This window comes from Anabrus simplex, chromosome X (assembly GCF_040414725.1).
Source record: "Anabrus simplex isolate iqAnaSimp1 chromosome X, ASM4041472v1, whole genome shotgun sequence".
In the NCBI taxonomy this organism is placed as follows: domain Eukaryota; kingdom Metazoa; phylum Arthropoda; class Insecta; order Orthoptera; family Tettigoniidae; genus Anabrus; species Anabrus simplex.
This window is the reverse complement of record NC_090279.1, coordinates 32,547,417-32,691,595: the sequence shown is the minus strand read 5'-3', so window position 1 is coordinate 32,691,595 and position 144,179 is coordinate 32,547,417. Positions and strand designations below refer to the sequence as shown.

Sequence of the window (144,179 nt, the reverse complement as noted above, 5' to 3'; positions counted from 1 at the left end):
ATTTTTAATTTTGATTAACGACTTGCCGAATAATCTTCGTCATGCCAGTTGTTTGCTGTTAGCTGACGATGTAAAACTATTTAAAGTCATACATCACAAGAAGGATGAGGATGAGCTACAGCAGGACATTGATCGTGTTGTACAATGGTGCGATATGAATCATATGTCTCTTAATGTAAAGAAATGTAAATCAGTGACTTTTACCAGGAAAAAGAAAGGTACAATTGCGTCGTACTATATAAAAGATACCAAACTAGAAACAGTTTCGGCAATAAGAAACTTGGGAGTAATATTTGATGAAAAATTAACATCCAACGCCCATATTAAAAAAATAACGAACGATGCCAACCGTATGCTCGGGTTTATAATAAGGAGTTCTAAATTATTTACTCAATCATCGATTGTTGATCAGTTATTTACTAGCCTTGTTAGGAGTAAATTAGAATATGCATCTGTAATTTGGGACCCGTGTTCTAACGAACAAATACATACTCTTGGAGTTGTTCAAAACTATTTTTGCTGTATCTGTATTATAAAACAAATAAGACATTTTGCCCTTTTGATACATCAACACGGTATTTAAGAAGTAACTTTAACCTCACGTCGTTGCGCAACAGAAGAATCATTATTTCTCTAAAAACGTTAAACAAAATCGTAAGAAATAAATTTAATTCCATAGGACAGCTCAATTTTATCTCCTTTCATGTTCCACGAGCTGGAGCTCGCATGAACACAGTATTTCAAGTTCCAAGATCTAGAACATCTCATCACTTGAACTCGCCATTTATTAAAATGCTACGATTTTACAACACATTATTTGCTGCAGGAATAGATTTATTTTCGGAATCACACACTGTCATTAATACACATTTAAAGGCCTGTGTTTCTAATTTATAAATTCAAACTCCTTTTCTATATAATAGGTGATCTTTAACTTATTTATTAATATAGTCACTTACTACTTTATTTATATTCTTGTTTCAATTCCTGTATTTTTATAGTATAGAAATAATCATTGTTGTACTCTGGATTGTCATTTTCTCTGTGTATGCGTTTTCCATTCATTCTTCTTCCTCGTCTTTATTATCTTCAGCATTATTATTATGTATTTATCTTTACTTACATGTATGCATTATAAGTACTGTTGTGTGAAGAAGGTACTGTATTGGGCTTACTGCCTGTGTACTTTTAAAGAGACAAATCAATAAATAATAATAATAATAATAATAATAATAATAATAATAATAATAATAATAATAATAATAATAATAATAATAATTATTATTATTATTATACCGGGCGGTACGCCTCTAAGCCGCAATATTAAAACTTTCGCCAATAGAGTACTTCTCTACCGGAGAAACTCTGAACTTTAACAACTGAATTAATTAAACAGTTCCTCAGAAGATGCTACTGTGTGTATTTCGATTTGTTTTTGTTCTTTTGGTGGATCAAAAGTGTGGACATTCCCTCATAGATGTCACTGCCTAAAAATCTAGGATCATGCACCCTGGTGCGAAGGAATGAACTTTCTCCCAGAAATTTTGTATTCAAAAGTTTTTGCCTTTACTAAATTTTGTTCTTTCATTTGTGGGTTGGCATTATTAAGCTTTCTTTCCGCCAGTTTCGAATTTAGCCAAACAGTAATTTCTGTAATTAATTTTCCTCCAATCATAGCTTTCTTCTACGAATTTCCATGTGTAACTCTTAGCTACCCAATAAAGTTGAGTGAGTGTGTTTTTATTATTCATGAAAGGTCTCGAATATTCCACGAGGGTTTAAAACTGCTGATTTTCTCGGCTCTTCGCCACTCGAACAACATCTAGCTCAGTGTGTGAATATGTAGCAGGGGGCGGGAAGCGCCCTTTCTTATGGCAGCAGTTCTTCACAAAGGTAATGGTGGTTTAACATCTTTATTTCTTGCCAGCTCAGCAGTTTATCTCTCGGGGCAGGTCCGAAAACTTTAATATGGAAACTATCCTTTGAAACTTGTAAATCTTTCCGGTCTTTTCATATGACTTTAAATGTAAATCGGGAATAGAGCGGGCCTTACCCTCTCGAGCTCCCCTTCATCTTGAATTTGAGGTGACTACGTTTTTCTAACCGTTCTTCTATTCCTTCTTAATGTGTTAAATTTATTCTGTATACGTGTCACCTCCATAGTATGGGAATAGCCCCTGCTTATCGGCCTAGCGCCACTTAGGTTTTAATAATCTTCATGTAGGAGTGCAAGGTTACGCCTCCACTCATCTTGGTATTGTGGGGCCATTTAATTAATCTGTTCTTTTCCACGAAGGCCCAGTAGATTGGGTACGAGATACCCCTGTTTAGATTTGTAAGTTGTACCTTGATGGCAGTGAATTCTGAAGTCTAGGTAATGCCTTTAATAGGCTTGAAAAATTGAGAGCGGGTTAGCTCTTTTCTCTTGTGGTAAACGTGCCTCAGAGAGGCTTGAGATTTAAAGGTGGGAGCAAACGCTCCATTGTATTGAGGGAATTTCTGCCCTTTGGTAAGATGTCGATTGTGAGCTGAGTACTCAGGAATTGTAAAAATGAGGGCTTGTGGCCCAGATTGTCATAGTCTATCTAAATCTTGGCTTTCTTGATCTTGTACCTGATTTAACTTGTTGTTATTTGTTGTTCGTTCAAAGTCTATATCAATCTGTTAAGTTTGGCTGTTCTGAAAATATAACCTTTATTTAAATTTTAATTCATCTTTCGAACTTGTAGTTAGGCCCATTCCAGCCCGCACCTTCTTTTAACCTCTTATGATCCACCAAAATCTCGGAACAAGTAGCAGAGCGTGGTTGAATGGGTCTCCTTTTATCCCCTTTTGACGGCTAAACATTGCTTTTGTTTTGAGCTCTAACAATTTTCTCCGTCGATGGAATTTTTCTTCTTATTTTCTAAATTCGCCAATCTTTTGTCATCATGTCCGGCCCTCGCGATGTCCTCCATCCTGGCTATTTGCGTAAGGAAAATTTATTTATGAATTAACAATTAGAAATGTTCAATCAGGAGGCACGGTTGCGGCCGATACCACTAAACATAAAGATTCTCTTGATTTGCCGATTAGTATCCCCACCTTGGGGGAGAAAGATATGACGACGCTCTCTCCACGATCACTGATAATGCTACTGAGCTAGCATCTGTAGTTAGTTTCTTTGAAGGAGGGGATCCATCGCCTAATCATCTCAAACGTGTACAAGCTAGATTGTACCATTTTCCAATAGAGTTAGTGATCTATTGTCTCTTAAGTTGAGTGACATTCAAGGGAAAGAGGCTAGTGCTCTTCTCGAATAATAATAATAATAATAATAATAATAATAATAATAAATTCGCAATAAGACCTATCTGTGTCGGTGCGACGTAAAGCCCCTAGCTAATAATAATAATAATAATAATAATAATAATAATAATAATAATAATAATAATAATAATAATTGCACCGGTTGGTACACCTTTACGCCGCACATTTGCATTTTCCGCCTTAAAGTACTCCTCTACAAGAGAAACTCTGAACTTTAACAACTTTATCAACTCATAAGTTTGCTCAGAAGATGTCACTACCGTAAATTTTGTGATTACGAAGTTGTCAGTACTGTGTGGAGTTCAACTTGTTTTGTTTTCTATTGATCAAAAAGTGTGGACAGTCTCTGATAGATGTCTCTTCAAAAAACTATGTACCCTGGTGCTAAGTGGAAGAACTCTATTTGAAGAAATTTTGTATTCATAAGTTTGTTCTTTACTAAATTTCGTTCTTTCATTTGTGGGTTGGCAATATAAATCTTTTCTTTCAGCCAGTTTTGAACTTAGCCAATCCAGAATTTCTGTAATTAATTTTTGACCAATCGTGTCTTTCTTCTTCGGTTTGGATATGTAACTGTAACCTACCCAATAAACGCCTGTGGGTGTGTCTTAATTATTCATGAAAGGTCTCGAATCTTCCCCGAGAGTTTAAAACTGCTGATTTTCCTGTCTCTGGGCCACTCGAACAACATCTAGCCTAGTGTACAGAAATGTAGCAGGGGGCGGGTAGCGCCTCTTCCTTCGGGCAGCAGCTCTTCACAAAGGTAATGGCCGTTTAACATCTTTATTTTCTTGCTAGCTCACCAGTTTAACCCTCGGGAAGGTCCGAAACCTTTTTATTATGTAACCAATCTCCTAAACATGTAAAGTTTTGTAAATCTTCATATATCTTTAACTGAAAATCGGGGATAGAGAGTGCTTTACCCTCTCGAGGTCCCCTTCATTTTGAATTCGAGGTGACTACGTTTTCGTAACAGTTCTTGTACTCTTCCGTAATGTATTAAATTTATTGTGTATACGAGTCACCTCCATAGTTTGGGAATAGCCCCTGCTTCATCGGCCTAGTGCCTCTTAGGTTTTAAGAAGTTTCGTGTAGGAGTGCAAATTTACGCCTCCATTCAGTTTTGCATTTTGGGAAAATTACTTAACCTATTCTTTCTCGACGAAGGCCCAATAGTTTGGGTAAAAGATAACCCTGTTTTATTGTAAGATGTGCCTTGATGGCAATCATGTGTAAAAGTCTGGTATTACCTTTATAAGCTTGAAAAATTGAGAGCGGTTTAGCTCTTTATTTGTGGTAAAAGTGCCTCAGAGAGTCTTGATATTCGAAGGTGGGAGCAAGTGCTCCATGTTATTAGGGGTTTTCTGCCCTTTGGTATATATGTGTTTGGGAGCTGAGAGCTCAGAAAATGTAAAATGATGGCTTTAAGCCTAAGTTCTGTTATACCAACAAATCTTGCCATTTCTAGACTTAATTTGTTACTGGAAATTCTATATCAAAACTGTTAAGTTTGGCTGTTTTGAAAATACAACCTTTAATGAAATTTTAATTCATTTCTCTTCTTTGTAGTTAGACCCACTCCAGCCCGCACCTTCTTTCACCTCTGCATTCCATGGTTAACCCCGTAACAATAATAATACAGATATCTCCTTGTAACGGGATTTGAACCGTTACAATAGCGATAAGTACCATTATGAGGGGCCGCTGACTTGGATATTTGACCCCTATCGATTACAAATCTCATCGATTCAGTATCGTGCTATAGAAGCAGTCCCTTTGTCAGTAATACTATTGTTCTACGCCAGATTCTGTGCATGTGAGGCACGGTGGGTCGGTTCCACTGATCGTCTTAAATTCATATCCATCCACCCATCCACCCATCCATCCATCCATCCATCCATCCATCCATCCATCCATCCATCCATCCATCCATCGATCCATCCATCCATCAGTAGTATAACTGGACAGTTCTACCGCCTCCTCCCGCGGGAAATTTGAATTCTGGCGGGAAATTTGAATTTTGGCGGTAGATTTGAATTTGTAAACAAAGCCACGTGCTTTTTGACAGCTGTCATCGACAAGAACGCATCGCTAACCTCACTGCTGCCATCTTGACGGGCCTAAACCTCTGTAGTACCAACTTAACCTAACTAGCGCGAGCTAAACAAAGCCACGTGTTTTTTGACAGCCACGTGCTTTTTGACAGCTGTCATCGACAACAAGGCATCGCTAACCTCAGTACCGCCATCTTGACGGGCCTAAACCTCTGTAGTACCAACTTAACCTAACTAGCGCGAGGTAAACAAAGCCACGTGTTTCTTGACAGCCACGTGCTTTTTGACAGACAACAACGCATCGCTAACCTCAGTACTGCCATCTTGACGGGCCTAAACCTCAGTAGTACCAACTTAAACTAACTAGCGCGTGGTAAACAAAGCCACGTGCTTTTTGACAGCTGTCATCCGCCATCTTTAAACCACAGAGCACTGTGCTGCCCTCTTTATCGTAGTAGATGTAAAATTCGTCACCTGTCATCGGCAGTGCTGCCATCTTGCCGGGCCTAAACCTTAGTGCTACCAACTTAACCTCACCAGCGTGAGATAAACAAATCCACGTGCAGCTGTCATCCGCCATCTTTAATCCATAGAGCACAGTGCTGCCCTCTTTAGCTACTTACCTTTGAAATGTGGTACGTCACAGCTGTCATCCGCCATCTTGCATCGCAAACCTCAGTGCTGCACTCTTTAGTTTGAAATGTGGTGGCGGCAAATTCCACGTGCTCTTGTTTGGAAACAAAGCCACGTGCAGCTGTCGTCCGCCATCTTTAATCCAGAGAGCACAGTGCTGCCCTATTTAGCTACTTACCTTCGAAATGTGGTACATCACAGCTGTCATCCGCCATCTTGCATCGCAAACCTCAGTGCTGCACTCTTTAGCTAGATACCTTTGAAATGTAGTGGCGGCAAATTCTACGTGCTCTTGTTTGGAAACAAAGCCACGTGCAGCTGTCAACCACCATCTTTAATCCAGAGAGCACCGTGCTGCCCTCTTTAGCTACTTACCTTTGAAATGTGGTACGTCACAGCTGTCATCCGCCATCTTGCATCGCAAACCTCAGTGCTGCACTCTTTAGCTAGATACCTTTGAAATGTAGTGGCGGCAATTTGAAAAATTCTTTATGCTCCTGTTTGGAAACAAAGCCACGTGCAGCTATCATCCGCCATCTTTAATCTAGAGAGCACCGTGCTGCCCTCTATGTGGTGGTGGTAAATTCTACACGCTTTGCAAACCCATGTGCTTTTCTGAGAGCTGACAACCGCCAGAGAGCACCGTGCTGCCCTCTTTGTGCCGGTGACAAATTCCACATGCTTTTGACAGCTGCCATCCGCCATCTTGCATCACAAACCTCAGTGCTGTACTCTTTAGCTAGATACCTTTGAAATGTGGTGGCGGCAAATTCCACGTGCTCTTGTTTAGTAAACAAAGCCACGTGCTTTTTTGACAGCTGTCGTCCGCCATCTTTAATCAATAGAGCACTGTGCTGCGGGTAATTTCGTCAGCTGTCATCCGCCATCTTTAATCCACAGAGCACCGTGCTGCTCTCTGTAGTAGCGGGTAATTTGAAAAGTTCTGTTAGCTGTCATCCGCCATCTTTAATCAAGAGAGCACCGTGTTGCTATCTTTAGTTGAACTGTAGTGGCGGCAAATTCCACGTGCTATTGTTTAGTAAACAAACTCACGCGCTTTTTGTCAGCTGTCATACGCCATCTTACATCGCAAACCTCAGTGCTACACTCTTTAGTTGAAAAATGGTGGCGGATAATTTAAAAAGAAAAATTCTACAGCAGCCATCTCTCGACGCTAATTGCACAAGATGGTGACTATACAAGACTCCTTAAAGGTGCTTATGCGAGATGATCGCTATACATAGTTTCTTATGAGACTCCCTTGGGATGCTTGCGCAAGATGGTGGTTATACAAGGCTCCTTATGAGACACCCTAGGGATGCTTGCGCAAGATGGTGGTTGCTCTTATGAGGCGACTTAAGGATCCTTGCACAAGATGGCTAGAGACGCCCCCACACCTAAGGATGCTTGCGCAAAATGGCGGACGCAAGATGGCTTTTATACATAGCTCCTTATGAGACAGCCAGTACTCGATACAACATGTGATCAGAACATTGATTGATGTGTTCAGAACTCAAAATAAGTGATGAAGACTAGAATCGAACACTGTACCCGATGTCGTTAACTTCAACATGTGATTAAAACATTGTTTGGTGTGTTCAGAACACTACATAAGTAGAATCGAACGCTGTACAACATGTTAGGGGATACCTTTGTTCTAAGAAGATCAGATTGAAACATAACAAGACTAGAATTGAACACTGCACTCGATGTCGTTAACCTTAACATGTGAACAGAACATTGATTGATGTGTTCAGATCACTAAACAAGTAGAACGGAACACTGTACAACATGTTAGGGGATACCTTTGTTCTAAGAAAATTAGATTGAAACATAACAAGACTAGAATCGAACACTGTACTCGATGTCGTTAACCTTAACATGTGATCAGAACATTGATTGATGTGTTCAGATCACTAAACAAGTAGAACCGAACACTGTACAACATGTTAGGGGATACCTTTGTTCTAAGAAGATCAGATTGAAACATAACAAGACTAGAATTGAACACAGCACTCGATGTCGTTAACCTTAACGTGTGATCAGAACATTGATTGATGTGTTCAGATCACTAAACAAGTAGAACCGAACACTGTACAACATGTTAGGGGATACCTTTGTTCTAAGAAGATCAGATTGAAACATAACAAGACTAGAATTGAACACTGCACTCGATGTCGTTAACCTTAACATGTGAACAGAACATTGATTGATGTGTTCAGATCACTAAACAAGTAGAACCGAACACTGTACAACATGTTAGGGGATACCTTTGTTCTAAGAAAATTAGATTGAAACATAACAAGACTAGAATCGAACACTGTACTCGATGTCGTTAACCTTAACATGTGATCAGAACATTGATTGATGTGTTCAGATCACTAAACAAGTAGAACCGAACACTGTACAACATGTTATGGGATACCTTTGTTCTAAGAAGATCAGGATGAAACGTAACAAGACTAGAATTGAACACTGCACTCGATGTCGTTAACCTTATCATGTGATCAGAACATCGATTGATGTGTTCAGATCACTAAACAAGTAGAACCGAACATTGTACAACATGTTAGGGGATACCTTTGTTCTAAGAAGATCAGATTGAAACGTAACAAGACTAGAATTGAACACTGCACTCGATACAACATGTGATCAGAACATTGATTGATGTGTTCTGATCACTAAACAAGTAGAACCGAACACTGTACAACATACTAGGGGATACCTTTGTTCTAAGAAAATTAGATTGAAACATAACAAGGCTAGAATCGAACACTGCACTCGATGTCGTTAACCTTAACATGTGATGCGATACAACATGTTAGGGGATACCTTTGTTCTAAGAAAATTAGATTGAAGCATAGCAAGACTAGAATCGAACACTGTAAGAACATTGTTTGATGTGTTCCGAGCAAAAGTACAACTTCAATGATTTACCTAGTGTAAAACACACACTGTACACATATCGCATAGCTATCTCGCCTATCACTTGCCTAGTATGAAAATCAAAAACACACTGTGCACATATCGCATAGCTAACTCGGCAACACTTCAAATGATTTGCTTAGTACGAAAATAAAAAAATCTATACCGCGTAGCTAACTCGTTCATCGCACTGCTAAGACGCTTAGTAATTGAAATACACTGATATATGTCATACGAAAATCAAGAAAGCACACTGCGTAGCCAACTCGCTCGGGTCACTCGCTTAGTAATTGCAACACGACTAGAACACTGATACACACACGGATAAGAATGTTGCGAGATACTACATACTTACATGTTTTTTTTTTTTAAATATTGGGGGTGAAAGATCATAAATTATATGTACACATGCTGTCTCCTCCAAGTTGTAAGACGAAATAGACGCAGTACTGCGAGTTTCCGCTCTAGCTGGCGAACGGAAGTAGCACGATATCTCAGCAAAAAAAATACGCGTGAGCTTGCATACATGCAAGTCAGACACAATGATGGATACCACGATTCAAATCCTGGCAACTTATGCCGTCAGGAAGGCATCCGGCTGTAAAACAATAGTTCATGATACAGCGATTTAAAATCTAAGAAGAGCATCTAGCTGTAAATCCCCGATTCTTGTGTTGGAAGTGATAAAACAGATTCTTAATCAGAGTTATTTGACGTCAGGAAGGGCAACCGGTCGAAAACAATAGTGTATGATGTAAGAGGCTAGCTACTGCCAGTTTTGCGTCAGGAAGGGCAACTAGTCTTAAAACAAATTCTTGCGATTTAAAATCTAAGTTTTGCGTCAGGAAGGGTATCCGGCTGTAAAACAATAGCTCGTGATACAGCGATTAAAATTTAAGAAGAGCATCTAGCTGTAAATCCCAGATTCTCGTGTTAGAGGTTTTAAAACAGATTCTTAATCCGAGTTCTTTGACGTCAGGAAGGGCAACCGGTCGAAAACAATAGTGTATGATGTAAGAGGCTAGATACTGCCAGTTTTGCGTCAGGAAGGGCAACTAGTCTTAAAACAAATTCTTGCGATTGAAAATCTCACTTTTGCATCAGGAAGGGCATGCGGCTGTAAAACAATAGTTCATGATACAGCGATTTAAAATCTAAGAAGAGCATCTAGCTGTAAAACCCCGATTCTGGTGTTAGAAGTTGTAAAAGAGATTCTTAATCCAAGTTCTTTGACGTCAGGAAGGGCAACCGGGCGAAAACAATAGTGTATGATGTAAGAGGCTAGATACTGCCAGTTTTGCCTCAGGAAGGTCAAATAGTCTTAAAACAAATTCTTGCGATTTAAAACCTTAGTTTGACGTCAGGAAGGGCATCCGGCTGTAAATCAATAGTTCGTGATAGAGCGATTTAAAATCTAAGAAGTGCATCTAGCTGTAAAACCCCGATTCTCGTGTTAGAAGTTGTAAAAGAGATTCTTAATCCAAGTTCTTTGACGTCAGGAAGGGCAACCGGTCGATAACAATAGTGTATGGTGTAAGAGTCTAGGTACTGCTAGTTTTGCGTCAGGAAGGGAAACTAGTCTTAAAACAAATTCTTGCGATTTAAAATAGTTTTGCGTCAGGAAGGGCATCCGGCTGTAAAACAATAGTTCGTGATACAGCGATTTAAAATCTTAAAAGTGCATCTAGCTGTAAATCCCCGATTCTCGTGTTAGAAGTTGTAAAACAGATTCTTAATCCAAGTTCTTTGACGTCAGGAAGGGCAACCGGTCGAAAACAATAGTGTATGATGTAAGAGGCTAGATACTGCCAGTTTTGCATCAGGAAGGGCAACTAGTCTTAAAACAAATTCTTGCGATTTAAAATCTTAGTTTTGCGTCAGGAAGGGCATCCGGCTGTAAAACAATAGTTCGTGAAACAGCGATTTAAAATCTAAGAAGTGCATCTAGCTGTAAAACCCCGATTCTCGTGTTAGAAGTTGTAAAACAGATTCTTAATCCGAGTACTTTGACGTCAGGAAGGGCAATCGGTCGAAAACAATAGTGTATGATGTAAGAGGCTAGATACTGCCAGTTTTGCATCAGGAAGGGCAACTAGTCTTAAAACAAATTCTTGCGATTTAAAATCTTAGTTTTGCGTCAGGAAGGGCATCCGGCTGTAAAACAATAGTTCGTGATACAGCGATTTAAAATCTAAGAAGTGCATCTAGCTGTAAAACCCGTGTTGAGGGTGATTCATTTGTCGGATGGGGGTGATCCTACTGTTGCATATTACATTCTCAGGTAGTTTCGAGGGCGTGCAAAGAGCCAGCATTCAGTAAGGGCTGTTGATGGGGGTGTTAAACCTTGTGCAGACTCCTTCGAAAATGATTTTGAGTACAAGACGTTGAGGGTGATTCATTTGTCGGATGGAGGCGTTAAGCTGTGTGCAGGCTTCTTCGGTAGGAGTAGGCTATGTGCCGGTACCGGGACATCTAGTTATAAAACCCGCTATAACAAATTTATCGCGTATACTGCGATTTAAAATCCTAGTCCGGAAAGGTAATCGGTCGTAAAACTATGGTGTATGATCTAAAGGCGGGTGTGCAAAAAAAGCTAGCGTTAAGTAAGGGCAGTTGATAGAGGGGTGTTAAACCTTGTACAGGCTCTTTCAACAGGCGCCGTGCAGGCTCTTTCGATAGGAGGGGAGGGGGCTATATGCTAGCACTGTGTGTTCTAACCGCTCCGTACAATCATGATAATTTATGTTAGGAGCTTACACGGTGAGTTACAAGTCGCTCATCAGCATGCAGTGTCTTCGTTCAAGGTTAGTGTAGCCGGAAGCCGAGTGTACAATTTCAGCTAACACATGCATTCCATACCTCGCTCTGAATGACTGACCCATACAACTTCAAAGATAGTGTTCTATGTAGTAGAACAGAAAATGTAACCCATAACACGTTCCTAAAGCTTAAAACTGTAAATGTTTGAAGCTCCTGTTTTTACAGCTAGATGTGGTTCCTAACGTATCAGGGCCGGGATTTACCATATGTTTTAAAGCCGAGTACCTCCTCCTGACGCAGGAGTTTAAATCGCAAGAATTTGTTTTACGACCGGTTGCCCTTCCTGACGCGAGATTTTAAATCACAAGAATCCTTATTACAACAGGATGCCCTTCTAGGATTTTAAAAAGCAGTATCTAGCCTCTTACATCATACGCTATTGTTTTCGACCGGTTGCCCTTCCTAACGTCAAAGAACTTGGATTAAGAATCTCTTTTACAACTTCTAACACGAGAATCGGGGTTTTACAGCTAGATGCTTTTCTTAGATTTTAAATCGCTGTATCACGAACTATTGTTTTACAGCCGGATGCCCTTCCTGACGCAAAACTAAGATTTTAAATCGCAAGAATTTGTTTTCAGACTAGTTGCCCTTCCTGACGCAAAACTGGCAGTATCTAGCCTCTTACATCATACACTATTGTTTTCGACCGGTTGCCCTTCCTGATGTCAAAGAACTTGGATTAAGAATCTCTTTTACAACTTCTAACACGAGAATCGGGGTTTTACAGCTAGATGCACTTCTTAGATTTTAAATCGCTGTATCACAAACTATTGTTTTACAGCCGGATGCCCTTCCTGACGCAAAACAAAGATTTTAAATCGCAAGAATTTGTTTTAAGACTAGTTGCCCTTCCTGATGCAAAACTGGCAGTGTCTAGCCTCTCATATCATACACTATTGTTTTCGACCGGTTGCCCTTCCTGACGTCAAAGAACTTGGATTAAGAATCTCTTTTACAACTTCTAACACGAGAATCGGTGCTTTACAGCTAGATGCTCTTCTTAGATTTTAAATCGCTGTATCGTGAACTATTGTTTTACGGCCGTATGCCCTTCCTGACGCAAAACTAAGATTTTAAATCGCAAGAATTTGTTTTAAGACTAGTTGCCCTTCCTGACGCAAAACTGGCAGTATCTAGCCTCTTACATCATACACTATTGTTTTCGACCGGTTGCCCTTCCTGACGTCAAAGAACTCAGATTAAGAATCTGTTTTACAACTTCTAACACGAGAATCGGGGATTTACAGCTAGATGCTCTTCTTAGATTTTAAATCGCTGTTTCACGAACTACTGTTTTACAGCCGGATGCCCTTCCTGACGGCATAAGTTGACAGGATTTGAATCGTGGTATCCATCATTGTGTTTGACTTGCATGTATGCAAGCTCACGCGTATTTTTTTTGCTGAGATATCATGCTACTTCCGTTCGCCAGCTAGAGCGGAAACTCGCAGTACTGCGTCTATTTCGTCTTACAACGTGGAGGAGACAGCATGTGTACATATAATTTATGATCTTTCACCCCCAATATTTAAAAAAAAAACCCATGTAAGTATGTAGTATCTCGCAACATTCTTATCCGTGTGTGTATCAGTGTTCTAGTCGTGTTGCAATTACTAAGCGAGTGACCCGAGCGAGTTGGCTACGCAGTGTGCCTTCTTGATTTTCGTATGACATATATCAGTGTATTTGCAATTACTAAGCGTCTTAGCAGTGCGATGAAGGAGTTAGCTACGCGGTATAGATTTTTTTTATTTTCGTACTAAGCGAATCATTTGAAGTGTTTCCGAGTTAGCTATGCGATATGTGCACAGTGTGTTTTTGATTTTCATACTAGGCAAGTGATAGGCGAGATAGCTATGCGATATGTGTACAGTGTGTGTTTTACACTAGGTAAATCATTGAAGTTGTACTTTTGCTCTGAAAACATCAAACAATGTTCTTACACTGTTCGATTCTAGTCTTGCTATGCTTCAATCTAATTTTCTTAGAACAAAGGTATCCCCTAACATGTTGTATCGCATCACATGTTAAGGTTAACGACATCGAGTGCAGTGTTCGATTCTAGCCTTGTTATGTTTCAATCTAATTTTCTTAGAACAAAGGTATCCCCTAGTATGTTGTACAGTGTTCGGTTCTACTTGTTTAGTGATCTGAACACATCAATCAATGTTCTGATCACATGTTGTATCGAGTGCAGTGTTCAATTCTAGTCTTGTTACGTTTCAATCTGATTTTCTTAGAACAAAGGTATCCCCTAACATGTTGTAAAATGTTCGGTTCTACTTGTTTAGTGATCTGAACACATCAATCAATGTTCTGTTCACATGTTAAGGTTAACGACATCGAGTGCAGTGTTCAATTCTAGTCTTCTTATGCTTCAATCTGATCTTCTTAGAACAAAGGTATCCCCTAACATGTTGTACAGCGTTCGATTCTACTTATGTAGTGTTCTGAACACACCAAACAATGTTTTAATCACATGTTGAAGTTAACGACATCGAGTACAGTGTTCGATTCTAGTCTTCATCACTTATTTTGTGTTCTGAACACATCAATCAATGTTCTGATCACATGTTGTATCGAGTACTGGCTGTCTCATAAGGAGCTATGTATAACCGCCATCTTGCGTCCGCCATCTTGCGCAAGCATCCTTAGGGGTGGGGGCGTCTCTAGCCATCTTGTGCAAGGTTCCTTAAGTCGCCTCATAAGAGCAACCACCATCTTGCGCAAGCATCCCTAGGGTGTCTCATAAGGAGCCTTGTATAACCGCCATCTTGCGCAAGCATCCCAAGGGCGTCTCATAAGAAACTATGTATAGCGATCATCTCGCATAAGCACCTTTAAGGAGTCATGTATAGCCACCATCTTGTGCAATTAGCGTCGAGAGATGGCTGCTGTAGAATTTTTCTTTTTAAATTATCCGCCACCATTTTTCAACTAAAGAGTGTAGCACTGAGGTTTGCGATGTAAGATGGCGTATGACAGCTGACAAAAAGCGCGTGAGTTTGTTTACTAAACAATAGCACGTGGAATTTGCCGCCACCACAGTTCAACTAAAGGTAGCAACACGGTGCTCTCTTGATTAAAGATGGCGGATGACAGCTAACAGAACTTTTCAAATTACCCGCTACTACAGAGAGCAGCACGGTGCTCTGTGGATTAAAGATGGCGGATGACAGCTGATGAAATTACCCGCAGCACAGTGCTCTATTGATTAAAGATGGCGGACGACAGCTGTCAAAAAAGCACGTGGCTTTGTTTACTAAACAAGAGCACGTGGAATTTGCCGCCACCACATTTCAAAGGTATCTAGCTAAAGAGTACAGCACTGAGGTTTGTGATGCAAGATGGCGGATGGCAGCTGTCAAAAGCACGTGGAATTTATCACCGGCACAAAGAGGGCAGCACGGTGCTCTCTGGCGGTTGACAGCTCTCAGAAAAGCACATGGGTTTGCAAAGCGTGTAGAATTTACCACCACCACATAGAGGGCAGCACGGTGCTCTCTAGATTAAAGATGGCGGATGATAGCTGCACGTGGCTTTGTTTCCAAACAGGAGCATAAAGAATTTTTCAAATTGCCGCCACTACATTTCAAAGGTATCTAGCTAAAGAGTGCAGCACTGAGGTTTGCGATGCAAGATGGCGGATGACAGCTGTGACGTACCACATTTCAAAGGTAAGTAGCTAAAGAGGGCAGCACGGTGCTCTCTGGATTAAAGATGGTGGTTGACAGCTGCACGTGGCTTTGTTTCCAAACAAGAGCACGTAGAATTTGCCGCCACTACATTTCAAAGGTATCTAGCTAAAGAGTGCAGCACTGAGGTTTGCGATGCAAGATGGCGGATGACAGCTGTGATGTACTACATTCCGAAGGTAAGTAGCTAAATAGGGCAGCACGGTGCTCTCTGGATTAAAGATGGCGTATGACAGCTGTACGTGGCTTTGTTTCCAAACAAGAGCACGTGGAATTTGCCACCACCACATTTCAAACTATAGAGTGCAGCACTGAGGTTTGCGATGCAAGATGGCGGATGACAGCTGTGACGTACCACATTTCAAAGGTAAGTAGCTAAAGAGGGCAGCACTGTGCTCTATGGATTAAAGATGGCGGATGACAGCTGCACGTGGATTTGTTTATCTCACGCTGGTGAGGTTAAGTTGGTAGCACTAAGGTTTAGGCCCGGCAAGATGGCAGCACTGCCGATGACAGGTGACGAATTTTACATCTACTACGATAAAGAGGACAGCACAGTGCTCTGTGGTTTGAAGATGGCGGATGACAGCTGTAAAAAAGCACGTGGCTTTGTTTACCACGCGCTAGTTAGGTTTAGTTGGTACTACTGAGGTTTAGGCCCGTCAAGATGGCAGTACTGAGGTTAGCGATGCGTTGTTGTCTGTAAAAAACATGTGGCTGTCAAAAAACACGTGGCTTTGTTTACCTCGCGCTAGTTAGGTTAAGTTGGTACTACTGAGGTTTAGGCCCGTCAAGATGGCGGTACTGAGGTTAGCGATGCGTTGTTGTCGATGACAGCTGTCAAAAGCACGTGGCTGTCAAAAAACACGTGGCTTTGTTTACCTCGCGCTAGTTAGGTTAAGTTGGTACTACTGAGGTTTAGGCCCGTCAAGATGGCAGCAGTGAGGTTCGCGATGCGTTCTTGTCGATGACAGCTGTCAAAAAGCACGTGGCTTTGTTTACAAATTCAAATCTCCCGCCAAAATTCAAATTTCCCGCCAAAATTCAAATTTCCCGCCAGAATTCAAATTTCCCGCGGGAGGAGGCGGCAGAACTGTCCAATTATACTACTTCCATCCATTCATTCTTCGTCCGCAAGTTTTTGAATTGTGGTCAGTGGATGTCTTTCGGCTTTTAATTTGTCGTTTCATATCGTCTCATTTCTTACCATTAGTGGCCGATGATCTAGATGTTAGGCCCCTTTAAACAACAAGCATCATCATCATCAAGAAAATAAAACACCTAAATTCTCTGGTGAGGTTGATGTCATGAAGTGCGTAAAAAACTAGCTTCGAAGAATCATCTCACTTCAAATCTGACCCCACAACGAAATAGCGATAATGATGATGTTTGTTGTTTAAATGAGTCCAACATCTAGGTCATCAGCTCGTAATGGTACGAAATGCCACGAAATATAAATTGACGGTGCACTAAACCTCACGGCTACTACCTTAGGCACGCGGTGGAGGAAAATTTGAAATCCTACTATGTATAGCAGCCATTTTGCGCAAGCGCCTTCAGCCGTTACTGGTCTCCATAAGAAGCCGCGTATAGCCACCAACTTGCGCAAGCGTCCCTTGGATGTCTCATAAGAGCCTATGTATAGCAGCTATCTTGCGCAAGGGCTCCTAGAACGTCTCATAAGAGCCCATGTATAGCCGCCATATTGTACAATTAGATAGCCACCATCTTGCACAATCGCCCCTAGGGAGTCTCATAAGACCAGCAGCCATCTTGCGCTAGCAACCTTAAGCCATCTCATAAGAGCCTACGTATAGCCACCACCTTGTGCAATTAGATATCCGCCATTTTGCGCAAGCGCCCTTAGGGAGTCTCATAAGAGCCTATGTATAGCCGTCATCTTGCGCAAGCGCCCCTAGGTCGTGCCATATGGAGCTATGTATAGCAGCCATGTTGTGCAATTAGATAGCCGCCATCTTGCTCAAGGGCCGCTAGGGCGTCTGTTAAGAGCCTATGTATAGCAGTCATCTTGCGCAAGCACTCTTAAGCTGTCTCATAAGGGGCTATGTATAACCGCCATCTTGTGCAGTTGGCGTCGGGAAAGACATCTTGCCCTAAGTCTCCCTTCAAGATGGCGGATGTGAGTTCAGGCTTGCTTTCTTAGCCGTCGGGAGGGGCAACTAGCCGTTAAAATGGGGTTACGCCCTTCAAGATGGCGACTGTGAGGTTAGGCTCGCTCTCATATGCAAATTCCGCAAATCGGCCTAGCCCTTCTACTATACTAGGGTTCAATGACCTCGGGGTCAGAACCCGCCTAGGTACACTACTAGGATTCAATGGCCTTGGTCGGGGTCAATGACCCTGCTGTCATCACCACCGGACCCAGAAAACCCACTGTTCCCCTACTTACGAAATTTGAGTATGCTGGCCTTTAAATATTAATTTCAATAACTGATATCTCGTCGGGGCCGAAAGTGAGCAGAATATGTTCCAGAAGTTTTCTTATCTTCATGTGCTGTTCAAGTGTTCGGTGCGAGGTCTACTTCCAGCCTGGTGCTCGTGACGTAGTTTGCTTGCTAAATGCACATCGGCGCCGTGCCTTTGCAGTATTTGACATTGAATGCAATAATGTTCCAGAGCGGAAGCGGCTCCTGGTACATGTTCTTCCCTCGGTGGAAAAAGAAAATTCGAAGGAATTTCTTTTCTTACTCTTCCTTCTTGACATATTTCTTCAACTTGGAGGCGTTGAAAATACCCTCCAGGGTACCGTCCATTCTTGATATTTGGTATGCCCGTTTCTAAGGATGCCATATGGACCTATGAACAATGAACATAATTCGGCATAAATGTGCTGCTCTGGGTTAGAGGTGGCCGGTTTGCGAATCAATACTAAGTCTTCTTGGTTAAGAGGTTGGCGAAATGTTCTAGTAAACCTTTATTTTTCTCCCGATCTTGCAGTTTACACAACCTAATCGATCTTAACGCAGAAAAATAACAATCTTCTATTGGGAAAGAAAGAAGAAGCTATGCAAAACTATAACAATTACAGCAAGTACAAAAAAAAATAACAGGAAACCTGAATGTCATATACAACACATTATAAAGATTCAATGATACCTCACACTGGTGGTCATAACAGCACAAAACGATGAACACAAGGAAAAGACAATTAAACATAATTTTAAAACGGCCAAAGTACGGCAACCCCAGGTTAAAACCACCTCATTTCCTGGATACGTGATGGCATGTGTCACCCGCCTGAACTAGCATCTATTGCATATGGTAGTAAGTCTCAGTGTGTTGACCCACGCCAGCACTTCCCCTCCTCCTTCCCTGCTACTAGTCTGCAGCTAGGAAGGTCGACAGCTCCACTGTGCTGATTCAGTACATTGCTTGTGTCCTGACAAACCACTACACTAACCTCCTTCTCGTGGCACAACTGAGACTTTGCCTTTAAGACTACTGAGCATCTGTTTCTGATTCTTGTACAAAACTTGCACAAATTTCCAGCACTTTTCCATTCGGCCACTAACCACCTCAAAAGCTTATCTTCATTGCACAGATGAGAAATCCACACCAACTGTTATTTATTAAACAGCCGTCTCTCTTCCAGCGTTCCTTCACACTCTGTCAGCAAATGAAAGTCTTTCATTTGTTCACCACATAATACACACAACGTATTTACTTTTAACTTAGTCCAACCCTTATTAACATACACACCTAACAACCATCAGATTAGCCCTCTTCTCACCCCCAATTTACATTTGCCACTCTCAGATTTAGCATCTGATTAACTCTCAGAAACAATTTTAGGGTAGCCTTCTCCCGGCATTCGGCCTCCAATTCTCGCCCTCTTAATCACGTGTTTCCAAATGCGTTTCCTTACTCCTTCCCCATTTAACGTTATAAAACTCGCCCAACTCCAGTCTATCTAAGGTGTGTTTCACCTTGTCCACCCAGTAGTCCTCCATTTGACTTTGGTAGGCCGAATGTAGGATCTGGCCTCCTGCCCCTTCTCTTAATCTACACCAGTAACCAAGCACTCTTTTTAAAAATATCTACCTTAATATACTCTTTACATAACATCTTCGCACCTGCACTCGCAGTGCACAAGAGTAGGCCTGTAACAAGCTTGCAGAACCTACTCTCTACCTGATCTAATATCACACACTCTTTTTCTACACCCCAAACCTCCGAAGCATATAGCATTTTACCCTTAACTATCGTGTCGAATACCATACTTTGTATAGCATAGCTTGCTCCCCTAAATTTATTTTCCAATATCCTATTTACTGAGAGTGCCGCTTGGGCTTTCCATTTAATACGCCTAATCTGCTCCATCCAACTACCATTTCTACTCAGCATCACCCCCAGGTACTCCATATTTTCCACCATCTCAATCTCTTCCCCGTTTATTACCCACTTTACTCCCGGTTTCTCTTTATTCCCTTTCCTGCATACTATCACCTTAGACTTCTTACCATTAATCTTTAATGACCATTTCTCCGCAAAACTCCCTACTTTATTGAAACTTTTTTGCAAACATCCAGCTGTCAACGAAAGCAACAACACATCATCCGCAAAGATTAATCCTGGAATTTTTTGTTTGCCTATCACCTGGTAAGCCCATTTTCCCTCTACATGGCCACCAAGTAGGTCGTTTATAAACAATAGGAAAAAGGATTGGCGACAATTTACATCCCTGTTTCAACCCAACTTTCGACGATTTGAACTCTTTGTTATTTCATTTCGTACCATTAGGGGCCGATTGACCTCGATGTTAGGCCCCTTTAAACAACAAGCATCATCATCATCAATATCTAGTTGAAGACACTCTAGCATCTGCTTATTTTCTGCTACTTCCTTCCAATACACATTAGTTATCCCACTTTCCCCACCCACAGTCCTGGTCTTCAATTACTTTATAACTCCCATCACCTCTTCACCTGTTATTCTCTATTCCAGCTCTTGACAGCCCATCTCTAGCCGCCTATCTACTTTATCACCTCTGTCGACCCTTATCTACCCTTCCTGTCCTCCTAATAGTTCCCGGAAATACTCTACCCATGTTCCATATCCGATTTTCGGTTTCGTCACACTACTCGTCCCCCTAGCAATGTTTTTAACCCTCGCCCACACCTTATCACCTTCTCTGTTCTTTCACTCCCTATTTATAACTTCCGTTTGAGCCTCCTGGCAAACCTTCTTCTCTCTTATCATTTTTTAAATTCTTTCCTCATCCTGCAAAATTTTCCCCTCCTGAACTCATCCAACGCCCTCAACACTGCCTTTTTGCCTTACATTCCTTATCGAACCAACCCTCTCCCATTTCTCTATTTTTATTCCTGTATGATTTCTCCTCCGCTATTTTCCTCCCCGGATACTCTAAAAGCTCTACCGCTCTGAATTTTTTATTACCTTCAACTGCTACCTCAATCCCCACCCTGATGATCTGAAATTTTTCCTCCTCCAGGTATTTGCTTAACACTGCTCTCCCCTCCTTTGGCCAGATATACTTAGGAACTCTGCGACCTCTCACACTCCGCTCTCTTCCTGAACCCTTATCCTCTGCCCCTCATTCCTATTTATGATTACATATACCGGGAAGTGGTGGGATTCCACCCAATCGATCACTTCCATCCTATTAATTCTGTCCAACACATCCTCCGAACTCATAATCAGATCAATAACACTGCCTCCTTCGTATGTAATATAAGTCATTTTCCCTTCCCTGTCGCCCTGCCACCATCCACTTAGAATACACAAGTCACACGCCCCACATACTTCTAACAACTTCTGACCGTTAAACATTTCTCAATTTACCTTCACTTTTTCTATCTCCCATCTTTACTTTCCTTTCCTCATTGCCATACTCTGGAGAAGAGCATCCTTTTCTTGCATTTAAGTCCCCTAACAAAATCAGTACATCCTCTTCGTACTTTCCACTAATAATATTTATTTCCTCTATCAGGCCATCAAAGAAGTTATCATTCGCATATATCGATCTCCTTGGAGGGTTGTATATAAAACCCAAACACACATTCTTTCTTTCCGCCCCCCCCCCATTTTAAACCTAACTCATAAAACCTCTTCTAGCTAATTTTCTATATCTATTATTTCATCACATAGTTCCTCCTTAACTAATAATGAAATTACGCTCGAAGTTCTCCCCTTCTTTCCCTGATTTTTCTTCATTTTATTCCTTATCACGAACCCCTTCTAGGTTAGATTCGTCCCTTCTTTTGCCATGTCTCTAGGAGAGCCACTATATGAAAACTCTCAACCATCTTACAAACCTCTTCATTCCCCAACTTGCTACCCACCCCTTCAATATTTATCACGCCTATCTTACACCCTAGATACCTACTTCCCTCCCCTACCCCGTTCTTATCGCTCTTATTTTTATTTACCTCAGCAACGTTATTTAACCTACTTCTAGTTCTACGAAACCCTTCTGTTTTTTCTCTCTGCGCTCCCCGTTCTTAACCGCTTTTACAGACTCCTTGTTCCCGCTCTCCTCCTGTCCTTAGTTTCTCTTCCCCCATACAACTTTTAGACTTACACTTCTAGTATTGGTCGTTACTTCTCTCCTGGTACTAGCCGCCTCTTCCACTCCAGCACTTTCCGGTGGTGCACGACTGTCTATGTCCTGCTCCATACTCTGATCGTCCTCTTCTCCTTCTCGGCCATCTTCACTCTTGCCTCCTCACTCCTCTCACCAACCACCGTTTCTCCCTCCTCCACCACCGAGCTGACCTCTCCTCTTGTCGCTCTTATCGCTCTCTTTTCTGTAATCGTCTGTAAATAATTTGGGTCCATATGTTCCAGCCTTTCCGTTGACCATTCTCTTATCCAGCGGCCATTTCCCACCACCAACTTGTTTCCCCCCAATGAAAGCTCTCAATCCTTGTTTCCTAGCACGCCACATTTGTCTTCTTAGCACTTTCAACTCTCTGCTCGCTTCACTACCTGTCCTGTCTCAACCGCGTTCTTTAGGATAATGCCCGCCATCAGAGTAGACACCAGCGCGAGCTTAATTGGTCTCACACCTCCACCTTCCACTCTTTCCACCCTCTGAGCCTCATTAGTATCTACTTCACTGAAATTTATCTTCATTCTGTCCCGTATCAAGTTCACTATCTTATAAACTAAAGCTGTTTCTTCAACTCCGTATATAAAAATGTTTTTCTTCATTCGTGTCTGGATTCCATCTTCCATTTCTCTCTTAAGTTTCACCACCTCCCCTCCAGCACCTGGACTTTCACTCGCATTTTCTCCATCTCCGTCTCATTCCTCCCCACCTTCTCCTTTAGCTCGTCCACCTCACTTTTAACGCACTGCCGCAAGTTCTTTAGCTCCTTGGAATGGTCACGTATAATCTCCTTCAGTTGGTTATCTGACACGCCTTCTTCACCACTTCTTTTAGCGCCTCTATCTCTTTCCACCCTAGGGCACCATTTGGGCCTGGCCCTGGGCTTAAATCCACTAACTCCACTTCACCTATTATAAGCAGTGCTGGTAGCACCACAGTCATCAGCAGCCCTGCCGGCACTCCTACTTCCTCACCCTTCATCCTCTTGCACAATTCCGTTTTCTTCTTCCTCCTGCATTGCCAAATACCAATCCTCACCCCATAGAGCTCTAGCGCTATCCCCATACTTCAGCACACACTCAGCACATCCGTCCTCACTACTTACTCGATTGAGACTACGAAATCTTCTATTGTGTTGTCGTCGCACTCGGGTGGTTGCAGCCGACTTCACTCTTATTAGTGCTTTGGCGATCTTGGTTTTCTGAGGGATGATGACATCATGTGTTATCTGGAGTATCCTGTTCCATGGTCTATCTAGTGTTATCCAACCTTGGGAAGATGAACATATTGATCTGAGGCCATTACCTCTCCGGGCTTCTCCGGAATTAGGGGTCACGGAAATTCCTTCAACAAGTAGTTGTTCGGTTTGATGCAGTGGCATAAATCGCAAGATCGTAGGATTCTGCGCACATCTTTCCGTGAATATCCCCAAGTAAACTTTTCCTTGATAACACGGACAGCTTTGTCAGTATCAGCATGTCCCGAAATGGAATGACAATGCCAAACAATAGCAGTTCTGATCTTGGTTCGTGCATAAATGCGGCAGTGAATTTTAATAGTAACCTGTTTCTGTAGCAAAATATTTAAGATGCATTATGAATGCGTGGGTCCTCATCATCTGTAGCTGGAATCGATCCTTCGAAAAACGTGATTAGTTCCCTACGTCTTCCATCCCTGCGTCGCATTTGAGGTAGGTAACGTAACGTAAAAATTCTTAATCCGCGTTATCGGGGATATCGATTGGATGAGCCAATATTGTGTCAGTTAGGTTACGACTAAGTGCATCGGCTAATATGTTATTTCGACCGGGTTTATGCACAACCGTCAAATCAAATTGTTGAATAAATAGAGCCCACCTGGTCACTCTTACATTGGTCATGTCCGAAGATAAAATAAAGGTTAAGGCCTTACGCTCTGTAAATATCGTAATAGGGCAGCCATAAATAACCTTCTTCCAATACTGCAAGGAATAAACTATTGCTAACGCTTCAAGTTCCGTCACGGTGCACGATTTTTCTTGTGAACGTAGCTTTCTACTCGTGAATGATACAAATAGTTTATTATCAGGATCCTTAGGGTAAACTTGGTATAGGAGCGCACCTATTCCTATGGTGCTAGCATCACATTCGATAAGGAATGGCCAAGAAAAATTAGGATACACCAATTTAACATTGTTCTTAAGCATATTCTTAGTATTTGTAAAGGTCCTTTCACAGCCTTCTGTCAACTTCAATCTGTTATTTTTCATCAGTAACTGGGTAAGGGGTGCTACCGTCTTGGTATACTTGAGACAATACAGAGAAAGGAATTGGCATAACCCCAAGAATTGCCTCACATGCTTAAGCTTCTGAGGTTATGGAAAGTTTACGATAGATTGAATTTTGGCAGGGTTAGTTTGGAACCCTTCGCCACTAATCACGTGACTTAAACACAGCACGGAAGTTTAGAATAATAGTCCCTTCTTAGCATTTATCTTAAAGTTCTTAGTCTCAAGTTCTCGTAATACTAAGTGTACATCTTCGATATGCTGGTCTAAAGTTCCAGATGCTATTAATATGTCATAGACATACATTTTCCTGATGGCTTTGACTTCATTTGAAAGCTGGTTTTCCGGGGCTCGAATCAAAATAGCTCCCGATCTCTTGACTCCAAATGGAAGCCGGTTGAAAAAATTAGTTTAATTATCAAACAGAAAACCAGTAAATAGCCTACTCTCTTGATCGAAGTTAATGTGGTAATATGAAAAAGTGACATCTAGACAACTATAACATTTTTGCCATGAAAATGCCTAATAACATCCTTCAGTAAAAGAGGACGATCATATTCGAGGAACAAACTCTCGTTAAAAGCACGAGCTTCTAGACATAACCTAATGCTACCATTAGGTTAACGTACTTTGGCCAATGGATTAATGTACGGTGTTACACATGGTGAAATATTGCCATCCTCTTTCATCTGTTGTATGTGGGCTTTAGCCTTACCTCGAAACTTCTCAGGAATTGTATCTGGTTTCCTTTTATATGGCGAACGATCTGTTCCATTAAGATGATATTCAAATCCTTCAATTTCACCGGGTTTATCATAGAACACTCCAGGTTAAGTATTGAACACATCCTGCCTTTCCTCTGCTAATCTGACTACGAGTTCTGGATCTTCAGCAACACTGGTTACAGATACAAAATATTCGGGACCGACTATGGAAATTTCATCAATAATGGTCTCTACCTCGTCCTTTTAAATAACCGTTGCTTCGGCTAGTGCACCCTCGCATTCTGCGGGTAAGTCGTATTCACCACCGAGTTCCTTGGTAGAGGTTGCAACTTCTTGGGTCTCCATGTCTCCACGATCCACCATCCGTAGATCTACAGAATCTGTGTTGCGCAGACGTACATTATTGGCTTCGTAATGTATAGTTCCCTTATATTTGATCATGAACTCAGATCCTAAGCTAATATTGAAGTTGAGAAGCGTAAACACCAAGAAAATATGATCAAACAACTTTCCATTTATATAAATTCTATGAAAGCTTGCATGTTATATTTGACGTTCTTATCCGGGACAAATCCTCTGACTTTAAGTTGTGCTACTGGCGTAAGTAAAGCGTAATCGTGATTTCTTAAAGATTATCAGAGATAAGTGATGCTTGTGCTCATGAAACAATTTATATCATTATATGTAAATTTCCAACGCGTACTGTAATAACTGGCAATGAACGTAAAATCGTTGGTATTATTAGTTGTGTGTTCTCATATAAAAGTTCCGAATCGTCTACGTGCCAATACCCCCTCATGTGTGCTTCTACAATTGTAGGGGATACCCTCGGTCACCCTTTTCAATTGAAGATCTTCTGCGTGGTGAGGGGGACAAGTAGCTTCTTTCTTGCAATGCCGAATGGAGCCCTTTTCAGTAACCATTCGGTTTACAAGGACGATGAAGCTAAAGCACCACCCAACCCTAAGGTGTAACGCGACCAGTGCCGATGGGGTGCATGGCACATGGGAGACGTGTCTTGAACGGAGCCTTCGAGATACTTGGCGCCCTCTCGAATTAAGTAGCCTTACCCGGGTATGCGGGGCTCTGCCTGGGTGGACATTATATTTTCCTAGCTACTCGTGGGACCTACATGAGTACCGTAGCCACCCAAGAACCGGAGAGCTCCTCTGGCGGCCTCCGAGATAGACACTAGTTCAACAATAACCTTGGGGACTCTTCGGAGATACCCTCGGATAGTACGACCTCGACAGTAAGAGAGCTCACTCTAGAGGTGGGCAATCTTCTGGTCCAGAAGAAGAAGAGAAAACAGCGCTCCGGCGCTGAGAAGAGGAGGTATAAAAAGGCTTTAAAGGCCCGGGAGCAGGCCAAAGAGGGCTTAACTCCTAGAGCTGAGAGGCCTTCTACTGCCACACAGCGACGACAGTGGGGGGATCCGATGGGCACATGAGGCGGGACCCTGAAAAGGGCTTTGCTTCTATGGCGCAGAGGACTCCACCCACCAAGACGCCAGTGGGGAAACGACTTCTGTCGAGGGCAACCCCAGAAGAAGATCGGCAGGCCCACAAAAACCCTAAGATGGAGTATGCCGGGATAGCTAAAGCTGGGATCGGGATGGCCATAGTGCCAGTAGGATATCCTGACCAGCAGCTAACTGAGAAACAGGTATAATCTGTGGAGGAGGCTATCACCAATCTGATAGATGAGCTTCCGGAGCTGGGGCCCATTAAGCCTCAGTTCCTGGACTGCTATCTGTCCAGAGGTATGGCCATCGTTATCGCAGAGGACGACGAGACTGTAGCATGGCTTTCTAGTCTTGTTACAGGTATACAACCGTGGGAAGGAGCCAGGTTCACAATTGTGGGCATAGATAAACTCCTTTCTTGTAAGAGAGTCATGGTCTGGATACCAGGACAACCAAAGGTCAACAACGTCCTTTTGGGAAGAATGGCACGCCAGAACCATGGCTTAAATCCCAACAGCTGGAGAGTCTACGACCGCAAGGTGGAAAAGAGAGGTGTCCGACTTGTGGTCAGCATGGACTCCAGAGATGTGGACAAAGTGGTGGGGAAGAAGATCTTCTGCGGGGTGCATGTTGCTACCTTCACCTTGGTGGAGGGCAAGCGTGACAAGCAGAGGACCAACCCCACCACAGACAACACTGAGACCAACAGGGGCGAAGAGCGGGTGCCTGGGCAGGAGCCGGGGCCAGCCAAGCCTCAGGATTCATCGCGGGAGACGTTCCGGAGACCGCATAAGGTAAGTATTGCATGAAAGTAAGGAATGATTACTTTCATACAAGCCGACAGTGGGGTTCGAATCCACTATCTGACAGGTGCAAGCTCACAGCTGAGCGCCACTAACCGCACGGCCAGCTCGCCCGGTCACAGGCAACGTAAGCCCATGATTCCGCATATAAGGTACTAATCACGGGTACTGTAAAGCCCAAACCGATTCACACTCTGGTGCGATTTATCCCAAACCTATTGTGTACCTAACATAGTGTTAGGCCTACTACTCGCAAGTAAGGTGACCCATGGTGTTCATCGCGTGATGGTACTAATTACATGTAGTTTCATAGTTCCAATTCAATCACCTCTTTGTCGCCCCTTTTAGTGGTCTCTTACGAAAGGCAAGGATACTGTGGGTGTATTTTTCGTTTGTATCCCGCACACACAGTTGGTTCCACGCATTATGTGATAACGTCTACCGAAATTAGAAAAACACCACTGAAAGGCAGCTTCAGTGATTGGAGTGTAAAGCATCTGGGAGTGATGGTAGTGAAGCGAGTAGTTTGTGGGACTTCATCACTGACAGTACCGTCATACATGTTGAGGTCAGGCGCGGTATTTCAGATCTATTGATCTTTAGTTCTTGTCGAAGAAGTGTGGTAACATTTATCTTGACGACAAACATACCAATTTTCAACATTTGACCTACAGTAAGTACATCGAAGAATGTGGGATATCAAACAAATGACTAAACCTGAACATCTCGCAGAGTTACTGCGCGTTGTGACAGACGGTTGGTCAGAACGCTTTCAACTGTGTAGAATTAATGCCAAGTGTGCAACTGAGAGAACATCTCCAAGAAACTTCGTACAAGTTAGCGAGAAGCAGTCGGGTGAAGATGCAATTACTGAGCGTTCCGATTCCCCATCTACGGTGCACTTGGCTTCACATTATTGTGCAGTGGAGTGAGGAAATAGCGTTCATGCAGGACAGATTGATACCCACTTGCGGACGCAGTGATGCCCGGTCATCATCAGTTAGTTAGTTAGTTATTGGTTACGTGGTCATAACAGCAGCACTGAAGACCGAAGATTCAGGAACGACGCAAGACCACACTGTTATATCCCAGGAATGGAAGATAGTTCAGTACGATATGGTCTGACCTCAATGAGACAATAGGTAATTAAAATGCCTACTTGCGACATATGTGTTAAAAAATAAAAGAATCGAAGTAAATAGACGAACTTCATCGATTTACTGTGGTCGACACTTGATGGCTAGTTGTTCCTGATTTCGGTTGCCATATTTTGTTTTCCACAAACGGGTCTCTTCGAATTATCAAACGTAAGTAAAAATTTGCATTAATCACCACCATTTCCTTATCATCACTTGAGATATTTCGTTTCGAATAAACACTCTAACTCACCTAGTACCTGTTTTGGGAAGATAAACTTTGTAACTGAATCATGGTTCTCGGGTATTTTAAACTTGATGAAAATTTGTTCACATTTCTTGACGTAGATCTTTTCAAATTCCGAAGGCCTAGTTGGATGTTATTTAAGAACTCCGTTTCCGCACTTCGGAAAGAAAGTAGAAACAGCTGCACAAGAGAAAGACAACATTCGACAAACAACAGAGAAAATAGTAACAAAGTGGCGGGTTACTTCAGTCATTACATTGATTATATTCCCCTATAGCTGTGCAAATTGAAGAATACATAATCATACACATTTTAGCTATCTGTGTTAAAAGTGAACGTGTTGCGAAAATACGTCAACACACAAGATCACATGCAAAAGAATGAAATGAAACGGTGAGAATTATTTTCGAGCAACGGTTTCCATAAAAACAGGGACAAAACTCTGAACCGGGCGGGACCCTACGACAGAGTGGTAGAGGACGTGTGATAATCCTCTGTGGAGTGACTCATTCATCACTCCGTTCTTCTGTTGTGTGGTGTGTCCTACGTAAACGCAGAGAAGTGTATTGAGAAACAAAAAAAAAACATCTCGTTCCTAAGCCTCAGAAATAAATCAAGCACGACTACAATACCCTGCCAGTCCGCAACCAAACTCGAAATCCTCTGAGTCAAAGGCCAGTTCCAAGCCAATTCAGCAAAGGAGCAGTACTAGCCCAACAGCTAGGTCATCGGCCCCTACTGGCACGATATGGAATGACAAGAGGTGATAATTAAAATTTTAAAAGATATCAGCTGACAATAATTTAAAACAAATAATGATGAAAGATGATTATGATATTAAAATAATCAATGGATCTAGTTCGCAATTCCTTATTTTCTAATCAAATTATCCAAGATACAAATTAGAATGGAATAAGGCATTGTAATGCCTTTTCTGGCGAGATGTAGAGTTTACAGTGCACTATGTCTTCTGGTAAGGCGATATATCAAATTTGTTACTTTCATTGACCTGTCTCAGTCTCATCCTTGGCTTTGACAATATGAAAGTGACTGAGGTATGAGTGATGCTAGTAACACCATTCCTTATGCAGCCAGTTCCTGTTATGAATGGTGTGAAAATATCGCTCATAGGGCTGGTTGGTGCATGCACTTCAGTGAGCTTGGCAGACTGATATGTAATAGCAACGGCTGGCTCGGTGAGGAAAGCAACGGGAAACTACCTCACGGCTCATTTCCCTAGTACGCCTCTTCAGCGACGCCTAGGCTATTTATGACAGCTGTTGACGGAGCTGCAGAGGATCAAACGAGCCTTCGGGCTGACTACACAACATACATACAAGGCATTGTCTTGAGGTACAGCTATATATAACATTCAAGTTAGAAGTCACAATATTATCTTAAAATACACAAACACGAAATAAAACAGAGGCAGAGGGTAAAACCTATAATACAAAATACACTTTTACACACGATATAAAAGGCCACTATGCCTCATAAACGGGATGACGAGGTCTGCTGACTGCTCGCTACCTCGTAGCATGAGACAAATGGCACTCGGGAATTTTAGACTACGGCGCAGATCGACCAGGTCCTCGCAATCCATAAGGATGTGTACCACGGGTAGACGACCGGGGCCGTTCACCCTTCAGTAGGTAGGAGTGCGTTACTATGCCATGACCGAACCTAAGACGACAAAATACCACTGTTTCTCTCCGAGAACCCCCAAGGAAAGTCTTCCATACCTTTGTAGTTCCTGTTATCGCTCTCAGCGTACTCAGAAGAGGGGTGGCCTGCCTCTCCATCTCCCAATAGGACAAAACTAGATGACTTTGCTGAGAGCGAATGTCACTGGCTGGAACCCTGTAAGGCAACGAAGGCACGGTAAAACCCTCCTTGGCAGCATTGTCGGTTAACTCCTTTCCCTCTACACCCATGTGACTTGGAAGCCACATAAACGTAATTCTGGTGCCGGCATCCGAACACCCGGCCAGCAGGTCCTGGATCCGCTGCACCAGAGCGTGCCGAGGGAAACTGGTATCTATAGATTGTAGCGAGCTCAAGGAGTCGGTGCACAGCAGAAATTGCCGGCGCTCATCGGACAGTATGTACCGCAGAGCTTCACAGATAGCATAGAGCTCTGGTGAGTACACACTACAGACTATCGGTAGAGGAAAAAGAAACCTTTTATTGTCAACAACGAACGCACAGCCTACTCTCGGTTGTGCCCTCGAATCATCCACGAAAACAACGACCGAATCATGGTACCGGCCAACAACGTATAGGAAGAGTCTCCGATAAATACCGGCAAGTTACCTCGGAAATTCCATTGATGTAGGACTGAAAAGGTTCCGTGTCGCCATGTGGTGCCATAGGCCTTTTTTTTAAGTGAAAGGAAACAGCCATCAAGTACGGTTTTCGGAGAAAAGCGTCCTGGATAGAACTCCCCAGGCGTACCAAGTAGTCAGTGTTCGATCGAGTGGCTCGAAAACCACATTGGTATTCGTACAAAAGCCATATTTTCTCCAGGCACTACACAAGCCGGCGATTGGCCGTCCTCTCAAAAAACTTACACAAGCAGTTTGTAAGACAAAGAGGTCTGTAACTTCCTGCATACTTAGGATTTTTGTCACGCTCGAGGACAGGAATTACTGTGCCCTCCCACCACTGTGACGCAATCTCACCCTCTACCCAGATTCGGTTGAACACACGGAGGAGACTTAAAGACTATCCTCACTAAGGTGTTTCAAGATCTGCCAGGTCCTTGCAGAGCGCCCAGTCGCTGCGGTGTTCTCACATTAGAGTCCTGAGTGGCCAAACTAAGTTGATGACGTTGTGCCTCCCACTTCAAATGTCAGGAATCGTGATGGCAATTCCCGGAGCCAGACACATCCGCGAAATGATTGGCTAGTTGGTTAGCAATCGAGAGCGGTTCAGTGACGATACTGCCTGCAATGGAAATTCCCGGTACAGAAGATGACCCTTGTATACCCGAAATAAGTCGAAGTTTTGTCCACACTTGCGATGGCGGATTGTGTTACGGTGTAGACGACACGTATCTCTCCACGATGCTTTCTTACTCTGTCGATAAGAACTGACACTTACCCGTTGAGTTTTTCATTTTATCAAGTTGGCCACATTAGGCTGCTTACGGTAGCGTTTATGAGCGCGACGGCATTATTTGAATGCTGCTGCAATTTCTTCGTTCTACCAAGGAACGTATTTTCGTCGAGGATTCCCCGAAAAAAATGGAATGGACTCCTTAGCAGCAGCAAGAGTAACTTGTGTGATGTAAGTTATATTGCTCCGGCCAGTTGCGTCGGTTAAGGTAGCAATTGCTGTGAACTTTGGCCAATCAGCACGTTTAGGAATCCATCAAGGCCTCGACAATTTTGTGTTTCAGCAAAGTAGGAACTATAGGAAAATGGCCTTCGATGAATATGATTGTCGTTTAAAGGTGCCTAATAACTAGTCACCGGCCCCTAAACGTACGAGATGAATGGAAATGTCACGATAATTAAAACTTCAAAATATCCCCGCTGACTAGAATCTAAAACGAATTTTGATGAAAAGATGATCGTGAAACAAAAATGATCCGTCATACAAGTCACACGGCCTTAATTAGTGAGATGATTCGTATTATGTAAAGGGGTCCAAAGTCCAGGTCACCGGCCCCTCACAATTGTATCAATCTCAGGTAACGCCGACCCATGGCATGTCACACACAATGGCACCACTCACAAACAACAAAAATCTAAGGTGTTTCGCACATAAGGGTACTAATCATAAGCAACGCAGGTCCTTGGTGGTCTTCGCACATTGGAACCAATAACAGGCCACGAATACTCTCGGTGTTATAAACTTAATGGTGCCAACCACAAGTAGTATCATGGTTCTATTGTCATCTTCCCGTGATCGCTCCTTTTAGTGTCTCCTTACGACAGGCAGGGTATTCTTCGTATGCGACCCCCACCCACATCGGGAAGGGAGAGAGAGGAAGAGGGAAAGGTAAAAGAAGGGATCCGTCACTTCGAAAAGTAAAGTAACAGAAGAAGAAAGACAAGGGCCATGAAGGCGTGAAAATGAAAGACTCCCACGGCCTCGAATGCTCTAATACCATCGACGTCGAAATGAGCGATACTTGACCCAGGGAGGTCGGACAGGATAGATGAAAGTGAGGAGCCTAGCACAAGTAAATGGAAGGAATGCCAGGACTCAGCTAAGGTCCCTTTGTTCGGCAACCCACTCTCCCAAGTTGAGATCCTCTGGGGTCCCTTTTAGTCGCCTCTTACCACAGGAAGGGTATACCGTGGGTGTAGTCTTCATCTGTTTCTCGCACCCACAACGTGTTCAAAATACCTTCCTGTGTGAAATTTGTGGACTCTGAGAAAAGCATAATGGCTTATTGTCTGTTTCATGTACAGTAGTCACCGCCAATGAGATCAATGGCAACCCTTTAACACTTCTCGGAAAGAGGAGGTAAATACCGGACAATGAACATGCTGTTTGGTTGAGCGTTGCGTACTGCTGTGACCTGACTAACGAATGTCGTTGTCAAGCGCTCGGTGCGGTCAATCGGAGTGGACTGTGGTTAACCGTGGCGTGTATCGAAGTAATTACTGCGTTGGCAACCAGAATGCAGCTCTATCGAATTGTTCCCGGCAAAATAAGCAATGCGTAAAGAGGTTCCGAGGTAGTGGATACCAAACGGGTTTTGATTAATAAGAGAAGACTGTGCGGTACATAGAGAAAACCAGCACCTCACAGCAATCTGTCTTGGATCCTAGAGGCCAACCTCTGAGCTATCATTTTTCAAATGTTTAACGTTATACTAACACATGGGAAGTTTTCGACGTCGCAAGAATGGACGTTTATAAGACAGGGGTAACTATGTTCAGGGCTGGGATTCGAACCCACCATTTTCTGACAACGGTCGGAATTCACAGTTCTCAAATACGATAGCTAGTGAACAACTTGTACTAAAATCCTGATTTATATTCCAATTTACTCTAGTTTCCTTTTGTTTATGTCAATAGGCATTGTTCAATTTGAAAACTGGAACTTTCTAAAATAAATACGCATTATAATAATGATCAAAATCTGTGTATGGCCTCCAATTATGATCCATAGGTTACACTTATTTTACCAGAAAATAGCACAGGGATAAAACCTCCGTTTACCGAAATATTTGGCGTGTAGTTTTAAGTGATTATCCTTGTCTACAACACATTGTCGGCCGCGCTTGTGAATGGTCGGCTGCTGAGAGTGGTCTTGCATTATTACAGTAGTTAAAACCTGTCAAAATGGTTAAAGTTTGTGTGTGTGTGTGTGATCTATTTATATATTGGTGTTTAGTGCTTGCTGGTAGAAATTGAGGGTAGTGATATTTATCTGAATTGTGTAACAAGTAGTTCAGTTGGTGTTCAGTAGATTACGTCTTCTACGTTAAGTAGGCTAGCTAGGAGTACTTTCTCTCGAATTTAGGTTTGGGTAATAATAATAACTCTTTCTTTAAAATTACTTTTAAATATGCGTAGGTTCGTTTGTGTAATACTTACAAAGGCAGATTACCATAAGGAGTTGTAACTTTCGCAGCTTTTCCGGTATTTCCTACAGATATCCGTTCAAACTATCAGGAAAGTAATGAAAATGAAAATACACAGCTATTGCCAGTCATGCGGAGAAGATAGGAATTGTGCCGGCTGCCGAAACCTGGAGCAATGATTAATGACTGACAAATAAAATACTGCAGAGTGTTGCTGGAATGAATTATGACAGCGAAAACCGGTGTACCCGTAGAAAAACCTGTCCCACCTCCGCTTTGTCCAGCACGACCGTGATTTAAAGCACCGAACCCAGTGGTAAAAGCCCTACGCGCTCCAGCCTAAGCCACGGAGGCTCTATCAGGAAAGTAATAAAAAATTCAATCAAATAACACGATACGCCTATAAACTATGATGAAAAAAGAAGTTAAACAGAATACGTGGTACTTCACTGGATAATGACTCAACAGTCTTTGGATTGTTGACGATTGCTTGCTGCATTCCAGCGAAATTGAAGAGAATATTGTTGCTGAGTAGCCAAATACATGAATCAGCTGATTACTGAATTTCGATAATTTGTCGACTTTGCGCCTTCGTTTATTCACCGAGGAAATGTTAATAATCAAATTCCTATACCCGAATAATATTGCAGTTCATCCCCCCACCGTAGTTTTGACAGAAATTATTATAGACAACCTGTTATTTTTCAGCATTTAAGGACATTTTTAATTCTCCGTCCCGCATGGTTGAAAAATTAATAGTAATCCATCAGGCGTAAAAATCATATAACCACATTTTATTTGAGTATTGTAGTGTAAATACGGAATATTTAGGTAGTATCTTGCCTGCTATATTTGTGCGTATCTTTGTGTGTGTATCCTTTGTGTGTATCTATTAGAGAATAGTAGGATAAAATAATACTAATCTGTCTACGGATTTAGATTTGTTGGTAATCATTGAGTAGTTTCTGCGAAATACACTCTTCCAGTTTTCATTTCTGTTTGTGGTTAGTAGTAACATATTGTAATTAGGATACGATTAAGTTTCACACTTGACAACTGTTTTGACAACACCAAGTATGTCGTACTTTTCATAAGGGCACACTTACATTCAGTGAATTCATCTATATCAGGAAATATGGAAAGTGGGCATTATACGTCCTCTAAAAAAAGTAGCATACCCTTCTGAACCATCTGACTACAGAGCCATCTGCATACTTTCTGCTTTATCCAAAGCGCTAGAGTTCATCGCTCATAGACAAATAACAGACTACATGACGACTTACAACATACTTGATCCACTACAATCTGGTTTTCGTCAAGCACACAGTACTACAACGGCACTACTGAAGGTCACAGAGGACATCCGAGAAGCCATGGACAACAAGGAAGTGACAGTTTTAATACTCCTAGACTTGAGCAAAGCTTTTGACTCTGTTGACATTGACATTTTGCTCTCGAAATTGTATTCCCTCCATTTCTCGGACAGCGCCCTTCTTTGGTTGCATTCCAACTTATAAGGCCGTCGGCAGTGTGTTACAGATAGAATAAGCAAATCAATTTGGCGGTCTGTGCAGTGTTGTGTACCCCAAGGGTCGGTGTTAGGACCCCTTCCTTTTTCTATTTACATTAATGACGTCTCCCAAATCCTAATACACTCCAAATACCATATTTATGCTGATGGTGTACAAATGTACCTCCATACATCTCCTAATCTAATATTTTTGGCCCTAGACAAAATCAATCAGGATTTAACATCGTTTCTTCTTGGTCTTTGAGATGTGGTCTTAGGTTAAACCCAGCAAAAACGCAAGCCATCATTTTTGGATACCCGAAAATACTCGCGAAGGTCAATCCACCAGAGATTCCATCTATAAGGTTGTGTAATACTAACATACCATTCATGTCATCAGTAAAAGTCCTAGGTGTTACTTTCGATGATGACATGTCACGGAAAACACATATTACAAACATCACCCAGAAAACACTCTCTGCATTGCACATGCTGCGCGGGTATAAATACTTATTTTCCTGAAAAACTCAAAAAATACTGGTAGAAGCTCTGGTTTTCCCTCATTTCGACTATTGTGACGCGATTTATAGAGACACTTGGAACATGCAATTGAGCAGATTACAACGTGGTAAAAATGCATGTGTGAGATACGTCTGTAACCTACGGTACTATGACCACGTAACTCCTTCATATAACCACCTATCTTGGCCCCGACTAGAAATCCGTCGCACTGTGCATACTCTATGCTATCTCCATAAAATCCTTAATTCTTCAAAGCCATTTTACCTTACATCATATTTCAAATACCTATCCTCTTATCATACTCTTAACAACAGATCTGCTAATAATTCCATCCTTGCTTTACCTACCCATAGAACTGCCATCTACTATAAATCATTCACAGTAATTGCCTGCCGTGTGTGGAACCTCCTTCCCGAAAGTATCAGGGGGTTAAGCGCTATTCGCACTTTCAAGGAAGCACTTTGGAGACATTTTATGCACTAGTAAGGATCATCTGTAAACTTGATGCTGCTACTTACAACCATTCTCTTGTTATGGATGTCCTGGTAGAGAGTCCAAAATTCTTATCCGATTTGTTTTTAAAATCAAGTTTTATGTACTGCCTCTTTCTTTTACATGTAGAATATTAGTTTGAAGAATTTATCCTTTCATTATATCTGAATTATTTCATCTTAATTTAATCTTAATTTATTTCATCTTAATGTAATCTCACCATCCTTGTATTTTTATTAATTTAATTTGTATGAGGAGATCTACTTATTGTGAGTAACACAATGTAATATATGTATATTTCACATCGTCGCCATAAGACCTATCTGTGTCGGTGCGACGTAAAGCCCCTAGCAAAAAATGTATATTTCACTTCCTGGTTAGATGGAAGAGGAGGCCTGAGGGCCTTATATATCGGTTTTGTTACAATCTGTACACCTTCTGAATGTTCATTCTAGTTTTCATGGTTTCGCAAGACTAAGTTCTTTACCATATTAGATCTTAACCAGGCATATAATAAAATACCTCTGGCAGAAGAATCCAAACACCTGACAGCTTTCGCCACGGATTGGAATCTGTATCAATACTACCGCGCCCCTTCGGGATCCACACGTATGCAGCTGTCCTTACTAGACAGCTGGAGAGGGTCTTCTCCGATATCAAATTCGAATATATGACACATTACCTCGATGATGTCGTCGTGTTTTCAGTGACCTCCGAAGAGCACTTAGATCATCTGACGGAAGTCCTCAATCACATTCGGAAGCCTGGGTTGACCGTTAAATTATCTAAGGTAGCCTTTTCTAATCCTTCTATGTTGTTCTTAGGGCATACTGTGTCGCCCGATGGTGTTTATATTGACCATTCCAGAACACAGGCTATTCGTGACTTCAAGCCTCCGAAGGACATAACGGGAATCGCTAGATTCATAGGCATGGTGATTTTTTCGGGAAATGTATTCCTAACTTTGCTATTAGGGCGGCGCGCTTTGAACTTACTTCGCAAGAAAGGTGTAAAATTTGAATGGGGGCCGTCGCAGCCAGCCGCTTTTAAAGACCTTAAATTAGCTCTTTGTAACGTCCCTGTACAAGTCATGCCCGATTTCTCTAAGAAATTCACTGTCCAAAGTGATGCCAGTTCATCTGCTGTGGCTTCTATGCGTCTAGGACCGTATCGGTTCGAGAAGTAAAGTATTCTAGCTATGAATTAGAGGCTTTGGCAGTCTTGTTTGCCCGGAGAAGTTCCGCCTTTATCTGGAACATGTCAAATTTGAATTGGAAAGACACAAGCAGCCTTAAAGTGGCCTCGTAGTAACGGACGTAACGCCAGTCGGGCTATCAGGATCTCAGCTTTCCTATGTGATGTACGACATATTAGGGGATCAGAAAATGTAGTTGCTGGTGGACTAAGCCACATGTTTTCTAGTGATATTGAGACCAGTGAACAGGAAGTTAGTTCTTATCTTTCTATGCCCACACCTCCTAGTATTAATGCTATTTTGACCCTGTTTCGTGACACTGAGAATTATCAACCAGAAGATCCCGTGCTGGCTCCGATAATGGAAACCATTTCTTCTGGGGAACATGTTGTCCCTTATGTATTGAGGAACGGGGTTTTGTGTTGCCCTTCGAGACATGATCAGAAAATGAAGGTTGTGGTTCCAACCTTTCTTGTGCTAATGATCTTCAAATACTATCATGAGACCCCATTAGGGATCAAACGGGAACGGGAATAAATTTATTATTATTGTAAGTGTAGACGGCTTCATTAGATTTTCATGGTTGTTTCCCACTAAGCTGACTACGGCTCAGTCTACTATTTCTTGTATTAATACTATCTGCTTCTTTTGGCCCCTGTCAATATATAGTTTCTGATAATGCAAAGGCTTTCATATCTAACTCATTCCGGAAATTGTGTTTCAATGTGTCCATATCCCATGTAACAACTTCCACTTATTACACTTAATCATCTCCGGCTGAGGGGATCAATCGTAATCTTCGATCCGTGTTGATCGCTTTTCATCATGGAGATCATTCGAAGTGGGATACTTCTCTGCATTGGTTATGTTTTACTTTAAATTCGGCTGTTCATGAGTCCCACAAGTTCACTCCCGCCTCTCTCATGTTTAAATTTGTTCCCAACACGCCGCTCTCTAATCTTTGGTCACTCAATGTCAGATTACCAGAGACAATAGGTCCTGATAATATCAGAGACCTATGGAAGAAGGCTGAAAGTAATCTGAAGGCTTCTCATGAAAAGGTTAGAGAGAGATATGATCGTGGACGTAGGCCCACCAATTTAAAGGTTGGAGATCAAGTTATGGTTAAGAATTTCGTACCTGCAGGAAATCTTGCCCCCAGATTTCATGGGCCATATATAGTTTTTGGACTTCTTTACTCCTGTTATTCTTTTGGTCAGTTACCTAGCCACTAAGAGGATATTTAGAGAACACTTTCGCAGATTAAACCGGCATAATATTTTGTTTTGCAGTATAGGCCACTAAGTCATGGCAGTAAGGAATCAGCTATATTTATTCGGCGTCAGTTCTGTAAATGTTTAAAAAATATCAGCGTGTTAGGTATATGGGGAGGCCTTCTGCCCCTCACATATCCACCTGACGGCAGTATCTTTTGCATATACTTAATCCTGTACAACCTTCCCCTCTAGTTAGGTTTATTTTATCCAGTTGCGCGCCTCTAAGCCCAAGCCTGCTAGTCACACATGCAGCCGGCCTGATCAGAAACTGCAACTTAGAAAAATACACAACTCTCGCTCCCCACAAAAGCAATTTTTGTCGCCAAATAAATGACAGTTTCAGTGCCCTCTCTTTCATCTGCGGCCGTGTCTCAACATCTGGCGATGGATGCCGGCGTGTGGTAACGGCCCACTCTGCTCTGGCCCAGTCTCCTGCATAACGGCGTACTAGGAACACCATCCTTTCCGGAGAGGCTGTGGTGCCTACCCATCTTGCAGCATTATCACTATATTTGGTCTGTGGCGACCATCACCATGGCTACCCCTCTCAAGGTAGCGGGAGAGATGTATCTGAGAGTACTTGGGGGATCCGGCTGACCCAACTTTGGGACCAGCTGCGGCGGCTGCTTTTGCCGTCAAAACTTGAACTGTATATCTTACACTGGTACGGCTGGAAGAAAACTTCAAGACTTGTTTTTAACGTAATTTCTTAAAAATGAACTTTTTCAAGAAAATTTCTCTCTGTAAACTACAACTTGCAAACAGCGAAACAACCAGCGAAATGTCAAACTTTAACTTTGGGGAGAGACTTTAAGGGAAATGAAGCGTCTTGAAGAATGCCATCTGATATATGAATGTCGCAGCTACTGGCGCAAGAAGTTTGGCCTTTTCTCTACAGATATCTCTGCCCAAAAACTTACGTTATGCACTCTAGTGTGAAGAGGAACTATTCAAATCGTAAAGAAATTTTTATTTTGAGGTTTCTTAAACTGGGTTGATTATGCTTTGTTTTGGGTGTATTACAGCTTGCAATACTTCTATCTCTGTCCACTAACTTCAAATATCTACCAATATGAAATTTTGTATTTTTTCTTTTTAGCAAATAGGATCCGTCTTGTACCTTTTTGATTTTCCAATAAACTTTGGAGGTGTGTTGAGCCTTAGCCCAGAGCTCTCTAGAACCTTTCTCTCGGATATAAAATCTGGTACCTTTTCGAGCTACCTTGCCTTATTGATCGTCCAGTCTACTGAGTGTGTGTTAATAGATGAGGCGTCGGCGTCTCGCCCTTCATCGAGTATTCCAGCAGATTATGGTAATAGCAGCCCTTTAATAACTATGTGATAGTCTTTGAAAGCTAACTCGAGGGGAGAGTTTCCTATCTTTAATAATGTAACATTAAATTTTCAGTCTTCTAAAATGTAAATATCTACGTATAATGTAAATTTTAAACGAGCCGAAAAGCACTTAGTTATAATTCGGGACTAGAGAGAGTGATACCTCTTGAGTTCCCTATCAACTTGACTTAGAGGTGACTATGACTTTGTAACCGTATTCTGTCTGTAGCTTTCGTAACTTACATTTTCTCCATCTGGTCACCTCAGTAGTGTAGGCTCAGCTTCTGTAACTTCGGGCCGAAGCCCAAATAGGGTTTTAATGTTTTGAGTGCAAATTTCAAGGAGTGCAAGTGTCCGCCTCCGCATCATTTTGATTTTTGGGCCAGTAACTTTAATCTGTGATTTTTGTCTCCCACCAAGTTCCGGTATAATGGGTATTCTATACTTCTGTAAAATAGATTATTTATGTTAATATGTTAGACTGTTGAGTGTGTAAGACAGTGAATACGGTTTGAATTGTAAAATGTAGGTTGTGCCTCGAGAGGCCTGGAAAGTGTTAATTTTATTGGGCACAGATGCTCTGGTTGTAAATGTAAAAGTTGCAGGTTGTCTTGAGAAGACAGTAAGGGTATAAGGTTCGAAGCGCAGCCTCCTAGATAAGTTCATAGAGCATAGATGCTCTTTCTATTCTTGTAGAGGTGTTAGTGTAAATATTGAATGGTGCCTTTTAGAAGGCGGTAACGTTGTAGAGCAAAAGGTGCTCTCTGAAGATTGTACATATCTAAGCTACCAAGCTACTTCTGTACCTGAAACCTTGCTCCGTTGCTGAGCGACCTTGTTTCCCCTCTGTCTACCACGGTATCCCAGTAACAGGAATAAATCGTGAAAAAATATACTTTATCCATGATGCCCCTCACTTGATTAAATCACTCAAAAACAATCTAAAGAAGTATGATTTAAATGTAGGAGTGGAAATTTTTACCTAGTCTCATACTGAAGAATTTTATAACAAAGATTCAACCATTGTTTCCAGACTAGCCCCAAACTTAACAAAACAATGTATTTCTCTTCCCTCCTTTTCACCAATGAGAGTGTGTTTAACTGTTCAGACTGTGAGTCAATCTGTTGCTTGTGGCATAAAGGTGCGTGTTCAGTGTAATTCACTGTCACCCTCTGCAGCTATTAGAGCTGATTTAATTGAAATATGTGACATACTATTTGACATCTTCAATTCCTCAAAATGTAGTACCACAGGCCCTAAGCAGTATTGAAAACACCTTTGCAGTAATTATAATAATTTAGGAAAATTGGTAGAAATTGAAAATATCTAAGGCAGATCATTGTGTTAAACAGAGGTGGTATCAATGTTGGGTAGATAATGTCACTGCTCTTAAGATTTTGTGGTCAGAATTATTGGAACAATAGATTTTCAATTTCTATTCACTAGAAGACAGGCACAGGATTGTCTGGAAAACTAATTTCCCATTGTCAGGGATAAAGAGGGCAATAATATCGCTCCAGATGCATCTAATTTTTACAGTGCATTAAGAACTGTTAGATAAATAACTTACTATCCCCTTCACACGATAGCAATTGTGAGGCTGATGTCGCAGTATCCCTAACCAAACACAATAATTTAAACTAAGTTACACTGTGAATGAAAGATTAAATATTAGTGATAAGAGACCTAATTGTAATGAAGAAACTGAGATCATCGACAGTAATGTGCAAACCACACAGGCAAATGCAGACAATTATGTCATTGGTTGGGCACTCAAGATATCAAAGACAAGTTAGTGAAGACCTTCATCTATATATATAAAATATGAGTTTTGTCTGTACATTGCTCAGAATTTGAAAATAATGGTATTTCTGTATCGGTCATGTCCACAGTAACAAGAAAATGCACTTTTTACTTTTCCGTAATTTCTGTCTGTCTGTCTGTCTGTCTGTCTGTCTGTTTGTACACGCATCACGAGAAAACGGTTTAAGAGAATTTAATGAAAATCGGTATGTAAAGTCAGGGGATGAGCCTCTACAATCTAGGCTATAAATAATTTTACTCACGCTGAGTGAAATGGTAGTTTAGGGGAAGGCCTAAAATTGAATTCTCAACTATTTATGTTATTAGTGCTCTAATGAAAATCGGTATGTGAAGTCGGGGGATGAGCCTCTACAATATAGGCTATAAATTATTTTACTCACGCTGAGTGAAATGGTAGTTTAGGGGAAGGCCTAAAATTGAATTCTCAACTTTTTATGTTATTAGTGCTCTAATGAAAATCGGTATGTGAAGTCAGGGGATGAGCCTCTACAATATAGGCTATAAATCATTTTACTCACGCTGAGTGAAATGGTAGTTTAGGGGAAGGCCTAAAATTGAATTCTCAACTTTTTATGTTATTAGTGGTCGTATTTTAAAGAAAATGGGTATGCAAAGTTGGGGAATAAGTTGCTACAATCTAGGCTATCAATAATTGTATTCACGCTGAGAAAAATGGTAGTTTAGGGGAAGGCCTAAAATATAATTCTCAAATATTGTTATTAGTAGTCCTATCTTGATTAAAATCGGTATGCAAAGTCAGGAAATAAGTCGCTATAGTCTTAGGCTGTAAATTATTTTATTCACGCTGAGTGAAATGGTAATTTAGGGGAAGGCTTAAAATGTAATTCTCACATATTTCTTATTAGAGGTATAATCGATGAATGCTACATAAATAGGGTTATATAGTATTAAATTTTCTATTATTCATGTCTTATACATTGTTACCGTACTGGCTATGATCACAAAGATATTAATGATTTTGGATTTTTGTTACTAAGTCCATATCAGCGCCGAGTAACCAGAAATGGGTAAACAGTATTTAATGAAAATCGGTATGTAAGGTCGGAGAATAAGAAACTACAGTTTATTGTATATTTTACAAATCACAGAGTCGAAAGAAAACTAAATGTGAAGGCCTACAATATAGAAAGCTCATAACATTGATCAACAATAACATTACATTGACCATTGTTTGTCGTGATGTGCTTTGTGTCATCTGTTGCCCTTCATCTCCGGTAGATAGGATTACTGCTGCGTACAGAGTATTTATTTGATTTACGTCGCACCGACATAGATAGGTTTTATGGCGACTATGGGATAGGAAAGGGTTAGGAGTGCCTTAGGCCTTAATTAAGGTACAGGCCCAGCATTTGACTGGTGTGAAAGTGGGAAACAACGGAATACCATCAGCGCTGCCGAGAATGGGGTTCGAATCCACTAAGCTCACAGCTGCGCACCGCTAACCACACGGCCAACACGCCCAGTCGTACCGAGTGTAACAGCCTGCCTGAATATTGATGGGAAGTAGCTGGGGAGTTAGATAACTTTCTTCTTTAGCATGACATTCCCCTGGTTTATAAATTTTCTGATTCTACTGGTACATAACACACTGGATCATCATAGCATTCGGGCTATTTAATCCCTACTCTGAGGCACTGATTGGAATGAACAGTGTGTATATTTAGCGGAATAATGGCAGATGAGTGTTCATGGCAATCTGCGGCCTGGTCATCCCAGCTTTGGAACTTTGGACTATTAGATTGGCACCGCAATCTAACCGCAGCACTGTTCGTTAAAAGTGATAAAACGTGCGGCTTTCCATTTGATCGAGTATTTTATATGATAGCATTGCCCTTAATCGCTACATTCATACTTACGTTTTTGTAATGACCTATGTTGATTTCAGGTTAAGAAAACCACAAAGTCAGTCTTTCTGAGAATCCCGTAGCGAAGCACGGGTACATCAGCTAGTGAATTAATATGTTAGTGTAGAAGGTGTTTGTGACAACTGTTATTCCTTGTTGGCCCATAAATACTTTACAGTTCTCAAAAAAGCTTTTGTAAATAAAACGAATGGTTTCTACACATCTCAGTAGATAAAGAAAAATGCCGAATTACAGAAAGTAACGCATATGTAATTTCATATCCAAGTGCATTGGGATGTACATAAGATATTATATATATAATTATGGTATGTGCATGGTTGTCAGTATATATAGCTGCCTGGCCTGTAGTTTATGCAAATTGTTACAGAAATTTGTCATGACTAATCTTCAATTTGTAGAAAATAGCTTGAGAACGGGAGGATAATTTATTTTTGAATGAATATGACATGGTATGTAAAAATTGTAGACAGTGGACTATCACATGTAAAATCCAGTAGTTTTGGTCTAGGTGTAGGCCTAAAACGGATGTTACTTTTCATGCCTCAGGGTATTTCGTGACTACTAAAATGTTATAACCGCAGATCAAACATTTTGTACTTAGGGAGCTATTCCATAATTTGTCTAAAACTTAAAACCAATATATTTTCGTGTGCAGGTGAAATTTCGAGACGTATGCTTCAGGTATTATGTCATAGCAGCCACAAGGAGCAGTCGACTGCGAGCCGCTAGATTGTGGTAGTGGCTGCACTTTGGAGAGTGTTTCTGCTATTATCTTTATAACCTACTTGGTATGGATAGTAATGCGTACAGAGGGCACTTCACATCACACCATCTGGAAACAGGTCACGTGGTCGGTCCTAGAAACACTGGCTTGATCGCCTTCAAGAAGACATGAGGGACGTTGATCTTGTTTCAAATGATGCTCTTATAGAACCAAGTGAAGATTGGCTTACAAGAGACAGCAGACCCTGCTCCATTGCGGGACAAGCGCTAACAGGTATTACTTGCCTATGAAGTGCTCTGTAACAATCAGGATGTAACAATACAGTAAGCTGTACTCTGGTCCGACATCAGTACCGTTAACACGTAGTAATACGAGCTTGTGTCATGAGCACGAATTATCTTACTTATAGAGTTGGCAAGTAATTGCATTACTTGTAACGACTACCTTCTTATTAACTTTTACTTGTGATTTACTTCTGAAAATAAAATTGTAATCGATACATTGTAGTAATCGATATACATCTCATCGAGAGCTTGCTAATTTTGGAGGCCCAGCACTCGTTCATTTAATCACACCTTGTTGATATTTAGGTAATAGTGAGACGGTGGTGGTGATTATTGTTCTAAAAGGAAGTACAACAGAGCAACCATCTTCTATTAACACTAATCAGAGGTAAAATGGAGGAGAAGTGAAGGTATCGGCAAAATAGAGGTAGGACTCACAAACCGTGGAGGAGCCTCATACCAGACTCAGCTAGCGGAACCGTGGTCACCAAACGACACAACCCAGTTGACAGTCCTTTGTCTCCCTTAAAGTCACCTCATACAGCCCCCACGTCGTGGAGAATGGAGCCGGAATAAACACGTGACAGTGAACGGGTTAAGGCATATTCGCTCCCCTATTTGAATAAGTTACCCTGAAAACTCGAAAGTGACATTCTATTATCGCTCGGGAGCTATCATTTTGAATGTCTGTTTAGTCTCATGCAGCGATGATAGCCACTTAATGCCCTTGTACTAAAAGGTACAAAACAGACAAATGAATTTCCTTCTGGCATACCCATGTAAAAAAATCTCAGTGGTTATCTGAAGACTCGCGTCCTACGATTATTGTAGCTTTACTGATTACATTCAGAAATTAATTTTTGCTCGGGTAATTAATTGAACCCAATCACTTTTATTTTGCACTTTTCCCATCACAGCTTAGTTGCAGCGTAACTAAAAAATGTTTCCACAGAGCTAGTGACTACATAACTGTCGGGAGAAAGTGGGATCGAACCTCACCTCAGAAAACTTCAATATTGATTTCTGTGGTTTCCAAATTGCACACCAGGCAAACTAAGGCCAGTGTAACTAACTTCCCTGTCTCATTGTCACCGTAAGACCTGTGCACGTCGGTTTGAGAAAATACTGGGTGAACATCTAGTAGTGAACCTGCCACCTGGTGACTGCCCTAAATGCAGATCAGTGGCGGCTGACTGAAAGTTGCACCCTCCTTTTTTCAATACCACGGATATTCATAAACGCTTCAAGGAATCAAATGCGGCATTTTTTGAGGGAAGATTCGCAAAGGATTTGTTGGAAGTAAGAGTTAAAATGTTTAGATTGAATTGCATAATATCGCATAGTGCAACTAATGACCCACTCAAGCTTCCTATGGGATCAGTAGTTTTTTGTAGCGACAGGACTCTTATGTCATTGGGCGTTCTCCCCTGTACATAGCTCAGTATGACAGCCGTCAGCTCCCTCCTTTCAACCTGTGTTATGTTCAAACCCATTCTGCCATTTCAATGAAACTACGGCAGCATAACATTTAGCTTGGGTTCGATTCCAGTTAAGTGGTTAAAAAGTTATATGCGGCTCCATTGTGGGGTGCACCTGAAATTAGCTGCACTAATTCAGGGTGAGGACGCGAGTTTATTGAGCCAACAGCTTTTCAAACCAAATATTCAATGCAAAATATATTTTTATCGTCATAAGTTAATTGAGATCATTCATTATTATTTTGATAAATACTATGTAATTAATATCAAAATATGGTTTCTAATTTCAAGCCTGATTTATACCCTAGTAAAATCACATTTCAAGCACTGGGATAAGTGGATCATTAGTCTGCCTTATTCTCCGCTGACACAGCCTCTTGCATCGATTCTCACTTTCACCCCTGTTTAAAAAGTAATTCAGATACTTCTGCAGGGATCGATGCAGGAAGTACTGAAAGCGTAAATGTAGTGGTGAAGAGGGAAAACATGAACATTTTAAGATGACTGATGTGCTTGTCATTTGTGTGATGGGAAAATTACGTACATTACTTCAAGTTTCCCATCCGTGCCATATCTGAAGGCTACGTATCTAAGTGAGATCAAGCTACATATTTCATTGCCAGCGTCTTCAACGGTAACGTTCCTCGAGGTCACATACCTGGATGATCTATGGTGCTGACTATCCACACTGTCCTCAGCCTGTAGAGCGGCTTCAACCACTTAAGTCGACGATACTGTTTATTACTCTACTCAACTCCCAATTAGAGAGCGGCATATGGTCTGCACCCCTCGGGAACAAAGGAGGCAGAGAGCTGCTAATTTAATCACAAGGAAGATGGGGCTGGGGCCAGCACTAACTCATATTTAACAGTTTTATTACCTTGAAACAATTTATTTACATTGATACAAGCCTTAGCATAGAATAAAATTCGCTACCAGGCAACGACACAACACAGAGTTCTTTGTTACCGGCATGATCCCTCACTGTTGTAACACTGAACCTCCTGAGAGGAGGAAGGGCTTCTCCTCACCTCCAAGGCGCAGGTAAGGATCGTACTACGGATAGAGGGAGACACACTAGATTACTGTTGTGTGTCCAAGTAACTTACTTATTCAATGAGCACTGCTCTAGGAAGCGTACCACCTCATGGTGCCTTCCCCCCTCCGATTGGCAAGGGTTAGAGCTGTGCAACTATTAGTCTTAGCATTGAGACTAGTGGGGTCTAGTGTGGTGAGGTACCTCACTACATCGAGGTGACCCCACTGAGCAGCTTGTACAAGAGTAGTACCCAGCAACTCCCTAGTAACACCTCCCTCCTCCACCAGGTACATCACCACATCCACGTGGCCCTGTACGGCTGACAAGGAAAGTGCAGACACTCCTTGTCTGTGGGTACCAATGTTCACATCAATGACACTCATTCCAAAGGACATTCCTCTCGACCTCGATTTTCTACTTTCCTACCAGTGCCTCCACAGCATGCAGCTGTCCCCTTCTTCATCATGGTTCAAATCGGTACGTTTCCAGTCCATACATGGATTTCTTGCAAGAAGGAAATTCACCACATTGATATATCCCTGATCAGCGGACCAATATAGAATTTGCTGAAGGATTTCGTGACCTTGTTCGTACTGGACGAGCAGTTCCCGCCACCGTGGACCTTCTTCTCTTTTCCGCCAGTCCTCTCTCTCTGGAGAGGAGGTTTCTCTCTCATCTCGCAAGCCAGCTCTCTCTTCTCAACAACCTTCTCTCTGTCCTTACATGCTCTTTCCTTTTCCTCCTCTCTCTTCTTACATGCTCTCCCCAACTCCTCTCTCCTTACATGCTTTCTCCACATCCTTTGCTTTCTTCTCTAATGCCTCCTCCCTCTGTTCTATCACCATCTCCCTCTTTTTCAGCACATCTTCCCATGAACTCGGGCTGTTCTCTGAATCCTTAGGGGTTCTCACCAATTCTTCCACCACTCTGGTGTCATCTTCCAGCTGCAATTCCCTAATCTCCACATGTTCCGCCAGTGACCCATGGAGTGCCGCACACAGTCGCACCGAGTCTGAAACACACAATAACTCCACAAATTAACAGATAATCCTCCTTAGAGCCGGTTTACATGGGATCATGTTAATGAAACTGGCCACCATGAGAATTACCTGAAAGAAAATTGATTAAGTTACGAAGTACTGCAGACATGGCAACCCTATTATAATGTTCAAGAAACCTACTTCGTCAGCTGAGTGGCACTGTTGTCAGGTTGCCCACAAAGAAAGAAAGAATGAATTGCACGCTAAAAGGTTGATTTAAACACTGAATTTATTTGTAATGTAGAACCCTCACCTGTCATTTTGAATGCCACACGTTTTATATTGAACTACCTGTATTTCTCAATGTTCACGGTTGAATTTTTACTTCTAGGATTGTCACGACCTGTAAATTATCTATGATGTGAATTTTTGGAGATTTCTTTGCTGTGAGAGAAATTTATATTCTTCACTTTTTAATTTTAGTTTTAAAGTTAATATACCGGTATATTTAATTAAAAATCATATTATTCTGTCTTAGGTTTCTTGGCAGCTCAGGTTGTCTACGGAATAGTTCATCCTTTCAAAGTAATAGCAACCCTCGATTACCTATTCAAAGAAATGTAAACAACTATAATTAATGCCAGACTCAGCTTGAGGTACTCTAGCCACTAATACCACGGTCGGAAGCTAAGAGCTCATAACACCCCTTTTTTGTCGTTTCTTAAAGCAGTATTCCATCACCCTCCTGCCTATGTTACACCACTCCACCGAGAGTTGCAAGTTAGGAAGGGCATCCGGTTAGAAGGATAGAACCTCGAATTGGGGTAATACGTGAAAAAAGCCCTAGCACAGCCCCCGCCGGGTTAGTGTCAAAAGAGTCCATGTATGCGCGTGCTTCTACTTACTTGTGTTAGGCCACTCACTTTTATCTATCCTATCCGACCTTCCTCCGTTAACTCTTGTTCTTTTCCGGCCCCCACGCTATTACGTTTACGAGGGCTAAGGAGTCTTTAATTTCCACGCCTTTCGTAGCTCTTGTCCTTCTTTGGCTGATACCTTGCGCGGTCGTTCCACTCCCCAAGACCTTATGTCGCTTTTCAGCGTTAAGCCTCAATGAATAATGCACATTGTGTATTAAGACTTACACCATCTCCCTGGTACAGTGTCAAGTCCTAGGAGGTTGGCGTGGTCAACGCGACGCTAGGCCTGCAGGAGCATCGAATGTGTAGTGTAGGTAGGGATTTCATTCTATATTCGGGAATTCTGATAATACGCGAAATCCTGCAGAGCTAAATTCCGGCACTACATTGTAACGAATTGTAACGAATTGTAATTTCTTAACTTGTTTTCCTGCTACTTGGTACCTGTTACTCTGTTGTTGTTATCTGTTGATTTGGAAATAAATATAACCTTTGTTAAAGTTTTAAATTAACTTTAATTTTGTAGTTGAGACCTATTCCCGCCCGCACCTTCTTTCACCTCTAACTACCACGGATAACTCTGTAACAAGTGGTAGCAGAGCGTGGTTGACTGGGTCTCATTTAAGCCCCTTTTGACGGCGAACACTTACTTTGTTTTGAACTCTAACAATTTTCTCAGTCGCTGGTTTTTCTTTTGATTTCTTCCAAATTTGTAGAGTTTTGTCATCATGCCCGGCCCTCGTGACGTCCTCCATCCCGGCTATTTGCGCAAGGAGGAATTGATCTATGAATTAACTATTAAAAATGTGCAATCTGGAGGCACGGTTGCAGTAGATACTAATAAGCTAAAAGACTCCCTTGATTTGCCTATTACCATCCCGACCTTGGGAGAAAAGGAGATCGATGACGCTCTCTCCACGATCACTGATAATGCTACTGAGCTAGCATCAGTAGTTAGTTTTTTGAAGGGGGTGGTCCTTCACGTAATCAACTTAAACGTGTACAAGCTAGATTGTACCATTTTTCCAATAGGGTGAGTGATCTGTTGTCTCTTAAATTGAATGATACTCAAGGGAAGGAGGCTAGTGCCGTCCTCGAAAATCTCTCCGATTTATCCAGTAAGGTTGGCCTACCATCCCGACCTTGGGAGAAAAGGAGATCGATGACGCCTCCCAAAACCGATAATCCCACTCTGGTAAACGTTGTCAGCGAGGAGCGTTCTTCCACCGGGGAAGAAAGTACTAAATCTGTAGGAGCTCAACAAACCTCTGCCCCATTAGACAACGAATCTGAACGACGTACCTCTTTGAATAATGCACGTTCTGAATTAAATTCTTCGCCAATTAGGCCCCTTGCTACTATGTCACCTGGTTTCAGCAGTTTGCCCCATCCATTAGCTATGTTACTTAGAGGTATTTCCAAGTTTTCTCTTAACTCCACAACTGATGTCATCGCTTTCTTAAGGTTTTTAGTCGAATTCCAAGACCATGCCCTCGTTTTTCTCTTTCTCCGTGTCAAATCCTTAAGATAATTTACCCTTATTCCATTGGTGTCCTCTCAGACAAGATAGTTAGGGCAATTGCTGAACAATCATCAATAGAAGACTTCCATGCCCATCTGTTAACAAATTTCATTCCGGCCCGAGCTAGGTCTTCATTAATTCAAAAGTACTACTACCGAGTACAGCGTCTGGATGAGAACCTTGCCGACTTCATCCAAGATATTAAGTTCTACACTAGGGTATTTGCTCTACATTTCCCTGAAGATCAAATTGTACAGGCTATTGTGGAAGGTATTTCTCCATCATACCGATCATACTTGTGTTTTGCGTCGCGTCCGCAAACTTTCGCCGAGCTAGAGGCTATGGCTGTCTCAGCCGAAGGAGTTAGATATGCCGCCACACTACGTGTGGCGAGGGAGGCCCCTCTTTCTTTCAGTAATCCTCGGCCTCCACCTCGCCGACCAGTCCCTGCTCGTAAATGTTACGCTTGTGGGTCGCCTGACCATCTTCGGAACAAGTGTCCATTAATTAAATCTAGTGGGATAAGGAATGGAGCCGGGTCATCACAAGGCTGTTTTAAATGTGGCGCTTTCTCACATATCGCCAAGAACTGCCCTAATGCAAATAGCACCCCGTCCTGCTCAACTTCGGGTGCAAATTCCACCAACAACCATAAGTGACTAGTGGCTCCGGCTGAGTCGGCACATTCATCTTTTCAAGGCTCAGCCCAGGTTAAATCCGACGAAAATTCAGAGAAAAGTCTGAAATGTTCTACATTATCTTTTGAATGTCCCAAAGAATGTCTTATGATCGCGGCGGATACTCCCGCATCTGTCCCATTTTTCAAAATTTAATTGAATAGTGAGCCTGTAACCGCTCTTTTAGACTCAGGCAGTGTTTGTTCAATTATTTCGGCTGAATGGTATTCCAAATTGAAATCGGTTTGTAAACTTCCTGACTATTGCTCGTCTTCGGTTCAATATGTTTCGGCTAATTCTTCTCCATTAGAAATTTTAGGTTCCTTAAATGCCAAAATTTGTATTTCTAAATTTACTTGGAAGGTTAAACTATTGGTGGCAAAGCACTTGTCTTGTCCCATTATATTGGGAGCAGACGTCATGTCCCATACTGGTCTAGTGCTCGATCTTCAGAGCAAGTCGTGCACCTTCAAATTTGATAGTAATTCCAAAATCCCTTTGTTAAAATGTAGTTCTGGGTCATGTTCATCTGATTCGCCTACCCAGGATGAGATGTTCTTAGATCTTAGACATATACCTGAGGAATAGGCTGATAGTATTCGTAAGTTGTGTCAGTCGTTTCCAGAGGTTTTCTCGGATACTCTTTGTGTTACTGACCTTATTGAATACAAGATTGAGGTTACGGATTCGATTCCCGTTAGATTTCCACCTTATAGGCTATCTCCGTTTAAAATGAAGGCTTTGAAGGAGATCATTGATCAGATGTTGAAGGATGGCATCATTCGGCCCTCTAAGTCAGCGTATTCATCGCCTATTTTCCTTGTTCCGAAATTCCAAGGTGGCTTCAGGCCTGTGATTGATTATAGGGCTCTGAATCGGAAGGTGGTGTTACAATCCTTGCCCCTTCCCGACTTTCATTCTTGTTTTTCATGGTTTCGTAAAGCTAAGTTCTTCACCATCTTGGACCTCAATCAGGCGTATAATCAGATCCCTCTAGCTGAAGAATCCAAACACCTGACAGCTTTTGCCACAGATTGGAACTTGTACGAATACAACCGCGTGCCTTTCGGGCTCCCCACGGGAGCAGCTGTGCTTACAAGATTGCTAGATAGGGTCTTCTCCGACATCAAATTTGAGTACTTGTATCATTATCTGGATGATGTCGTCGTATTTTCTGAGACCTTTGAGGAACACCTTGATCATCTAAAAGAGGTCCTTAATCGCCTTCGTAAGGCAGGGTTAACAGTTAAGCTGTCCAAAGTAGCTTTCGCTAAAGCTTCCATGTCCTTCCTAGGGCATATTGTGTCGCCCGATGGTGTTGCAGTCGATCACTCTAGAACACAGGCCATCCGTGATTTCAAACCTCCTAAGGACATCAAAGGTATTGCCAGATTCATTGGCGTGGTGAATTTCTTCAGGAAATATATTCCTAACTTCGCTAACAGAGCGGCGCCCTTGAACCTTCTTCGTAGGAAAGGCGTCAAATTTGAGTGGGGACCTTCTCAACAAGCTGCTTTTGAAGATCTCAAATTAGCTCTTTTTAATGCCCCTGTTCTGGCTATGCCGGATTTCTCGAATAAATTCATCGTCCAAACCGACGCGTCGTCGTTGGCAGTGGCTGCGGTCCTTCTTCAAGAGACCGAACTAGGGAGGCGACCCATCGCCTATGCATCTAGGACTCTTTCGGCTCAAGAAGCCAAGTATTCCATCTATGAACTTGAGGATTTGGCAGTCTTATTTGCTTTAGAAAAGTTCCGTCTCTATCTGGAACATGTCAAATTCGACTTGGAGACAGATAACCAAGCTTTAAGTTGGGTCTTAGCTAGGCCGCGTCGTACGGGTCGTATAGCCCGCTGGGCCATTATAATTTCGGCCTTCCAATTTGACGTGAGGCATATTCGTGGTACTGAAAATGTTGTGGCAGACGGACTAAGCCGTATGTTTTCCAATGAGGTAGAGACCCATGAACTGGTCGATAGTTCTTCACCTCCCGAGTCCGTACGACCTGAGGTTAATGCCATTTTAACTGATGCTCCCATGTTGTTTAGGGATCTTGAGAAATATCAACGTGAAGATCCGACGCTGGCCCCTATCATGGAAACACTTTCTTCTGGGGAATATGTTGTCCCTTATGTGCTGAGGAATGGTGTTTTATGTTGCCCGTCGAGGCATGATAATAAGATGAAGGTGGTGGTTCCAGCCGTTCTTGTGCCCATGATCTTCAAGTACTATCATGAGACCCCATTGGGGGGGACATTTAGGTATCTTCAAAACTAGAGAAAAGATCCGGGAGATGTTCATTTGGAAAGGCATGGACGGTGAAATTTGGGAACTAGTTAAGGCTTGTAAATCTTGCTTGCTTAGTAAACCCACCATGTCCACTAAAGTAGGCTTATTGTCTTCTCATCAAGCGTCGCGCCCAATGGAACGCCTGTATATTGACTACGTAGGATCCTTCCCCCAGTCAACGGGGAATGCCAACAGGTTCATCCTTGTGTGTGTGGATGGTTTCACTAGATTTTCGTGGTTATTCCGACGAAGCTGGCTACCGCTCAGTCCACCATTTCCTGTTTAAATTCCATCTTTGCTTCTTTTGGTCCTTGTCAATATATTGTGTCCGACAACGCTAAAGCTTTCTCTTCCAATCTTTTCCGTAAATTTTGTTTTGATCTTGCCATCTCGCACGTAACTACTTCTGCATACTATCCTCAACCATCTCTTGCTGAAAGGGTCAATCGTAATCTGAGGTCGGCTCTTATTGCCTATCATCACGACAATCATTCTAGGTGGGACACGTCCCTGCATTGGTTACCTTTCGCTTTGAATTCGGCGGTTCATGAATCTCACAAGTTTACTCCAGCTTCTTTGATGTTTAAGTTTGTACCCAATACGCCGCTTCTAACCTTTGGTCTCTGAGTGATATTCTACCTGACACAATAGATCCTGATAACATTAGAGATCTTTGGAAGAAGGCTAAGGCCAACCTTAAGGTGTCTCATGAAAAGGTTAGGGAAAGATATGATCATGGACGGAGACCCACCAATTTGAAGGTAGGCGACCAGGTTGTGGTCAAGAATTTTGTCCCCGCGGGCAAGCTTGCCCCCAGATTTCATGGGCCGTGCGTCATTTTACATTTTCTTACCCCGGTGACGTTGTTACTAAGCAATCCAGCCACCGAGAGGATATTTAGGGTTCACCTGTCGCAGGTGAAACCTGTGTAATTTCCGTGCTACTTGATCTTTATAATTTGGTAAGAATCCTGAAGGTTATATTTTTAATTTCTTTTCAAGGCCTTCTGCACCTTATATTTTTACATGTGGTTGAATCTGCCTTGTATATATATTGTGAAACCTTCCTTGAGGTTACTATGCTGTCTTCTTTATATGGCCATTACCACGCTCCCGTCTCCTGCTAAACCACACCAGTGGCTACTTTAAATGAAATAAAACATCCACGCCGCTGGCCCCTCAGCCTCACCACAAAGACTGTACCCTAAAACCATTATGGTCCAACAAAATTCTGCCGCCGAGATCTTAAGGTTTCAGTGCCCCCGCAGCCGTGCGGCGCCGTACCGCCACTGAGGTGGGGTACAGGCCCGCTCCACTCCAGTGAGGTCAACCAGTGTATGGCGAGCCGGAGTCCTCCTTCCGGCCAAGGCAGATGTGCAGCGCACCACCTGCAAACTGCTCGAGGACTGTAAACAATCGTCGCGTGTGCGGCGTGCTTCACCACCACTACCCCTCTCATAGTAGCGGGAGAGGTGTATCTCAGAGTAGTTGAGGGGTCCGAGCGGCCTCCTCTGAATACAAGCAGCAGCGGCCGGCCTGGCCGTTAAACTTAATCAACAGCTAAGGCTCTCCCTCAGCTACATGGACACTTTATTTCTACGCTTATTAATTTTTTCTTCAAATCAACTGTTGGTGGACTTAGAAAAGTTTTCTTTTTCTTTCAAAAATTAAAGTGTTTCTGAATTCAAGTCCTACAAACATAGAGACCTTTCATGAAAATTTACTACAAAAGTTAAAACTGGACTTAAGCTAGTCGCACCCACCAATATCTAACCTATTAAGTGATCTCTGACTTCTGAAAAATTGGTATTTTCTCTGTTAAATTTTTCTTCATCCAATCTGCAAATACCTTGGACTTTGTTTTAAAACAAAATTTTGTTTACTACGGTGTCACCCCTTGGAAGGACTTTTGGAGGGGGGAGGCCTGTACCGGGCGGTACACCTCCACGCCGCTATTTTAAATATTGCGCCAGTTAAAAACTCCTCTACAGGAGAAAGGCTGAACTTTAACAACGGTATTACCTCAACGGTTTCTTGGAAGATGTCACTACTGTAAATTTGGTAATTTTGAAGTGTTCTGAACTGTGTCTATTTCGATTTCTGTTTGTTTATTCCGTATCAAGAAGTGTGGACATTCTCTTCTAGATGTCTCTACAGAGAAAAAAAAACTATGATTACGCACTCTGGTGCAATGGAATGAACTTTCTTGAAGAAATATTGTATTCCTAAGTTTTATGTTTACTAAATTTTGTTCTGTGGTTTGTGGGTTGGCAATATAAATCCTTTCTTTCCGCCTGTTTTGAATGTAGCCAATCAGGAATTTCTGTAATTAATTTTCCACCAATAAGGTGTTTCTTCCTCGTCTTGTGTATTAGTTTTTGCTGTTATCCAATAAAATTTTGTGGGCGGGTTGTAATCATTCATGAAACGACTCGAATTTTCCGCGAGGGTATAAAAACTGCTGATTTTCTGGTCTCCTCGCCACTTCAGTAACATCTCTCTTAGCGTGTGAATATGTAGCAGGGGGCGGGAAGCGCCTCTTTCTTCAAGCAGCAGTTCATCTACAAGGTAATGGCCTTTTAACATCTGTATTCCTCGCTAGCTCAGCAGTTTAACTCTTGGGGAGGGTTCGAAACCTTTAATATGTAACCTATTCCTTTAATATGTAAATATCCTTTCTGTGTATGTAAAAACTTCAAATCGATTTTACTATAAAGCGGGGATAGAGAGTGCTTCACCCTCTCGAACTCCCTTCCAGTTTGAATTTGAGGTGACTATGTTTCCGTAACCGTTTTTCTCTTCCTTCTTTAAAAATTTATTTTGCCGACTAGTCACCTCCATAGATTGGGATTAGCCCCTGTATTATCGGCCTAGTGCCACATACGTTTTTAGACAAAACGTTGTGTAGGAGTGCAAGTTATCGCCTCCATTCGATTTTGTATTATGGGGCAGTAACTTAAACTGATGTTTTGTTTTCCTCATGTAAAGGCCCTGTAGGTTGGGTATCTAATACCCCTGTTTCTTGGTGTGCCTTGAGGGCAGTCTGAAGTGAAGTTTGTTGTAGCCTTTGATAGGCCTGTAATATTGAGAGCGGTTCTGCTCTTTTCTTTAACATTGTAATTAGGACCAAGTGCTCCTTGTCCTTAGGGGTTTTCTGCCCTTTAGCAATTGTCGTTGTGAGCTGAGAGCTCAGGAATTAAACTTGGGGCTCGAAGTCCAAGTCTTGTAACGAATTGTAATTTCTTAACTTGTTTTCCTGCTACTTGGTACCTGTTACTCTGTTGTTGTTATCTGTTGATTTTGAAAAGAAATATAACCTTTGTTAAAGTTTGAAATTAACTTTAATTTTGTAGTTGAGACCTATTCCCGCCCGCACCTTCTTTCACCTCTAACTACCACGGATAACTCCGTAACAATAATTATTCAAGTTGAAATAATAATAAAAATGTTATTTGCTTTACGTCCAACTAACTACATTCACGGTCTTCGGAGACGCCGAGGTGCCGGAATTTAGTCCCGCAGGAGTTCTTTTACGTGCCAGTAAATCTACCGACACGAGGCTGTCGTAATTGCGCACCTTCAAATACCACCGGACTGAGCCAGGATCGAACCTGCCAAGATGTGGTTAGAAGGCCAACGCCTTAACCGTCTGAGCCCCTCAGGTACCGCATGTTTTAGGTATACAGTACATAGAAAAAGTATTTTAAACTGGTTTTAGGTTTCTTTAATCATTTTATAATTATTCACATTAGGTGCTGTTTAATGTGCATTTAACGGCTTTTAGTACCATTGTAAGCGCGTAATGAAGAAGGAAACGCTGTATATTACCGGTATACTGCTACTACTGTACAATACTTTTTTTTGCTAGGGCTTTACGTCGCGCCGACACAGATAGGTCTTATGGCAACGAACTGTACAATACTGGGCATCATATATTTATCATACTGCTCGTTGTACATTTGCTCATTAAATATTTCATGAACCTCATATTTTATCTGTATCAGAACGTCGAACATTTTAGTCAGTGAATTAGAGTTAGCTATGAAACGTGGTTCATGTTCCACCACGCCATCGCGAAGCACTGTTTCTCTTGCATTCCGAGACGGAAGTGCGGCGTGTGTCGCTGTGCCGTATGAAACATTCAGCAGTGACATGTCTATTATTAAAACAGTATTTAAGCCACACGAGGCGGAATAATTCAGGCTTATTGCATTCTAAGTTGTACAGATATACTGACAATATAAAACTAGCAATGTCTCATCTTCTTCTCTTCTACAATATCCTCATCGTATGTCGGCTGTCATCGGGGCGATCTGACCCTTGTCCTAAGCAAGTTGGGGTACCGAGTTCATACCATTCTCGCACAGTCCTTAGCCAAGATTTTCTCCTTCTTCCCCTACACCTCTTTCCTTAAAGTGTATCTTTGAGATAAACTGAAGGAGGTCGTTTATTTATTTGTGTCAGTCTCATAATACAGTACAAATTACAAGAGAGATGATACATATTACAGTGGTGCTGCCTAGTGCCAGATACGAGCATTAGTATCAGGTGGATATTACTCTTTACTTTGTCCCACTTTGTCTGTTTAAAGACTTCCACATCGTCCAGGACTCTTCGTAGTTCCGGGGCAAATTCTATTCAAGTTTCACAAGTTCCAGGCGATCTGGATAAGCAGCCCTGCCTGATCATGTCAAAGCATCGTGAGAGAGGAGTTTTCCCTCGGTGTTGGCGCAGTGGTACTTGCAATGTGTGGCCACAAGTACATAGGTGAATCACTGTGTTCCAGTACTTCTCCCTTCCACTTGACCTGTAAGTTTCAAGATGCTTCTTTATTCCTCACGTGAAAAGCATGGATCTGGTTTTTTGATGAATTTGGTTTTAACGTATTATTCTCCAAACGTATAAACTACTGCACTACCTCATAATTTCGAATGATACTGATTCCGATATTGTACGTGACCTCCAGCTCGGAGTACTGTAGCCCCACATCTCAAAGGATGGTGTTCTAGTCTCAACAACATTAAGTAAGACAGGAGATACACAACACCGAAGTAAACATGGTCGGAGAAAATGAAGTCGCTGTTACAGAGGCTTTAAATAATTCTCTTGAGGGCAGTCATTGGGACCCAGTTTCAACAGGACAGCTCAAGCTGTGATCAAGTATGCAGGTGAGAGACCTAAAGTACTGGACTTGCTTTAGAGATGTGCCAGCTACACTCAACTTTATAGGTTGACTGACATGTTTTCTTACGATCATGAAGTTAGTGTTTTCGTATTTAAACGCACAACTCTGTTTGACCACACAGTTCACTAATATCCGTGGACTTTCAGCACTTATTGCAAACCGAAAGGTATCATCCGCATATGGCCGATTATTTATTGCGATTCCTTCAACAATAGTGATATCAGAAAAGCATCCTTTCATAGAAGTTATTGAATAGGAGTGGAGTTATAACAGAGCCTTGCCTCATCCCTTGCTTTATTTCAATAGCACAGGCGTTGGTGTTATCAACCGTAACAGATGCGGACTGATTTTAATATACAGTAGATTGGCAATGGTTCGTATATCTTTTCCATCCAGACCAATACCATATAGTAGAGTAAATTTACCATGTAACCAAAGAAGTCTCTGGACAACTGCGAATAAAGCAACACCAAGATGAATTAGTCTCTTCTGCAAGGAAACTTCCTGCCTTTCATGAACATATATACCTTGATCATGACCAAAGGTTTCTAGTGTAATGCCGAATCCGAACCAGAGGATGCCTTCATTCCATAACTCCCAAAATCCGTGGCCAGAACTCGAAACGCAGCCAGCTCAGCGACAATGATACTAGGCTATCATGCCCCCTGATCTATATCGTCAGATTAAGTCAGCAATACCCTTATGATAGGAACATCGGTCCTGGTCGAAACGGGCCTTTACTTTGTGTCAAAGTTGGGTGTCTTCACTTAAGGCAACATTTGGATGGTCCACTGATAGAACACTAGCAAGGGAGATGTGGAGCTACAGGAAGAGACCAAGAGAATCTAGAGTTTTGTGTAAATGTTGTGGAAGGAAGATATTTTAAGATGTCCTTGGTGGTGCGGGTAGTCATTTCACCACTGCCCGCTCCTTAAGCTCGAGGGATTCCTGAATTCTTTGAGATTGTCGGTTTAGTCTTTCACGGCCGTTGTCTTGGCTGTATGCCGTAGTCGAATTGCGTTAGTAGTTGCCAATGTCCCACCGTAAACTGAGCGAGGCAACCCGAAGCGGCAAGAAATTTCTCTGAAAGTAAACATAAAACACAATGTTGGTGTAGCTCGGAAGATGTAGCAAAATGAAACTGCCGTGAAAGTGGGAATCTGGCAACGCCTGTGGCCGTCGAGTGAAATGACGTGTTCCTACAAGCTGTGGCTCAGCTTACCTCGTCTTTCCGTTATGTATACTAGCGGAAGGACTGTTTATTACTCGGCCGTGTGTATATATTTGAAACTGAACTCAACATACAACAGCCACACCCTCACACCCAGAAATCTCCTGAGCTATATAGTGATTACATTCCTCATGACGAAACTGCAACGTGTGTAACAATTAGCCAAGTCTACGCCATCTCTTCGTGATTTGGTGATGATGATGATGATTGTTATTTAAAGAGGCCTATCATCTAGCTCCTCCGCCCCTAATGATACGAAATGTAAGAACAATTTAAATGTCCAAATATTCACCCTCTGACCAGAATTCATATCTTGATTGTGAATAATGAATGGACGAACACGAAAGCAGGATAATCAGCGGATCCAACTTACGATATTGAATATTAAATCGAATTCCAATAATCAAACCTCCGAATACAATTATAAACATGACGATGAACAATTATTATGAACTTAAAACAATCAGCGGATCCGGACCGCAATGGCCCACCTTCCCAGAAGCTAACTTATAACAATGGTATATACTGACCAAGGAGCTTATTCCAAAGCACATCCCTGAATCGATGATGCTTTTTGTATAAAGAGGTCGAAAATCTAGGTGAACGGCCCCACATAAAGGTACCTATCGCTAGTAAAGAAGATCCATGGTATTTCTCAAAAGTAACGTAAACTTTCGGTGCTCAACACATAAGGACGCAACCCATAGACAACTCAAACCCATGGTGTTCCCCACATAGTGGGTACTATTCACTGGGACCCGTTCTACCCCGCGGTATTCCTGACATAGTGAATAGTAATCACAGTGACCCGTACTATACCGTGGTGTTCCCCACATAGTGGGTACTAATCACCGGGACCCGTATTATCCGCAGTGTTCCTCACACTGTCGTACTAATGCGCGGTAAAACCCACACCTGTGGTGTTTCGCTCATAATGGGCATTAATGAGAAGTAAAACCCAGACCCGTAGTGTTCCTCGGAGGCAAACCCTAGTTGTTCCTCACATAGTTGTACAAATCTCAGGGAACAGTATTGTCCGTGGTGTTGTTCACATAGTTGTACGAATGACAGGTAAAGCCCAGACTCGTGGTGTTCCTCGGAAAGCAAACCCATTGTGATCATCACATAGTGGTACTAATCACAGGGACCCGTACTATACCGTGGTGTTCCTCGGAACGAAACCCATAATGCTCGTCGCGTAGTTGTACAGGGACCCGTACTATCCTGTTGTGTTCCTCATATAGTGGGCACTAATGACAGGTAAATCCCAGACCCATGATGTCCTGGGAACGCAAACCCATAGTGTCCCTCACATTGCGGTACTAATGACAGGTAAAAAGACACGTTCCTCAAAACGCAAACCATGGAATTCATCACATAGTGGTAATAACCACAGGGACCCGTACTATCGCGTGGTGTTCCTCACAGAGTGGAAACTAATCACAGGTACCCGTACGATACTGTGGTGTTCCTGACAGTGTGTACTTATCACAGGTACAACCCAGACTCATGCTGTCCTGCGTGACGCAAACCCGTGTTGTACGTCATATAGTTGTACAAGTGTCAGGGACCCGTACTATCCCGTGGTGTTCCTGAGAACGTGAATCCATAGTGTTCATGACATAGTTGTACAAGTGTCATCGACCCGTACTACCCCGTGGTGTTCCCCACATAGTGGGTACTAGCGACAGGTAAATCCCAGACCCGTGGTGTTCCTGAGAACGTGAATCCATGGTGTTCATCACATAGTTGTACAAGAGTAACGGTCCCATGCTATCCCCTGGCGTCCTCACATTGCGGTACTAATAACAGGGACCTGTACTATCCCCTGGCGTTCCTCATATAGTGGGCACTAACGGCAGGTAAACCTCAGACCCGTGGTGTTCCTGAGAACGCGAACCCATAGTGTTCGTCACATAGTTGTACAAATGTCAGGGACCCGTACTATCCGTGGTGTTCCTCACATAGTGGGCAATAACGGCAGGTAAAACTCAGACCCGTGGTGTTCCTGAGAACGCGAACCCATAGTGTTCGTCACATAGTTGTACAAATGTCAGGGACCTGTACTATCCGTGGTGTTCCTCACATAGTGGGTACTAATGACAGGTAAATCTCAGACCCGTGGTGTTCCTGAGAACGCGAACCCATAGTGTTCGTCACATAGTTGTACAAATGTCAGGGACCCGTACTATCCGTGGTGTTCCTCACATAGTGGGCAATAACGGCAGGTAAACCTCAGACCCGTGGTGTTCCTGAGAACGCGAACCCATAGTGTTCGTCACATAGTTGTACAAATGTCAGGGACCCGTACTATCCGTGGTGTTCCTCACATAGTGGGCAATAACGGCAGGTAAACCTCAGACCCGTGGTGTTCCTGAGAACGCGAACCCATAGTGTTCGTCACATAGTTGTACAAATGTCAGGGACCCGTACTATCCGTGGTGTTCCTCACATAGTGGGCAATAACGGCAGGTAAACCTCAGACCCGTGGTGTTCCTGAGAACGCGAACCCATAGTGTTCGTCACATAGTTGTACAAATGTCAGGGACCCGTACTATCCGTGGTGTTCACCTCATAGTGGGTACTAATGACAGGTAAATCCCAGACCCATGGTGTTCCTCGAAACGCAATATCATGGTGTTCCACACATAGTGAGTACTAACGAGAGGTAAAACCTAGACGTGCCGCGCTGACTTTCTGACCTCAACTTGGCAGGTTCGATCTCGGATCAGGTCGGTGGTATTTTAAGGTGCTCAGATACGTCAGCCTCGTGTCGGTAGATTTACTGGCACGTAAAAGAACTCCTGCGGGACTAAATTCAGGCACCTCGGTGTCTCCAAAAACCGTAAAAAGTAGTTAGCGGGACGTAAAGCAAATAACATTATAAAACCTAGACTTGTGGTGTTCCTCGAAACACAATCACATGGTGTTCGTCACATAGTTGTACAAGTCTCAGGGACCCGTTCTATCCCGTGGTGTTCCCCTCATAGTGGGTACTAATGACAGGCAAATCCCAGACCCGTGGTGTTCCTCAAAACGCAAACCCATGGAATTCATCACATAGTTGTACTAATCACAGGGACCCGTACTACCCCGTGGTGTCCCTCAGAATGCAAACCAATGGTGTTCCTCACATAGTTGTACAAATCTCATTGACACGAACTATACCGTGGTGCCTCTCACATAGTGGGCACTAACCACAGGTATATTCTAGACCAGGGGTGTTCCATCCAACAGAATCGCATTGTGTTCGTCAAATAGTTGTGGAAGCCTCATGGAACCGTACTATCTCGTGGTTTTCCTCACATAGTGGGTACTAATGACAGGTAAAACAGAGACCCGTGCTGTCTCTCAGAACGCAATTCCCTGGTGTTCCTCATATAGTTGTAGTAATGGCAGGTAAAACCTAGACTTGTGGTGTTTCTCGGAACTCAAACCGTGGTGTTCCTCATATGGTGGTACTAATCACAGGGACCCGTACTATCGTGTGGTGTTCCTCACATAGTTGTACAAATCTCTGGAACCCGTACTATCCCGTGGTGTTCCTCACATAGTTGTACAAATCTCTGGGACTCGTACTATCCCGTGGTGTTCCTCGGAACGCACACCCATGGTTTCCACAACCAGATGCTGAAGCAACCGAGCGAGGTTAGCTTCTTTTATCTCCCTGGGATCCTCTGAGTCTAGGCAAAGGGTTAGCCTCCGTCATAGTGGTGGGTACTATACATTGTTACTATAAATCCACAGCGATCCTCCAACAGACCCATGGTATTCCTCAGTTTGTGGTGGTTAATCACAAGGATAATGTAACTAAACACATTTAATTTGGTTCAAAATTAGCACCCGTTGGTCTCGTCCTCAACCCACAGAGATCTGTGTGTTTGGTCCGCGAGAGCTCTATTATTTCGCTCACGTCGACCTCAATGCCAGGTAAGACCCCCCTACACGCCACCTGGGACGCAGCACGTGGGAGTAACACCTCTCCCCATGTTACGACAGCGTAGTAGGTTCGTGGATAATCTGCTGTTACTTGATGTCGTGTATCCCCCCTGCCTTACCACTCTTACAACTGCCAATGGCTGCCATACAGAAAAGCCGCATAAGATGACTAGACTCTAATTCTTCTGACCGTAAAATTTTGAATCTGTTGTTGAGGTTTACCATTTTCCACAAGCTGATGGGCAATCTGTTTAGCTGTTACATTCGCATGACCCTCTCTAGCTGCTGGGTTACAACTCAGACGTTTAACAAACCCCCAGCCTTTCTGGCTACCCTTCCTTAGATCAGTCTCCCCCATAGCTCCTGTCATTAGATATCGCTTTTAAGTAATCTTCCCCAGCTTGGACGGTAGCGGATCTCAAAAAATCGTTTTCAAAGAGATCACGACAGTTTCTCAATATTTGACTAGTTTTTTATATAGTGTTCACCGTCAGCGAATTGAGATACGAGAGAAAACTTCACGATATTTACATAATCATCACATGATTAAGGAAAAGGCTCCATATTCTGAACGTTCTCCTGAAGTGAAACCCAATCAGCCTTCTTAAAATGACATCATCTTCGAAAAGGAACTCAGATTCAAACGATTTAAAGGTATGATGTATTGAACTAAGAAGAGGCCATAGAACTAGTTGCAGAACTAGTGGCGTTTAGTAAATTCACATACGGTCGCAGACTGAACGCTGAAAGGCATAAAAGACTGTAATGAAGATGTATGTATGAAAAGGAACTGTCTGCGGTCAGATTGCAGCATATATCTGGCCTATAACAGGACGATGAGGGATTGTTTGCCCCTCTGATTTTGCTGAAAACCGAGATATGTGTTTGCTTACGCAGATACTTTAATTTAATATCTGGATAATATCCATCCTCCCACTGTTGAATGATACTGAAAGTTTGTTATCATGCTGTAGAAATAGACTGCACGAATCTGTCCATTCTACGCCAGCTTCTCCTCTTTCGTCGGTACCTGGGTAGCCCCATGTTGTATTATGACTCTTGATGTCACCAGCCACAAATTTCACATGTTGATGCTGGAAGGCTCCACAAGTCTAAATACAGTACCTGGTGGCTTATTGATTGAGCTCTACTGTGAGAGTCTCAATGTTATCACGGGAGATGATCTGGATGTTGGATAGCACTGAGGGTGATCAACCACTAAACGCATGACCTTGATTTTTGTACGGCGAAGATTCTAGTCTCGGCGACTTCCCTGAATGCATATTATTAGAGTGTCCAGTAAATTGCAAGGCTATATATTTTGTGTTGTCTTTCAGATTCTTAACATTAAGTGAATAATAGAAATAAAATAATCAAAGTGCAAAATATTATTATGAAAACTTGCGTAAAATAAACGAGTAAACCCGTATATACAGAGGACGACATTGAGCAGAAAATGGGAGCTGACAAGAGTTAAATAAAGTCTGTGTATTCCTGCAAATTCTACCGTCCGACTCGATGGCTGAATGGTCAGCGTACTGAACTTCGGTTCAGAGGGTCGTCCCAGGATCGATTCCCGGCCGGGTTGGGGATTTTAACCTTCATTGTTTAATTCCAATGACCCGGGGGCAGGGTGTTTGTGCTGTCCCCAATATCCCTGCATCTCACACACCACACATAACACTATTCTCCACCACAATAAAACGCAGTTCCCTACACGTGGAAGATGCCGCCCACCCTCATCGGAGGGTCTGCCTTACAAGGGCTCCACTCGGCTAGAAATAGCCACACGAAATTATTGTTATAGTAACTTCAACAACGTAGTCTGGTGTATTTTGCTATGTGTAGATCTGATTTGACCTTGTAATATTTTAGTGGAAGTTTATCACTGTTTCAGCTATTAATTTTTGTGCTGAAAAGACACAAGTAGAAATTTACGTTGCTTGCGTATGGTTGAAGTGTCACTGTGTTATAACAGATATTTAGTCATATTTTTCTTAAGGATGGGACGTTAGATTGAGTGCCTTTCTCATAAAATTTGTTCAGACGTACTGAGGAACATGTTTGCAGTATAGCAGTGAAATTTAGAGGAATTTTAAGTATGTTAATTTGTGAGATTTTATGTCCACAGACCCAGAATCAGTTGTGTATGCAAATTGGAAAGTTCTGGTCAACTTCTAATTCGTAAATGTCAGTAATTACAATATTTATTTATTTATTTATTTATTTATTTATTTATTTATTTATTTGGCGTGTGGCTACATCACTAAAACAAATAATGTTTACAAATATTATCTGACACTAATAACAATAAGTGATTTCATAACGCTAATAAGTTGAAGACAGGGGAGAGTTCGATTTTAATCTATCTCAGCAGTATAACTAAGATATTTAGCATCTGAGGTTGCCTCAAGACATGTGTGAATCCAGTTAATCATAAAATTCATATCAAATGTTAGCCCTTCACAAAAGGTCTCATTATTTTATCCAACAATAGGCAGGAACGAATTAAGTGCCTGGAAAACTTCGTGCAATTGCATCTAAAACGAATCTAACTCATATAAGAAAACCCAATACATGGAAGGAAGTACTCGATAATTACACAAACAAAATCCGGTAACTCATTTTCGCAAAATTACTCGGGTAAATAATTTCAAATACTTGGGGAAATCATCCAACAATCTGCATTAAATCATGAGGCAAACAGAGAGAGATTTCTACATTACAAGTAGGCCATAGAATCACATGGAAAAGGTACGACAAAATATCAGTATCAAGCAACGTTAAATTAAAGCATTATAACACCGTAATTAAGCCTCAAGCATTACACACGTCAGAAACCTTGATCAGTCGAGAAATATCATTATCTAAAATGATCGAAAAACAAGAAAGGGTAGTCCTCAGGGAAACCATGGCCCAGTATGCATAGGAGTGTGGATGAACAGGAGGTCTCCGGAATTATATCAACATATTGAGGAAATATCAGATACAATCTTTGGAAAAGGTGATTGAAGTTTGATTGCCATATTCAAAGAATAGATGATGAAAGACTCACTAAAAAGATATTTAATAATGCCTCCTCGCTAAAAGTCATAATAACTGGATAATCGAAATTGAAAAGGACCTTCAAGAAATCAACATTCCAGATGAAATTATATGGGACACGCCTAGATTTAGAACGTTGGTTAACGAACAGCATTTTGCTGAAAACCCAAGATGAGAACACAGTTACACAGAAGGAAGAACAGATGATAAACACAAAGAGGGAAGAAACTCTGGCAGGAGAAGAAAGCACAACCATCTGCAAAATAAGTACAATCGCGCTCCTTAGTGGGGCAAAACGTTTTGAAATAATAATAAGTAATGAGTAATAGTTACCATCCACGTGGTATGCTTTTTTGTGAAGCGTCGCTCTGCGATACATTTGTCAGGAGGTGATAGCTCGGGGTTCGGTCTATTGAGGTTTAGGGTCTATGTTGGGTGTCATATGCGTCTGGATTATTGTATTTCCAAGTGAAGTGAGAAACTTCGTAACTGCCCATAACTGTCGGTGGTAGATAACTTCTATTTGTCCATGTAGTTATGAAACCATGCGGCTCAGTTTGTGAGACATGCTCCTAGTAGATACTCCAGAGGTAATGGTGTAGATAATGCTGAGGTTTCTTTGTAAAAATGCTCGAGGGAAGAAATCAGGACAGAGTGTTTTAAAATATGGTAAGGTCCATGGTTTGAACACTGAACAGGATCCTATATCCAGAGGGATTCTTTGTTCATCCAATTACTCCATTAGTACAAGTGAAATGCATACCAAATTCCACAGATCTCATTAGACTTGAAATAATTCGTGATGGCAATAATGTTGACCGATAATTGTGATAATACAAAAATTTGGACGAAAATTTGTGCTGTAGTAAAAGGCCGTCCGTGGCGAGATTTGTTTTCTCACTTATAAGCCAGTGGAGAGCGGCAGGTATTAACCTGTTTGACGAGATAACAGGTGTTCACATTTATATGAGGCGGAACCTCTTTGAAAATAGAGAGCCGTGTTACATCATTATTGATGTTAAAATAAATGGGGAGTAATTTGAATTTCAATTCGACTGCATAGGCAAATGACAGAGTGGATTCTCAGAAACATTCCCGAACACTTGACTATGTATTCTAGTTTCGATGTTTCCATAACACAGTCATAGTTCGTATTGCCACTGAGCGTTTAAATAATTACTTTGGTGTCAGAAGGTTGTCCTTAGATATTAAGATTTCCATTTCTTGATATATTCGTAGTTCAGCTAGGTGTTAAGGACTGCCGATGGCGAGTCCTCCTGTGGAAAGCAGGATGGTGGTTGAAGTGCATGGAAGGGATTCTTGGGACTGCTCGCCCATGCTAGGATCGTGAAATTATGTAGCTAGCCAACTGCTCCTAGATGAGAGGTAAGTATTCTTGTTTTACACAAAGAGTCGGTACCACATGGTATTCCATAGGATGTAGTAGCACCCTGCCATTAGTCCATGGGATACCCATGATTTTTGGCCATGTTGTTCATAAAGGAGTTGTAATATTTTGTGTGTGTATATTTTAGCAGGACTATATAAGTGGATGCAGTTGAACTCCGTGACCTACAATTTGTAAGGGTTACACATGAGTCGAGTTTATTTTGGGGTTTGACTGAAAGTTATAACTAAATGGTAACCGGATTTCTTTTCACAGGTTTTCATGAATTTATTCCAATCACTGACTTCAACCTGTTATTTCAGTTCATGAAACACCATTCAGTCAATACAAACAACACTATTTTACGTTGTGTAATTCTACGCTATTATTCACTGGCACTTGAAGTCCACTTGTTGTGTAGGGTCACTGGGGTCATCACGCACGTTCAATTAACTTCAACGAGAGGTCACTTTGGTCCTCAACCTTAAACATTAATGGGTGACCATAATAGCTCAGTGATGTGAATTCGATGTTACTCAGATTCCATTGAGGGTCCAGGTATCTCGTCCTATACTGATGGACATTTAGTGGATGGCCTAAATTAAAAAGGTATCGAAAACACTTCCTGATATTTAGACGATCGATAAATCGGATGCATAACGCACAGTTGTTTATGGAGCTGAGCAGATTGAATCTCATGTTGTTTTCTAGTTAACCTTAAACTGGTTTTCTGTGAATGGCCCGTCAGATATTTTTGGGGTGGATATTAATTTCAACTCGAAATCGTCCAGCCGCAGCGTTATATTAATGTCAGTGACTGAAGACCACTGTATATGGCCATATTTTTATACACACCCGCCATCATATTTCATCGTCTTTTATTGAATAAAAATAGTTATATGTAGGCTTTTAATTTATGTAGGCCTTCCTTGATATCCCCAATAGTCATGTCTGGAAGTGACGAAGAGCCATTAACACCCCCGGAGACATAAGAGTTAAAAATTCATGCTGAAGACCTGGAACAGGCAAACATCAGTGTGACATGACGAAAGGGTTCATTACTCACTATCTATTCAACACTTGCAACGTTGAGATATAAAAGATTTTAGTGACTTCCTTGTGGCTCCATTAGAGAAAAGAGAGAGGCCAATTCACTGCCACCAGGTAAACAAAAATGGAGAAAAGTGTACTGCAGCTCTTGATATACGACTCCCTACTTAAAGACGCCCCTCGAGAATTACATGATATTCATGAATACATACGGGCACTGAAGTAGAACTTTCAATTTGCATTCAGAACCGGCTAACAGATACAATATTATCTTACAAGTGCCGGGGGAGCATGTACAGTTTTGAGCTACTAGTCTACTCATAATTAGAAGAAAACACGACATGTAGGAAGGGGATCACAAGTGTGCTCAGGTTTCAGCAACAATTTCTTCAATTGCGCCATATTAGGACTTATTTCGGCACTTACTTTTTTTGCTAGGGGCTTTACGTCGCACCGACGCAGATAGGTCTTATGGCGACGATGGGATAGGAAAGGCCTAGGAGTTGGAAGGAAGCGCCCGTGGCCTTAATTAAGGTACAGCCCCAGCATTTGCCTGGTGTGAAAATGGGAAAACACGGAAAAACATTTTCAGGGCTGCCGATAGAGGGATTCGAACCTACTACCTCCCGGATGCAAGATCACAGCCGCGCGCCTCTACGCGCACGGCCAACTCGCCCGGTCGGCACTTACTTATTCCCTTGAATTGTTTATTTAAAAGTTTGAATACTTCTTTCCTGCGCTTCCAGTCTTTTACCAGTTTCTTCATCCGAATTACTTCTTATCCTCGCCGCTGGACAGCTCCCAAACGATTGTTAATGAGCACACTTCTACTTTGCTCTGAAAACATAAAAATGGTCGTCCAGGTTGAGAACGAGCGGTTGTGTATATCTGTGGTTGATGAGGAGATAATTCATGAAATGACCTTTGCTCCTTTCGCACACGGACCTAGCATTATGTTACCTGAAGATTTTCTCTCAAAGAAAATGGCACAAAGGGATGGACCGCTCTCCGGTGTATATTATGAGGTGTGCAGAAAAGGTGCCGTTTTAGGTGGAGAACTTATTACTCCTCTGCTGTGTGCGATCGCATGTGCCTCGCTACATCTCCGGAATTGGATAAGGACTTGTGGAACTCCGGACACTTGAGTAGTAGTTAGTGGGACGTTAAGCAAAATAACATTGTTAAATCACGTGCGGCTCAATCACGTGACGTAACGCTCGTAAGCCATCTCGCCCGTGTGAACCGACAGCGTGGTGCTGCGTGCGAACGATTTGCCAAGAAACACGGAGGAGTGCGGCACCTCTCCAGTGCGGTTTACAAGTGCATGGTTAACTTACATGATTCTCTGAACATTTTATCGCACTACTGAGAACTCGTGAGTGTTCTGATCTGAACTGTTAGAGTCATTTTCTTGGCTGAATATTTGTCACAGGCATTACAACAGTATAGCTTCTCGCATGTGTGAATCCACATATGAACTGGTAGGTCACTTTTCTCGATGAGGGATTTGCAACAGATATAGCGGCAGTGCGCCTTAGACCCGTGTGAGTCCGCATACGACGTGCCAAGTGGGATCTCCTGCTGAATACCCTGCATCAGAAATTGTATGAGATTGGCTTCTTTCCTGTGCCAGTCGGCATGTGAACTACTAGGCTGACTTTGTGGCTGAAGAATATGCCCAGATATTGCATCAGAATGGCTTCTCGCCTAAGTGTATCGGCATGTGATCTCCTAAGTCGCGTTTCTGCAGCAGTGTGGCTTATCGCCTGTGAGGATACGCATGCGATTTGTTGGATGGACTTTCTGGCTGAAAGATTTTCCCACAAACGTTGCAGCTTTGTGGCTTCTCGTCTTTGTGTTTGCGCATATGAACTGCTAAGGCGCGTTTCTGGATGAATGATGTGTGGCTTATCGCATGTGTGAGTACGATTATGGCGTGTTAAAGTAACTCTGTGGCTAGAAGATCTCCCACAGAAGTTAGGGCAGTACAGCTTGGACGGATTAACTGCTGAATAACTAGCCACAGACATTACAACAGTTTGGCTATTCGACCGTGTGAGAACGCATGTGAATAGCATGATTGTCTTTCCTGCTGAAGGTTTCACCAGACTTACACTTGTATGTCTTCTCGCCTGTATGGGTACGCACGTGGGAAGTAAGTGTGTCTGTCCGGTTGAATGATTTGCCACAGACTTTGCAACAGTATGGCTTGATTACTGTGTGTGTACCAATGTGACTTGTTAGATGGGCCTTCCGTCTGAAGGATCTCCCACAAACATTGCAACTGTATGGTTTCTCGTCTGTGTGCGTCCGCAAATGAACAGCCCGGGCGGACGTACTGCTGAATGACTTATCACAGACATTGCACCTGTATGGCTTCTCGCCTGTATGGTTCCGCATATGATCAATTAGTTTGGCATTCGCGATGAATGATTTGCCACAGACATTGCATACGTATGGCTTCTCGCCTGTGTGAGACAATGTGTGATAAGATAAATCGGTTTTACGGACAAATGATCTGCAACATACAGTGCAACTGTATGGCATCTCTCCTGTATGTGTTCGCAAATGAATAATTAGAGTACCTTTCAGGCTGAATGATTTGCCACAGACATTGCACCTGTATGGTCTCTCGGCAGTATGTGTACGCATATGACCAGTTAAAGCACCATTCTGGATGAATGATTTGCCACAGACATTGCACCTGTATGGCCTGTCGGCAGTATGTGTCCGCATATGAACAGTCACAGCACTATTCCGACTGAATGATTTGCCACAGATATAGCAGCTGTAAGGTTTCTTGCCTGTGTGAGTTAGCTCGTGACAAGATAAACGGCTTTTCCGGACGAATGATTTGAAACATACAGTGCAACGGTATGGCCTCTCGCCGGTATGAATATGCATGTGAATAGCACGGTAGGCTTTCCTGCTGAAGGACTCACCACAGACACTGCACCTGTATGGCTTCTCGCCTGTATGGGTCCGCGTATGATTGTTTAGACTGCCTTTCTGTACGAATGATTTGCCACAGACATTGCACCTGTATGGCTTCTCGCCCGTTTGGGACCGAATCAGTTCTGGACTTTTCCCGAATTTTTTATGACATACTGAGCATGCGTTTTTTATCCCACATGTATGCAATCGCGTGTCTCCTGTCAGAATTTTTCTCTTTGTAAAGCATTTATCTGTAAATCCACACACTTGGAGCGGGTGGATCCTGAGGTGTTCCGATAAGCTGCTTCGGCTACCTAACACCTTTCCGCAGTGATCGCACTTGAAGGGTCGATCATCCTTGTGTCTCTTCAGATGTGATCCGCCATCCGGAGGTTGATGGTCTTTATTGCTCACCTCGGGTCTCGATCTACAGTGACAAATTAAAACCATGTGACCAATAGTTCAACAGCCAACTCCACTACAACTCTCACACAGGGGATTTGCTACTGGACATTCCGTTCACTGATATCCAGTGCAGAGAGCTCGTTACTCATAAACATAACATTCCAGAGAGTAAACATCTTCTGAGGTCAAATTCAGAGTATACTGTTAAATTTCAAAAGCTCTCAGTTGTAACGAGAATGTGTTGCGTCTTTTCTTAATCACGATATCACGCGCAAGAAACTTGTCACGGTTTAGAAATGTACGAGTTAATAGACAACCTCATTTAAAGAATGCATGAGAAGTGATCCAGCCTTTTCCTAGAACCATGTTCTCCAGAAGAAGTGTCTACAATAATCAATTCTCTCAAACATGCTCGCTCAGTTGCTAGTGATGGTATTTCCAGTAAACTTCTCAAAATCTGTAATCGAGCACTCTCTGGACCAATATCTGAATTTATCAACTGCTCTTTGGCAAAAGGCATTGTCCCTGATTCATTAAAGATCTCTAGAGTGGTTGCTATACACAAACAGAATGATAGATCCGACCCTGGAAGCTACCGACCCATCTCAGTACCACCTGAATTATCTAAAATCTTAGAAACTGTTGGGAAAGTTAGGCTTATTAGATACCTCGAAAAATGCAATTATTTTTCCAGATTTCAATATGGCTTCAGAGAAAAGGCTGGGGTGAATCCTGCCTTAATGGACATTATAATTGAGCTTCAAAATTATATTGATAAAGGTTACAAGACTGCTGGGCTGTTTATTGATTTTAAAAAGGCTTTTGATACTGTTAGCCATGAACTTATTATATACAAACTGGAAAAGGCAGGTGTGAGAGGTCCCTCACTGCTCTGGTTTAAGGATTTCTTATCAAATCCACAGCAATATGTTCAGATTGGCACGAATAAAAGTGAGCTACAAAAGATGTGCTTAGGTGTACCACAAGGTTCCATATTAGGTCCAATTTTGTTTCTTATATATATTGACATAGCCCTGTGTTATTTTAAGGGTAAAATATCACGTTTGGCAGATGATACTTCACTGTTCTATTCATCAAATTCTGAAGATGAAATAGTTGCAGATATCCAGCATGACTGTTATATCTTAGATGAATGGCTGAGAAAAAATCTTCTAACAGCCAATTACTCAAAAACTGTCTGTATGATGTTCTATAAATCACAATATGACCTAAATGCAACTACAAATATATTATTTGGCACTACGAAGTTGAAGTGGGTTAAAAAAGTTAAATATCTTGGACTAATAATTGATAGCGCCCTCTCCTGGACACCTCATATATTAAAAGTAAAAAATAAAATCTCTGTCTTGGTTGGTATCATTGGCAAGATTAAGTACCTACTAACAATTGACACTCTTCGCCTAATTTATTTCACAATGATACAATCTCGACTTTCTTACTTGTGTTTCATTTGGGGCAAAGCAACCCAAAATAACTTAAATACTTTGGAGGACTTACAAAACAGGGTTATTAGATTTATGTATGGATTTCATCAACTATATTCTCGAAATAAAATGTACTCTGAAACAAATATATTACCTCTTAAGAAATTAATCTCATTAAACGCATCACTTCTTATTCATAAAGTCTTGCACAATAAAATGTTCACCAACTCTGAATTTCCTAAAGTCACTGACATCCATTCATGTAAGACAAGACAAAAAAATAAATTACATGTTCATCAAAATTATACAACAAGGTTTGGCACTAAGGGAGTGCAACACTTACTAATATCTGAATATAACAGTATTCCTGACAATATAGCAATCATCTCTAGAACTGTGCCACTTCGTAATAAGCTTAAGAAGTACCTGTTAGGCACTATAAATGTGTAACAGTTATTTCCCTGATATTTTCATTTCCAAATCTTAAAAGTCAAAAAGTTGTTCCTCCTGTACTGTTACTCTGATAATAATCCACTTAACATAATCCTATCCATTAGGTAAATTGTGATACTTAAAGTATATGTAAAACCACTATTATTACACTTTCACTTTTAGACCTTATGCGTTAATCTGCCATTGTTGTGATTATCTATGTATTGTTCCTCTTGACAGAGCTCTTGCTCTCTGGAACCCTATTAATCAATCAAATAAAAAAATAAAAGGAGAAATAGAAGCTCTTTAATCCAGCACATATTATTCTATTGAAATCCGTAGTCTGTTCTCCTACATAAAGGACGGCATATGCTTTGGAGTTTTGATCTTGTTGAACCACTCTGCGCTTTGTCGCAGGCAAGTAATAATTTTTGTAAAGGACCTTGTTCTTGAGGTTGTTTGAGAGAATGTCAGTGTTGTAGATATTAATAAAGTTGAGATCATCGTTTGCCGACAGTCAGCAAGATCTGCTGAACCATGGATAATATTTCATGAATGTTATTTTGTCACACAAATATACATATTGTATTTGTACATTGTTATCATATCACTATAGCATTTTATTATGTCACTGTGTCGCTTTTCCGAAATATGTAGCTTTGATGTGTAATCAAACAGACCCAACCTACATACAGGACGGTAGGTTTACACAAGGACGTTCATACTACCATGTACTACATCGGTCTACGTCTTAATTGCTGTATTTAACACAAGCTGCATGCAACACGAAAAACCACTAATCCTGATGAAATCCTGGAAAAGCTGAAATATAACATGTATACGGCGGCTATCTCCCTAGCATTGATACTGTCTTTTCTTCTCCAGATACTGCTGTTATAGACATTATGAAGGACACACAGAATATGGCTTTGGTGTTAGCGTTTTATTACAATGTTCTAATATCCTGATTTTGAAACCAAACGCAACCTATTATGCCCTTGAATATTGTTACAAGTATTACTTTAACAATACGGATAGAAGGAGCATGAAAATCAAGGCTTGAGACAAAATTCGAGATGAAAAGACGTTGAATTGCACCGTAGTGGATATTGCTGCTATGTAAAGGAAGGATTGATATTCTATTTATTTCAAAAGATCACGGGCAACGTGATTATTTTTAGTGGATTAATAATGGCATTCACGAACTTCTATCAGACGCCGAATATGACGCAGACGTCATAGAGTGTGAGAAATACATCGGGGTCGCGAAGCGCGCGATATTTAATTCGACACGCGTCCTTCGTGTCAAATTATCTGAGTCGCTCGGATATATGAATCTTGACCCTTCCAGACCTTTATCCGTAGTACAAGAGCCATCACACTTTTCCATCACGTACTCTGTTAAATTACCCACTATCAAACTAGAACCATTCGCAGGAGATGTAGAAAAATGGTCCCGGTTTTGGGAGCAATTCCAGTCAGCGGTAGACAAGAACCCGACCATCAACACTATCGACAAAAACGTCTTCCTTCGTGGATACCAGGAGGGAGAACCTAAGAAGCTAATCGATGGCATAGCGGTAACTGCAGACGCATACGAGGAAATAAAGACGAATCTTATTGGACGATATGGCGATAGAGACCGCATCATCCAGGCGCATCTGGATTACCTGGAGACCATGAGACCAATTCGCGATGCTACGCCCGACGCCCTCAATCACACATATATAGAATATAATAGACGTATTCAGGCTTCAAGAGCATTAGGGGAAAATGTCGACCACTACGGGAGAATGTTAGCCCCCAAACTGTTACGCGCATTCCGGATGATATCTCTAGAAGATTTCCGAAGCGCACATAACAAGGCTTATGGAATTCCTCAATGAAGAAGTGGAGGGCACAATGACGGCGCAGAAAATCAAAGGAGACAACGCCATCTCAAACTCATATTACCCAAATGCTGCTGCCTTGCAAGTCACTACTAGGACGGGCCAGACGTCCAAGAAGACGAAGACGTCACCTTTTTGCGTTTTTTGCGAAGGGAAAGGCCATTGGGCTCAAAACTGTACCAAGATGACAGATGTCAAGCAACGCATAGACCAACTCAAGTCTACTCAACAATGCTTTTTATGCCTAAACAGAAGTCACACCTTGAAAAACTGCACCAAGAAGAACAAAGTAACCTGCACTAAATGTAAGGGACAACATCACATCTCTATCTGTGAGGGACAAGTGGGAGTAACTGTAGGAAAAATAGATGTTAGCATGCCGAACTTGATATACCTCCAAACAGCTCGAATTTGGGTAATCGGACCAACCGGTCTTTGGAAAAGAACACGTTAAATTCTGAACGCCGGAAGTCAGTCAAGCTTCATCAGCTCGGAACTGGTAGACGATTTGAAGCTGAAAGTCATTGACAGGAGAGATCTGTCAGTCACAGCATTTGAAGCACCATTAGGTACATCGGTGACTCGCAGATTGGCCAACTTCAGTATAAGTAGAATGTAGACGAAAGATTCCGTGCGAATCTCGGCATTCGAGAGCAGGAACACGTACTCACCACACCCAACCGTCCCACGTGACATACAGAGTCTATCACGCCTTCACAAATTGCAACTAGCAGATCCTCAAGATGATGCAGACGATCTGAAGATTGAGGTCCTGATAGGAGGAGACCAGTACTGGCAGGTGGTGAAGGACGAACAGCCAATACGCATCTCGAGTTCCATGGTACTTCTTCCCTCTAGGTTTGGTTGGATTCTTAGTGGGAATAAGTCTGGTACTACAGTGAATCATGTGTCCATAAACCACGTCAGTATCAATGCAGAATTACTATCTTCCGAGGGCAATCTACGCAAGTTTTGGGATCTAGAGACACTAGGGATAAAGGAAGATTAGCAACGAGCACTCACTGCGAGAGAGTCTGCAATCTTGAAAGGCTTTCATGAATCATTCAAAATGGAAGACGGGAGGAGGGTTTTCTCCCTACCTAGGAAGGAAGGAGTAATACTGCACTCGAATCGCAAGAACGCTGATAAACGTTTTGATTCCCTGAAGAACAAACTTAATGGAAACAAACAGTTCCGAGAGGCACATCATGCTTTAATGACCGACTACTTTGCGAAGGGACATGTAGAGATAGCCCCCGAGGCTGAATCGGTTACCGACATCTTCTATTTGCCTCACCATGCTATAAACAAGCAAAGAGACGGCACGACGAAGTGGAAAATAGTTTTTGATGCTTCATCTCACGAAAAGGGTACCATATCACTCAATGATGCCCTGGAGGTTGGGCCTAATCTCCTACCAGAAATTCTGGCAACACTACTCCGCTTCCGACTCTACCAACTAGCTGTAATTGGGTACGGAACCCAAGCCTTTCTGCAGTTGTGTCTGGATAAAAATGACAGAGACTTAACGAGATTTCAAGGTTTGAAATGGAGAGAGGGGAAAAAGGAGATTGGAAGACAACTGACAACACTGCAGTATACAGATTCGCCCATTTGCCGTTTGGACATACATGCAGCCCATTCCTTTTATCAGCTACTTTACGTGAATTGGCTTCCAGATTTTGTGACAAATATCCCTTGGGTACAAAACTGCTAGATCAAGGGACCTGCATGGATAATTTCACAGCCAGTACAGAAGACGAAAATGAAATCATTGCTGTGTACTACGAGATAACAGGGCTTCTCCGAGAGATACAAATGCCGATGTCAAAGAGGGCGACCATTTCAGTACTGTTAAAGGATATATGGAGAGCCGAAGGGCGCGAGGAAACGAGAGAGACACGAGTTTTGGGTGTTAACTGGAACACGCACACGGACTGTCTTCTTTTCGACCCTAACGACATCATTGGAACGCTACCAGAAGAGCCGGCAACGAAGAGACAGGTACTACAAGCTACAGCAAGATTTTACGATCCGCTTGGTCTCCTGTCGCCAATATCGATTACAGGTAAAATCCTGTTCCAGGATACTTGGTGTAGAGGGATAGCATGGGACGATCTCCTACCCACAGACCTAGCAAGAAGGTGGCAACTCTGGGCTTCCAACCTCATTCACTTGTCAGCCATTCAAATCCCTCGATGGATAGGATCTTCTTCTACAACGCCAGAGAACTATCAAGTGCGTGTATTCTGTGACGCTTCGGAGAGGGCTTATGGTGCCGTACTTTATCTCAGAGTATTGGAGAGTGATACAGTCTCGGTACACTTGGTTTGCAGCAAGAACAGACTGTCACCTATCAAGCGAGTGACCCTCCCTAGACTTGAACACCTTTCAGCTCTAGTGCGTATACGACTTCTCAAGTATTTCTGTCAGTCTACATGATATGATATCACGAAGGCAACGCTATGGAGTGATTCTATTGTGACACTAGGCTGGATTCACAACAACCCAAATAGATGGAAACCATTCGTCTCCAATCGTGTCACGGAAATAAAGCAGAGCTCCAATCCTGCACAATGGCGACATTGTCCAGGTGAAGACAATCATGCAGATATACTATCACGGGTGATGTTAGCGAAATAGTTGCAGAGCTCACGATGGTGGAATGCATCAGAATGGCTTGCCAACGATCCTAACTCTTGGCCCCAACACTCGGTGTCTAACACCACCCCACACCCAGAAGCACGAAAGAACGGCCAAGTATTAACAGTTAGCACATGGGAAAGTCTCATAGATGCCAGTCGATTCAGCTCTTATGGGAAGATGATTCGGATCATGGGTTGTATTCTACAGTTTATGAAGAATGTTCGAAGCACGAAGAAACACAAAGGTGAATTAACTTCTACGGAGCTGGAGAGTGCAAAACTGCGTGGGATTTACATTGTACAACTGGGAAGCTTTGGTGCAGAACACGCATGTCTACGAGATAAAAAGAATCTCCCATCTAAGTCCTAAATTGCACGCTACAATCCCTTCCTTGAGGGAGATCTCTTCAGACTGGGGGGACGCCTGGATCATGCAGACCTGACATCTCAAGAGAAGCATCCACTCCGCCTCGATGGATCCCATGAATTCACAAAATTGTTGATAAAGCAGACGCATATTCATCTACAGCATCTGGTAGTAAGAATTGAGCTGTGCGAACTACGCTCGCAGTACTGGAACTTAAAGGCACGCCAGTCCATTAAGAAAGTCATTCACGCTTGCCTCCCTTGCAAAATCGCCAAGAACCACCGAGCAGACGAAATAGAGGCGCCCGTACCTGTGGATCGCATACAAGCCACTAAATCTTTCACGGTCACAGGGGTGGACTTCGCTGGTCCACTGTATGTCAGGGTGGGGAGCATGTTACAGAAATCATCACTTGCGCCACTACAAGGGCTTTGCACCTGGAATTAACATCGGATATGAGTACCGAAAAATTCATCATGTCTTTCAGACGCTTCTCCACCGGACACGGATTACCTCACACCATCTACTCGGACAATGCGAAGACTTTTCAAGCGGCGAGCAGAGAACTGGCAGAACTTTCTCGGATCTTCACGGACCCACGTACGAGCCAGCATTTCGCCCACAACGGTGTATCCTGGAAGTTTATTGTTCCACGGGCGGCTTGGTGGGGAGGCTGGTGTGAACGAATGATGGGCACAACAAAACTATGCTTGAGGAAAGTCTTGGGCATGTCTCAAGTGGACGAGGAAACTCTGAGAACAATACTGGCAGAAATAGAAGCCGCCATCAACAGCAGACCAATTACACAAGACGGTCACAATGTACTGACACCAAACCACTTCATAAACGGGGGACTATTAACATTACCCAACGGTCCAGAACCTAGCGTCTACACAGATCTGAGAAAAGAAGCAGGACTTAGGGCAAAGATTCAAGACGACTTTTGGAAGAGGTGGAAGGAGTACCTTCTCGCCCTAAGACGTTTCCACGAGGTGCGACAACCAGACGGAAGATCGACGAAGTGCCGGAAGGGGGATGTCGTCCTGCTTCAAGACGATCTGCGTCCACGTCACGTATAGCAACGAGCTCGCATCACTGGAGTGGGACCTGGCCGTGACGGGAAGGCGAGGACTCTCGTCCTCCGACTCAGCGATGGAACATTACCCGACCGGTACAGCTTGTCGTACCATTGGAGATCGACCAGGGTGGGGAGGATGTGCAGGATTCACGATGCCTTTATTTTCTCTGTGTGTGAATTCTTTGTATCTTCTATGACGTCACTATGTTTTTCTCTTGGTACGAAGTGAAGTACAATAAAGGAAACTTGTTTACATAAACGACATTAAAAGTATGCTAGGCTTACAGTCGCACGGGCTGTGATGGCAAACCATGCTAGTACCCCCATTTTGTATCCCATCATTGAATTATGCCTGGATGAAGTAGCAAATAAGCCACTGCACTTGAGAGAAGGCTTGTAGGCATCTGAGAGGTAGGGAAAAAGATGGAGTGGAGAAAAGTCATGGGAAAAGAGGTGTGGCTACTAATTGATGTACAACAGAAACCGAAGAACAGCTCATGGTGTTGACAGTGTCATATCAACAAAATTTGACTGTTCAGTCTCCGAGGTGCAAAAGTTTGACAATCGCTTGATGTAACTCGTCCGCATTGGGGAGAGAAGGAAATTCCATTTTTTCAGCGCAACGCTCCACAAACTGACGTGCGCACGGAAACCAAAGATGCGTTCTGGGCACCGCCTGACAAGAAGACCGCTGACTATCTCATCGCTGCCGATGATCTGAATGGACGCGTCGGACGGAGGAAAGAAGAACAAACAGTCCATGGCGTTCATGGACATGGAGAAAAGGAAAACGATGCCCAACAAATTCGCGATTATGCAAAACTGATCATCGGATCCACACGGTTCAAAAAGATTGATATTCATCTACTCACTACTACAGTGGCTCCCATCCAATTCGCATTGACTACATCCTTGTGAGAGGATGAAATCTCGAAGATGTTCTAGAGATAACAATTGTCCCTTATTAAATCCTTGCGATGCAAAACCGACCAGTCATCTAAGCTGCGGGTAAAGTCACCAAGAGCCCAATACCTCACAGCAAATAGACAAATTGGCATCAAATGGTGGCCCCTGAAGAAGGAGACTACCGTTGTTGCAAAAGTTACAGAGCCACAAATCACCATAGTTGAAGTGAGCCGGACTAAAGTGAAAGACGCCGTTCGCTCTATCCTGGAACAATTAAGTCAGGGCGACGACAACGAAGGATTAACCATGACATATGGCTAAGGAATGAAGATGTTAAATATGCAGCACGGTTGAAGAAGCAGCTGTACCACGAGTTTCATGCTCGTTGGAATACCTACAAGGCAGCCTCTCATAAAATGAAGGAGGACTTTGCCGTAACAAAATCAAACCGGTAGGCAGGTCTGTACGTGAAACTTGACATGCGCGAATTCGAGCGGAATTTTTAACGGCTAGTCCAATCGAGCAATCGCAAAATGACAGAAGTCCGACGTTTTTACGGCATCAATGAGGAAACAGACGATTTGCTACTGGACTGGCGAGAAGCGCGAGTACACTGGCGGAACTATTTTGACTAAATTTCAATCATGGAATTTCCGTATCTACCAATCCTAATCACCTCCGCTGTTGAAGGTCCAATGTAGGAAAATGACGTCACTAAAGTCCAGGCTATGCTGAAGGAAATGAAACCAGGGAAAGCCATCTGTCCCGATTATCTTCCGGCAGAGTTTTGTTTCTCTCAATGGGGGATGCAGCAGTGTGGCTAAAGCCAGCTTTTCAACCATATCATCAAAGAAGGTCAAAAACAAACAGACTGGCGACGGAGTATCCATTCAGAAATAAGGGAAGCCCTGCCGATATTTCTAATCACGGCCCGATCATACTTATGAGACACGCAATGAGAGACTTAGAACAAATCTTCGACAAAAGGATTAGCGATTTAGCCAAACATACAACAAGCCAAGCTGGATTTGTGTAAAATTGTGGCGCAGTAGGAGAAACCCATGCTGCCAAACTGTTACTTGAGAAACACTGTGAAAGGAATAAGAGGCTTCATCACAAATTTCTGGACCCTTAGAAGGCCTTCCATCGGGTTCTTCATGACCTAATCAGTCAGCCCTACAATTACATGGCATTCCAGAGCACCTTGCTGAGAGGGTATAATTGCTCTACAAAGAACAAATGAGTTGTGTTCAAGCTGCCGCAGGAGCATCTGATGACTTCCGCATAACTGTAGGAGTCCATCAAGGCCCCGGCTTATCACCACTGCTGCTCATTCTTGTGATGGACACAATTACCACAAACCTGCGCAGTCCAGTACCATGGACACTTCTCTAAGCAAATGATATCATTTTGGCTAGACCTGCAGCGTCAAACAGAAGACTGGAACAATCGACTAGCGCAATAAGCCCCGCGCCTCAACATGAACAAGACAGAATACATTGCATTACATCGTCGAGAAGTTGGAACCATGCATGTTGACGTTGAAGATATAGCACGAGTAGAGATATTTAAGTATATTGGCTCCACAATCTATGATGATGGCCGCATTACTGATAATGTCAACTTAAGGATATACAAAGCCTGACTGAAGTGGAGAATGACAACAGGCGCCCTTCCGAACTTTGGACGAAGGGCCATCTCTAAACTAAGTTCTACCGTACTGATATCTGTCCTATCGATATCCATCCTGTCGTTTTCTACGGCATCGAATCCTGCCCTGCTTTAGAGGTAGAACGCCAACTAAGCATCATGGATACGAAGTTGCTTAGGTGGAAGCCTGGCATAACTAGACTAGATCACATTTCAAATGATGTTATTAGAAAACGTTTTGGCATTGCACCGATCTAGAAGAAAATTGGGGAAAGGCGTGTGCGCTGGTTTGGGCATGTGTTGCGTGTAGAGGACGATATATTGGGAAAGTCAGAGTATACACAGAAAGTCGATGAAAAGAGGCGCGAGGGATGAACCAGACAGCATAGACTGATAAAGTCACAACGGCCTGAATGTTGGAAGACTACATGCAGACATGGCCCGAGACCAAACTAACTGGAGTCAATGAATCACAACACCAGACCCTGCCACTAGAAGCAGACTGATGAATATTCCGTTACAAAAATGGAATGCAATGGACATTTTACACATCCTAACATTCAAATTAGTTTATTATATGTTCAAATTTTCTCCCCTAAAGCCTATGTCCGATATCTATAAAAAATTATTTTCACAAAATAGTGTCTGAATGGCTGAACGCTTCTGGATTTCGTGTTTAAGTGAATCCTATAAATGCATTGTGAAGAAATACTTACAACTCAAAAAATAAAAATGGGTATATCTGTGTTAAATGGGAAGGACAGTTTGAATATCCGGTGAAATTCTATGAGTACCTACAAGAGGGGAGTCCGTCAGTGTATTCTAGCCTGAATAGAATTTTGCAATTCATATTTCTGCTTACATACGTCATAGACAGCAGACGATCATATTAATCAGTTTGTTATTTTCACTCCGCTCACGCCTATAAATATGAAGACCATGGAGGAGTGGCACAAAGTGGTCAGCTCAGGGCCATGTGACACTCAATGCTCTAAAGCTGGAAGGAAACCACGTAACTAAGTGGTTAGTTCAGGACCATGTGTCTCTACACAAATGGAAGTAAGCCTCATCACTATTTAGCTCAGGACGATGTGTGTCTCCACAAATGGAAGGTAATCTCATCACTAATTGGTAATCTCAGAAATACGTGTATTTCCACAAGTCAGCAATTAGGAAATTTTATGAATCTTAAAATCAATACCAAACTGGCATGGCAAATATTTTAGACATTTTAAAGGAAGTCATTTAAGTTGCGGCATGACATTTGTAGACTGCTGAAATGAGAGTGAGGAAACAATAGCGCCTGAGGTGAGATATAACACAAAGTCTGAAGTAGCAGATAAGATCCGGTCGACTGTATCCTTCAGAAGCATCTAAAATTTATGATGTAAAATGGACTAAGCTACGTAGACAATGGACTGTCCTCTGACATATATACCAAGGAAAAAGAAGACACATAAAATGCATGTTGCTTTGCTGGTCCAAGAGTGCCTCTGCACCAAATATGTTTAGAAAGTAGAAAGCTAATTCAGACTCCATCAAAAATAGAAATATGATTTTGTGTGTGAAAAGGATTCATAAGCAACATTTTTACTGGTGGTCATAATACAAGATTGTTCGGCCTATTGTGTCCTGTTATACATGAATTACAAAGAAACTGCAGGATTTAAACCTCGAAGAATAGACTATTTGGGCGATCTTCAGTTGTATACATGGTTTTACTCTGACTAATAAGAGTGTGTGAGCTGGTACTGGGTAGTTCTGAGGACCGACATGAATATTTCTTGCCACTAGTGTGAAAGTACAGTAGGAACAAGTCAGTGCATCACATAAGAGTCGAGAAGGCTCTAACCACTCACAAAATCAAATAAACCATTCAGAATTCGTAGTTTCCATCACAAATCTGGTTTGAAGTCAAATCTTAGGCTATGACTAGCCATCGCATGACCTGCATTAAATGTTTTAAAACAGGACTTTGTGAGGTCAGTGAAATCAGGTCTCTCTGTAGCACTTCTTCTGTCACACTAAGGTCTCGATGTTGAGTGGCTAGTGTTATGATATTCAGCATAACAAAATGTTTGTGATGATGTTTCTGGGAGATTGGAGATATACAAATTGAACAGTAGGGGAGACAGTACCGATCCTTGAGGTAATCCATTTTTGAGCTTCCTTTCGCTACTCATACTATTTCCCATACAGACTTGAAATCATCTGTCATTGAGCATATTGCTTATAACCTGCACGATGGTCCTACAGGGTACAATTCGGAGAAGCTTGTAAATTAATCCTTCCCTCCAGACTGCGTCAAATGCTGCTGTAAGATCAATGAGTACAGCTGAGGTCTTGAGTTTTTTTCTGGAAACCTCCTTCCATGTGGAATGTCAGTGAAAGCACTTGATCGCAGCAGCTGCAATTGGGCCTGAATCCGGCTTGATCAACTTCAATATGCTGGAAAACAGTTGCGCTGACTCCGTTGTAGATTAGCCTCCCTAAAAGAAGCGCAATTGGTCTATAACTGATCGGGTCATTGGCAGGCTTACCTGGTTTCAAGATGGAAATCACTTTCGTTCGTTTGAATTCTGCCAGGAGTTGTCTGTTCTGTAGAAGGTTGTTACAAAACATTGCCAGCCAACTTCTAGCATTCTTCCCTAACTGAATGCCAAATTCTGGATAAATGCCATCAAAATCTGGAGCTGTACTTGGTTTAACGTCTTTGAGAGCAGCATTGATGTCTTGCACCGTAAGCGGTAGTGAATACCTTGGTGTGCGTGGTGTTCTTTATTTCAGAGTTTGGAGCTGGCGCCGTATGTGTTTGGTATGTTTCTTATCTGATGGAGTTTGGGGAGTTGTGACGATGTGAGATGCTACTTCATCCGGAATAACTCCAGGCTCTTGCTTCACCAAAGGTGTCCTTCCAGCAAGTTTTCTGAGGACTCCCTGAGTTCTTCTACTGGAATGAGTTAAGTCGATATTCTCCACTGTTTCATTCACCGTTCTCTCCGGGTAGTATCCATGCTAGAAAGAAGTTCATCAGCTATGTCTTCATCACCAGTCTGCAGATATTCGTTATAGAGCGCATCAGTCTCAACATTCCAACCAGGGATGTATTATTTTTATGGCCTCCAGGCATACTCTTCTTAGCCGCCATCATAACTGCACCTACGAAACGCTAGTAATTGTTGAGCTTGGGAGCAATCCACCGAACGCATATATCCAGTTCAGTGGAGAATGTTGACCAATTTGCTTTTCTGAAGTTCCACCGTGCATGTGGTATTGACCGTACAACAGGAATTTTAATGTCAATATCCGCTATAATGGGGCGATGTTGACTGTGGGGAAAATGTATTACCACTCTACGACTGGTATGTAAGGGCTGTCCTCCCTCATTGCAGCTAATAAAACACAGGTCAAGATTGGAATCCCTATTCCATGCAGCTGATTGGAAAGTACCAAGATCTTTTGGGTCAAACATCAGATGGAGATTGTTCATCTCTGTCCATTCTACGAGTTTCGTTCCACATTCACTGTTATTCAAGTACTTCCATAGTTCGTGATGGCTGTTGAAGTCGCCTATATAAACTACAGGGTGTTGAGCATTAGGTAGTACTGTACTTGGCCATTGTGCGTTTGGGGGTTTATAAATGTTAAAAATAGTAACATCTGCCACTCACACAGCAACACAATGAATGTCTTCGTCTTCGTTTTGAAAGAGCAGTGATGCATCTTGGATATTATTATGAACATAAGTAGCTATACCATGTGCATTGTGATATGTTGCACCAAGAGCTGTGTAACCATTAATGCGGCCCCTTTTCCGAAACTCTTCTTCATTGGCTGTATGGGTTTCCTGTATAGACACAACATCTATATTATTATCCAGGATAACCTTGGATAGGTAGTCACATTTTGCTCTGCTGTTGCTCTCTCTACGTTAAGCTGGAAGACATGGATGAAAGGTTCAATGTTTCTTGTCTGGGAGCTATGAGAAGAACTATTTCCATGAAATAACTTTGTCATTGTTGGGAGATCTTTAAAAAGACAGGTCCAGCAGCCAAAGTTATTGCTTTCTTAGTAGCACCCGGGGGTCACATGTAGGGCACTTTGAGGTTAAACCTAAGGACATGAAGCAATAATGTACCCCCTATTTATCTAATTTTATGAGATAATAAATTCACTTACTTAAAGAATTCTGGATTTTTTAGGCAGGCTGCACAAATTTAAAACTCCACTTGTACCTGACCATTTTATTACTTTATACTAATTGTGTAAGTATGTTTGCAATCAACACACTACAAGCCCCTGACTGACAATGAACACTAAAATGAATCAGCAAGTGTGACCACAACACTAGAATGAACATAAATTCAATACCACATATTTTTACGCTTACAACAATGAACAAATTTTATTTGAAAACTATGATATCGATGATGTAGCATTATGACCTGAACGTTTCATTTCTACAACACATTATCTGCTTTGGTGTCCACAATTGGAGGAATCTGACTTAACACACAAGAGAGCAGAAATGATCAAAAAAAAAGGAATCTAACGAAATAGTTTAAAATGACATTCTTTGAGTTTATTGAACTCAGCCATCATTGTATTGATTAATGAGAATGATTATGTTAGTTCGAAATATTACAATGTACATAAAACTTGACAATTCTGAATTTGTAGATTTAATTTATAATCTACAAACATCGCTTTTTCTGTGTGTCACTGTTGGTGTGAACGTACAAAAACTTACTCAGAATAACTGGAGGCAATAGTTTCAGATGGCATTTCAGATGATAAGAATGTGATGAACTAATGATGCAGAGACAGTAAAAGAAAGAACACTTTCTTCATAGTTGGTTAAAGGTAATGTAAACAAATACACTTCAAAATATCTAGCTTTACCAGAGATTCTTTTTGTAGACATATACCGATTTTCAATAAAACTACATGATGGTACATTAAATATGATCTTAAAGCTCTTGAATATTTAACATGATTTTAACCAAAAGAATTTTACGATATTTGCATTTAAATGAAACCTTGTAAAGAAAGGATTCAACTGACGAAAATGGCCAGTTTTTGGAGATAAACTAACCAACACTGAACACAACTGTGAATAGGTACGACATATTCTATATTATATAGGATTTGTAGTGTACTTACTTTGTTTCTTCTTTGATGTATGGCAACAGCTGATCATCGGTATGTTCTTCTATGAATATTCCCTCCTTAGTATCTTCGGAAGGCTATAAGCAAGTAATAAGAAAAGTAGAGTAAAGAAGTAAGGGAGTACAAATATATAGGCCTAAACAAGAAACAACTGAGAAAATAAATTTCATAGTGGCACAATAAAGATTAAAATTAATATACCTCTCATTTTAAAAATATAAGAATGGAAAGGAACAATCAATTCAAAATCAATCTAAATACAAGATAGGTGTCTACCTTGGTGGCAAATAGTACACAAAAATACATTATTATCAAGCAATAAATTTTAAAAGAACACAGAAGAAGACAATTTCCTAAAATACAGTATTACACAATATACGCTTTCTTTACTATTAAGCACACAGCTCATCCTTAATAAATGTATATAATTTACAAAATTCTACTCATAACATCTTCTGTATTACAAACATAATCAACACATACACAACTTGTGCAATTAGTTCAAATAATAGTATACAACTTCTATTAGATTAAAATTTACATTGCATTTTTTTTTTAACCCTTTTTGGAACCTAACTTGCATAATGACCTGCTGCGTTTTAACCTGGTCCCTTTTGCCACTGCTTTTCAGACAAATGATAGGAGAGATAAGAACATGAAAAGGAACACAGTGTAAGATATCAGTAGACAAGGTAGCATAGAAAAGGAGGATCATTTGCAAATATGTAAATTTAAAATTACCTACATATTTGTGAATATTCACCAGAGTATGTGTACACATACATGTGTGGGAGGAGGCACTTTCGTGTATGTGTACATGTACAATTTAAGCAAAATAAATAATAATAATAAACACTATCTCCAAATCATTACCCAATAACATCCCGTGCTTGTGTTTCTCTTTCTGTTGATCCCTATTTCCACACTGAATAGCTACTTTCTTCATCCTTTTATGCCGTCGCCATAAGACCTATGTGTGTCGGTGCGACGTAAAGCAACTAGCATCCTTTTATGTTCACATTCCCCTGTTCCCATCTTTCTATACCAACTGGACTTGTAACTTCTTTGTTCATTTCCATGTTCCTATATACTTTCTTTCTGAAAACACTTCACTGTAATATCAAATAATCCTACATTATTCCCACTACTTTCCCAACAAGTGGACAATGCTTAAATCATAAGCATAGAAATATCCATCATCCCTCTCTGTACATCACATTAAGACCATAAAACATAAATCAGTCAATGTCCCAATCAATGAATGAATGAAACAACAGCATTTAGGGCTATCGGTTGTTTGTATAGAGAAAGATTGTGGAAATATATGAAACAACTCCCATGGTAAATTATTTCAATCACTAAATCATCTTCCTATAAGGGAACATTTGCCAAAATTTGTCCCCATGAATTCCAACATATCTTCATGTTGTGACCTTTCCTACACTAAAAGAACATGACTTAAATGTATTCATCAGCTAATGTCATTCCAAGCCATCTTTCCAATGACATCTCAGAATATACTGCTTAATCGAACAGCTTGTGTCCTTTCTCCAAGTCTTCTCAGCTGGAGCTATTTAACATCTCTCTAACACAACTCTTTTGTTAGAAATCACCCACAAGAAATGGAACTATTTCTGTGGATAATTTCCTGTTCTCCACTTAAGTAATACTGCTGATGGTCTCATATTCTCATTGTGGTTTTGCTGGAGATTTATATGCCCTCTCCTTTATAACCCCTAAATAACCTCATGAACATATTAAGAGACCAGTAAATTTTATTTTCAATATGTTTATATGATTACCACAATGAAGATATATACTTATTATGAATAACAAGGTACTTACAGAGATCCCCATGAAGAACTTTCACCCCATCAACACAACAATTAAACCACAGAGGACTTTTTCTATTTGTGAAACACATAACCTGACTTTTCACCCCGTTTACCAATATAGCATTGCCCGATGTCCATCTTACAATATTGTCAAGGTCCTTTATGCAGTTACTCACAATCCTGAAACTTATGTATTACAAAGAGCCTCATCACCTTTCTCAGTTCATTAATCAAATTGTTTATATATATCAGAAAATAAAGGTCTCAATACTACCCCATGGGACCCAATCCCATAATTGTTACAGGATCAAATAAAGCTTAACCTACTCTAATGCTCCGAGTTCTACTTTTTAGAAATACACCAGACGAGGCCAAATTTTAATGGTAAAAGGAATATTTCTATCTTTATGTAAATTATTGACCTTTATAGCCTAATCCTTGAAGTGGTAAAGTTACCACTTGGCAAATCCCTGTCCACACTATTGTATTTTTTCATACAGTGGCTACAGTGAGAACCACAATGTAATTTCATTACTCATATGGTTTTGTTCACTTTTGTTAGTGAACATGTTCTGTTGTTTATTGTCTATATCAGCATATTGTTGCTGTATAGAAGTAGATAATGTGACCTATTGTTAAGACTGTGCATTCTGTAAGTTACATGCATTATTGATACTATCCACGAGTTCAGTTGATATTTCTTACTAGTGGTTCTTGAGAACGGTCAAATGTTGAGGTTATGGGGAGACGAAAGGACCTTTCGCCAAGAAAGGCATTGTCAGAGAGTTACTTGTTGAGAAACGTTATTCACAGCAAGATACAAATTCTAGATTGCATCAATCACAGCAATCTGTAAGTAGAATTTTAAAATGTGAAGATAAGGGGAAGAGAAATTGACAACAACGTGTTGGAAACTGTGGGCGAAAGAAGAAACTAACCCCAAGGAGGAAGCAAAACTGATTAATTTGTCAGTAAACTACCGCAAGGTTACTAGTTTGGATTTACGTAAGAAATTAGAAGAGTATGGGTCATTGGAACCAGCCAGGACTTTGAGACGAGAGCTGTTTAATGCTAGATTGAGAGCAAGACGACCTCAAAGAAAAGCGAAGATTACTCCTGCTATGGCTGCAAAGAGGTTCCAGTGGGCTAAGACTCTCCAGAGTTGGTCATCTGATCAATGGAAACAGGCAAGTCCATGACAATTACTGTAATTCCTAAATTATCATTCATTATTCCATTTTAACCCAATCTAAGTGGTGTAACCGCACAGTAGAGTAAATGTATGAAATTTTTCTTTCAAACTGTACAGCTTATTGCATTTAATGCTAGGCTTATTTGTTTTATTTATTTCAGGTTATTTTAGTGACGAATCGTTATTTCCTGTCGAAGAAGAGACAAGTCGATGTGTCAGGAGTAGAGGCATTCTATCCAGATTGAGTGAAGCAGAGAGTGAAGCATCAAACTTCAGCGATGATCTGGAGTGTGTTTCTTTGGTACGGCTGTGGACGATTATATATTGTAGAAGGAACTATGAGACGTGAACTATATAGCATTAAGAACCCGTTTGATAGCTCAGGTGCAAGAGTGGTTTGGCCAAAGTGAATTTAGTTTTATGCAAGATGGGCCTCCTTGCCAAAAAGCCTAGAAACAGTCCTAACATGAACCCCATAGAACATCCTTGGGCAATAGAAAAGAAAAGTCCGACAAACGAATATAACGACAAAAATTGGCTTTAATGTGAAGCTCGTTCAGATCTGGTGTCATGATGACGATTTAAAGAGTCAGTGTAAAATACTGTTTGAGGGTATGCCCAGTCTAATCAAGTCACTCACGGAAGCTAACGGGATGCATACCAAGTCGAAAGTCATCAACTTAAAAATTGGTAACATCTTATGTGCCCAATTCTCAATTTTTTATGTTTAATAATTTGGCCACGTCTTTATAGTCACCCATTTAGCCAATATTTTATCTATCCCAACCACACTAATTTTTGTCAGTAGTTTCCCGAGATCTACCATATGAAAATCATTAGATATGTCAATCGTGACACATTTGACCACGTGAATCTAATAGCCACACGGTGCTACTACACTAATTATTCATTCATCTGCTATAGATGCTTCACACATACACTAATCAATATTTCGAAGAATTGACTTTCGTGTTGTCCCCTTCAACTTTGGCCTACAATGCACATTTTCTTGTATGTGGAAATGGGATGTTATCATTCTTTCATTAAGGGTGATATATTACAAGCTTATGCCAACAGAGTCGTGTCTTCTTATAGAGAACCGGTTTGGACAGGCAGGGAGCGCAGTATTGATTATTCAATCGACCAGCCAGCTGAGTCATGTCAACTACTGGGAAACTTTCAAGGCCGCTCTAATTAGCAGAGCGTGTGGAATACTCTGGAGACAGTAATATCTAGAATTATGAGAACCCAACAGGTGAAAGTACGATGTCCAATTACGAGACGACGTAGAGACACACCCACCCGGGTAAATGTTTAAATACCTGTGTTTTTGGAATAAACGCTCTCTTATCTCTTATCTTCTGGTAGTCGTCGAGTGAAGCAGATTTTCGAGAACCAAGTTACGTACTGTTCTTCGATATTTTCCACGTGGTTGTGTGCGAGAACACAGTCTAAAATCTTTGTGTCAGTTTCAGCTCTTATCCAGTGAAGAGAGAAGAGGACCTCTACGTGTTCGGTAATCTTCGCCAGGATGTTTCACCCATCGCCCGAAGGAGCAGTCTACAGGATTATGGACATCGACACACTTGTCAGTCAAGGAAAGCACCAGATTGTTTGTCCTCTCGTCTGTTTGTCGCAGTAACATTCATTATTAATTAACATGCTCGAAGATGCAAAGCTGCCGCATCGCGACTGTGTGATCCTTCACTCACAACATTGTAAATTCAATGAAATACTAAACGAAGGAATCAATACGCCCAACGGTTTGATTACAACAGAAGTTCTCGCAAACGTATGCAAGAAAAGTACTGTCAAATGAGTGAGTCTGAAGGGGGCATGAGAGAACGTGATACATCTATCTGGGAAATTGCAACTCGTGTGCAAAGAAGTGTGTCGGCAGTGCAATGGGTGTGTATAGAACGTTCACAGAAGGCTGTAGAACACAAATCAGAACCCCCATCCCCGAGAAGGTCGTCACCTCATGCGAATGGCATTGAAGCAGAGATATGCGTCCTCCTCGACTCTGGCGCAATATTGGAACAGTGTAACATGTCGTACTTTGAGGAGTGACAGTCCGTCCCAGTTTATTACGATCTGGGTTACCGTCGTCCACTTCTCCGCCTACCTTTGACTAATGTGCATAAACATGCTACACTGCAATGGTGTATGGAACGAGGTCAGTGGGGACAGGAATGGCAGCAGGCAGTGTTTTCAGACGAATCCAGGTTCTGTCTGTTTGAAAATGATGGCCGCATTTTGGTTCGCCGCAGACTGGGGAGAGACATCATATTGACTGCATTCACACGAGAAATACAGTGCCAACTCAAGGCATTATGGTGTGGGGCGCTATTGGATACAACCACAAATCACAGTTGGTGCGTACTGTTACCAGTTTGAACTACGTGAATGACATCCTGCGGCCCGTAGCCATACCCTTTCTACACGACACCCCAGACGCCTTATTTCAGCAGCACAATGCGCGACCACATATCGTTGTACGAACACGTGCCTTCTTGTTGTCACAGAATGTCAGACTGTTGCCTTGGCCCACCTGATCACCGGACTTGTCGCTAACTGAAAATGTGTGGGATATGGTGAAAGGACGGGTGGGGCGCTGTGATACAATGCCAGCCACCAAAGATGAACTGTGGAACCAGGTGAATGCAGTATGGATGGCTATACCCCAGGACGCCATTCGCGCCTTATACGTGTCGATGCCATCACACATGGAATAAGTTATAACTGCCCTTTGAGGACCAAGTGCCTACTAGGCAACGGGATACATGTCGACTCAGGGTGACTGAAATGCTAATCGTTTCTGCAGAATATACCAATGAACATGTCCTGTGAATATGAACTTCCTGTCTCTAGTCTTTCAAGGTGTTCTGCTTTTTACGAACATGAATGTAGTTCTATCAGATAAAGTGCGTTGATATTGTAAGTCTTCAATTATTTGAATATCATTAACAGTGTAGTGCACCAGCAATCACGTGTTAAAAATCATAGACCAATTTGTTTAACTTAGAACCTAAAAGACGAATTGGGCTGGATACGATGTATTTATTTGTGAATGTTTATAGAATATGACACCCCATCTTGCAAAATTTCATCAATGAAGTGTAAATTGTCACCTAAATGTTATTCATGTATATTAAGGACTAAACTTATGATATTAAAATAAGTTATGTCGAAAGTAATGAAATTGGATGTAAATGATCGAGTGTTAATAATAGGCCATAATGACATAGGATGCTCTATTTATGAAGGCAGATAGTGCTCAAAGGAAGTAGCCTAGCTTTGTCAAGTGTCAGAATGGTACCAAAGCTCATATTTACGATCATTGAGGAAGTAGCTTTTTTCGCTGGTTGCTTTACGTCGCACCGACACAGATAGGTTTTATGGCGACGATGGGACAGGAAAAGGCTAGGAGTGGGAAGGAAGCCGCCGTGGCCTTAATTAAGGTACAGCCCCAGAATTTGCCTGGTGTGAAAATGGGAAACCAGGGAAAACCATTTTAAGGGCTGCCGACAGTGGGGTTCGAACCTATTATCTCCCGAATACTGGATACTGGCCGCACTTAAGCGACTGCAGCTATCGAGCTCGGTGAGGAAGTAGCAATGAATACTGCATTATGGAGGTATATTATTGAGCACATGAGGCGACAAGCGCAGTTTAAGGTAATAATAACTTTCTGTGCTCAGTCAACAACCCCGAGCTTGTCTAATTAAGAAACGTATCCAATTAATGCAAATTTTAAACCATTACTGCCTGTCTTCTATAATGTGTGGAGATAAGTTTGACAAATCTTCTTAATGTCCTAAAGTGATCATTCTTCCAGTTATTCGACCATGATTCTTATAGCGAGAGTGACATAAGTTATCGAATGTTCATGAAGTTCTCAAAAAATTATGAAGATACATAATGTAACAATTATGCCTAATTAAAATGATTAACCTCACATGACCTTATATTGGGGGAGGGAATTTGAAAGTAGGGCTTGGAAAAGAGTGTAAGATTAACCTAACGGGCACGGATTCGACTCGGGGCCTAACATCGCAGGCCCTGGATCCAAACCTAGGCTTAACCTTAAAAGGTCATTAGCTTTACAGACAAGTTTGATGTCCAAGATTACTGGCTGAAGCTATCAGGCATGGATTTGTTGCCCGATTTAACCTTACAAGGGCGTTATAGACTCGAGTTTGAGATTCGATCCCAAGCTAAACCTAGCTAGGCAAGATGAGACATGGTCCATGGGTTTTAGGAGCTGAGGTTGGAAATGGATGGCGGCCATTCACATTATTTTAATAGGACAAGGGAGATGGTATAAAGCTCAACAGATGTGCTATATTCATAGGGGCATAACGCTGAAAGGTGACATCAGGTCATGGAACTGAATGACTGCAAAAGGCCAAAAGCGAAAAAATTGATACATATCAACATGGCAAAAGGACAAATGTACAAAAGTGTTAAATGGCTAAAGGACAAAATGGCAAAAGGGCTAAAGCTGAAGGGCGAAAGGGAATGAGGTATGGTCTAGTGCTCAAGAGCTGAACGTGGAACAAGATGGTGGTATGGGACTACGGAGATGATGAAAGGTTTAATGCATGTGCATTATTCACAGGGACATACCTTTATATAGCTACCTCAAGGTCCTCAAGCTGAGCGACTGCAGAGTCAAAGATGCTAGAATGTAGGCTGATGCGTAATGTGTTGTTGGTATTTAGTGCTTGGAACCCCAATTTTCTTATTGTAACAATTCGAGCTCAAAGATTTGAATTCTGGAGGCTTATAGTAGCTTATAATACTGTTGATATCACTCAAGGGATTAAAACTAAAGTGTTCAGAACTGGAAAAAAAGGTTCGCACTACATGTGACCGGGAATTGAACTCAGAGCTCATCCCTTTGAACTGCTGATTATCCTGCTAAGTAAATGACTGCACACTGAAAGTGCCCATTTAAATCAAAACACCTAACGTTTGAGCTGAGAGAAATTAAAAATCCCCACACCGACTAAATATAACTCGGCAATCTTTCCCTTGGACTGCTGAATACCATAGTAACTAAATGATTGTGTGTTAAATTCTAAAACACAGAACCTTTGAGCTACAAGGAATGAAAAATTCGTCGACCCGACTAGGATTCGAACCCGAGACTCATTTCCTTGGGAAGCAAGCAAGCATGCTAAATAAATGACTGTACATTAACAGCTTATGTGTTTCACTAACACACCTAGCTTTAGCGTTACAAGATTCAAAGGAAAAAATCACCAACAGAACTAGAATTTGAACATAGAGCTCGCTTGGACCCAAAGCCGAAGTGCTATTCAAATATCTAACACCAAAAATTAAAAAATTAAATTCTGAGCAAAGAAAACAATCGCTGAATTTGGTTCTCAAACCTGGAGCTAACTTCGAGTCAGAACTAAAGATCTTAAGTTCACAAGAAGAAAAAAAGTTGAAAGTTCTCAACCCAACCCGCAATCGATGACGGGCTTTTCTTTCGCGGAAGACTAAGTGTGAACGATTAGCACAAACTATGTTAATTGAATGTGGAAAGAGAATGCAACAAATTCTGTACTGAGGTCGTGACATATGTGAGTCTTAGCAAAAAAGAGATTGATTCCAAGAACATTCTGATTAGACTTGGAAATATTTTCTGTGTCATGAAATACAAAGTTCATTGTTTTTGCAATTAGCCTAGTATGCACATCTCAGCAAAAGAACATTGCCGGTACGAGCAAGTTGACTAGACTTCGAAGTAACTTATTTGGTAAGACAGGGAATACAAAGTTTATTGTTCGCGCATTGAGCTCTAGGCTACAGATTTGAACACTGGAGACGTGTAATTGCCTGCTTGTTTACATCAGTTGGTAATTAACATTAGAGAAGCGAGCAAGTAAAAAATCATCAGGCCGCCTGGGAATCAAACTAACATAACAGCTAAAGAATCAAAACCCACAACCTTCGAGCTAAAAAAAATATTAAAAAACCACCGACCAGACTAGGAATCGAACCAGTGGCTTCTTTACACGTGCATGAAACGAGCATGCTAACTAAATGACTGTACATTAAAAGTTTGTGTGTTTAATTGAAACACATCAAGTTCGACTTCCTTTCACGGAGTAGTTGAGAACAACAAAATTCGCTTTACGTCTCAATAACTACACTCGAACGTTTGAAAAGTTTGAAATAATAATTTTGAAGATCCAAGCTGCTGTTGCACTGAATACTCAACATTCATGCACAATAAGAAAGATAAGGCCAGCACTTTAACCGCCTGAGCTACTCAGCTAGGCAATTAAACTATTTAGTGCCAAAAAACACACACTGATAATGATAATTGTACCGGGAGGTACACCTCAACCCCGTGCATTTAAATGAAGCGCATTGAAGAACGCTACCTATCACATAAAAATTGAAACAACTAGTGCAAAAAGTTGGGACGTTGGTCAACACATGTCACTACTAAAGTGAGAGTAATGTGTTATATTTAGGTGTCCTAAACAGACTGTATTTCTTTTGTTCCTTTTTTGGTGTATCATAGATGGCAAGAAGTTCGGTTATTTCTCCACAGATGTCTCTATTAAACAACTGATGTCATGCACTCTGGTGTAAACTGTAACAACTAGAAATTTATAGAAATTTTGTGTTTATAGGTTTCCTACACTGAACGGACTTTCTTTGCTTTTGATACTACTAGGATTTCAACACTTCTTACTCATCCCGCCAGCCTTGAAGTCTGGCAAATCAATAATTTTGTGTATTTATTTTTCAGCCACTAATAGACCTTTTGTAACTTTTCGACATTCCAATAAAAATGATGGGGTGCGTCTGGTCTTAGCCCAGAGCCTTCTCGAACCTTCCTCTCGGGTATAAAAGCTTACACTTTTTCGAGTTAACTTGTTTTACTGATCGTCGTGCTATTGAGTGTGTGTGCTAAGAGAGGAGGCGGGGTCTCATCCATCGGCAGGCAGAATATCAGCTAAGGTAATGGCCACCATTTTTCATTTCAGTAGTTATGTATACTTCTCTTTCTTCTCATGTAAAAGTTCGAGTAAATCAAGTGTACTTAACTAAAATTCGGGAATAGAGAGTGTGACACCCTCTCGAGTTCCCTATCAACTTGTTTTTGAGGTGACTTAGTTTTTGTAACCATATTCTATCTGTAGCCTTGTAACTTAAATTTCCTCCATATAGTCACCTCAGTTGTGTGGGATTAGCCTCTACATCTTCGGGCCACTAGCCCAAGTAGAGGTTTAATCTTTGATTTCAAGTAGCACAAGTTTCCGCCTCCATACTATTTGATTTTTGGGCCAGTGTAATCAATTGAAACGGTCTTGTTAAATGTAGGTTGTGCCTAGAGAGGCCAGAAAGTGTAAATATTATTGAGCAAGACGCTCTTATCACTAGTGTAAAAGTTAAAGGCTGTAAGGCTTTGGGAGCGCAGTCTCCTCAGTAGAACTGTAGAGCATTGAGGCTCTTTTATTCAAATGTAAAATATATTTACGTGATATTGAATGGTGCCTTTGGAAGGAGAAAACTGGTAACCTTTGGAGCATAGTGCTCTTGAAAATTGTGATTTAAAATTTCCTGTAACACAAAGTGGGAGATTCATCTCATTGCCTATCTAACTAAACGCTACTGTAGTGACGTAGGGACCTTGTAAATAGGGAGCTGGAAGCTCGAATTTGGTAATTAAACTTTTCTAGGTTTTTCTGTTTTTATGTTTTGTACAAACTACCTCTGTACCTGAAAAAAATTGGTTTGTTAAAATTTAATATCTGAAAAGAAATATAATAACCTTTATTTTAAAGTTTTAAATTAATCTTTGACTATCGTAGATAGACGCATTCAAACCAGCACCTTCTTTCACCTCTCTGTGATCCACAAAAACTCGGTGACAATAATAATAATTTAGGGGATCCAACTCAACTTCATACTGAATACTCAAGATGCATATCCATTAAGAAAAAAAGCTGGTGACGGAATTTAGTCCTGCAGGAGCCTGCATCGTATCAGAATCACCTACCTGGTAATAAATAATAAATTCCCTGACCCAGCTGCCAATTACCAAATTTAATAAACTTATAAGTAGCCTGCATCACACACACACACACACACAAAATAAGAATTTAGAGGATCCAACCCACCTTTAGACTGAATATTCTACATCCATACCTAATAAGAAAAAAGAAATCTAGTGCCAGAATGTAATCCTACAGGAGTTTGTATCTTGTCAGAATTACCCTATCAAGAATAAAACCCCAACTTAACTGGGAATTACAACATCTAGAATATTTAAATCAGCCTGGATTACACCTACGTGCACATTATTCCTGTAATATTCAATCATTACCAAGCAAAATGCTTATCCTGAAACACAGACATGTTCCACATTCAGTTGTCAGTGGCAAAAAAAGGGGTTACTCTACTCTAGTTTCTAACAACTAGGCTCAGAGAAACACAACTTTTCATGCAGCATTTAATAATGGATCAGAAAACTCAATAACCTAACCAGTTCTTAAAAAAATTGAGGTGAATCTGTGATGGATAGGTTAGTATAATTACATAGGAAAGGTAAAAGATGATCGTCGAAGAGACATATTCAAGTGCCGGCCAACAAGCGGTATACCATGGATGGTACACGGGGGGAAGCGTTACGATCTCCGCTACATGCTACGTATATTTCCTACCTTCGCATGCTGCACGCCGCTGCTTCACTCACTCTACTGCCGCCTGCCTACTCCGTCCATCCCGTGTCTCTCCCGTTCTTCTCCATGCATCGCCTTCTCCGCTTGCTGTGTGTGTTTGTGTTATCCTGATTATGACGTTCATATTTCTGGAACATTCTGGCTTTCAGCTTCTCTATTCATCTCGACGCTTCCATACCGCTATATATTCTCTCCTCCACCGCTCTGAAATTGAGCCTGCCTTCGCCTCGGAGTGGTGGAGCACCGAACAACTGTGCTACATTTATATTGTCATTACCATCTGGACTATAATTCTTCGCATTATTTAGTGAGCAAGACTTATTATGACGTTATTTTGTCATTAGATCCTTCTTTGGGCCATCTGTCCCGGTTTGAACTTTGCTTTCGGCAGCTTATTTCGGCATCAAATTACGTATGCGAGTCATTATTCCTACTAAATATTTTTAAACAGGAACTGTACTAAGGACAATAGAACTTTGATCTCACTTTATCTGCTTCCAAGGAGCATTGCTACATTCTGCAATAATAATAATAAAACATCCTGAAGTCTAACTACACCCGGCGAAGAGAATCCTTTCCCCAGTTCGATCCCTACTTCCATTCCCATTTTCCCTTCTTTTAGCATCTTTTCTTCTCATGTTTAGGTTCTTCGAGTTTACCACTCTTTATTGTTCGCTTATACTCATTCATACGGTTTTTGATGTATTTCTGATATTCTTTATTGTAAATATGGCGCAATTTCCTTGTCTTCTGAGCTTTCCTTTATATGCTTTATTGTCTGCAAAGCTCTTGTCAGGCATTTACTATCTTATTGAGAAATGTTTAATTACTAATTTCCTTATCGTTAAATATATATCTTATTTACGTTGTTAACCTTTGGTTTTCTCTTGTCCCTATAATTTTCTCTTAGTTTAGTTCCTTCTCACTGCATGTTTCTGTCGTTATTGTTCAATTATTATTATTACATTTATTATTATCATTATTATTTATTGTGTTTCTTCTTCCACTACTTGTATGCTTAATCTAATCTATCTATTAACTATAACTATAACTATATTACCTCAGCATCGTACGTACATAACGATGATAGCAGGGCGACAGAAGATATAAACAACACACAAGCAGTCACGCAAATAAAAGGACACAAGTGTATAAACAAGGATTGGCTACTTCGGATGTATTGAAACACAAGACACAACAAGTTACAAGTAGTACTGCACAAAAATATTGAAAAATATATCAAAATTAATCACAGAGGAAATATTACAAGGATCAGTGAGAGTGACACCAGCATTTACAATTAGACTCATTAAAAAGAACAGATGATTCCTAACCAACTGTACAATAAGAAACATTAGGGAGGATATCGAAGTAAAAAAGAATAGGGGAAACACGCTGACTTAGTGACAAGACGACTACAAATGACCATAATCATCAACAATACAGTTTGTTGCCATGGTCCCAGTTGGTTGAATCAAGATCACTGGACTATCCCAAAATCAAAACGTAATGTTCAAATTAATCTCGCAATTCAAAAAATGCCAAAAGTTGCAAGATTAAACAAGGCATAGAGAGTAGCTGTATATTGTTTGCGAATTATCTCACATTAATTCAACAATGGTACAAAAGTTTATTGGAGATCCACCTCTTCAGTACACATAACGTTCTTATAATTAAGATTTACATCTTGTCTTACTAATTTAATGGGACATGTTTCGCCCATTACATGGGCATCATCACCCGTGATTTCATGCCTAAAGAATAAAAATCAGGATCCTGATTACTCTAGTCAAAGTGTTACATAGAGAAACATGTGTGTTATAAAAATGAGGAAACTTGTTGTAAGTTCACAAATGACAATTGACACAATTAATGCATGTCTAAGAAATGTGTGAGAATAATGGTTAATGTTGGTGCAGTTTTACATTGATATCTTTAAAACAATTAAAAAATAACCAATGTTTATATTTACATGAACGATAAGAATGTCTATGGCTAAAATTATGGCCTCAGGTTACAAGTTTAAAATATGAATGGAACCTGGTTTAAGGCAACACAATTTGAAGTCATGGAATGGTTACTATGAACCTTAAGTTGTTTTATCATTGAAAGATGACACTGAATATTCTTGTAAGAAACTTGTAGTGTTATCAGAGAGTGTACAGCTGTGTGACAGATTGAGTTGTTACTGTTATTAAACAGAGTGTTCACCAAATCCAGATTTTGAAATTCCCTGACATTTCCCTGTTTTCCAGACATAAAAACCAGTTTTTCCCTGATACACAATGACAAAAAATAAAATTATAAAGGGAGTTTCCAGTTATGACAGCAATATTAAAATTCATTTTTAAAGCTTAACATCCAAAAAATAAATGAGAAATTAATGTGCAAATTAAATTTTAAAACTTGGAAGTTGAATTTATTCTAATTAAATTCAATTTAAGATTTTAAAAGAATTGATTACCACTACTGCTGCAGCGAAGGAATTCCTTTGTCTATAGACACCAAAGACTGTCGAGCTTCTGTTCTTCTAATTCTTTCAGCAACAAAGTGGCTGTAATACCCTGGCTGCAAACACAATTTGTCCTCTGCCTACCACAGCTACCACAATGAACTCTATCACTTATGACTCCACTTCTTCTTCTTCTACTTCCATTACAGAAGGTTCACCAGAGGCAAGATGTCTACAGAATTACCTTTCAAGAGAGCAAGTAATCAAAGCTGACATTATATGGGGCATGCATACTGTCATGCAACACCATTATTTATGAGCCAGTGAAGCTAGTGTACGTTTGTTCCCTGTAATGTTTCCAGACTCTGAAATCGCTTCATAAGTTCAACTGCACAGAACGAAAGTTGCATATACAATCACTCATGGTTTGGCTCCCTATTTTCATAAACAAGTTCTTGAGATGTGTAGTAAGTGCATACATTTCAACAATGGTTTTGATGAGTCGCTGAATAAAGTTCCTCAGATGGGCCAAATGGATCTTGTACTATGCTGTTTCAATCCTGATACTAATGAAGCATGCACTTCTTATTTTGATTCCGTGTTTCTTAGTCACTCTACCTCCTAGAATTTGTTAAATGTTTTTTGCAAGCACCGCAAGGACTCAATCTAAAAAACTAACAAATTTTAATGGATATTCCAAATGTTAATAAAAAGTTCCTTCAGGATATCGGTAATTTATTAAATGAAGATCCAGATGCTCCTATTTTAGTGAACATTGGACCTTGTGGCTTGCATACTGTGCACAATTGATATAAAATGCCAGTAAAATATTGCAGAGTTTCTTCGTGCACTACACTTCTTGTTTTGATACGTTCCTGCAAGACATTATTCAGGTTCAAACGTACTTCCTTTGAAATACTGTGCTATAAGATGGCTTGAAAATTCGAAAGTCACTGAACGTGCTACAGATAACCTACCTAATGTTGACAAATATGTGGAATGGAAAAACAGAGGCAAAAAAGTCCCAAACTTTAACAGCTTCAAAATAGCATCTACTTCACTATCATTAACATAGTGTATGTACTTCCTAACAATATCCCCCACTAAAATAAGAATACGTACATTATGATTACAAATAAAAGAAATAAATTATTCGCAGCTAATGACTGGCATAGGAAGGATGTTTTGGCTGATTGAGACCATGGTGTCAATTTTTGCGGAGTCACATATTTCTCACTTTGATGAACTATACTGAGGTATGGTACACAGACGAACAATATACTAACCAACACATGGACATAAATAAAATTACACCTACACTGAAGACTATTAAACCTATACTGTAACTGCCGAGCCAGGTAGCTTAACAATGTGGGGAGGTATTGTAGACAATATAGTTGGCAGCCAGGTTTCAAGATTGCACTTTGGATCAAGACTGAATACACAGAATCATGCTTAAAAAACTCCAAACCAAAAAACAACTTTCATCTTACAATGTGATGTCACTTCTTTTTTAAATCTTGTTCTTTATTCACAAAATTACACGTGATATTACAAGCTACTAGTCATGCCTCAAGCTTCTGAACACCTTCCATGATAGATTAGATAGATAGATAGATATGGTTTATTTAACTGGCAAAGTTAGGGACACGTGTCCCTGTCTTATACTTAACCGGTGAAATACATAAATAATATAAAATAAAAATTTCTGAATACTGAATTAAAGAGAGACAAATAAATTACTATGCTACTGTGCAGTCCTACTGTACATAAAATATCTATTATAAAACACAATATAAATTAACATTTCCTAACTATAATAATATTATAACTGCTAAAAAATAAAAATGCAATGATTGCAATAAATAATAGTAATAATAATAATAATACATACATACATGCATACATACATACATACATACAAACCTAATATTTGCAATTAATTTGTCCAATTCCAGAAATATATTACACTGACAAATGTTACAATTTTCGGGTTTTTATTGTCGGCAAAAAACATTATAAAATGGGGATCAGGATAAGGTTAACTATGCAGGGAACCACAGCTGAGTACTCTCTAATACTATTGATGAATGATAATATAATAATAATAATAATAAGAAGAAGAAGAAGACAAAGAAGAAAGGCCAGGATGAGAAGGAGAAGAAGAAAAGGAAATCTGTCGCACTACGAGCTCGTTTCATAGAGATATCTTGAGCACGTACTTTTAAATCTTCCCAGGTTTGATATCCCTCTGACCTCCTGTGGAAGGAAGTTCCATTCACAGCTGGCCACAACAGTGAAGGTATTGTAGGTTGAGGATTTATGCTTAGGAATAGCTAGCAATCAAGAAGTAAGTATAAATAACCACCTAATCGAAACTTTATTAATGCCTCAGGCAAAATTGAATAAAATTAAAACTTACAGGACATGTTTCGACCACTTAGTGGTCCTCTTCAGCTGTATAAATGAAGAACTGAAAAGAAAAACATTGACAATAAGCACAAATAAACGTTCTTTGGAGACTCCTTTGATAAAAATGGAGGTCATCAGAATAAGTCATCTTGCCTCTCGTTCTTGTTTGGAAAAGATGTTTATTGTGCGCTGTCTAGAGGGTCTGTCTTTGAGCGCGACCTGGTGAAGTAACGATGTGATACAGTTTGACAATTCATGGAAAGCTCTGGAGAGAAGGGAAGTAGAGTTTTATCACCATCTAAAATAACATGTGAGGGAGGAGGGAGATTGGGCTGTGCTTCTGCGATGTCGTGTTTGATTAAATCTCTTGTTCGTCTAGTCTGTTTCATGTCTACCCATTCTAAGTATTTGCTAATATTCTCATATAGGATGTTTTTATGCTCGTTGTTTTCGTTGAGATTCTCTTCACCGTTTTCCAATTTATCAAGAACGATGTGGATGTTTAACAGGTTGTTCATAAGATTACCTTTCATATGAAAGAGTCCAACCACAAATTCACAGGACCTTCAAATTATCTGTATGATTAATAAAGGTAATCTTATGAACAACCTGGAAAACATCCACATCGTTCTTGATAAATTGGAAAACGGTGAAGAGAATCTCAACGAAAACAACGAGCATAAAAACATCTTATATGAGAATATTAGCAAATACTTAGAATGGGTAGACATGAAACAGACTAGACGAACAAGAGATTTAATCAAACACGACATCGCAGAAGCACAGCCCAATCTCCCTCCTCCCTCACGTTATTTTAGATGGCGATAAAACTCTACTTCCCTTCTCTCCAGAGCTTTCCATGAATTGTCAAACTGTATCACATCGTTACTTCACCAGGTCGCGCTCAAAGACAGACCCTCTAGACAGCGCAGAATAAACATCTTTTCCAAACAAGAACGAGAGACAAGATGACCTATTCTGATGACCTCCATTTTTATCAAAGGAGTCTCCAAAGAACGTTTATTTGTGCTTATTGTCGAAGTTTTTCTTTTCAGTTCTTTATTTATACAGCTGAAGAGGACCACTAAGTGGTTGAAACATTAATAAAGTATCGATTAGGTGGTTATTTATACTTACTTCTTGATTAAACATCGATACGGTCATGAAATGGACAACTTGTAATAGCTAGCAATGTCGAGCTCAGCGCTCTGATGTTTTTAACATGGTGTTCAGGGAGGCGATGAAATCATTCATACAGGCAGGATAGGGATTGTAAGGTAAACATCTGGTGCAATGAAGTCAGGGTATGCAGCTTGCATCTGTTTTCAAGGCGCAGCCATCCCAGGTCGACGTAAGACCGGGTGACATGATCTGAAAATTTCAGATTACATATAAATCTTACACAGGCATTCTGTGCATGTTGTAGTTTATCACGAAGCTTGGTTTTCATACCTTTGTAAACTACATCACAATACCGTAATTGAATATTGGAAGAACGAGGGTTTCAAATAGTTTCATCTTTAAACTGAACAGGAAAGTAAATTTGAAACTGTTTAATATGTACAGCATTGCGAAAAATCGTCTACTAACAGATATTGTCTGATCTGTCTAAGGGAAGTGCTGGATAATGATCACTGTGAGATTGTTTACCCTCTTGCAAGAGGGTAAAGCTTCATACTGAAGTCATACAACAGGGATGGTCATGCGGTAATTACTGGAAATAAGTCTTGGATGGGCAAATGCTATGATTTGGGATTTTTTGGGGTTTATAAGTCCATGCTGGAAAGACCATTTGCTTATGGCCTCTAGATCCATGTTAATTTGCTCAATTGCTCTTAAAACATCTGTTGGTTTTGCATGGATGTACAATTGTACGTCGTCAGTATAAATGTGACATTTACAATGTGTCAGCTCTTTAGCTAAGTCATTGACATAGACAGAAAATAGCAAGGTTGCTAGGGTTGACCCTTGTGGGACACCTGTTTTCACATATTGCCATGATGAAAAGGTACCTTGATTGACGACACGTTGACGCTCATGTAAATAGGCTCCCATCCATCTCAAGAGTATTGTATGAGAACCCTAGGCGATAAAGTTTGGATAAGAGCAGCTCATGGTCTACAGAGTCCAATGCTTTGCTGAAGTCCAATAAGACTAGAATTGTCAGTTTTTGCTCATCAGTAGCCTGTCTTTCAGTAATGTTAGCAAGGTAGTACATGAACTGTGATTTTGGCGGAAGCCTCACTGGTGTGGGTCCAGTATGTCATGGTCGTTGAGATAGTTTGTGATTTGATTATGCATCATGTGTTCGAGTCTCTTGGCTGTTATAGACAGTATATTAATAGGTCTGAAGTTACAGTTTAGTGCAGAAGATATTATTTTCAGTAAAGGATGTACCAGGGCCATTTTCCAGACATTTGGAAATAAACTGTTTTGAAGGGAGAAGTTAAATATGAATGTCAATACCGTAATAATGGTGTCGAATTTCCTTTAGCTTTATAATATATAGATTGTCCACCCCTGTAGAATTAGTTTTAATATGCAAGATAGCCCGCTTTCACTTGCAGGGGTGAGACATAACTACAATAAAATTTGTCTCTACCTATGAGTGGTGTGTTGTTATTTGCCCTCAAAAGATTTTCTTTTGCTTCTTCGCTTAACTGAACATGGGAGGATACAAAGTGATCATTCAATTCATCAAGAGAAATCTCCAAATTGTCTACTTTGTCCGGTTTATTTAAGCCAAATAGTCGCGTTGACTTCCATAAGGTAGCGGGGCTTTGTAGGGTTTTATAAGGTCATGGGCATAATGTAGTCGAGCGTTTCTTACTGTCTGAGTCGTTTTATTATGTAGTTGTTAGTAATAGATAAGGATTCCTCCTTTGGGTAATGCTTATATTTCCTACGAGCTGAATCCCGCTTAGGCATCATTGCTCTAATATCAGCATTTAGCCATGGGTAGAGTCTTTTAGAGATGCATGCTGTTCATAGAGGGGCGTGCTTGTAAGAAGTATGTAGTATCATGTTATTGAAAGTCATGACCATGTCGTCAATGTTAGTTTTCTGAGTTATATACTGCCACGGCATCGAAAAAGAGTCTTCCAATAAATTTTCATTGTCAATACGGCTATAGTCTCTGTAAGTCACGTACTTAGGTTTATGTCTGGGGCACTGCAGTGCGTAAGATATAAAGATAATGTCGTGGGCTGACAGTCTGGGAGCAGATGTCTGGCCACTATGTAATACTCTGTCAGAGTGGTTTGTTACTATCAGGTCCAGTAATGTGTGTGGTTTTAATGTGCTGAGTGGAGGAAAGTGGCAGGATCGCCATACTGCCTGCCTGAAACGTATTCAATAGATGGTTGGTTTCAGATGAATCTGGATCTAGAAGGTTTGTATTGAAGTCGCCCATCATTATAAGATGTTCTCATATAGGTAACAGTCTGTTAAGATCAGTCTCTAAGTCATTCAGATGGCGAGATTTATGCGGCTTGTATACAGCAACTACTAAGCATTTCACAGTAGAGACCTGCATCACTATGAACATGTACTCAGGTTTTCGCTCATACTTTTGAGGCGACTAACAGATAATTTGAAGTTTCAAGTGCGAAAAGACAAAAGCACAGACCCCACCTCCCCCTTTGCCAAGTCTGTCATTCCTCAGAAGGCAGTAGGCAGGTAATTCCAGATTCTTAGCCTGATATTTGACTTTCAACCAACATTCACTGCAAAAGATTATATCAAAGGACAGTGGTATGAAAATCGCTTGTAGTTCATCTATACGAGTTTGAGAAACTAAACTCTGGGCATTAAGGTGACATATGTCAAGTGCGCTTTTATGTCTATTTAGGGCTGACTGGAGAATGTGTGTTGTAGCTTCAAGGGGTGGAGTTCGGGTCAATGGACTAGCAGGTAGACAGGTTGAAGGGGTGGGTGCAGAAAGGAAGGGTGACAAGGTAAGTATTGCTATGGTCACAGGGATTTCGGCTCTTTGCGGTATGCATTACCAACTGCTAAAATGAAACTAACTAGAACACAGCATGCGACTACATCCTAAGAATGGTCAGCAATTAACGTATTTTAGATTATTAAATTGTCAGTAATAATAATAATAATAATAATTGTACAGGGCGGTACACCTCTACGCGACGCAAGTTCAAATCTTGCGCCAATTGAAACTCCTCTACAGGAGAAACTTTGAACTTGGAAATCTGTATTAACTCAATGGTTTCTCGGAAGATGTCACTACTGTAAATTTTGTAATTTTGAAGTGTTCTGAACTGTGTCTATTTCGATTTGTGTTTACTTGCTCCGTATCAAGAAGTTTGGAACTTCTCTAATAGATGTCTCTACAGAGAAAAAACTACGATTATGCACCCTGGTGCGAATTGAAGGAACTTTATTTGAAGAAATTTTGTATTTATAAGTTTGTTCTTTGTTAAATTTCTTTCATTCATTTTTGGGTTGGCAATATTGATCTCTTCTTCCGCCAGTTTTGAATTCAGCCAATCCCTAATTTTGTAAATTAATTTTCCACCAATACCATGTTTCTTCTTCAATATTGTATGTAATGTTTGCATCCACCAATAAACAGAGTGGGTGTGGCGCTTTCCTTTCATGAAAGGTCTCGAACCTTTCACGAGTGTATAAAACTGCTGATTTTCATGGCTCGTCGCCACTTCATCGACATTTAGCTTAGTGTGTGATAATGTAGCAGGAGGCGGGAAGTGCCTCTTTTCTTCAGTCAACAACTCCACAAGGTAATGGCCGTTTAACATCTTTATTTTTTGCTAGCTCAGCAGTTTAATCCGCGGGGAAGGTCCGAAACCTTTTCAATGTAACCAATCCATCCTAAAATGTAACTTCTACGGCTTTGATGTAAAATTTTCATATAACTTTAACTGTAAATCAGGGATAGAGATTGTTTTACCCTCTCGAGCTCCCTTTCATTTTGATTTGAGGTGACTACGTTTCATAACCGATTTTCTTGTCTTCTTAATGTAGAAAAGTTCTCCTGTTCGAGTCACCTCACTAGTGTGGGAATAGCCCCTGTGTAGTCGGCCTAGCGCCTCTTAGGTTTTAAGAAGTGTCATTCAGGAGTGCAAGTATTCGCCTCCATTCTATTGGTATTTTGGGCCACTTATGATTTTTCTATTCAGGCCCCAGTAGTTGGGTACTAGACACTCCTTTTTAATCGCTGTAAGTTGTGCCTTGGCGGCCATGAAGTGTATTGCCTTGAATAGGCTTGGAAGATTGAGAGCGGATCAGCTCTTTTTGGTATTTTGAAAGGTGCCTCCAGGAGGCTTGACATTTTTGGGTGGGAGCAAGTGCTCCATGTAATTAGGGGTTTTCTGCCCTTGGAACTAAGGTATAATTTGGGGCTAATAGCTCAAGGATTGCAAAAATTTGGGGCTGGTAGCCCAAGAATGTAAAATCCCCAAAATTGAGATTCTTCTAGTCTGGTTTCTAATTTCTCATTGTACCTGATTGTCATTTGTCCACTTGTTGTTAAACCTTCAAATTCTATGAGGATATTGATTCCTAATTTTGAAAAGAATATAACCTTTATTCAAATTTTAATTAATCTTTTCGGCCTTGTAACTAGACCCATTCCAGCCCGCACCTTCATTCACCTCCGCCTACCAAGAATAAACTCTGTAACAACAATAATAATAATAATAATAGCGATAACGTGCAACAGCAGATCAGGCATACAGAATTCCCAAGTAGGAGCTTATACTGTGTAGTGTTGATGTTAGATCTATGTAGACGTAATACAGAAGCCTGACTTAAACAAGATCCAGTTAGGAAAATTTTATTAAAGAGTAAGTAGATCGACAGGTGGTAGGATAAGTAGACAGATAAGTGAATAGATATTTAGAAAAATAGATAAATAAATTTGGTAAATGGATAGATATGAAGATAGAAGATAGATACCCAGATAGATAGATGTTAATTGAAAAAATAAAAAAGCTAGCTTGTCAGCTGCAATTTATGGTAAAGGATGGGAGTTGACTCACATTGTCAAGTGATAAGGCAGCACTGCAACATAAGCTTATGCCACAGGAAGTTCCTTTAACTGGCACACTCTTCGTTCCATCCTGTCCGTCTTCTTGATTACGATGTCTCCTGAGTCAGTCCAAGTGTTTGCAAGAACAAAACACTGCATTGCTGTCTTCAAGATGGACATTCTGATAGCTGTAAGATCTTCATGGATTGTTGTGGATAAGCCTTTCAGTTTTGTTTTCCTAGTGAAGACATCCTGCTGTGACCAATAAGACACAAATTTCACTAGGATACGCCTTGTTTTCTCTGGTAATCAAGGTCCTACTCTGTGACACCTATCAATGTCATTAAGTCTAACATCTGCACATACTACTTTGCACACATTGAGCACTAATTCATCACAGTTTTCGTTCGAACAATCAGGGATGCTGAAATTTCTTACATTATTTCTCCTTCTGTACTGCTCCAATGAATTGCACTTGGCATCCATATCCTCCTTCAGTTTGCGGATTTCTGCCTCCTTCTTACCATGTTTTTCACTTAACTCTGAAAATGCTTTGATGTTAAAATTTAAACTCTTTTCAAATTCTTTTATAACCACTTGTGTCATGCGTGTCGAAATGGCCTGCACAATTTTTTCAAAGAAGCTGTCCGAGTTAATGAAGTCCTCCAGCACGCACTTCACGAGGCAGTCTACGTTGGCAGCACTGGTAGTGGCTGGGCTTCCAACTCCATTGTTTCCCCATTTCCTTTACATTGCAAATTTGGAAGAAAAAGATCAATACCAAAACATATGGGTATATCGATTTGTAAATACAAACTTAAAACTTCCGCAAGTTTCTATCACTTCCACTGATGTATAACACCTTCAAATCTCTTGATTACTGTGAAGCCTCACACACTGACATCCGTCACTAACCATTTCATCAGATAGGTTCGAAACTCAACATGGCGCGGCTCGAACAGTGTCACGTTGCATTCCACATTTACACAAGGTTTACCTACATGAGCACATTTAATAATTGTAATAATAATAATGAGCACTCGAAGGAGTATTAAGTTTAAGTGAATTTCACACTTTCCTGCATTGAGTCAGTGTCTTTTCTCTTTTTACATTTTACGAGGCAGTGACTATCGCACACGGCATTACATAGTAAACAAACACAGTCATTTGTTGGGTAGTGGAATTTTGTCTATATGCATATTTTGCTGTGGAAGCCATACATTTAAGCGAATAGAAAACTGAGAACGCAATATAGGCCTCACCATTCCCCAACAACACAGAATATACAATAGTAAGCAGATCAAAACATTGAAAATTCGATCGAACAGTCGCTACTGCCTGCTATATGCTATTCATATAGCTATTGAAGATATCAATTACTACATATTTGTGATCACCCTTGGTTTTGTTAATGTTTATTCAGGTTTCTTTACAATTTATTCCTGGCATAAAAGACAAAAACTGAAAAATGTGCTTCTATCAACGGACAAATAAGGTATGTCCATTTTATCTGGTAGGAGAAGGAATTTGCAGATTATTTTCTGAATTCCCTGGTATTTACTGGTTTTCCCACTATTTCTGGAAATTCCTGACATTCCCCAGTTACAGGTATTCCATACGGGTTGACACACTGTTAATCCCGTATTTGTTTGGTGAGGCCTCAGTCTTTTTATTTTGTTGAAAACGTGAAAAAAGGTTCACGACAGTGTGTTGCCAAGTGTGTCTTTACTAGCTGATGTGATAGTCTCCTCTTGTCGTATTAGTCAAATGGGGATGCTCGTGCTAAAAGTTGGCTAGAGGTTCAATGTTGAAATCGAATATTGAGGGATGTGTGGTGAAGAATCTGTAACGAGAGGAGGATAGAAGAATTTTTAAGATTAGAGCAAAAAGGGTAAAATTTGACGAAAAACCCTGTGTATAAAATTACTCACCCCGTCGACCTTTCAGGTGGGAACTAGTTGCCTTTGCAGCATCAGAACCAATGACAGTTGCACTTCTTGTATTGTATCTGTGTGATATTGATGGAAGGGGGTGTGGTGGAGGAGAGGAGATGGGGGGAACATTGAGCTTAGGCGCTGCTGCCTGTAGGCTGAACATTTACAGTGATAATGGCACAAACTTCTTTGAAGTAGCAAGAGAAATCAAGGCCTTTCTGCAAAACAACCCTCAGAAAACCAACTCTTCACACAATTGCAGGCATAGGATTGACATGGCATTTCATCCCTCCTGCAGCATCACACTTTGGTGGAATCTGGGAAGCATCTGTCATGAGTCTGATATATCACCTCAGAAGAGTGATGGATTCTTATCGCTTCACCAACAAGGAAGGTACCAATCTTATAACAAATACATCCTCTCACCAAATATTTTATAGACATATCGTAATTGTGTAAATTGTCGTTTGTGAACTTACAAGTTTCCTCATTTTTATAACACACATTCCTCTACTTAACACCTTGACTACAGTAATCAGGATCCTGATTTTTATCACTTAGGCAGGAGATCACGGCTGATGATGCCCAAAAAATGGGCGAAACATGTCCCCTTAAATTAGTATTACAATATATAAATCTTAATTTTAAGACCCCAATGCATATTGAATACATGGATTTCAACAAACTTTTGTAACATTTTGAATTAATATACATTTCAATATAGACCAGTCATGAGATTTGTAACATATAATTATCTGAGATTGTTATAAACAACCCACAAAGTGAAAATAAAGTCCACTGTTCGTATAGGAGTTGAACCCTCTACACCAATGTTAGATTAATGTTGTGTAGGAAACTATCAACTCATACAGTATAACGACTATAAATATAATCGTAGATCAAGAAGGCCATCTTCCTGTTGGCGGAAGACTGCAATACTAGTGGAGTATAAAATTTAGAAATTCTGTATCATCCCACAAATATAATTATGATGGCGGAACACCTTCGACTATTTCATCCTGACATTCAACTCTCTGAGAGACAAGTTTAGGATCTCATCAGCAAGGGGGACAGAAAAAAGCGACACTCATACACGTCTCAAGTGTTCTATGATGAATGCAGATACCTTAGAACAATTAATGTGAAATATACAAATGGTGCCAGTAACCCAGAATTACCCATTCCTTAAAACTGCTGGCCAAATTCTAATGAAAATTTGTGTGAAATCGAACAAGACCAGACTCCCTAGCTACCAAGGCTGTCTACATATACATGATACCTGATCTCACCACAACATTTCTCTCTGCACTTTATACACTTAGTTGTCATAGAGGTCAACCCCTGAACATTTAACGCAATTACGGCACAAACTTCTTCGGAGCAGCTACAGAAATCAAGGCCTTTATGCAAAACCACTATCAGAAACCATCTTTTCACACAACTGCAGACATGGGACTGACATGGCATTTCATCCATTGTGCATCATCACACTTTGGTGGAATCTAGGAAGCAGCTATCAAGAGTCTGATATAACACCTCAGATGAGAGATGGATTCTTATCACTTCACCAACAAAGAATGGACCATTCTTACAACACATACTCACATCCTATCACCAAAGCTAAATGATGACCCTTTTGACATTTCTTACTTATCTACATCCCATTTCCTTATACGAGAGCCAATTACTACACTCCCTGATCATGATTATACTTCCTTTCTCATCACAACCTTGCCCACATAGCTATATTTTCAGCAGCTAACCCAGAACTCCTGGAAGAGATGGTGAAATGATATCTCAATAAATGGGCAATGAAATACCCCATAGCAACGTAGTCATACCGAAAGAAGATGACACTCATGCTATGAAGTGGACGATGGCAGTGATCAAATGTGCATCCTGGTAATGATGAATTCATTCGTGCAACTAATGTTCAGGTGAGTAATGGTAAACTTACAAGGCCTATTCACAAACACTATCCCTTATGAAGTATGAAACAGAAAGGCAAGATAACTCTTGAATGGCTTATTTATTCATTGCATGTTTAAGTAATATAGTTCCGGGATTATCTGTGGAACGCAGGGAGGTGTAAGAAGGTGTCAGCTTGAATGGGTCTATCTACGATATGAAAGATTAATTTAAACTTTAAAACAAAGGTTATCTTTCTTTTCAGATCTCAAATTTAACAAAATTCTTCAGTAGGTCAAGGAACAAAATGTCAGGTACAAAATAGTGAACAAGAATAGATATCCAAGGGTTGGAAATTACAAGTTTTGAGCTTCCAGCTCCAATTTACAAGTTTACAATGTCACAAATGTTGCGTTTGATTAGTTAACGAGAGATATGTCCCAAGAAGAGTTCAAGAGCACCTTGCTTCAAAGGTTACACGTACGGCCTTCCAAAGACCCCACTTAAAATTGCACCAATATCAGACAAGAGTTTTACATGCTCTTTAAATTCAGCCAAGGAGGCTGTGCTTTTAATTCCTTACAGCCTACTCAAGGAAACATTACACAATACCTTAGAATTTCTGGCATCTCTAGGCACAACCTACAATTTACAATTCCTTTTCACAGGGATATCTGGTACACATACTACTGGGCCTTCATGGAAAAGAACAACAGGTTATATTACTGCCCCAAACTCAAAATGTATGCAGTCGTAAACTTGAGCTCCTTGAAAAACAAGTTTTGAAACCCTACTTGATCTTGTGGCCCAATGATGCAGAGGCTAATTCTACACAACTGAGGTGACTCGAAAGAGAAGTCGGAGACAGCTACAGATATAGAGAACTGGTGGCCATTACCTGGGCTGATGTTCTGCCTGCCAAAGAATTAGGCACCCCACCTCCTGTCTTAACACACACACCCAGAAATTTGACGAGAATAAGACAAGGTAACTAGAAAAGGCCGCGGATTTTATACCTAAGGGGAGGGTTCGAGAAGGCTCTGGGCTAAATCCGACCACACCCTCCCATTTTATTTGATACTCCAAAAGTTACAAGAAGCTTATGATTGACTGAAAAATAAATACAGAAAATTTGTGATTGGCCAGACTTCAAAGCTGGCAGGAAGAGAAGAAAGTGTTGCAAAACACTGAAGTATCAAAATAAATGAAAGTAAATTTAGTTGAGAAAACTTATAAACCCAAAACTTCTATAAATCATTAATTATTCCACCTTGCACCAGAGTGCATGACCTCAGCTTTATTTAGGGATATGTATGGAGAAAAATTCAAACTTTTTGATGTACACCAAAACAAAACAAAGATAAAATAACACATTACTCAGTTATTCAGAAGTGAGGTCTTCTGATCAATGTCCCAACTTTATGCATTAGCGATTTCAAGTTTTGTTCGACAGACAGTGTTTTTTAAGGCGCTTGTTTTAAATGTTTGGGGTTAAGGTGCACCTCCCGATACAAATATTATAAGTCACAATGGACTAGTACCATCACAGACCACATTAGGGAGAAAAATCATATTTTTCACTTGCCGAGAGATGGCTACAATGTGTGTAGTATACAAGCAAACAATCACAGGAAACATGCATTTCATTAGCAACTTGTATCAACAAATTACTGTATTATTTAGAAAACAATAATTAATATAATCAATATGATAACAAAGGTGTTTCATTTGGAAACAACTAGTAAAATATCCTGTAACAGTAACAAAAGACTGTATCTTTCAGCTACTTTGTGTTCAAAACTAATTTACGAATTAAAAACTATTAGTAGGAATGATACTAGCTACAAAATGACACAGAGTAGAGGCCTTTGGAATAATCTAACTGCTGCACAATTCATAACGCAAGATCGCGGAACAACTTGAAGGAAAAGTGAAAACTAGGTATGTAAACAGTCAATCTAATAAAAAAGTATATCATCAGTAGGACTGTCAATCATGTGCACTAAAAAGATGGATCAAACCCAGGTATCTGTTGAGCCATTTTCTACCCACTTCCATTATCTGACGATGGCTTATCAAATTATGTACATTACCTCAAGAGAGTTTTCCTGCAATGACTCTGGCTCGGTTAACTCTGATTTAACTTCTTCTTTCAGAGCTATCACTTCTGATACATGTTCAAAATTTTCCTGAAAAATAAGATATATTAGGTATGCTCATAACACACATCTACAAATACAGTAACTAACAAATGAGGATATTATTTCATTAATTTCCATTATTACAGTTACTTTACAGCGATAATGGTACAAACTTCTTCGGAGTAGCTAAAGAAATCAAGGACTTTCTGTAAAACAGCCCTCAGAAAACAAACTCTTCACACAACCGCAGGCATGCGACTGACAGGGCATTTCACCCCTCCTGAGAGCACCACACTTTGGTGGAATCTGGGAAGCAGCTGTCAAGGGTTTGATATATCACTTCAGAAGAGTGAAGGATACTTAACACTTCACCAACAAAGAATGGACCACTCTTAAAACACATACTCACATCCTCTCATCAAATATGTTTTAGATGTGTCTTTATTGTGTAAATTGTCATTTGTGAACTTATAAGTTTCCTCCTTTTTATAACACACGGTCCTCTATGTAACACTTTGGCTAGAGTAATCGGGATCGTGATTTTAATCCCTTAGGCAGGAGATCACGGCTGATGATGCCCAAACAATGGACGAAAGATGTCCCCTTAAATTAGCATGACAAGATGTAAATCTTAATTTTAAGAACCCAATGCATATTTGAGATTGTTGTAAACAACCCATGGAGTGAAATTAAAGTCCACTGTTTGTATCGGAGTTGAACCCTGTACACAAATGTTAGATTAATGTTGTGTAGGAAACTATCAACTCATATAAAGACTATAAAAACCAATCATACATCAAGAAGGCCATCTTCTTGTCGGCGGAAAACTGCACAATACTCGAATACTAGTGGAGTGGAAACATTACAAATTCTTTATTAACTCACAAATATAATTATGACGGCAGAACACCTTCAACTACTTCATCCTCGCACTCGACTCTCTGAGAGACAAGTTTAGGACCTCATCAGCAAGGGGGGCAGAAAGAAGCCACACTCATACACGTCCCAAATGTTCTAAGTTGAATGCAGATATCTCAGATCAATTAATGCGAAATACACAAATAGAGCCTGTAAGCCCGATATACCCATTCCTTAAAACTAGCATAGACTATGCTGGCCAAATTCTAACAAAAAACTATGAGAAACTGAACAAGACAAGGCTGCCTAACTACCAAGGTTGTCTGCATATACATGATACCTGATCTCACCACAAAAACATCTCTCCGCACTTTATCAACATACTTCTCATAGAGGTCAACCCCTGAATGTTTACAGCAATAATGTCACAAACTTTTTTGGAGCAGCTACAGAAATCAAGGCCTTCCTGCAGAACAACCCTCAGAAAACCAACTCTTCGCACAACTGCAGGCATGGGACTGATGTGGCATTTCATCCCTCCTGCAACACCACACTTTAGGTGGAATCTGGGAAGCAGATGTCAAGAGTCTGATTTAACGCCCCAGACAAGTGATGGAATCTTATCGCTTCACCAACAAAGAATGGACCATTTTTGAAACACATACATCCTCTCACCAAAGCTAAATGATGAACCTTTTGACACTTCTTACCTAACTACAACCTATTTCCTTATAGGACAACCAATTACTACACTCTCTGATCATGATTATACTTCCTCTCTCATCACAACCTTCCCCACGTGGCTATATTTTCAGCAGCTAACCTAGAACTCCTGAAAGAGATGGTGAAATGAATATCTCAATAAATGGGCAATGAAATACCCCATAGCAACGTAGTCATACCAAAAGAAGATGACACTCATGCTATGAAGTGCACGATAGCAGTGATCAAATGTGCATCCTGGTAATGATGAATTCATTCATGTAACTAATGTTCAGGTGAGTAATGGTGAACTTACAAGGCCTATTCACAAACACTATCCCTTACGAAGTATGAAACAGAAAGGCAAGATAACTCTTGAATGGCTTATTTATTCATTGCATGTTTAAGTAATATTGTTCCGGGATTATCTGTGGAACGCAAAGAGGTGTAAGGAGTCAGCTAGAATGGGTCTATCTAAGATATCAAAGATTAATTTAAACTTTAAAACGAAGGTTATATTTCTTTTCAGATCTTAAATTTAACAAAATCCTTCACTAGGTCAAGGTAAAAAATGTCAGGTACAAAATGGCATACAAGAATAGAAATCCAAGGGTTGGAAATTACAAGTTTTGAGCTTCCAGCTCCAATTTAAAAGTTTACAATGTCACGAATGTTGCGTTTGGTTAGATAATGAGAGATATCTCCCAAGACACAGTTCAAGAGCACCTTGCTCCAAACGTTACACATACGGCCTTCCAAAGGCCCCACTCAAAATTGCACCAATAACAGACAAGAGTTTACATGCTCTTTAAATTCAACCAAGGAGGCTGTGCTCCCAATTACTTACAGTCTACTCAAGGAAACATTACACAAAACCTTACAATTTCTGGCATCTCTAGGCACAACCTACAATTTACAATTCCTTTACACAGGGGTATCTAGTACCCATAACACTGGGCCTTCATAGAAAAGAACAACAGGTTATATTACTGTCCAAAACTCAAAATGTATGGAGTCGTAAACTTGCGCTCCTTGAAAATCAAGTTTTGAAACTCTACTTGGGCTTGTGGCCCGATGATGCAGAGGCTAATTCTACACAACTGAGGTGACTCGAAAGAGAAGTTAATGCGTGATTTACAGGAGAAGAAGTTACTAAATCGTAGTCACCTCAAGATAAACTGAAGGGGAATTCGAGAGGGTAACACACTCTCCATCCCCGATTTACAGTTTAAGTCTGTATGAAATTTTACATTAGCAGAATGTAAGTTTACATTTTCGAAAACAGGTGATTACATAGTTAAACATTAGAAACTTCCCCTCCTCTGAGTTTGCAGAGATAGCCACAGATACAGAAAAATGGTGGCCATTACCTGGGCTGACGTTCTGCCCGCCAAAGAATTAGGCACCGCGCCTCCTGCCTTAACACACACACTCAGAAATTTGACGGGAATAAGACAAGGTAAGTAGAAAAAGCCGCGGCTTTTATACCCAACAGGAGGGTTCGAGAAGGCTCTAGGCTAAATCCGACCACACCCTCTCATTTTATTTGATATTAAGAACTTACAAGAAGCATATGATTGGCTGAAAAATAAATACAGATAATATGTGATTGGCCAGACTTCAGAGCTGGCAGGAGAAGGAAGTGTTGCAAAACAGTGAAGTATCAAAATAAATTAAAGTCAATTTAGTTGAGAAAACTTATAAACCCAAAACTTCTTTAAATCATTAATTATTACACCTTGCACCAGAGTGCATGACCTCAGCTTTTTGTAGGGACATCTATGGAGAAAACTTTTTGATGTACACCAAAACAAAACAAAGAAATCCAGTCAGTTTAGGAAACTTTAAAATAACATATTACTCAGTTATTCAGTAGTGACATCTTCTGATCAATGTCCCAACTTCATGCATTAGGGGTTTCAAGTTTTGTTCGATAGATAGTGTTCCTTAAGGCGCTTCTTTTAAAATGTGCGGGGTTGAGCTGCACCTCCCGGTACAAATATTATAAGTCACAATGGACTAGTACCATCGCAGACCACATTACGGAGAAAATGAATACTTTTCACTTGCCAAGAGATTGCTACAATATGTGTAGTATACAAGCGAACAATCACAGTAAACAAGCATATCATCTGCAACTTGTATCAACAAATTACTGTATTATTTACAAAACAATAATTAATATAATCAATAAGATAACAAAGGTGTTTCATTCGGAAACAACTAGTAAAATATCCTGTAATAGTAACAAAAGAACATATCCTTCAGCTACTTTGTGTTCAAAACTAATTTACGAATTCAAAAGTATTAGTAGGAATGACGCCAGCTACCAAATAACATAGAGTAGAGGTCTTTGGAATAATCCTAACTGCTGGACAATTCATGACGCAAGATCATGGAACAACATGAAGGAAAAGTGAAAACTAGGTATGTAAACAGTCAATCTCATAAAAAGTATATTATCACTAGGACTATGAACCATGCTTATCGCATGTTCCACGATTTGACATTTAATTATGTGAATGGCTTCCTTCAGTTTTGTCTTTCAATGTTTACATGTGTCAGTCTAATGACGTCCAGTAGGGAGCAGCACACGCTATGTTTTTATCTGTAAGGTCGTTCGTTTTGCTGAGCGATAATTTTTACTCTGTGGAATTCTTCTGCTGTTCTATGTGGGGCAGATACTAACAATGGCTGCCGCTATGTTTGGTGTGGCATTTTTATGCCTCAAATATTCATTCAATGTGTTCAAGCCTGGACATTTCACGGTAACTGCTATTCGTTTTTACCATTGATAATCACAGGTACCTGATAGTTGGTTTATATTTAAATTTGGTGACGAGTTATTCCCGTATGTTACGGTCGATGGCATACATCCTTCCGCTCCGTCATACGATGTGCTTTGAATGAATGTATTTGTGGCCTTGTTGTTATAATTGAAAAAGGGTCTCTGTGGTTATGATTTGGTGCACTGCGTGCTTTAATACTGCGTGATCCTCGTGATGTGCCCCTTGTCTCGACCGCAGGAGACACCAATCCAGGTTGTACAAGGCGCAACATGCCAGTGATGTGAATAAAGTAATCTCCAATTCTGACCTTATGTGTAATTGCACGCCGCACGCAAACATTTGAGTAATTGAGACCCACTGATAATGACCGTGGAGTCACAATTTATGGTTTGTATTTGACCACGAAATCTGAACGGCCGTTCGTGTTTTATTTTCCCGATACCCTCATTGTGTGTGCGTGAATGTGGTATGCATGTGAGTTCGTATGTGTGGGAGAGGAAAGGTTGATATGCCGGTTGACCTGTTGTATTTGTCTTTCAAATTCTGCGCCTTGTTTGGTTTTCAGCGCAGACCTATATTTATCTATCATTCATGGCTGATGCTCAGCTTGAGTACCCGCCATGTTGGTTTCATATTTGCACATGGGCGTACCTATTGTATTCTTTGGGTCTTGTCTTGGCTTTGATTGGTCCATGGAGGCTGTGCTCAGTCTCATCTGTCGTTATTCTTATCTGCCTTTTGTTCTCCGGCACGGCTTATTGTTATGCGAACTTTTCGCATTGTTAGTTGCCTAATGAATACATGATGCAGTGCCCTGGATATTCGAATCTTGGTAAAACGGGCGACCTAGCTGAATAGTTTATGATGAAAGGAAGCTGCTGGTATTGTAATAGCGATGTGTCGAGGAGCAGTGAGCATTTTAAATTACGTATCTTTTTTTTTGAAGAGTAATAGTGAGTTTTCACACCATGTTTCAACTATGTGAGAAAGAACAAGGTACGTCCATCAGTATTACGATGAATTTCCCTATTTATATTGTGTGATTTTCTTTTCTTGCTTTAATTTTTCTCTCATATTTATTTAATAAATCCCCTGGTTTAAACCATTTCTTCTTTTATTTCTAATAGATGTAGTCTTGCCCTTGTTACCTGATTACAAGGGGGGTTTTCAGCTCAGGGTTATGTATGTGCCTTGCCCGGTCGACACGATCCGGGCCTCAAATATTGTTCCCCATGAATATTTCACTAAGTTATTGCTTGGATCGCTGATTTATGTAGTGATAGATGGGGATGGTGTGGCTCAACTATCAATCATGTGCACTAAAAAGATGGATCTAACCCCGGTATCTGTTGAGCCATTTTCTACCCATTTCCATTATCTGACAACGGCTTATCAAATTATGTACATTACCTCAAGAGAGTTTTCCTGCGATGCCCCTGGCTCTGTTAACTCTGATTTAACTTCTTCTTTCAGAGCTATCACTTCTGATACATGCTCAAATTTTTCCTGTGGAAAATAAGATATATTAGGTATGCTCATAACACACATCTACAAATATAGCCACCAACAAATGAGCATGTTAATTCATTAATTTCCAGTATTAGAGTTACTTTCAGAATTTCACTAATGTTTAAGGAAGATTTCTACCAGCAGAGGATTGTTATAACCAAAGGCTGTACTGAGAATGGTGTTACTATTCTTGCTCACTCCTTATGTCAGAGAAAGGATGAGACTGAGAACAAAATATAAAATGCAAAACATTTTCTAGCCATATAAAAGATATACTACCAGGGATGGAATTGGGGCTATCTCACACAGAATTTAGAAGTAAGCAGCCATAGGCATAAACACTAAATTGTATGAACTGTTTTCATTTGTTTAATCATATCAATCAAATCATAAAAGTGGTCTCAACCAATTAGAAGCGTAACAACATTTCTAAATGATTTTTTGTTCTCAGCATACAGTTTGTTTATAGACAGATTAAAATAACTTGATATAATGGAATCACACTCCCAACTATGGTTTTGCTGAGATCACAGGGGCTACATAAAACATTAATACAGTTCTGTTTCAAACAACATATTTCAATGCTTCCAAGTGTAAAATAAAAAAACAGTCATATAACAGTGAAAGATGTGATGTCGCCGAAAGTCAAAGCAGCGAGAAATGAAATATTTTAGTACTATAAGCATGTTATGCAGTGTTTTGTGAGGAGCTGAGGGGATGAGGACACCATCAATGGAGAATCAGCAGTGTTGGAGTGTATATCTGCAGTTTTAGAAAATCTTTTATGATCTACTATGAGACATTTAGATTTCACTCTTGGATTCATAAAACCTTGTCAGCATTAAAGGGGGGAGGGACTATGATTAAAAGCTTATGTTATAATGTAAGTTACTAATAAAAGTCAATTAAAGTAACAAGTTCTAGAATATACCAACTTAACACATTCAATACAGAAGAGAAGAGTAGCTGAACTAAGGAATGGATGAAAAAGATGCACAAAAAGGACAGGGAAATAAGGACAAAGAGGAAAGAAAAAATTCTGTTCAATGTGCCTTAAGTAATTAAAGTGTCAGAGTCCACTAAGAAGTGGCATATAAAAGAAATTATTCTCAGATATCATACATTCTAAGGCCCTTAGACATGGTTCTCTATAAAACATAGAATCTGACCTGTATTTGAGGAATAAAATGAGCTAATCATGGTTCTGTCTTTCTAGAAGAATTCAACATCTTAGCAAAATACTTATTTTGAGAGAACGTACATTCAGATTTTGAGCTATTTTATCTCTCGTATGTCATAGGGAAATCTGCTCGTTCCTTAAAACACATAAATCTTCCAGCACATTGTGGATGTGAGAGTAACCCAGAATAATCACACCTGTGTTGACATTTTGTTTAGCAGACTGGTGTATCCAGGCTCAAAAACACTAATGAAAGATTTGTGATTTAAATTCTTCTACACTAATTATGGTAGGAGTAATAAATTTTAACATGTGGTGCTAATGCTGGTGCAGTATTGTAGGAGGATATTAGATTTTTTTAAAGTACGATCGGCCAACCATCCTCTATTATAATCAGAGAGGAAAAATAAATAAGGTGCAACCCCTAAACCAAAGTAATTTCGATACTGACAGTAAAAAGTACAGACTAATCCAAACCCAACCTTAAGTTCCTAAGAATTGGCAGCTTTGTGTAGTGCATTGTGGTGTATTGCCAGACAAATAAACAAAACAGAGTTGTACTACGCATAGATGCCCATTCTGCAATTGGTGACTGCTGGTGTTAATACTGAGGAAGCACATAGAAAATTATGCCCCTGCTAAACTCATTCAGCTATTAAGGGTTAATTTCTGACCTCTATAAAGTTGTCTGGAATGAGACTTACAAGTGATGCAGTTGTTTTTCCTTCAAGCCAGGCTGGTTCCTCTTTAATCTTTATTTCCAGGTCCATTTCACACTGCACTCTGAACTGAACAACTGAAGTAGTTATAAGGTACTGGGATGGTTGATAACTTCCACTGACCTTACACTGAAACATAAGCCAGAAAAATATATTACGTTATTGATGTCATTGATACTTATGGTGTTTGTCAACAGACTAAGCAACAACCATGTCATTTTATATGACCATCAATATTATGATCATACAAAAAACCAAAAATTTTACATGACTCGTGATATTGTGATCATACCAATAGGACCTCAAGTCTTCTATGACTGATACTTCGATCAAAGCTAAGGACCTGCAGTTTTACATGATTTCTAAAACAGTGATCACTTCCATAGGAAATATAATTTAACTTATCTATCGATATCAAGATCATAGTCAAAGGACCCCTAGTATTACATGACACCTTATATCGTATTAATAGCTATTTAACATACAGTTTTATATGGAACTGAAACTGCAACAAGATGATTTTTTTGAAAATTCAGTGACTGTTCACCTGGGTCCATATACTGGAATCTTCCTACCATTTTTATCCTTTGCAATCAGCTTCAAAACTAACTGAACAAGTTCACTGTTCTTTGAGATATGTTCTATCAAAATTCACTTCCCAGGATCAAATTCTCCCAAACCATTCTCCTCTCATTAAGCTTATTCACTATCTCTTTATTTGAGACATATTGTATAAATCTGATCAAGAACTTCTGATAACACAGCATTTAATACGCTTCAACTCTTGTTTTTTTTTGGCAGCAGTTATTATCTGTGTTTCACTTCCATACGGTATCATACTCCTTAGTCAGTGTAAACATAATTTCAAAAGTTTTCAATCTGTTGAACCTAAAGAACATGATGGAGAACAGATGGGAATTTAGGCTGGATTCAGTGATGATATTTATCGTTATTGCGAAGGCATATGTCAGTGTACCATGGCAAGTGGTCTCAGATGCATTGATAAAAAAGAAGGCAGGGAGAGGTGAAGAACCAATTATAAAAGCCATGAACGAAAAGTGATTAAGTAGTATGAATACTACGATAGGACAAACAAACTGGTTCAAAGTAGAAACAGGACTTCAATAAGGATGTGTTTCATCCCCTCCAATCTTCATTATAATCATGGATGAAATCCACAAGAGTATACAAAAAAAGGTGGGAACCAAGGAGGCAAAGGCCTTCCGCGGTATAAGTCTAGGATCCGCCGCCACAGGCGAGCACGGGCTCCGTGGCTGCTGCTCGTGCGTCTATATGACGTCATGTATGACGTGTTTAGCGAGTTGCTGTTTGCAAACATGGCGGATAATTCGAAGGAACGTGTAGCAGCCGCTAAATGTATGAATTAATGGTCTGGTATATTTAGCTGTTTGAGACTGCGTAACACAATTCACAGCCACTAGATTGGCACTAGATTGGGTTAAAAATTGACTAGTTGGATAGTGAAATAGATATTAACGCCGCGATATGATGGGGCTGACTTGATTTCGCGAAAACTTTACGAATATTAAGTTCGTCCGGCAAGTAGGAAAAGCACTCATCTGGTTTGCTTAAGTCCGGCTAGTGGCAAAACCATTGGTCTAGAGACAAGCAAAAGGGGGTCGGTGGGCATAAGCCCCCATGTTAGGGCCGCGAAGCGGCCAACAGCCTCTAGCATCCTTTACGAAAGCAATTGTGATTCACCGAAAACCACTTTTATTTGCTAGTTGCTTTACGTCGCACTGACACAGATAGGTGGGACAGGAAAGGCCTAGGAATGGGAAGGAAGTGGCCGTGGCCTTATTTAAGGTACAGCCCCAGCATTTGCCTGGTGTGAAAATGGGAAACCACGGAAAACCATCTTCAGGGCTGCCGACAGCATTACTATTTTAGCGCGGTGATCCACCGAAAACCACTGAAAGTGACAGGTTAGGTTGTGATCCACCGAAAACCACTGGTAGTGACACATTAGGTTACGTTTGGTTAGGTGCGACAGCATTACTAATTTAGCGGGGTGATCCACCGAAAACCACTGATATTAGAACTTCAGTCTATGTCACGCATCATTAGTACCATGGTTACCGCTTGCATCGGCAATATCTACGCGCGGTATGACTATCCTTGACCCGAACGTAGTCAAACACAGAAACACTACGGTAAGGCCAGCAATAAAATAGAACACACAAGAGTCACAATAGACAAAATAGGACAGGAAGCGCAACTAGCCACCCACAGAACGTAACCTTAAAATCAGTAAACTACTTACCACAATAAGAAGTAGGTGACACATCAAACCAAGTAAAATTAAAATCCAGTATCAGATGAGTAATTCACTTGAAAGAACAACACCAATGTTTTGATGTAAGGGTAAGTAGAATTTTATTAGAGAAAAGTTAAACCTTCCAATTAGTAATAAGAAAACGCCCACGTAATAAAATGGAAAGACTAGTAATCAACATGAAATAAAATTATTACCGAGAGAATAAATTAATCATATTTAAAAGGTATTAGGGGGCCCCACTATACTAGAAGTAATGTAATAATGAAAAGGGTATCAGCTAAAAATAAAGAAACAGCCTTAAACTAATAAAAACCACATGAACCACCTAGTCCTAGTCAAGAACAGGTCTTACCAGGAACCCAGAAAGAAAATTCACCTTAAACACTACGGACAGGGAGAGTTAAAAATTGTAAATTGAATTAGGAAAATTCAAAACAAAGGTACAGAAAAGGGGAAGCACCAAACATTCAATAAAATAGAAAGGAAACGCAGGTAATCAAGCCCAGAAAGGCAAACAAGGAACCAAAATCCTTCATCAACAGAACATGTTTACGTTAACAATTACCGTACAACATACGTTGTCATGGTAACAGACCCACGCTCAAAACAATGCAAAATCAAAGATACACACCGAAAGAAAACTAGGAACGAGGCAAAAGGTAACTATTTAGGTAGTACGGACAAAGACAGAAGAAAAAAAATAAATAAAACCGGACCCCAGAAATTAAATAAACAAACCGGTTCTTGGTTAAGGCTAAGTAGTTCAAGTTAGACCCAATAATGATGAGCTTAACAGCAGAGTAAAAATTGGTATTATATCATATTCCTTTTTCCTCTTGAACAATTTAGAATGAAATTTACCATACGTCCAGAACAACGTTACAAGTTTACATCACCATAATAGCACGTGGTTAAATGAATATGCTTTTAAAAGGACATACTACCCAAGTTTCTTTTTTTTTTTTTTGAAAACATATCATTAAAATTTAGCCGAGAGTGAACAAATTTTAACCATTAGAGTCCAAGACACGTCTAACACTTCCGAACAGTTTTTCTTTTTGGGGTTTCAACAATATCGAAAATAGAACAGGAGCTTGAAGCCACTCCGCGTCCCCATTTAAGACCCTGGTTCCCAAACGCAGATAGATAGATTTAAATCAAATACATACAGTCTGTGGACGTTTTCACCATGAATGAGGTATCACCTCATGTTGAGGGCTAGGAGGAGAGCCCTCACACACGTAGTATTCAGCCGTTCTCCATAGTTCCAAGTAAAATCTTCATCATCACGAGGCACCTACTACACGCGTCCATCACCAACCAGACCCCAGCACAAGAATGACTCTCTCGCTTCGAGCGAGCTCCAACAAGCTAACGCTCTCTGTCCAAGATGAGCTCTCATTGATCAAGGAGCTGAGCATCGTAGTACCAGTTCTCGGCACAGATGTCAGTACGTACAAGGAGCCCTTTAGATCAGGTCGTTACACAGACCAAACCGTTACCATAAGGTGGTAGAGAATCGTAAAACTAGAAGGAAATAAGAAATTCAGCGAACTGAATACACAGAAACTTGTAGTAAGATACTAATTTCCACAGGGATTATCCCAGGTTCAAAAACGTTAGGGGGGGGAAGAAGGCGATTAAATGTGAGACCTCGGTGACAGCCACCCCCTCCGAAGCTTTGCTTATCCAGTACATATCTTCGGCACTGAGGTCAGAAGTAAGAAAAAATTTTCATTATAGTCCAAAATTAAAGCGACCACAAGTACCACGTTCCACATAATAAATATCCAGTAAGGCGGTAGCGCTTTAGAATCACTTTCTACAGCATTAATTACAGTCAACACTGAGTTCAACCTTTTTCACAATATTTTCAGCCTTCCATGCACAAGGTTTCAATAGTTTACACGCCACAGTTTCTCTTAGGAATCGGTCCATCACAACCACAATTAGTTTGAAGAAGTTGGTAGAACACAGTCTAATTAGAATTACACCTTCGACTTAGTAGACTCCCAATAGTTTTAGGTTTTGATTACAACTGCTTACACGGTGATGATTACACCACGACGAAAAGTTCACCCTTAGAGTTCATGAAAGGTTATACACAAGGCATACATAGGGTTTCCTTCCAATAATTAATTAGAAATCTCTCTCGGCTGTACATTTTACATCAAACTTTGAAATTACCATATCAAAGTGAGTACTAGTTTTCGGGTTCCAGGTTTTAAGAAATGCAACATCTTGCATCCTTTCCAAATTAGATTAAAATGCCCGACAATACGAAGATACCGCGAGCAAACAGGAAAAGGAAGAAGAGGGGGAAAACCCTCAAGATTGGTGAAAATTTTTTTTTAACCAAAGACAAAGATAAATCTCATAATACAAACTTAAACTAGTAAAATCATCAATAGACTCAGGTCTAGAGCATACCTCCAAACTAAATTACACAAGAACACAAATTAGGCAAACCAGACAGGTCGCGAAAAAAATAAACTATCAGCACCAAAAATCACCAGAACACCATACATATTAAATCGACACAGGCAAGGTAAGCTTAACCCACCACACTCCAAAGGTGGATCTCAAATGTTAAGAATACAGCACTTACCTGAATATACTAATGGTTCAAAACGCTAAACAAAAACGTTGAAAATGGATAAGTAGAAAGGACGTAACGTCACCCAAGTTTCCCCCACCAATACAGGGACCCACCAGAAAGATAATCAATTCACGTACTCCATCGGAGAACCCTTACCAACAATAAGGTAAATCCTCAAAACAAATAACAATACACCAAGATTCAATCCCCCAAAAGAAAAGGATTTACATAAACATACACGAGACGGGAAAGGCAGGAAAGAACAATTATCGAAACAACAACAGACTGAGATCCACAGATCAGTGAGCCAATGATACATTAAATTTTAAGAACCCACCATAATTCAACCCAAATAATTAGACCATAAAGGAATGCAGATTTTAAATCATAGTTAATTGACCTCGCATAACCCTGCAAGAAAAGACTTTTCAAAGAAAAGAACGCACCAATCAGAGCAACTACCGACCAGAGCATGAGCATAGTGAAGCCAAAAATGAGTTAATGGTAACTGTCTTTCCAAGCAAAGACACCATAAGTAGAATGAGTTGGAGACCTCTAGTACTATCAGGTGTAGGGAGCGCAACAGTTTGTCATCGACAATCATTCCACAGAGGCATACTAAACAAGGAACAAACTAATACAAAGGGAATCACTGTTCAAGGATTGATGGATAAGGTTTCAGGAGGACATAACTTGGGGTCACATAACCAACCCACACAGCAAGAGGAAAAACTAAAACACTTTCCACTATAGTACACCCAATCAAAGAGAAAAGGTATTAAGATACCTCAATTAGATGACTACAGGGGCCAGAAAACAAATAGGCAAGATGACTCCACAAGCGACAGCTCTCAGGTCGGCAATAACACGCTCAACTATCCTGAACGCAGAACGGAAAGCAGGTAAATCAACAATATCTACTAATGTTAGCAAAATATCTGAAGGGAAAATAACCATAGAAGGTAGGTTTAAGAAAATTGAGTTTCACAAATATCATAGATGGAAACAAGGAAGACATCAGAACAACAGGTTATGCGGGCAACCTCAATTTTCACTCACCAAGTCCATAACATACTACACGAGTGGTAGACACAATCTACATTATTAATTCCCATCTTCCTACAGACACAATGGTTCAAGAAAGGTGCTTAAACACCCACCAGAGTGCAATAATACAAGAAACATTGCCTCACAGAAATCCCACAGAAGCACCGGTAACCAGCACCAAGAGTCAACACAACAGGGTCACTTTACAACCACATGCCACACAGCATCTTAACCAAACATGGTGCAATACCACACCACCACCAAATTCAGGACTAGCAAACCTACCACTTAGGTAAAAGAAGATAACTTCTCAGGATTCAAGTCCATGCCTTGACTACACTACTCAACATAATATCAATAGATGGAAGATGGTTACAGTCAACAGCCCTACATACACACCACAACTCGCCCAGAACGGTAAGATCAACAATAAGATACCAGATTCAAAAAAAACTTCAGTATCATAGTGATGATAGTTATGCGCGGAATAAAATGTCACAAGACCCGTGAATACCATAGAGGACAAACTTCCACTACTAAAAGTAACAAGGAAGTTTTAAATCAGAACAAAATTTCAAAAAACAATGAGATTAAATTTTCAACATAAGGAAAACCATAAGTTAAGTAAAGAAAAAATTGAGATTACTTACAATAGAGGTACTACTGTCAGTACTTAGAATAATTACCAGAGGGCAACGTAGCATTAGACATGAAGAGGCCCAGAAACTAGTTGCTAGAGATGGAGAAACCATAAAGATCCAAGATCCATGCACGAAGCAAACGGTCTACCAACCCCGACACAGGTTAACAGATCACCCCACGACTAACAACCCCCTCAAAGGATATGACCAAAGCTAACTTAGTGCAGCGACTGATCAGCAGCAAGTAGAAGGGTTAATTTTCGAAGCTTAATCAAAGGATACTCAGGGATAGTTATCATAGAAAATCGATAATAGGCCATAAATAAAATTCAGAATAAGATTTTAAAGCTAATTTTCCAAATAAACCTTGCTACAAGGGATGGATGAAGAAACAGAGTAAGACTAATTTCCAAGAGATAAATATGGATAAGATCACCCAAACCAGAAACAAGACAAAGATATGAACAGAAACTATTCCATGATTAAATTAACCCCCAGACAGTTAAAACTCAACCAATTTTTTTTTTAACTATATTTTATAACAATCACCCAGGTGACGAGATTAAAACGAGCAACCAATAGTCCAGAAGGCTACCAAATGGACACCCTGGACAGGAGGATAAATACATATCAACAGGACACGATCATAAAACTTTTGCTATCCCAAAGTGTGAGCAGCAAGAAGACCGAAGGAAGTCTCCGAGTATCTGTTATCCAGTCCTACCCACACCCAAAGCAGATTTGGTATGATATTTAAAAATTTAAAACCCCGAGAAGATAAGATATAAGGAGTACAGTTGGTAAGAGGCCCCCAAGAAACAGTCATGTGACAGATACCACACACCACCAAACCACAAAGTTCACACCAGAAACAATACCAGAACTAAGACAAATAGAAACATAACAAACCTAGCTTTAAAAATCATAGAAACATGTACCACAATGAAAACTCCAGGTAGAATTAAATTACACTTAAACAGAAGGATGATATTTTACTTTTAATTAGCTCACAGAAATGTAGTTCTCAGCTGTATGTCTCTTTCAGTACCTTAGAACTTCACAAAGCAGAGACCAAAGGAAGGGAATTAGGAACCAGTACTGTACATTAACCAGGTTTAACTTGTGACAGGTGGACTCTCCTAATCCTTTTTGCAACCGGATCACTCACTAACATTGATACCGGGGACAGAAATTGCAACACGGTGCAAGGACCTTGATACCTGGGTGCCAGTTTGGCGGAAAACTTATTAACAGCTTTACTGACTGGGTAGCATTTTATGAAGACTGTATCACCAACCTTTACCTTAGTTGTTTTCCTACCTAAATTGTACCTTTTCTTGGTCTTCTCATATGAAACAGACAGATTTTTCTTTGCTTCGTCCCAAATCCTCTGGACATCGAGAGGTTTAGATAGATCAGGCAAAAGGTCATCGATGCCTAGTACATTTGACATTGGGGAGTATGGAGTGTAGGAAAACATAAGGGACATGGGCGTTTTCCCATGAGACTCATGAATGGCAGAGTTAAATGCATGAGCTAGCCAATGTAAACAGGAATCCCACTTAGCCTGGTTATGATGATGGTAGGCTATCAATGCGGACTTCAAATTCCTATTTACCCTCTCAGCATAGGATGGATTAGGATAATATGGGGTAGTAGTGACATGAGAGATGCTCAACTCGAAAAGGTATTTTTTGAACAGATGACTAGTAAACCCACTAGCGTTATCAGAGACAAGGAACTTAGGAGGACCAAAAGAAGCAAAGATATAATTTAGACAGTTAATAGTGGACCGAGAAGTGGTAGACCTAGTTGGAATAAGCCAAGTGAACCGTGAGAACGCATCGACACACACGAAAATGTGCGTGTTCTCCAAAGAAGATCGAACCATTGGTCCCACATAGTCGATGAACAGACGTTCCATGGGACGTGAAGCTTGTGAGGACGACAACAAACCCACACGGTTGTTTAGACAGGGTTTACTTATGGCACAAACCTTGCAAGTTTTAATCATGCTTCTGATGTCACTGTCCATTCTTTTCCAGATGAAAAATTCCCTAATTTTCTGCCTAGTTTTGAACATTCCTAGATGACCTCCAATGGGACAATGGTGGTAATACTTGAAGATGACAGGTACCAGTACCTTGGGAACAACAATTTTGAAACAATGGTCTCCTCGTCCCTTACAACATAGAACACCTTTGACAAGAGAATAAGGTTTTACAAGAGTCCCATTACCAATTTTGTTCATGATTTCATTCAATTCAGGGTCAGATTTCTGGAGATCTTCGATTTCATGGTATAGCAAAGGTAGCTCAGAAAGAATGGCATTGACTGTAATCACGTTACCATCATCAAAATTTTCAACATTAGATTTTATCTCCGGACAACATTCTGCTGAGACTATCAGCGATGATATTATCTGTACCCCTAATATGTTTGACTTGAAAATTGAAGGCAGAAATCCTAAGAGCCCAACGGGTGATTCTCCCAGTTCTTTTGGGTCGGTTCAAAACCCACGACAACGCCTGATTATCCGTCTCCAGGTCAAAATTTACATGTTCGACAAAGGGCCGAAATTTTTCGAGAGCAAATAGGACAGCAAGGCATTCCAACTCATAAATCGAGTATTTGCTCTCAAGATCATCGAGGGTTCGGGAGGCATACGCAACAGGTCTACGACCATCCTCGTACTCTTGCAAGAGTACTCCGGCAATAGCTCTTCCAGATGCGTCGGTCTGAACAATAAAGCGTTTAGAAAAGTCAGGAATTGCCAAAACAGGGGCGTTCGACAGGGCGAACTTCAATTTCTCAAAAGCTGCTTGTTGGAGAGGACCCCAGACAAACTTAACATCTTTTCGTCTTAAATGGTTGAGAGGAGCAGCAACCTCAGCGAAGTTAGGAATAAACTTCCTGAAAAAGTTAACCATTCCCACAAAACGGGCAATGCCTTTGACATCTTTAGGAGGTTTAAAATCACGAATTGCTTGGGTCCTGGATTGATCAACTGAGATTCCACTCGAAGACACAATATGTCCAAGAAAAGACATACTTGGCTGGGCGAAGGTTACCTTAGAAAGCTTAACAGTCAAGCCAGCTTTCCTCAAGCGCTCAAGGACTTCCCGTACATGAATCACATGTTCTTCAAAGGTTTTAGAATAGACAACGCAATCATCGAGATAATGAAAAACACATTTAAATTTAATGTCAGAGAAGATAGTATCCAGCAAACGTGTCAAAATTCCAGCACCAGAGTTCAAACCGAAAGGCAATCTGACAAATTCGTACAAATTCCAGTCAGTGATGAAGGCAGTTAGTGGAATGGACCTCTTGGATAAAGGAATTTGATAGTAGGCCTGGTTAAGGTCCAGTACTGTAAAAAACTTTGCCCCAGAAAACCACCCAAAGCAAGTGTGCAGATCAGGTAACGGGACAGACTGAAGGACCACCTTCTGGTTTAATTTTCTATAGTCCAAAACAGCCCGAAAGCCCCCAGTGGACTTGGGAACAAGGAAAACAGGAGAGGCATATGGGGAGCTAGAAGGTCGTATAACCCCTTCCGCTAGAAGTTTTTCAATAATCTTTTTCAATTCCAGCATACGTGGAGGAGAGTCTATATGGAGGGGATCTCACAGGTTTGGTATCAGTTAGTTCGATATCATATTCCATAACATCAGTTACCCCTAGTTTACTGGTGAACACTTCAGGGAATTCGCTGCAAAGTGCACGAATTTCATCAGCTTGTTCCTTACTCAAATGATTAAGTTTTAATTCCTTAACATTGCTAATTTCATCAGGGACTGACTCAGAAACACAATTCGCATTTAAAGTACCCATAGAGCCATCAGACAAGTTAAATTTATTAGCAGGGGAAAACTTAAAGAAAAATTTCCTGTCTTGAAGGTCGAGAACAAGTCCAGTTTTGGACAAAAACCCAGTTCCTAGAATCAAATTACACGAAAGATTAGAAACCACCAGGCAGGACACTTTCCAGGTGAAATTTCCAATTCTCAATTTCACCCTAGCAGTCCCTAGAATTTCTACATAATTACCATTAGCAGTAACACACTTTACATCAGAAGGTTGTAAGGACGGTAACTTACAAGCATATTTCATATTGGAATACCAATCAGAATTAATTAAATTTACAACGCTCCCAGAGTCAATCAAAGCCATCAATGGTTCATTATTCACTTCTACACTGGTGAAGGTTCCTACAGAGACAACATTTCCACAAATTCTGTTACAGTTACGAGGACAAACAACCGCATCAGAGTCCCTTACATTCTTAAAAGGTTGAAACATTCGAGACCGGTTTTTAGGTTCTAGTCATTTATGGCGTCTTTGAAATGAATTTGGGCAAACATTTTTAGTGTGCTGCTTAGAGCCACAAAGATAACAACAAACATCACGTCCATTACTCTTAGACGGGCAGGAATTCTTTAGATGTTCCGTAGAACCACACACGAAACATTTTTTTGTTTTCAAGTTACAAGGTACATTAGCATAACCAGTACAGTTAGAAATGGTAAGAGGAGGGGGAAGGTGGGCAGGCCTGGAGGCGTCTCCGTGCTTTACATCCTCAGCGAAGGTACACGCAGTCTCGAGTTCAATGAAATTAGTAGGACATTTTACAAGGGAAAGGTAAGATCGATAAGCAGGAGATATACCTTTTAATATGCGAGTTACCATTTCTTCCTCAGGAACCAAAATTCGAAACACTTTACAATAGAACTTTACATCAACAATGTACGTTAGCAAATTTTCGTGAAGGTACTGAGTTCGAAAACAATACTGAGGGATGAGACTCTGAAGGGCTAAGGAGGGGATAAATTTGTTAAGAATTGTTTCATGAAATTCATCAATTTTACACCTCTGAGAGATAGCGTCGGAAATTTCCTTTTTTAGAATACCTTCGCAATGGGAAAATAAGGCCCTATACATGCCTACCTCATCAACAGAGTATACACTAGCGGATTCCTGCAATTCTACAAGGAACCTTAAAAATCTAAGGCACTCCTCAATTGAGTTTACGGAGAAATTCTTCACACCGTGAAACAGCTCTTTCAAGGAATTATGCGATGTACCACTTAACCGTGATAAAATAGACTCAAGGACAGGAGAAGTTACGCAGCATGCACCTTGAATAGGAGGAGATAAATTTTGAATTACACTTTCATTATTATAAGGAGGATTAGTCCTATCCGTAACCGACAAGTTCTCCATTTCTCTACTTGCAATTATTATATCAAGTTCAGTAGAAATACTGGACGCTAATGTCAAAAGTCGGGTGCATTCGCTAATGAATTCCCCCTCAGGTTTCAAAGTAAGAAGATCTTGGATACGCCCCGAGTGGTGGTACACTCTAGCCTTGAGTCTACTAATCTGAGACTTCGTAGGTGGCGTTTCAGTAAATTCTTTAAGAATTATAGAAATTTCATTTAAGGAAGAATTAATTACATGTAAAAACTCACCAATCTTCGAGATATCTAATTTAGATAGGTTAAGAGGCACCTTGAGATGAGCTGAAAGTAAGGCGGCACACTCAGAGACAGTACCCACTGGTTCCAAACCTCGGATCGCAAGCTCATACTGCAACTCCGACTTGCGAAGGTGGTGAGGGTGAATAACAGGTCGGGCCATGCCGAAAGACAATATGAAACAAAATAAATCAAGGATGGAATAAGATGGTTGCAATTCTTTTACAAAAGTATATTACGTCAGGTTAACACTATGTACTTCCTTCAATTAATTACCATCTGATACTAGGTAAAACAAAGTCAAGTGAGGATGCAAATAACCTTCGGGTAGGTACGAGCCACAGGTCCATGAATCAAAGGAACACAGCTCAGCTACCACAATACTGACCCGAACGTAGTCAAACACAGAAACACTACGGTAAGGCCAGCAATAAAATAGAACACACAAGAGTCACAATAGACAAAATAGGACAGGAAGCGCAACTAGCCACCCACAGAACGTAACCTTAAAATCAGTAAACTACTTACCACAATAAGAAGTAGGTGACACATCAAAACCAAGTAAAATTAAAATCCAGTATCAGATGAGTAATTCACTTGAAAGAACAACACCAATGTTTTGATGTAAGGGTAAGTAGAATTTTATTAGAGAAAAGTTAAACCTTCCAATTAGTAATAAGAAAACGCCCACGTAATAAAATGGAAAGACTAGTAATCAACATGAAATAAAATTATTACCGAGAGAATAAATTAATCATATTTAAAAGGTATTAGGGGGCCCCACTATACTAGAAGTAATGTAATAATGAAAAGGGTATCAGCTAAAAATAAAGAAACAGCCTTAAACTAATAAAAACCACATGAACCACCTAGTCCTAGTCAAGAACAGGTCTTACCAGGAACCCAGAAAGAAAATTCACCTTAAACACTACGGACAGGGAGAAGTTAAAAATTGTAAATTGAATTAGGAAAATTCAAAACAAAGGTACAGAAAAGGGGAAGCACCAAACATTCAATAAAATAGAAAGGAAACGCAGGTAATCAAGCGCAGAAAGGCAAACAAGGAACCAAAATCCTTCATCAACAGAACATGTTTACGTTAACAATTACCGTACAACATACGTTGTCATGGTAACAGACCCACGCTCAAAACAATGCAAAATCAAAGATACACACCGAAAGAAAACTAGGAACGAGGCAAAAGGTAACTATTTAGGTAGTACGGACAAAGACAGAAGAAAAAAAAAATAAAACCGGACCCCAGAAATTAAATAAACAAACCGGTTCTTGGTTAAGGCTAAGTAGTTCAAGTTAGACCCAATAATGATGAGCTTAACAGCAGAGTAAAAATTGGTATTATATCATATTCCTTTTTCCTCTTGAACAATTTAGAATGAAATTTACCATACGTCCAGAACAACGTTACAAGTTTACATCACCATAATAGCACGTGGTTAAATGAATATGCTTTTAAAAGGACATACTACCCAAGTTTCTTTTTTTTTGAAAACATATCATTAAAATTTAGCCGAGAGTGAACAAATTTTAACCATTAGAGTCCAAGACACGTCTAACACTTCCGAACAGTTTTTCTTTTTGGGGTTTCAACAATATCGAAAATAGAACAGGAGCTTGAAGCCACTCCGCGTCCCCATTTAAGACCCTGGTTCCCAAACGCAGATAGATAGATTTAAATCAAATACATACAGTCTGTGGACGTTTTCACCATGAATGAGGTATCACCTCATGTTGAGGGCTAGGAGGAGAGCCCTCACACACGTAGTATTCAGCCGTTCTCCATAGTTCCAAGTAAAATCTTCATCATCACGAGGCACCTACTACACGCGTCCATCACCAACCAGACCCCAGCACAAGAATGACTCTCTCGCTTCGAGCGAGCTCCAACAAGCTAACGCTCTCTGTCCAAGATGAGCTCTCATTGGTCAAGGAGCTGAGCATCGTAGTACCAGTTCTCGGCACAGATGTCAGTACGTACAAGGAGCCCTTTAGATCAGGTCGTTACACAGACCAAACCGTTACCATAAGGTGGTAGAGAATCGTAAAACTAGAAGGAAATAAGAAATTCAGCGAACTGAATACACAGAAACTTGTAGTAAGATACTAATTTCCACAGGGATTATCCCAGGTTCAAAAACGTTAGGGGGGGGAAGAAGGCGATTAAATGTGAGACCTCGGTGACATCCTATGTTTATTTTCCTCGCAGACGACTTGCACGACTCGCCGATGCTGCCAACCACTGTACTTAGGAACTAAATGGTACTGAGCCCTGGACCACAATTACATTTGTTGAGCCCTGGACCACAATTACATTTGTTTTCACATAGGTTAGGTTAGGTTATTTATTTTTCTCGCAGACGACTCGCACGACTTAGCCCTGGACCACAATGACGTTTCTCTTCACATTAATACACCACGGCATTCTATGTCGCTTACTGGTCACGAAATGATAGGATTGATAGAAGCGCACTTTTTAGTGATATATTTTTGTACTCGTTGGAGAAGTAAGAAGGGTTCCGTTAATACTGCCAACTGAATGGAAATGAAATCCGAATTGAATAGATAATATGATCGATCGATATAAATTTTATAAACCTTTATTATTTTAAGCAAACAACTGTGTCACACACACAATTACCGTTGCGAAACGTGTTCCTAGCATGAATTCTATAGTTTGGCTTTGCTGTGTAAACAACAACAGTACGAGTACTTAAAGTGTACGCCAGATGTCGCACAGCGATGATAAGCGATTCTTAGTTTGTGTTTCAAGGGTTGCCAATACGAATCTCGAAGATAACCGAAGTCGACCACTTCAGCACTAGGGTGTAAATCTATCACTAAAAAGTGCGCAGATAGTACTTCTTTCTTCGTACATAGCGCATCCAGTGCATCTGGCCATTGTTCATACAGAAAACATATCTAATTATATTGACATAGCATCGTACGATGGATGTGTTATTAATGTAACAAGTTTTTCAGCGAATTACAAGAACAACTTCAATGATTTACTTCAATTCTATGTACGTCACAATTTGATTTCAAATAGCAGAGTATGTGAATGGTGTGGCCGTCACGTCAAATTATTAGTGAATGAGAAGTTCAATCGTGTTGTTTTTTCGTGTCGTCGCCTAACCTCCATTACATTAAGGTTGGTTCCATTTACATACATTCTTCTCTATTATACATTTATTATTCACGTTACATTTCCTTGTGATTTTTTTCTTCCGGTGTCGGGAACGCTACGTACTAGTAATAATTAGGCCTCTATTTCTTTTTTATATTCAATCACAAGTCGCGCGGATTTAAGCCTCTATTTCGTATTCTTATTTAAGCATAACTAGCGCTATCTATGGTTTCAAGTGTTTAGAATCGTAATTACTGCATCGAAACGTCTCAACTATTTCATCACGTTGTTATATAATCGTGGCTGGCGTTGGCACGAATGGACTCTGCATCGCCGGAAGATTTGCCCTATGAAATGTCACTACCATAGTTCAACATAGCCAGATATTCTTACTCTTATTTGTTTCATATGGTTATTCTTTGACATTGCCTCACTCTTAGGTCTTTTCATCGCGTAAGTTGGTCATAACTTCTGTCTGTATTGAATTATGGGAACGACATTTCACTGGACTAGCCTTCAACCAATGGCAGTGTCCATTCGCCCACCGTCAGCCATGATTACTATGATACAAACTTGCGAGACAAGGTCTGAAGTTTTACCCCTCTGATAGTGACGGGTTAGATTGTGATCCACCGAAAAGCACTGGTAGTGACACGTTAGGTTAGGTTTGGTTAGGTGCGACAGCATTAATAATTTAGCGGGGTGATCCACCGAAAACCACTGATAGTGACAGGTTAGGTTGTGATCCATCGAAAACCAAAGCTAGTGACAGGTTACGTTAGGTTTGGTTAGGTGCGACAGCATTACTAATTTAGAGGGGTGATCCACCGAAAACCACTGATAGTGTCAGGTTAGCTTGTGATCCACCGAAAACCAAAGCTAGTGACAGGTTAGGTTAGGTTTGGTTAGGTGCGACAGCATTACTAATTTAGCGGGGTGATCCACCGAAAACCACTGATAGTGACATGTTAGGTTAGGTTCGGTTCGGTGCGACAGCATTGCTAATTGAGCGACTGTTGTTGGAAGTACACTTTTGGTGATGACATCACGAATAGGAAAGCAACACTATACACACGAGTATATTGAAACCACTGAGACAAGATATGAATTTATGGGTACTCACCGAAAGTTGGCACAGGAGTAGACAGAAGATGGACTTCTTGTGTTTGCGTAGATGTACTCCCTCTTAAAATAATAATTACTAGTATGGATGCAGCAATGAACGGGAGTTTTAATTGTTTTGGCTAGTTGTACTTCGTCTTAAAACAATCATCACGACTATCACAGAACTGAACACACGACTCGATTGTTTTCGTCTAGTTGTAGGCCTACTTCCTCTTAAGATAGCAATCAAGACTATAACATAGCTGGACACACAACTGGTTTGTTTTCGTCTTCAAACAATAATCACACTGCTGGTAATGAAACTAGTGATTTGAGTTTGAAGTATTTTTGTTCCTCGTAAAAGTTAAGTTGGCGACAGTTCAAAGAGAGACGACAGAGTCATCTTTTGGGGTAAATATTAATTACATTGCAATGCCATCTCTATTACTCGTAATGTACTATATGTATCTATATATACATCGTTTACGCTTCAAATTATCAAGTAACATGTTAGCGGAGTGGATAACATGATGGACTGCGGAGTTGAAGATCACTGGTTCAAGACGGCCTGTCGCCAGGAATTTATAACAGGTAAGTAAAATTAGATTAGTATGCGAATATATAAGTGAAATAACTACGTATAAAATAGGTTAAATGGATGCTGGTGAAATCCAGGCGGGGGCTGAAAGAAAGTGAAGGGAGAGGAAATACAAGGTGAAAATTCTTCAGTATCTTTTAAGTTCTCCCCACCCGAAACCCCTCCTACCCAGGAGGTCCCGTAAGTATGTCGTCATAGCTGTGCCGGCGAATTCTGGCCTTGCTCCGCCTTCCGCTTTGCAGATGACACACTAATATGGGGAGAAGAAGAAATGGAAGCACAAGAACAAGATAATGTAAGGAATCAGGAGATGGAGGAATATGGAATAAAAATACGTGTGGATAAGAGTACGATAGTAGTGGTGACGAGAGGTAACAGAGAAGGAAGTGGGAATATTGAAGTAAATGGAAGATCATTAGAAGTTGTGGAAAGCTTCAAGTATTACATGTAAATAACTTAATGTTATTATTTCAATCAAGCTTCAAGTATTCGGGGAAAACAATTCAAGAAGATGAGTAAATAAATTAAGAAATTGGATAGAGACTTGAACAAGCCAATGGGTTTTACCAATGTGTGGGACGTCCAACGGAATGCAAGAAAATTTTGCACCCAATGTATTACACACCAATTTTGACATATGCATCAGGCACATGGACAACAAAAAACATGATGAACGCAGTATGCAAGAGGCCAAGATGAAATTCCTTACAGAAATAATAGGGAGAGCAGAAGGTGATAAAGTCAGAAACATAGAAATGAGGGAGTGAATTGGATTCCCTGAACTGAAAGGAAAGATAAGAGACCCATAAGCTGAAATGGTATGGACACATGATGATAATGGAAGAGGATAGAGTTCCATAGTAAGTAATTACAGAGAAAGTCATAGGAGAAAGACATGGGGGAATGTCCGGAAAGGGGTGAATGGATATGGAAAGGAGAGTACAGAGAAGAGTGGAGTAAAGTAGAAAAAATATTCAAGGAAGGAAAGGAGTGGTGGAGAGAGAAAAACTGAGGAGGTTCTTGATTCACATTTCTACCCAGAAGACTGAAATGGAAAATGAAGAAAATTCTGTTGAAATGAAGACAAAAATTTATACAATACTGCTATCAGCTCATTTCATTGAACAATGCCGCCAACCTTTACTTAAGTACCTTTTCTTAATTTTTTTACGCATGTCATGTCTAATGACACAACCAAGTGGTGTTCAACCAATAGCAGTGTTCATTAATCACTTTGTGATATTTTACTGTAAATGTAAACATACTGCACTAACAATTAATACTATAATTTCTCCTACAGGTAATACAAGCTTCGTACCCATGGCTAATTGAGTCAATCCTTACGCATTGCCAATACTGTAGTGTACCATGTTTACTTGTTCTGGCCATCACAGGTTATTCTATTAATATGTTATTGGCTTTACTTTCAAGTAACTACCTTTTACAGTTTCCACAGCCAGAATTTATTCCTGAAGATTGTTCTTCCATTACTGCTAGCAGTTTAATGTTGCACTAACAACTCCAAGGGAAGGGATAAGATTAGGTATGCAGCAGCATTAATTAAGGTTAATTAATGATAAAATGGGGAAACCATGGAAACGCTTTTCAGGACTGCAGATCCTAGGATTCGACCCCATGCAAACTCACCATCACTCACCCCTAAAAATTCTTTACACACCAATAAATCAGAGAGGCAGCCAACTGTTACCTAAATCATCACAAATAAATACCGGATATAGCTGCTGTGGGGTAACGATGTGATACTGATATAACAAGATACAGATATCCTAAACGGAATCCTCTCAAGATTTTGAACCCTACTACAACATGTCGCAGCATACAGAGTAAAGAACAACTCAACATTCACAGCGTCACTATAAAATTGCACACAAAGGTAAAAAACACAGCAAAATCATAATTAAAATTACACACTACATATCGCAAATTCTTTCTGAAACTACCATCCACATTTGATCATTTCATCATCATCC

General features: G+C 40.6%; 1 protein-coding gene across 1 annotated transcript; it reads right to left on the bottom strand.

Annotated features, from left to right (window-relative positions):
* Positions 1-47,659: 47,659 nt before the first annotated feature.
* Positions 47,660-137,507, bottom strand: LOC136886666 (uncharacterized protein PF3D7_1120000-like). The gene is made up of 6 exons (XM_068230790.1): positions 137,379-137,507; positions 125,264-125,407; positions 123,281-123,376; positions 117,474-117,569; positions 88,921-89,003; positions 47,660-48,794 (listed from the first exon to the last, which is right to left on the bottom strand). Exons 1-6 carry the CDS (start codon positions 137,505-137,507, stop codon positions 48,737-48,739), a joined length of 606 nt encoding a protein of 201 aa, XP_068086891.1. The 3' UTR covers positions 47,660-48,736.
* Between the last annotated feature and the right edge of the window lie 6,672 nt (positions 137,508-144,179).

What these genes read in the sequence shown, in the direction of transcription:
- LOC136886666 (XM_068230790.1), bottom strand. Translation starts at nt 137,507, where the DNA reads ATGGCCCGACCTGTTATTCACCCTCACCACCTTCGCAAGTCGGAGTTG. An exon ending in GAAAAACAACTGCATCACTT is followed by an intron (nt 123,377 to 125,263) that starts GTAAGTCTCATT and finishes TATTTTCCACAG; the next exon opens with GAAAAATTTGAGCATGTATC. An exon ending in TACATCAAAGAAGAAACAAA is followed by an intron (nt 48,795 to 88,920) that starts GTAAGTACACTA and finishes TGTGTGTTTCAG; the next exon opens with ACTCGGTGCGACTGTGTGCG.